General features: G+C 40.8%; 1 protein-coding gene across 1 annotated transcript; it reads right to left on the minus strand.

Annotated features, from left to right (window-relative positions):
- Window positions 1-55,408: 55,408 nt before the first annotated feature.
- On the minus strand, window positions 55,409-119,360 carry PELI2 (pellino E3 ubiquitin protein ligase family member 2). The gene is made up of 6 exons (XM_070749904.1): window positions 118,893-119,360; window positions 91,453-91,582; window positions 74,064-74,165; window positions 63,239-63,436; window positions 61,864-62,052; window positions 55,409-59,064 (listed from the first exon to the last, which is right to left on the minus strand). Exons 1-6 carry the CDS (start codon window positions 118,967-118,969, stop codon window positions 58,498-58,500), a joined length of 1,263 nt encoding a protein of 420 aa, XP_070606005.1. The 5' UTR covers window positions 118,970-119,360; the 3' UTR covers window positions 55,409-58,497.
- Between the last annotated feature and the right edge of the window lie 640 nt (window positions 119,361-120,000).

A 120,000-nucleotide genomic window follows, 5' to 3' on the forward strand; every position in this document is an offset into this window, starting at 1 on the left:
GAGAGAAAGAAAGAAAGAAAGAAAGAAAGAAGTCATTTTCTTGATGCTAGTTTGCCTATTGTCTTACCTGTAGGGATTTAACACGTACAAAGAGGGTCATTCAAGGCATTTGAGCCCACTCCCCCAAAGTGAAGTTCAGATCCCATTTAGCTGCTAAATGCAAGACGTCAGCCTCAGAAAATAAAAAAAAAGACCATTCACCTGAGTTTCAAGCCAAACTACACAAAACTTCATTTTGCCGTGGGAGTTTTGCCCTTTCCTTTCCGTTTGTAATTCCAGCAGGATTGTACATCAATTCTCCTCCAAAGGAGACATGGCCGCCTCTGTTCGTCTTCTTTTAAGTCCCTCCGCTTGGCCTGCAGGAGGCATCATAAGTAAATGAAGAAGCTCCTTGTGCTGCTGTGAAATTAGTAACCCTCCATTAACTCCAGAAATAAGTCTGCCGATTTATGAGGGTCATTGTACCGGCATTTATCAAAATGAGCTTTTCTTCAAATTAGCATCCCCAAGCCTCCTTGACAATTGGAATTCACAACTACTGAAATAAATTTAGTAGCCACTCAGAACTTGCCATTCCTAATGCATTCTCCAGAACCTGCTGGCTCATTTAAAACACACACACAACGCCCTCCCTATTCTTAACTAAACACCTATTATATTAATGTTTAAAATCCATTTAAGTTCATCGGGGGTGGCTTTGCCAAAGGACCTTGACTTCACTGGCGTAATTAGAGGATGCATTGCCCCCTAGTGGTGGCTCACGCTTGCAAAAGAAGCTGTGACTTAAATTGGATGAACCTTGCAGAAAGAGACAGAATGCAAAAACAGAAAGGAAAATGACATCTACGCTCCGAGAGAGGGATATATAAGCACAACCACATGTGTACGTGCACATAGATATGATACACACACACACAGGCTGACAAAACTCTGCCCTAAGTCAATTATCCATAAAGCTGTGATCCAAGTTAGCTCATATAACTTACAACACAGTTTTCAAGATTGTCAATTGTCAAGGACAGTAGTACCTCGTGATGCGAACCCCTCATCATACGAACTTTCTGAGATACGAACCCGGGGTTCAGAAATTTTTTGTCTCTTCTTACGAACTTTTTCCACCTTACGAACCCGCCGCCCAAACACCAAACCCGGAAGTTCGGCAAAAGTTCAGGTTCGGGTGGCCGCCGAGAAGCCCCGCTGCCCAGCTGTCGCCTTTTGAAATAGCCGGGGGACTTCTCGGCGTTCTCCCAAACGACGAACCTGGAAGTTCGGCAAAAGTTTGGGTTCGGTGTTCCGGTTTGGGAGGATGCCGAGAAGCCCTGCCGCCTGGCTGTCAGCTTTGAAAATGAGCCGCAGAGCTGTCGGCCGGTCAGGAGGTTCAAACGGAGGTGGGAAATCCCAATAGGGAATTCCATGGGCGGAGGTTTGACGTCACGGAGACGTCCTTCCTGGCCGGCCGAAGTGTGGACTCCAGGAAGGACGTCTTCGTGACGTCAAAGCTCCGCCCATGGAATTCCCTATTGGGATTCCCCACCTCCGTTTTAACCTCCCGACCGGCCGATAGCTCCGCGGCTCTTTTGCAAAGCTGACAGCCGGGCAGCGGGGCTTCTCAGCGTCCTCCCGAACCCGAACACTGAACCCGAACTTTTGCTGAACTTCCGGGTTCGGCGTTCGGGAGAATGCTGAGAAGCTCCCAGCTGTTTCAAAAGATGACAGCCGGGCGACGGCACCCAACGGAGCACCATTTTTGCGTGGGGTTTCTTGCACGCATTAATTGATTTTACATTGTTTCCTATGGGAAACTGTTTCGTCTTACCAACTTTTCGCCTTACGAACCTCCTCCGGGAACCAATTAAGTTGGTAAGACGAGGTATTACTGTATCTGAATGTTTTATTTTGTGACTATGAGGATGCTGCAGATTACAGATTACTAGAGTTGGAAGGGATCTTGTAGGTCATCTAGTCCAACCTTTGCTCAAGCAGGAGTTCCTTCTTATTTCCAGGTTAAATCTCTCCTTGATCCGTTTTTATCCATTATTCCTTGTCTGGCCTTCTGGTGCCTTGGGAAACAGCCTGACCCACTCCTCTGAGTGGTAGCCCCTCAAATATTGGAACACTGTTATGCAATGGTCATAAGTGTAAAAATGGTCATAATTTAAATTTTTCAATGCCATTGTGACTTTGAAGTGGTCACTAAATGAATAAATATAAGTCGAGAATTACTTGCATTGTTTCTGACATCCTATAGCATTAGCAGTTAGACTTATATACTGATTCACAGTGCTTTACAGCCCTCTCTAAGCAGTTTACAGAATCAGCTTATATTGCCTCCAACAATCTGGTTCCTCATTTTACCCACCTTGGAAGAATGGAAGGCTGAGTCAATCTTAGAAACGTAGAAACGTAGAAGATTGACGGCAGAAAAAGACCTCACGGTCCATCTAGTCTGCCCTTATACTATTTCTTGTATTTTATCTTAGGATGGATATATGTTTATCCTAGGCATGTTTAAATTTAGTTACTGTGGATTTACCGACCACGTCTGCTGGAAGTTTGTTCCAAGCATCTACTACTCTTTCAGTAAAATAATATTTTCTCACGTTACTTCTAATCTTTCCCCCCAACTAACTTCAGATTGTGTCCCCTTTTCTTGTGCTCACTTTCCCATTAAAACCCCCTCCTGAACCTTATTTAACCCTTTAACATATTTAAATATTTCGATCATGTCCCCCCTTTCCCTTCTGTCCTCCAGACTATACAGATTGAGTTCATTAAGTCTTTCCTGATAAGTTTTATGCTTAAGACCTTCCACCATTCTTGTAGCCCGTCTTTGGACCCGTTCAATTTTGTCAATATCTTTTTGTAGGTGAGGTCTCCAGAACTGAACACAGTATTCCAAATGTGGTCTCACCAGCGCTCTATATAAGGGGGTCACAATCTCCCTCTTCCTGCTTGTTATACCTCTAGCTATGCAGCCAATATATTGCACACTGGCATACAAACAGACACACAAACACACACATACATACTTACTGCCTTACAGGCAGACTTCCCGGGTTCAAATCCCGGTAAGGGTATGGCTAGCTGATGAGAGCAAAGTAGCTTGAAATAGATCTAAACTATCCTCCCTTCCTTTTCGTTATCAACAAAAAATATTTTACACACAGCAGAAACACACATAAGTCAGGTGGCAACTGAATGGAGCTGAGGGTTTACTGCAGGGGTCCCCAAACTCGTCAACTTCAAGACCCGTGGACCTCAACTCCCAGAACTCTCCAGCCAGTTCTGCTAGCTGGAGAATTCTGGGACCTGAAGTCCACCATCTTGAGCCTGGTGAGATTCAAATATGAAAAAAAGAGCAAAATGCAAGAAGGAAAAAATGCAAAAATATTATAACAAAATATGGGAAAAAAGATGTAAATGAAAATAAATGAATAGAAGAGAATGGTTGCTGTAAAAATATAATGATATTTAAAATGAAACTAAAATATACATCAAGTGAAGTAGGAATACAGTATTTAAGTTTTTAAAAGGCAAAGAAAACATAAAGCAATTTTGTTGAAATATTTTTTACAAATATTTTAGATGTGAGGCAAGAGGGCTAAACAAGGAGCTCCCAGCAGAATAAATAGAATTACAAATAAAAGTTACAAAGTTACAAGGGATGTACAGGGGTTGGACAAACAAATGGAAACTCCTTGCAGCTCTTCCATGGAATCCAGATTTGTGAAGCTCCCTTTGAACAGTTTTTGGGGAAACTGGGTTCTGTACATGCCTATTGAGCTCTGCAGTGGTTTTAGGAGCTGTGGTCTTGCGATCCGCTCTAACAATTCGCTTTAGAGTCCGACGGTCTCTCTCAGACAACTTCGACTTTCAACCAGACCTGTGCTTGGCTGAGGACGTTTTCCCTTCTCTTTCAAAAGCAATCATTACTTTTGAGACATTACCTCTTGAAACGCCAAACATTCGGGCACTTTCTGTTACCCTAGTGCAGGGGTATGGAACGTTGGCTCTTCTATGACTTGTGGACTTCAACTCCCAGGATTCCTGAGCCAATCATTCTAGTTCAGAGAATTGTGGACTTCAACTCCCAGGATTCCTGAGCCAATCATTCTAGTTCAGAGAATTCTGGGAGTTGAAGTCCACAAGTCATAGAAGAGCCAACGTTCCCTACCCCTGCCCTAGTGCCTGCCATTCGAGCACCAACAATTTGGCCTCTTTGAAAGTCTGAGAGGTCTGCCATTTCCTTAAATTTCTGTAAAAAAAAGGTAGTTTAAAAAAACATATCAAATAACAGGATTTTTTTTAAAAAAACATTAAAATATGTCAAGTTTTGATTGATTTGAACATGTTCAAACATTATGATGCCCAAAAAGTGTTTCCATTTTTTGTCCACCCCCTGTAATTGAAGTGAGAGAAGGATCACAGGAGTATTTGAAGAAATGATAGTGAAATGTCAAATGATAGCATTTAGAAAAGATGAAAAAGAAGATTTCAGTGTGACAATATGTTGAAAAATGTTCAATCTGCAGGTGTGGAAATAGAGAATTTTGAATAGAGAATTTTGCAAATATGATTTATGTGTGGAGTGGCAGTGCAACCTATTTAAGAGTTGCATGAAGACCAAGTCAGTGCTTGACTATTGGGAGAAAATCCCCCATTATTCCTCTACCCAAATTAAAAGATAGCAAGGGTGAATGCACAAATGGCGGAGAGAGGAGTTAATTAAGGATGGCTTGAAAAGTATTTAACAGAATCCTCGTTGAAAAGATAGGGCAGCTGAGAATGAGTAAAATTGGGGGATTTGTATCTTTCTGCAGGTCATTGAGAAATGTATGAAAGTGAAAAAGGGAGATTATTGATGTTTGCTGATGCAGAGAAAACATATGATAATGAAAAAGGCTTGAATTATGGAAGCGATTATAGCTCCGTTTCATGCCTTTAATTTCTTTGGCTTCCTCTTACTCCTTTTGTCTACCTCATCTAATGTAACTAAATCTAAAAGGGAATAAATTGATTGCCGTGGTGGAGAAAAGCTGTGTTAAGTGGCAATAGCAAATTAAAACATGGAGGCAGATTCTGTTCTAGCTCCGACCCAGTTTCCCACCAAATCGTCCTTGCAGAATTCTTGGTGACGTCCCCTCACAAGATTTTGCTTCTTACAAATTCCCCAACTGCCCTCAGAAATCCCTCTGGGTCCATTAGGCGTCTCGAGGCGGAACCACCTAAGGGCATGAACGCTGCTGCAATGGGTGGCCAAGATACTTACTAAAATTTATTTATTTATTTATTTAAGAATGGTGGAAGGTCTTAAGCATAAAACATATCAGGAAAGACTTAATGAACTCAATCTGTACAGTCTGGAGGACAGAAGGGAAAGGGGGGACATGATCAAAACATTTAAATATGTTAAAGGGTTAAATAAGGTTCAGGAGGAAAGTGTTTAGAAAGTAAACACAAAAACAAGGGGACACAATCTGAAGTTAGTTGGGGAAAAGATCAAAAGCAATGTGAAAAAATATTATTTTACTGAATCCTTGGAACAAACTTCCAGCAGACGTGGTTGGTAAATCCACAGTAACTGAATTTAAACATGCCTGGGATAAACATATATCCATTGTAAGATAAAATACAGGAAATAGTATAAGGGCAGACTAGATGGACCATGATGTCTTTTTCCGCCGTCAGTCTTCTATGTTTCTATGTTTCTACATTTCTATTTATTTATTAGATTTGTATGCTGCCCTTCTCCGTAGACTCGGGGCCGCTCACAACAACAAAATTGACAGAGTAAGTGCTGCCCAAGAATTTCTTGACCGTTTTGAGATTGAAGGCGAGGCTTTTCTCAACTGTTGAGGGATAGGAGATGAAACTTGGGCTAATCACCATACTCCAGAGAGAAAACGTCAGTCAATGCAGTGGCACCATACCCATTCTCCTTCAGCCAAAAAATTTCAAAACTCAGCAATTGATGAGAAAAATCTTGGGCACCCATCGCAACAGCACTCATGCCCTTAGCATTCAGGAAGCTTATTACAGCGCGCACTTCGCACTTGGAGGGAAACAGAATGAGGATGCTCATCTCTAACCTTCGCCACAACGCCAGTCGATGATCTACTGACCACTGGCACTGCTCATTCTCTTCCGCTGGCTTCCTGCTGTATGATAGTAATACCAAATTCCCCTGTGAACATTCCGTGTGAAAGCTACATTCAGGATGTAGTTAAAAAAAATATTCAAGATGGCAGCCATGATGGTACAATCAAAAATCCACTTTTTATAACAGGCAGCTGAGGTTTGACTGCACCATCTCAGCTACCATTTTTATTTTTGAACCCAAAGCCTGCAGACGCTCCAGCAACTGATTTGTGAGAATACAGTGTTCCCTTGATTTTCACGGGGGATATTTATTTATTTTTATTTATTTATTAGATTTGTATGCCGCCCCTCTCCGTAGACGTAGATATGTTCCAAGACCGCCCACGAAAGTCAAATTTCTACGAAGTAGAGATGCTCCCTTCCTTCCTCCCCCTCCCTCCTCCATTCCTGGTTTTACTTACCCCCAGAACCCGCAGGAGCAACGGGGCGGCAAGCTGGGGGCTTTGCTGCGCTCGCTGCCGGCGTCTCCTATGGTGGCGGCGGCAGCACCGGTGCTCAGGGGAAGGGCAGGGGAAGGGGAAGCTCAAGGCAAGAGGGATCCAGGCCAGGACTTGAAGCCGGGATTCCAGGCCGGTCAACTGGGAGGTCAGATGCTACCACTAAGGGAGATGGCTTAGGTGGGTGGGGAAAGAAGAGGCAGCAGCGGCAGGCGGCAGTAAGACTCGGCTTCAAATGGAGCGTACCAACGCTCCAAGAATGAAAGGGAAGGGATCAGGAGGCTGGAACGGAAGGGGAGCTTTTATTTAAAGAAGCAGGATGGCTGGGGGGCAGGAGGAGAATTGAAACGCACAGTATTGTACATTGGGCGGCCGCGAGAAAACGTTCAAATGTTGAAAAAACCGTGAAGTATTCTTTTATTAATATTTTTTGAAAATCTGTGGTATAGCCTCTTCATGAAAGTCGAACCTGCTTCGATGACTGCACATAGCCATACATTCAGGGACGAATTCCTATTACTGCCATTATCAGTGCACTGTATGAGCAGCTTCTGTTAGCTTGCATGTGCATGCGCATGTCCCAGCATGTTTTTTACTTCTGGGCATGCACAGGAAGCAAAATCTTGCAAGGAGACATGCACGTGAGAAAGATTTTGGTGATTTTTTTTGCTTCCGCACATGCACATAAGTAAAAAATTACCAAATTCTCGTGTAGGCGCATGTCCCCTCCAGATCTCTGCCTCGGCATTGAACCAATGTATGCAGTAGCAGGTAAACGTAATCTTACATAGATTCGTCTCTAGAAACACTGATTTATTAACCAGAGCATACAAAACATTCATCAGACCTATTCTAGAATATAGTTCACCTGTGTGGACACTGCATATCAGATATTAATACAACCAAAGGAATCCAGAAATACTTCACAAGAAGAGTCCTCCACTCCTCCTCACGTAACAAATTATCCTACTCCTCCAGACTTCAAATACTAAATCTAGAAAATGTACAACTACGTTGTCTCCGAACTGATTTAACTGTTGTTCATAAAATTATGATGTACTCCCTGTCAGTGACTACTTCACCTTTAACAACAACAACACAAGAGCAAGTAATAGATACAAACTGAATGTAAATCGCTCCAAACCTGACTGCAGAAAATACGATTTCAGCAATAGAGTGGTCACCGCCTGGAACTCATTTCCTGACTCTGTTGTTGTTTCCCCCAACCCCAAAATCTTCAACCTTACATAATCTACAATCGACATCTCCCCTTTTCTTTTTTTTCCAATTTTTTTTATTAGTTTTCATAAAATAGACAAACAGACATACATACATTCAACATAAAAGGTGGGGATATATTTTCCCTGCTTATCTCAAAAGTATGAAGTTAAGTACATAAAAAAGAATACATAATTGAATACCGTATTTTTCGCTCTATAAGACGCACCTGCTGATAAGACGCACCTAGATTTTAGAGGAGGAAAATAGAAAAAAAATATTTTGAGCCAAAAAGGGGAGAGGAAGAGAGGAAGGAGTGAAAGAAGGGAGTGAGGGAGGAAAGAAGGGAGGAAGGAAAAGGAAAGCAAGAAATGGAGGGAGGAAAGGAAGGAAGGAAGGAAGGAAGGAAGGAAAGAAAGGGGAAAGGGACAGGAACAGAGGAAGGAAGCAAGGAAACTTATGAAAGGGGAGAGTAAGAGAGGAAGGACTGAAGGGAGGGAGGGAGGGAAGAAGGTAGGAAGGAGAAAGAAAAGAAGAAATAGAGGAAGGGAAGGTAAAAGAGAGAAAGAAAAAGAGAAAGAAAGAGAGAAAGAAAGAAAGAAAATGAAAGAGAAATAAAAATAGAGAGGGGGAATGAAAGAAATGGAAGGAGGGAAGGAAGGAGAGAAAGCAAGTGAAAGAAAGAAAGCAAGAGAAAGAAAAAAGAATGAAAGAGCAAGAGAGAAAAAGAAAGAAAGAGAGAAAGAAAGAAAGAAAGAAAGAAAGAAAGAAAGAAAGAAAGAAAGGCAACTTCAAAGAAAGGCTCACTGAGCATCTCTCACTCTCTCTCTCTTTCTATCCCTCTTTCTTTCTTTCTTTCTCTTCCTTTCTCTCTCTCCTCTTCCTTTATCTCCTCTCTCTCCCTCCCTCTCTCTTTCTCTCCCCCCTCTCTCCCCCTTTCCCTCTCTCTTTCTCTCTCTCCCTCTCTTGCTATCTCTCCCCCCTCTCCCTCTCTCTTTCTCTCCCCCCTCTCCCCCTTTCCCTCTCTCTTTCTCCCTCTCCCTCTCTTTCTCTCTCTCCCCCTCTCTCTTTCTCTCTCTCCCCCCCTCTTTCTCTCTCTTCTTCTCACTTTCTCTCTCTTGTTTTCTTTCTGTCTCTTTTGCTTTCTCTCTCTCTCACTCTTTCTCTCTTTTTTTCTTTCTCACGCTCTTTCTTTCTCTTGTTCTCTCTCTCTTGCTATCTCTTTCTCTCCCCCCCTTTCTCTCACTCTCTCTTTCTCACTTTCTCTCTATCTTGCTGTCTGTTGCTCTCACTCACTCTCGTTCTCTCTCCGTTCTTCTCAGCGGTGACGCGCGCACGCCCTGCCCGCCTCACCTTTGCCGAGAGCACTTTCGTCCCGGGCTCCCAGCAAGGGGGTTGCAGGAGAGGCGGGGCCGGCGAAGGTGATATTCAATGTCGGGGGCGCTCGGGCGGTTGCGCGCGCTCCCTATCTCCCTGCTAGCCCACTCGGAATATTCAAAATAAGAAAAACCTTTGCCGGCAAAGGCTTTTCTTATTTTGAATATTCCGAGTGGGCTAGCAGGGAGATAGGGAGCGCGCGCAACCGCCCATGCGCCCCCGACATTGAAGACCTCCGCTGAGAAAAACCTTTGCCGGCATTTCCTCTCGGCGTCAAGGAGGCGCAGCGGCGGGCGGAGAGAGGGAAGGGGGGGCAGCGGCGTCCCTCCTGGCCTTGGCGGGCCGCCCGACCCTCCCCACCTCCTGCAAATGCGGCGGGCGGCGGGGGGAGAGCAAGGAGCCGGTTCTGGTGGGCGCGGGGCTTGGCTGGCTGGCTGGCGGGGGGAGCGCCGCTGGTGGTGCGGAGGGAGACCCTCCTCCGGGAGGGAGGGGGCCAGGCAGCAGCTAGCCAGCCAGCCGGCGGGATGGCGCTTCCGAGTTTGCAGCCTCCCCCCCCCCTCCCTGCCTGCATCTTCGCTCCATAAGACGGGGCTGATTTTTCTTCCCAGTTTGGGAGGAAAAAAACTGCGTCTTATGGAGCGAAAAATACGGTATATGATTGAATGTTAAAAAAAAAAATTTGTTAAACTTTTCATTAAAGAGAGTTCTTCTCATAATAATTCTTTGTATATAAACTAATTCTAATATATTTCAAAACCAAACTTAGTTTATCTAACTTTATTATAACCAAAACAATTTATACATTTGTATCTTAATATTCTATTGTTTTTTCTTATCTATCCATATTTAAACTTGGTTCCATGTTTCATAAAATTTCGTATCTTCTTGATCATTTAAGCGTCTTGTCATCATATCCATCTCAGCGCAGTCCAATATTTTGGTGGACATCTCCCCTTTTCTAAGAGGTCTGTAAGGGGTGTGCATAAGTGCACTTTTGTGCCTAATATCCCTGTCCTACTCTCTTATTATCCTTTCTATTACTATGTTCTACTTATGTTATGTTATGTTAATATGTACTATAATACTATACTTGTTTGACAAATAAATAAATAAAAATAATAAAAATTAAAATACAGTAAAGGATGGTGAACCGGTAGTGATCGCTACGCCGCATACGCAGCTTCAATTATCTTGCATGCACCCCCGCGCGTCGCAGCATGTTTTTGCTTCTGCGCATGTGTAGGAAGCAAAATTTTGCAAGGGGACATGTGCAAAAGGGAGATTACGGTGGGGGTTGCCTCTGTGCATGCGCAGGGATTTTAAAAATCACCAAATTCTCACATGCGCTCAAATCCCCTCACAAAATTTTGCTTCCTACAAATTCCCCAACTGCCCTCAGAAATTTATTTATTTAATTTATTTATTAAATTTGTATGCCGCCCCTCTCCGCAGACTCTGGGCGGCTCACAACAGCAACAGAAAAACAGTGTTAAATACAAATTCAATAATTAGAAAGCTAAAAACACATAATTTAAAAAAACATTCACACAACATACCATACATAAAAAGTATAGGCCTGGGGAAGATATTTCAATTCCCCCATGCCTGACGACAGAGGTGGGTCTTAAGGAGTTTGCGAAAGGCAAGGAGGGTGGGGGCAGTTCTAATCTCAGGGGGGAGCTGGTTCCAGAGGGTCGGGGCTGCCACAGAGAAGGCTCTTCCCCTGGGACCCGCCAAATGACATTGTTTGGTCGACGGGACCCGGAGAAGGCCAACTCTGTGGGACCTAATTGGTCGTTGGGATTCGTGCGGCAGAAGGCGGTCCCCGAGATATCCCTCTGGGTCTATTAGGTGTCTTGAGGCGGAACCAGTGGTCGGCTCCTATGGGTACGGTCAGGTACGCAGTACTGGTAGCAAAGGTTTAGTAAGGTACACAGTACCGGTAGCAAAATTTTGATTTTTTTTTTCTCTTTTTTTCCCTTCTGGGCTCTGGGTATATTTTTCCTATCGCAGTAAACGAGGTTGAATGTGTATAATTTTAGAAGAGCTGTGTGCGTGCTTGTGTGTGTACATACACTTTATATAGTAGATAATTAGGGGTGGGCTACTGCCCGGACAGGGGAGAAAGCAGTGGGCCCCCTTTGGCTCTCTATGTCTCTGCCTCTGCCCCAGTTCCAGTTCCAGTTCCAGTCTGTATATTGTGGATTTGATATTAGCCATGGAATGTAATTATTTTGAATCTAATGTTGTACTACTAGTTTTTCTATAAATTTCTATACATTTGTTGTCAACAACTTGCATCATGTATTTTGCCAGTAATAAGCCCTAACATCACAAGTCCAAATGGGAGAATATTATACCTTTTTAAAATGCTCATGTATGGATGTACACACACCAAAATGTGTATTCCATTATTATGCTTGCTGAAATATTTGAATGATCAAAACTACTCTTAGTAGGAAATGTTTTCCACTAGGTAATATCGTATTCACTATTTTTTATATCCATTTACCAGATCATTTTTGTTGATTGGTATTATTCTTGTTGCCAGAAGATGGCAGTGATATTTCAACTTTTCTTTCCTGGCTTGTTTATTTATTTATTTATTTTATTTACTTTGAAAAGTACCTATTAGTAGTATACAAAGACATAACAATATTTATATACATGATATTGGTACTAATAATAGAAAAACATTAGGACAGGGGACGGAAGGCACGCTGGTGCACTTATGCACGCCTCTCTTAGGAATCGGGTGAGCTCAACAGTGGATAGTCTAAGCGTAAAGTTTTTGGGTTTGGGAGATGATACTACAGAGTCCGGTAGTGAGTTTCATGCATTAACTACTCGGTTACTAAAGTTGTATTTCCTACAGCCGAGTTTGGAGCTGTTTACTTTGAGTTTGGAACTGTTGTGTGCCCATGTATTGTTGTGGTTGAAGCTCAAGTAATCACTAATTAGCTTTCATTTGGGCCTGAAAACTGCTCCTTCAAACATTTCCACAAGAAGATTCACGCCCAGGTTTTTCTTCCCACCTTCCACTCACTTTTAGAGGTAGTCCTTGACTTACATCCATTCATTTAAGTGACCATTCAAAGTTACAACAGCAATAAAAGTAACTTATGACCAATTTTCACACAACCATTGCAGTACAGTGTTCCCTCGATTTTTGCGGGGGATGCGTTCCGAGGCCGCCCGTGAAAGTTGAATTTCCGCGAAGTAGAGATGCAGAAGTAAATACACTATTTTTGGCTATGGACAGTATCCCAAGCCTTCCCTTAACACTTTAAACCCCTAAATTACAATTTCCCATTCCCTTAGCAACCATTTAGATTATTACTCACCATGTTTAGTTATTAAAGTTTATTTAAAAAATGTTTTTTAAAGGCAGACGAAAGTTTGGCAATGACATATGACGTCATCAGGCGGGAAAAAACGTGGTATAGGGGGGGAAACCGCGAAGTATTTTTTAATTAATATTTTTGAAAAACCGTGGTATAGACGTTCCGCGAAGTTCGAACCCGCGAAAATTGAGGGAACACTGTATTCCCCATCGTCACATGATCAAAGTTCAGACACTTAGCAATTGGCACATATATATGTGATCCTCTTTTGCAACATTTTGACAAGCAAAGTGTCAGGCCGAAGCCATCATTTTGAGTTGGAGACTTTGCCCTCCCACAAGTAGAATAGTACTGTGGGAATTGGAGAGAGGGTCAAGGAGAGGGGCGGCATACAAATTCAATCAATCAATCAATCAATCAATCAATCAATCAATAAAGCAAGCAAGCAAACAAACAAACAAACAAACAAACAAACAAACAAACAAATGAAGAAAAACCCGGGTATGAGTCTTCTTGTGGAAATATTTGAAGGAGCATGAGAGGGAAAAATACTAACCACAACAAATTCCTTCCAGAGATTCAAGGTCATCTTTTGTTCAGCACCAGACGGAAGTACAGGGGAGGATCGTGGATGTAGAGAGAACCGGGGTGGTCCACATGATGAACTTGTGGGTGTGGGGACAAGGGATGAACCTGGGTGGAGAACTGAAGGAAAAGTTAGTATAGGTTTGATTCAAGTTCGTATCCAACATGGCTCTGTTAATAAATTGTAACTTGGAAGGAGACCAAGGTTTGGATTCTAATTTATTTCTCCGATGTTCATTGGGACACTGATACAAAGTCAATAAGGAAACCAGATTCACTTAACAACTGTGTTATTAACTAAGCTATTCCAGGGATACACTTAATAATCGTGGCAAGAAAAGTTGCAAAACTCATTTAACAAGAAATTTTGGGTTCAATTGTGATCATAAATTGAGAGCTATCTGCATTACTTTGAAAGGAACTACGTTTTCTCATCTCTGTCCCTACAATGGGAGAGATCAAGGCAGGTGGATGAGATTTGAGAAGCGTTTGGGAAGTCCTTGGAAGAGCTACAAGTGCATTCATCTCTGCAATTGCTAGGAGTTGAACCAGGGGTGAAGTGCTACCAGTTCGGCCTAATTTGGATGTGCCAGCAGTGGCAGCCACTGGTGGTTTGGAGAACCAGTAGCAGCAGCTGCGCGAGGCTCCACCCACCCACCCAGATGGCGCCATTTTCTTTTTTTTAACCTTCTGTTCATGCACAAAGCATCCTGCTTCTTAAAAGGGCTGGGGTGGCGCAGTGGTTAGAGTGCAGCATTGCAGGCTACCAGCTACTAGCTAGCTGTAGTTCAGCAGTTCAAATTTCACCATCGGCTCAAGGTTGACTCAGCCTTTCATCCTTCCAAGGTGCGTAAAATGAGGACCCAGATTGTTGGGGGCAATATGTTGATTCTGTAAACCACTTAGAGAGGGCTGTAAAAAAACACTATGAAGTGGTATATAAGTCCAAATGGTATTGCTATTGCTATTCTGCGCATGTGCAGAAGGTAAAAAAGTTAGTATGATGGGGGCACTTGTAAAGTGCACATACAGAAAGCACACACTTCCAAAGGTAGGGAGTGTAGGTGTTGTGGTTAGCTCTGGCCCTGCTCCTGCCCCAAGGACTGTGGATGTGGGGGAGACATCCACATGCTGCAGGTCTGTTTTGCCCCCGGTGGAATCTGCTGATGATGGCTCCTCTGACCAAGAAGACATGAGTGATAGGGAGGAAGAGAGTGTGGCAGGCAGCTCAGAAGGAGATCAATTATCTAGCTCCTCCTTGGATTCAGAACAAGAGTTAATGATACAGCCACGCATGCGGAGAGCGATGCATAGGCAACAACAACTGAGAGATTATTATCAAAGAAAATGAGGCCACCTGTGGTTGGGTGGGGCTATGGTAATTAGTGAGGCTGCTATAAATAGCAGCCTGTGGGTTTGGCCATTGTGGAGGATTATCTGATCATTGTGTTTCGTGACTGCTTTGCTGACTTTGACTTTTTGGTGTGCTGATTTTTCCTGGCTTTGAAACTAAACCAGAGCAAAGTTTGTGTCACTTTGTGAAAGAAGAAGGACTGTGAATTGCCTCACAACTGCAAGATAAGTATCACAGAACTGATAAGGGACTTGTAGAAATTACCAGCTTGTTTAGAGACGAGTGCTCTTTGCTATACCAAAAGAGGGCTTGGTTTAAGTGAATTTTCATTATAAAGAACATTGTTTTGAATTTTCAAACGTGTGTGTGTCTGAAATTTGTACCTGTGAATTTTTGGGAGGATTCTACCAGAGAGCCCGACAGAACAGTAGGTAGATTTCACCACTGAGTTGAGCCCAAGTCAAAATAACTCTTTCTCTTGCTTTTCCTCCTCTTAAAACTACTTTTACAACAGCTTCTACATTTCTTATCTTGTTAAATGAAACAACAAACATGCCGGTAATTCTTTGGTACCTGAGCTGTTTAATATCAGACACTCACTTTCATTATGCCATCATAATGAAATCAATCTGCCTTCCATTGAGGACCTGTATACTGCACGAGTCAAAAAGAGGGCGGGTAAAATATTTACTGACCCCTCGCATCCTGGACACAAATTGTTTCAACTCCTACCCTCAAAACGTCGCTACAGAGTACTGCACACCAAGACAACTAGACACAAGAACAGTTTTTTCCCGAACGCCATCACTCTACTAAACAAATAATTCCCTCAAAACTGTCAGACTTTCTACTAAATCTGCACTTCTATTCTACTAGTTTTTCTCATCATTCCTATCACCCATTTCCTCCCATGTTGACTGTATGACTGTACCTTGTTGCGTATATCCTAAGATTTTTATTAATATTGTTTCTTCATTGCTTATTTGACCCCTATGACAATCATTAAGTGTTGTATCACATGATTCTTGACAAATGTATATTTTATTTTATGTACGTTGAGAGCATATGCACCAAGACAAATTCTTTGTGTGTCCAATCACACTTGGCCAATAAAAATTCTATTCTATTCTATTCTAATTGCAGCAATAAGATGGAGTTATTCTCTATAGAATGAGAGTTGGAACTATTGCATCAGTTCTCTTGGACTACCCGGCATATTTAGTACAATTACTTGAGAATAAATAATTTGTGGTAGGAACAGAATTTCTAAAATAAATATAAGCAGCAAATTTATAAATGAGTACTTGTCTGGCAGCAAAATAAGAACAAAGGATGCTGCAACAAACCCAAATTAATTTTATTGATTGATCGATGAATTTGTAAACTGTTCCATTTATACAAATCCATGTAGTGCACAGCAGGCAGGGTGCAAACATGATTCAAACTGATCCACATGAAAAGAAGTTGATCAAAACACAGCATCACATCAGACGGTTTCTTTTTGTCACACACTTTCTGCCAAACACTCGCTGAAACAACATGCTGGAACTATTTTCCTTTTGTGCTCCTTCCAACATTTGTCACTTTCTAGGTGTGGGAAACTTCACAATGTAGGACATGATTGTCCAATAAGAAAGTTCAAAACATTCAATGCATCCACAACCACGTAACTGAAACTTTATGCCTTGTTTACAAATGTTGCACAAATTTATTTATTTATTTTATTTATTTATTTATTGGATTTGTATGCCGCCCCTCTCCGTAGACTCGGGGCGGCTAACAACAGTAATAAAAAACATCATATAAATCTAATAATAAAGACAACTAAGAAACCCTTATTATAAAACTAAACATCCATACATACAAACAAACATACCATGCATAAATTGTAAAGGCCTAGGGGGAAAGAATGTCTCAATTCCCCCATGCCTGACAGCAGAGGTGGGTTTTAAGGAGCTTACGAAAGGCAAGGAGGGTGGGGGCAATTCTAATCTCTGGGGGGAGTTGGTTCCAAAGAGTCGGGGCCGCCACAGAGAAGGCTCTTCCCCTGGGTCCCGGCCAAACGACATTGTTTTGTTGACGGGACCCGGAGAAGGCCCACTCTGTGGGACCTAACCGGTTGCTGGGATTCGTGCGGCAGAAGGCGGTCTCGTAGATACCCTGGTCCAGTGCCATGAAGGGCTTTATAGGTGATGACCAACAGTTTGAATTGTGACCGGAAACTGATCAGCAACCAATGCAGACTGCGGAGTGTTGGTGTTACATGGGCATTTTTGGGAAAGCCCATGATAGCTGTTGCAGTTGCATTCTGCACGATCTGAAGTTTCCAAACACTTTTCAAAGGTAGCCCCATGTAGAGAGCGTTACAGTAGTTGAGCCTCGAGGTGATGAGGTGAGGGCATGAGTGACTGTGAGCAGTGACTCTCGGTCCAAACAGGGCTGCAACTGGTGCACCAGGCGAACCTGGGCAAACGCCCCCCTCGCCACAGCTGAAAGATGGTTCTCTAATGTGAGCTGTGGATTGAGGAGGATGCCCAAGTTGCGGACCCTCTCCAAGGGGGTCAATATTCCCCCCCCCCAGGGTGATGGACGGATAGATGGAATTGTCCTTGGGAGGCAAAACCCACAGCCACTCCGTCTTATCATGGTTGAGTTTGAGTCTGTTGACACCCATCCAGGTCCCAACACTGGCACATCACTTCCACTGCTTCGTTGACTGGACATGGGGTAGAGATGTAAAGCTGGGTATCATCAGCGTACTGATGATACCTCACCCTCACCCAATTTGTGGTTGTCATCTTGATTTTTTTTTTGCATATACATTTCGTAGGGTATTACAAAACCCACTTCTGTATGCTAAAAATCCACACACCTGGAATAAAAAAAAAATCAAAGTTCTTGTCCTTGACATATTAGCTTTTCACACATAGGGAGTTATATTGTATTTATAAGCTGCTCAGAGTTAGTTTGGTTGGTGTGGCTTATAAGCCCAGTAAATAGTATATGATCAAAATATTTATACCTAGGAAAGGCTGTATTTATTTGTAATGAATAACTCACAAGTACATTCTTATGGAAGGAGACTCACAGGTCTAGTGACAACAGCAGCACTTCTGAAAATATCTAAAGCTCAGAGCTCTTATCCAAAAAATGGTTGCTATTTGTTGGTAATGCTTGATGCAAAGCAAGTGAAATCCAATAGAGGGTACTCTAAGATTTCCAATAAGTGTTAACTCAAGAATTCTCCCTAGAATACTCCAGCAGTTTCCAACTTTTTGCTGACAGGACTTCTGTTTCTCATCAAAAACTTTGCAGATCATCACCTAAGAAAGCCGTTTTTGTAACAAAGTGTACAGCTGCTTGGAATCAAACCTTTATATCAAGGAATGTTTTTTAAAAATACAGCTATTCCTTGTAATTTATTATCAGCCAGAGTTCCACTGGATAGCTGGGCAGCCATATTAATGTATATAATAAATTCTAAATAAATAGAAAGCCATTGACTCTGTAAACCGCTTAAAGAGGGCTGTAAAAGCACTGTGAACCAGTATAAAGGTCCAAGTACTATTTCTATTTACAGAGAAACTCAACAGAATGAAAATCAGACTGAATGGATTCCTTCTCTTTTATGCCCTCTAGTCCAACCATTTACCTGTTCCAACCACAGCCATCCTTTGTAGGAAGGAATATTTATCTCAAGACAAGCGGGAAGATGAGCACAAAGCCTACATAAGCCCAGCTCAGAAAGAGGAAGAGAGAAAGAAGGAGAGCTGGAAGAAGAGGAAAATTATCTCCCTTCTGGGAAGTGAATAATGAATTAATTTTCATAGTGGATAAATATGAAAGCAATGAGAACCTCTCTACTTTCTCCACAACCAAAACCATAGAGATAGCAGTTGGCCTAGAGATGCTAAAGTCTGATCTCAGGTTTTTCTCTCACAGAAAAAAAACTGACATAATAATAATAATAATAATAATAATAATAATAATAATAATAATAACAACGACAACAACAATGACAATGATAACGATAATAATAATAATAATTATTATTATTATTATTATTATTATTATCATTATCATTATCATTATTATTATTTATTAGATTTGTATGCCGCCCCTCTCTGAAGACTCGGGGTGGCTCACAACAATAATAATAACAATGTTACAATAGAAACAAATCTAATATTAAAAAACAGCTAAAAAACCCCATCATTTAAAAACCATACCATACATAAAATGTAAGAACACATACCATACATAAAATGTAAGAGCCTGGGGGAGGTGTCTCAATTCCCCCATGCCTGGCAACACAGGTGGGTCTTAAGTAACTTGCGAAAGACAAGGAGGGTGGGGGCAGTTTTAATCTCTGGGGGAGTTGATTCCAGAGGGCCGGGGCCACCACAGAGAAGGCTCTTCTCTTGAGGCCCGCCAAATGACATTGTTTAGTCGATGGGACCCGGAGAATGCCAACTCTGTGGGACCTTATTGGCCGCTGGGATTCATGCAGTAGAAGGCGGTTCCGGAGGTATTCTGGTCCACTGAAGACCTCATGGTTTAAACATGAGGGAGTCACATTATTTTCCAGAGCGCCAGAGGGCCAGACAAAGAGTAATGGGTGGAAATGGACCAAGGAGAGATTCAACCTGGAAATAAGGAAGAACTTTCTGATGGTGAAGGTGATCTACCAGTGGAACGGTTGACCAGCGGAGGTTGTGAACACCCCAACACTTGCCATATTCAAAAATAGATTGGACTGCATCTGGCTGGGGTGGTGTAGGGTCTGCTGCTTGAGCAGGGGGTTGGACTAGATGACCTGCAAGGTCCCTTTCAACTCTAACAATAAATAAAATAAATAAAATGACTAAAAACCTGCACAGTGGTGTTTAAATCTACAAATTTGGAAATAACATGCTGCTGTAAACCCTCTTGGGTGGAAAATCTTCATATTCCACCCCCCCTCACTTTATCTCAAGCCACAAGATTGTGGGGCTAGTCTTATCTATGAGAGAGTTAGAGTTTTAAATTGGCTTCCTTCCATTTAAAGGGTATACGAATAGCAACTCATGCTGAGTCATGCATATATATTATATCAAGCATTTCTGTCGGAAACCACATACACCAAAAAATATTTAAAGGTCCCTGACCACTTAGTACAGAGCCAGGGGTCCCCAAACTTGGCAACTTTAAGACTTGTGGACTTCAACTCCCAGAATACTCCAGCCAGCATAACTTGTATATGCCAGCTAGAGAATCCTGGGAGTTGAAGTCCACAAGTCTTAAAGTTGCCAAGTTTGAAGACCTCTGAAACAGATGCTTGATTCTCATGTTTTATCTATGAAAAATGCAAAAAAGAAGCATCAGAGACACAGGATGGTGCATAGGCCAAAATTAAAAGCCTTACAGGTTGGATTTTGGAGGCTGTTGCTTCCCCAAAAAGCAAAGGGAGGGGGAAAAAGAGGAGAAAACAGAAGTTAGAAATGAGCATGTGTGAGTTGTTAGAAGGCAGGAAGTTGGAAGTTGGCGGAAGAATCTCCTTCCTCCTATTGTGCCTTCCTCTCTTCTTTTGCGTCACTCTTGCCCTCCGCAAAACAACCCTCCATCCAAGGTCATTTCCTTCCTCTAGTGCAATCAGCACTCTAAAAGCAGTGGCACCAAACACTGCTGTGAAAGGCCTGTTGTGAGAGGCTGCATGCCAGCATCCCAGCCCAGACCAAACAATTGTCCCAACTCCACCTAAACCTTGGATGGTTTGAAGAGGCCATATTTGCTTAATCTGTCTGGCTACTGGAAATTTGTCAATGGGTTTTGGGGGGGGGGGTTTCCATTGAGAGAAGGACCGTTTTGAAGGGATTTCCAAATTAGCTACATAGGTAGTGGCAAGCACCGACCTCATGAGAAACGTTTTTCCACAAACTTCACCTGTTCAAAATGATAACCTTTCCCTCACCATGATAGGCATAGCAAGAACCTTGGACTCAAAGATAAGCTTAGGTTACCTTAAACCAGGAACCGGTTTCGTTTTCACTATCTGATCCACAATCTATGTAAGCTGCTACGGTGAATATAGGTGCTTTTAGACTGCTATTTATTGTCTTATTAAATAGCTATTAGATTGCTATTTATTGTCTTTAGTATTATGTATGTTTGTTGTGAGCCTCCCCGAGTCTTCGGAGAGGGACGGCACACAAATCTAATAAACGAATGAATGAATGAATGAATGAATGAATGAATGAATGAATAAATGAATGAATAAATAAATAAATAAATGTATCAAAGTCAAATTCATCAGGATTTCCAAAGGAATATATCTCTGGCTCAAGGTTGACTCAGCCTTCCATCCTTCCAAGGTTGGTAAAATGAGGAGCCAGATTGTTGGGGGCAACGTGCTAACTCTGTAAATCACTTAGAGCAGTGATGGCAAACCTTTTTTTCCTCGGGTACCGAAAGAGCATGCATGAGTGGCCACACCCACAATTCAATGCCTTGGGAGACCGAAAGCAGCTTCCACCACCCCACCAGAGGCCCTCAGGACAGTAGAAACAGCCTGTTTCCCAACTTATGATGGGCCCAGTAGGTTTGTGTTTTGCCCTCCCCAGGCTCCAAAGGCTTCCCTTGAGCCAGAGACTCTCTGGAAGCTAAACACGCCCTCCTAGAGCCTCTGTTCAAGCCAAAAATTAGCTGGCCGGCACACACATGCACATTGGAGTTGAGCTAGGGCAATGCCAGCAGATATGGCTCTGCATGCCACCTGTGGCACCTGTGCCATAGGTTCACCATCACTGTCTTAGAGAGTGTTCTAAAACATTGTGAAGCAGCATATAAGGAAATGGCAAGACCTCAATAATACAAATTAGCTTGGTCCAGATCGGAATGCATGGGAGAAGCATGGTGGAGAGAACAGGCCAGTTGTTCTAAACATTCTCAGAACTGCTCTGATCTTGACTTCCAGAAGGAAAAATGGGCTAAATTCAGCTCCACAAAACGCAGAGCTGTTGGCTGCAGCCAACAATTAAGAGCTGGTGAGTCAACTCAGAATCTTTCCAGATAAGTAGAAGGTAGGAGTCCGCCCACATGCATTCCCAACAGTTTCTCCTCACAATGAGATTTCAAGACAGTGGATTTTAACATACAAGGTGACGATGGGAATAGCCCATGCACAATGGTTCATTTTCGCCATAAACCAGAAATAAATGCTAGTTGGTGGGGTTATTTTTTGTTTGTTTTTTTGGGAAAAAAATAGTTGATTGATTGATTGATCAGTAGTGATGGGCGAACTGAACCCGCACAATTCGGGTCCGTACCGAATTTTGCGGTGTTCGGTATGCCGAACATGAACACGAAATTTTTCCAAAGTTCGAGCAAAGTTCGGGGTCGTGTTTGGCGTTCGGAGCTTTGTCGTCACCGGCAGGTTGCTAAGGGCACCAAGGTGATCACTTCCTGGATTCCATGGAATCCAGGAAGTGATCACCTTGGTGTCCTTAGCAACCTGCCGGTGACGTCAAAGCTCTGCCCCTGGAATCTCTTCATGGGAGGGATTCCCTGTTCAGGTTCGAGTTCGGGTTCAGTTCGGGTTCAGTTCGGGTTCAGCTGAATTTTACGCAAAATTCGGCCGAAGTTGCTGAACCCGAACACCATTGGGTTTGCCCATCGCTATTGATCAGCCCTTGGGCCAGGGTAGTGCAGTGATTAGAGTGCAGCACTGCAAGCTACTTCAGCTAATTGCTAGCTGTAGTTCAGAAGTTCAAATCTCACCAACGGCTCAAGGTTAACACAGCCTTCCATCCTTCTGAGGTGAGTAAAATGAGGACTCAGATTATTGGGAGAAATATGCTGATTCTGTAAACTGCTTAGAGAGGACTGTGAAAGCACTATGAAGTGGTGTATAAGTCTAAATGCTAAATATCAAAGTGCAGAGTTCCAAAAAGAAATTATTACTAAAATTTGATAGAAGCAACTTAAAATGGAATTAGATAAAATACAGTCTAAAATTAAATTGGAATAAAATACAATCATAGAAATATAGAAGATTGACAGCAGAAAAAGACCTTATGGTCCATTTCGTCTGCCCTTATACTATTTCCTGTATTTTATCTTACAATGGATATATATTTATCCCAGGCATGTTTAAATTCAGTTACTGTGGATTTACCAACCTTGTCTGCCTTGAAGTTTGTTCCAAGCATCTACTACTCTTTCAATAAAATAATATTTTCTCACTTTGCTTCTGATCTTTCCCCCAACTAACCTCAGATTGTACCCCCTTGTTCTTGTGTTCCATTTCCTATTAAAAACACTTCCCTCCTGAACCTTATTTAACCCTTTAACATATTTAAATGTTTCGATCATGTCCCCCCCTTTTCCTTCTGTCCTCCAGACTATACAGATTGAATTCATTAAGTCTTTCCTGATAGGTTTTATGCTTAAGACCTTCCACCATTCTTGTAGCCTGTCTTTGGACCCATTCAATTTTGTCAATATCTTTTTGTAGGTGAGGTCTCCAGAACTGAACACAGTATTCCAAATGTGGTCTCACCAGCATTCTATACAGTGGGATCACGATTTCCCTCTTCCTGTTTGTTATACCTCTAGCTATGCAGCCAAGCATTCTACTTGCTTTCCCTACTGCCTGACCTCACTGTTCACCCATTTTAAAACTGTCAGAAATCACTACCCCTAAATCCTTCTCTTCTGAAGTTTTTGCTAACACAGAACTGCCAATACAATACTCAGTTTGAGGATTCCTTTTCCCCAAGTACATTATTTTACATTTGGAAACAGTAAACTGCAGTTTCCATTGCTTTGACCCCTTATCTAGTAAAGCTAAATCATTTGCCATATTACAGACGCCTCCAGGCGTATCAACCCTATTGCACACTTTAGAGTCATTGGCAAATAGGCAAACCTTCCCTACCAAACCTTCCCCTATGTCACTCACAAACATATTAAAAAGAATAGGACCCAGAACAGACGCTTGTGGCACACCGCTTTTAACCAGGCTCTGCTCAGAATACTCATCATTAACAACAACCCTCTGATATCTACGCTTCAGCCAGCTGCAAGTCCACTGAACTATCCAGGGATTAAGTCCAATCTTCACTTAAGTGGAATTTAAGATAAAATGGAGTAAAATAATATTTCGGTGTCACCTCTACAATCTACCCCAATCAGTCCCACATATGCAGATCTCAACCGAACCATTTGGCTTAACTACTGTGCTGTGTTAAATGTTATTTTCAGATTCTGGCCGCACATAAGGTAAGCAAACGTGATGGTTATTAAAGGAAACAATTGTTCACAATGGGCCATTTTTCCCAGAAAGTAGAAGTAAATGCTGTTTTTTGGCAAAAACATTATAAAATGTGGCCATGTGACCATGAGACATTGCAAACAGCAATACACAGGAACTGGAGGTGGAGGTCTGAGCCAGGTCAGTAGTTCTCTCAGGGAGGTCCATCATAAGTTCTAAGCAACTGGTCATAAGTTAAATTCTCTGTAAGAAAGCCATAGTATTATACACACAGGGAAATAACCGTAAAGAACAGGTGCAGTTCTCAATGTTGCCTTGGTTTGGTATACAGTAATCAGGTGATGTCATGAAGAGGCTTACAATTAAGAAACATCTGGATTTATATGGCTAATATCAATAGACATGGAACATCTGTTTTGAACCAAAGATTTCAGCGTGTTTTTGCTTCTGTGCATGCACAGGAATCAAAATCTTGAGAGGGGACACACGTGTGTGAGAGATTTTTGTGATTTTTTTTACTTCTGTTCATGTGCAGAAGCAAAAATTAGCTGAAATATTGCCCACACGCGCATCCCCTAATGAGATTTTGCTTCCTGTGCATGCACAGAAGCAAAACCATGCTGGGACTCATGCGCACGCACACAGGAGAATCCAAGCTGTATGCGCAGCTCAACGTTTGCTACCGATAAGTGTCCTTAGAATAAGGTGACCAGACGTCTCGCTTTCCGTGGGACAGTCACACACCGCCCCGAGTCTACGGAGAGGGGCGGCATACAAATCTAACAAATAATAATAAATGATAATAATAATAATCTGTCCCACGTCCCGCACCTTTTCAGAAATGTCCCGATTTTCTTCCGTCCTCTCTCTCTCTCTCCCTCCCTCCCTCCCTCTCTCTTTCTTCTCTATGGTGACAGCAGAAGAAAACGGCAAAGCATCTTGGGGTCATCCTGGGCGGATTGTACTTCCTGTGTCTCCTACTACTTCCTGTGTCTCCCAGTAGTTCCTGTGTCTCTCTCAGGGTAGGCCTCGTGCTGAGGCCATGCTCGCAGGACATGGCCTGGGCACTGGCTGCCTGTACATCGCGGAGAGGTGAGGGTGTCCCCCAGAAAGGGAGGGAGGATAAGAGAGAGAAAAAAATAAAGAGAAATCTCCCCCCGGTCAATGGTGTCCCACTTCAGCAATTTAAAAATCTGGTCACTTTACCTTAGAACATAAGAACATAAGAAGAGCCATGCTGAATCAGGCCAAAGCCCATCGAGTCCAGCATTCTGTGTCACACAGGGGCCCTCCAATTGTCCATGGGGATCTTGAGCAGAGGTCCTTCACTGTTCCGGTAACAACCCACTACTGAATCATACCCAGAATCCTGTAGCTGAATATGAACAATTTGGATCAATCTCAGATGTCTTTTAAGCTGGAATCAGAAGAGCTGAAAGTCTTGCTTGTTAGAAGGGCTTAAATCAAATGAGACTCAGTTTTGTGTAGAGCTGCAGAAAAAGATGCCTTTTTGATTAAAGCCCTTCCTTAGCAGGCATGCCATAGAAAACGTGTTTACAGCCGACATCTTAGCTTATTTTGAAAAGGTCCATGTGTTTGTTTGCTTAGGACTTTTTGGCTTTCATTGTATCTTTGGCTGCATCAGACCTGGAACGTATCTCTGGAAACCTTTCCCAGAACTCGGCTATAAAAGATTCCTTCACCCAAATGTAAACATATCATGATGAAAACATAGTGAAATCAATATTGGACAACTTGTTTACTTGGACTTATATAAAGCCTCTCCCTTTAGGGCTTGGGAGACAGAATGCATACTGAAGGCCAGGAGAAAAGAGAAAAATGCACATTGAAATAACTTCTCCTGATTCTGAAATGTTTGGCACATATGAAGGATTACAGATAGTATCCAACTTACAACCACAATTGAGCCCAAATCTTCTGCTGCTAAGTGAGACAGCTGTTAAGAGAGTTTTGCCCTGTCTTATGAGCTTTTGTACCACAAAAGTAAGTCACTGCGAGGTGTTAATAAACATGGCTGTTAAATGAATCTGGTGACTTTAATTTAATTTTAATTTAATTTAATTTATTAGATTTGTATGCCGCCCCTCTCCGTGGACTCACAACAAAATAACACAGTATAACAAATCTAATATTAAAAAAAAACATTTAAAACCCAACATTAAAACCATGCAACACAATCATTCCATGCATAAACAATATATGCCTGTGGGGTGGTTCTAATCTCTGGGGGGAGTTGATTCCAAAGGGCCGGGGCCACCACAGAGAAGGCTCTCCCCCTGGGGCCCACCAACCGACAATGTTTCGTTGACGGGACCCGGAGAAGGCCAACTCTGTGGGACCTAATTGGTTCCTGGGATTCATGCGGCAGAAATGGGGCACAGGTGAAGCATTATTTAACTTCTCAGCTGAAGGACTGACATGAGGTCTTATCAAGAAGACAACTTATCACAGAACTATGTTCAATATTTGTAATGGAAAGAAAGTCTTAATCTAAAATTTGAAAATAACTTCTTAATATATATAATGCCTAAAATTTACAGTTTTAAAAAGGATATATACAAAAGAAAATAAATATTATTCTATGAGGGTAATTTGGAAGAAGGGACCTAAATTTAATACTGAAGTTCAAAGCATGTACGTTAAGAAGATTTTTTTTAAAGGCGTATTAAAAACTTTCAATTTTAGAAAATGTGTTTTAAAAAAAATTCAGAATTTTAAGTATAAAAAAGAATACCGTATTTTTTGGTCTATGTTGTGGTTAGCTCTGGCCCAGCTCCTGTCCCAAGGACTGTGGATGTGGGGGAGACATCCACATGCCGCAGGCCTGTTTTGCTCCCGGTGGAATCTGCTGATGAAGTCTCCTCTGACCAAGAAGACATGAGTGACAGGGAGGAGGAGAGTGTGGCAGACAGCTCAGAAGGAGATCAATTATCTAGCTCCTCCTTGGATTCGGAACAAGAGTTAATGATACAGCCACGCATGCGGAGAGCGATGCATAGGCAGCAACAACTGAGAGATTATTATCAAAGAAAATGAGGCCACCTGTGGTTGGGTGGGGCTGTGGTAATTAGTGAGGCTGCTATAAATAGCAGCCTGTGGGTTTGGCCCATTGTGGAGGATTATCTGATCGTTGTGTTTTATGCCTGCCTTGCTGACTTCAACCTTTGTGTGCTGATTTTCCCCCGCTTTGAAACTAAACCAGAGCAAAGTGTGTTTCACTGTGTGAAAGAAGAAGGACTGTGAATTGCCTCACAGCTGCAAGATAAGTATCTTAGAACTGACAAGGGACTTGTACAAATTACCAGTTTGTTTGGAGACGAGTGCTCTTTGCTATACAAAAAGAGTGCTTAGTTTATTTGAATTTTCGGTATAAAGAACATTGTTTTGAATTTTCAAATGTGTGTGTGTCTGAAACTTGTATCTATGAATTTTCGGGAGGATTCTACCAGAGAGCTCGACAGAACAGTCTATAAGATGTACTGGTGTATAAGACGCACCAAGATTAAAAAGTGGTAAGTAAGAGAAAAAGGTTTTGTCCTTTCTGGTGCCAGAAGCACTCTGCAGGCCTCCCAAAATCGCTGCGTACCTCTTCTTTGTAGAAAACAGGCTCATTTTTTTTGCAAAATTGGGACATGGGGACAGGGCTTCTGGAGGCCAAAAATGGCTGTATTTGGTGTATGAGATGCACTGACATTTCCACCTTCTTTTAGGGGGGAGCATTCTTATACTCCAAAAATATGGTATATTTCTCTGTAAGGTCAAAGAATCTTAAATGAATACAGTGAACCTTTTTAATATAAATGGTGACCGTTCAAAAAGATTATTAGGTGCAAATAGATATACATAATATTTCCACAGCAAGGAAGATAAAGCAGAAATGGTTGACTTGATATTCAAAGAGGAGAATATATTTAAGTAGGTTTTTCATTTAAATATGACTTCTGAAATTTTGTGCTTGTGCTAAAAAAAATGACTCTTTGACTTTGGTTTTGTCAATTAGATAGAATTGTCGTTGTAGAAATGGCTAGTTATATACTAAGATGTCAGAGTGAAAAAGTTGAGGCTAGAATGTTTTTATCTTGCACTGTGCTAAAAAGAGTCTGAACACATTTTTTTCTTTTTTCCCTCATACCTTTACCTGTCTCTTTGTTCTTTCCCTAAATTCCCGTTTCTACTATTCTTTGTATTTTTGTATGCAGTGATCCCTCATTTTAGTTTAGTTTAGTTTAGTTTAATCAGATTTGTATGCCGCCCCTCTCCGCAAGACTCGGGGCGGCATCACAGCAATAACAATACAATGTAAAACAAATCTAATATTTAAGTTATTTAAAAAACACCACAAATTAAAACCAATCATACATACTAGCGTACCATGCATAAATTTTATAAGCCTAGGGGGAGGGAACATGTCAATTCCCCCATGCCTGACGACAGAGGTGGGTTTTAAGGAGCTTACGAAAGGCTAGGAGGGTGGGGGCAACTCTGATATCTGGGGGAGTTGGTTCCAAAGGGTCGGGGCCGCCACAGAGAAGGCTCTTCCCCTGGGTCCCGCAAACGACATTGTTTAGTTGATGGGACCCAGAGAAGGCCAACTCTGTGGGACCTAACTGGTCGCTGGGATTCATGCGGCAGAAGGCCCCCGGAGATATTCTGGTCCAGTGCCATGAAGGGCTTTATAGGTCATAACCAACATTTTGCGCAGGGGATGCGTTCCAAGACCACCCGTGAAAAATGAAATTCTGTGAAGTAGAGGAAAGATATTTTTTAATGTATTTAATGTGTATTTGGGCTTTTAAAACCCACCCTTTGCATTAAACAGCCATTCTATAATGTTTCTCAGCTGGAACTACATGTGATATCCTACCAGTTTCTTTAATGGAGTACAGTAGTATTGTAGAAGAATTTTATGAATTTTTAATGGATTTAAAATTTTCAATGGATTTAAGCCCCCTTTGAAAACCATGAAATAGTGAATCCGTGAAAGATGAACCGTGAAGTAGCGAGGGATGACTGTATAGATAAAACAACAATAAAAGCGTAAAATGGCGGCCCTTTAGGAATATTAATATTCCTATCAGTAATGGGTTCCTGGGGTGACGGGAGGGATGGTGTTCCGGTAGGGAAAATGGAGCTGCATGTGCAGCACGCATGCACACCCGCATGAGATTTGGCTTCGGCATATGCGCCGGAAGCGATATCTCGCATGAGGATGCTTGCCCATCTGAAATTTCACCGATTTTTGGTGTGAAGCAAAATTTCCACGAAGCAAAAAACCACTGAAAATTGGTGAAATCTGATACGCACAAATGTCCTCACATGAGATTTTGCTTATGGCGCATGTGCAGAAACCGAATCTTGCACCAACATGCGCATGCCCGCGCCAGTTTACAGGAGCACACTGGGAACGCTGGAGACGAGGAACCCCTGCTTGATTCTTACATTATTACTAAGTCAACGTTTACATAGGGAATTACATCCCAAAACTTTGGCAAGTGATCAGGAACCGCCCCCCCCCTCCAAAAAAAGCAATCTGATCAGTTTTTCTGCATATTCATTGTAACATTAATGGTCTTTTTCCATTTCCTGTTTTCACCATTCCCTCCACCACCTTCATTGCCCCCACCCCTGGAGTTTCTAGGCTTCCTTCCAAGCTCAAATTAAAACAAAAACCATGGAGATTTCCCTCTAAAATTAAACAGAAGGCTCTGCTTCGAATGCTGTAAACTTGATCAATATGGTGATTTTTCAACCTGGCCTTCTTTTAAAAAACAAACAAACAGTGGCCCTCTGGAATCAACTGCCCCCTAGCAATTAGGACTGCCCCCACCCTCCTTGCCTTTTAAAAGCTCCTGAAAACCCACCTATGTCGCCAGGCATGGGGAAATTGATATACCCCTAGCTACTATGGTTTTATGTATGGTCTGTTTGTTTGATTGTTTGATTGTGTGATTGTTTTTTTATATAATAATAATACTAATGTTTTTAACATTAGATTTGTACATGTTGTATTGTTGTTAGCCGCTCCGAGTCCTCGGAGAGGGGCGGCATACAAATCTAATAAATTATTATTATTATTATTATTATTATTATTATTATTATTATTACCATATTATTATTATTATTATTATTATTATTATTATTATTATTATTATTATTATTATTTCAGTGGAAGAAGATTGACCTCAACAAATCAGAACTTCAGGAAGCGAGGGAATAAAGAGTTTAGAGATTTCAAGTTCAATGATTCTCAGAGCAATCTACTTCCTGTTGTTGAAGTATCATTCCCAGCTGGATATAGGAAAAACACAACATTATCCTATAGCTTTTCTCAGAAAGACCAGAAGATATTTTAGGTCAAAAATTATTTACGGGACTGCCTCCTCCCTCAAACCTCATTGCGGCCAGTAAGGGCCCACGGAGTCGACCTTCTCCAGGTCCTGTCCGCCAAACAATTTTGGTTAGCAGGACCTCAGGGAAGAGCCTTCTCTGTGGCCGCTCCGACCCTATGGAATCAACTGCCCCCAGAGATTTGCATTATCTCCTCCTTACCGGTTTTGCAGAAAGCTGTTAAAACCTGGCTTTTCCAGCAGGCCTGGGATTAAGACTGATTGTTGCAAGTATGGTTTTATAATACATGTGATTTTTAGTGATGTTTTTATTGGTTTTTTACTTATATTTTATTTATACCTGTTGTTAGCCGCTCAGAGTCCGTTCGGAGTGAGCGGCATATACAACTTCTATAAAAATTCTATAAAACTTCCAGTGTTGGATCATTCACAACTTCTGGAGGCAAGCTGTTCCACTGATTAATTGTTCTAACTGTCAGGAAATTTCTCCTCAGTTCTAAGTTATTTCTCTCCATGTTTTGTTTGCACTCATTGCTTCTTGTTCTACGCTCAGGTGCTTTAGAGCAGTGTTTCCCAACCTTGGCCATTTGAAGATATCTGGACTTCAACTCCCAGAATTCCCCAGCCAGCATTCACTGGCTGGGGAATTCTGGGACTTGAAGTCCAAATATCTTCAAGTGGCCAAGGTTGGGAAACACTGCTTTAGAGAATAGTTTGACTTCCTCTTCCTTGTGGTAACCCTTGAGATACTGAAACACTGCTATCATGTCTCCCCTGGTCCTTCTTTTTTTAAAACTACACATATCCAGTTCCTGCTGCCGTTCTTCATATGTTTTAGCCTCCAGTCCCCTAACCATCTTTGTTGCTCTTGTCTCCATTCTTTCTAGAGTCTCAACATCCTTATTTCCATAGCTGTGTATGTAGAACCAGGCAAATCAAGTCTGGATTTCCCTGGCTCTACTCTGACATGATGAGTAACCACTAATAGTCTTGAATGTGGGCAGCTCTCCCAGTTGGCAGCTGTCACTACACTTGTGGTAGCAACCTCACAGTTTATGAATTGTTTTCAAATGTTTTTTTGTTTGTCTATACACGAGTTTCAAATCCAATGTTCTTGTACAATTTTCCTAATACCATATATACATAGTTTCCGAACTATGCACGTGGCACTCTGGGGAGCCGCAGCAAACTCGTAAGTGTGCTATATGCCAAAGTTTTGTTCTTAGTGGGTGTGCGAAATAAACTACAAACAGCCCTACACTCTGGCTTGGCCTCGGGAAATCACGGGCAAGTACTTCACCAGCCCTGTCAAAGAAACAATATTGGACAATGTATGAAGATCATATGCTGCAATGTCCTGCCAGTCAATGACTACTTCAGCTTCAACCGCAATAACACAAGAGCACGCAACAGATTCAAACTTAATACGAACCGCGCCAAACTTGACTGTAAAAAATATGATTTCAACAATCGAGTTATCGAAGCGTGGAACTCATTACCGGACTCAATTGTGTCAACCCCTAACCCCCAACACTTCTCCCTTAGACTCTCCACGATTGACCTCTCCAGGTTCCTAAGAGGCCAGTAAGGGGCGTACATAAGTGCACTGGTGTGCCTTTCGTCCCCTGTCCAATTGTCTTTCCTTTCTTTCACCTATCTTATATATTATCTTCCTTTCATATATCCTCTCCTCTAAGTTCACTTTCACCCTCTTTTATATTATCACATGCCTATTTTTCTTCCTATGTATTTGTGTATTGGACAAATGAATAAATAAATAAATAAAAATAAAATAAATAAAAGAATCTCGTGCTGTTGTGACAAGTTTCAATCAGGTAATAATTTGGCCTCTAAGAGATAAGTTTGGAATCCATGTGAATGCTAAAGAAACAGCTGATGTGTAAATTTGTTCTAGATAAGGCAAACACAACTCACAACTATCAAGGACACTGATTTAGAAAATAGTAAGAAAACAAACTTTTGTTTTGCCTAGCATAATGGTTTAATATTTCAGTGTCCCTGAAAAGTTTTATCCAAAGTCAATTTCAAGGTTCTGATGTGAACTGGATGCAGCTGGAAATAGGAATTATCAGGGAGTATCTGTGCTTTTATCCTGGAAGGCACCCAAAGTTCACTAGACCACACAGTGAGCCTCATTCCATAAAGGAAGAAAGTTATCTCTGGGAATAGGGATGTTCATAAATGAGTGAGATCATTTAAAGGAGTGGGAGGCAATTGCACATGTCTGATTTATTGTATGAATCATGTCATGAAGATGTGCTGGAAAACTATTCACTGAAGTCTCCCAGCGCATGTGATATACAAAGTCATGGCTGCTTTATTTATTCTGTGAATATGACTCTTGAGAGGTGATGATCAACATGCAATATACTGCAGCATTCACACAGATTTTCAGGGCTTTGTTATCATGAATGGCTGAATCCCTCTTCATTTATTCATTATTATCATTCATTATAAACAGGACAACTCATAAACTCAACAGTATTTATTGTTCGTATTGTTCCCTGTGGATACAAAAATCTCGCCTCTGTTTTCGGAATCTCCCTTTCCATTTGCAGTAATTGTTTTGTATTTTTGCAACCAGGAAAAAAAGTTAGTCAAATATTTTCATTGTCCTCACTTGTCTTATTTATTTACATGCTTGCTTGCAAGAGCTTATACAGATCTCCAATCCAAAAAGACACTGAGCACTCTCCTTAGCTATTATGATTTATGTATGGTTTGCTTGGGTTGTGTGATTAATTTTTATGATAAGGGTTTTAATCTGTTTTTTAATATTGCATTTGTACATTGTGTATTGTGTTGTGAGCCGCCCCGAGTCTTTGGAGAGGGGCGGCATACAAATGTAATAAATTATTATAATTAAATTATTATTATTATTATTATTATTATCCTAAAAACATAAGAACATAAGAAGAGCCATGCTGAATCAGGCCAAAGCCCATCGAGTCCAGCATTCTGTGTCACACAGTGGCCCACCAATTGTCCATGGGGATCTTGAGCAAAAAGAGAAGGCAAGACCCTCCCTTTTATTTATTTATTTATTTATTACTTAGATTTGTATGCCGCCCCTCTCCGAAGACTCGGGGCGGCTCACAACACGTGGAAACAAATCATAAATAATCTAACAAATTTAAAATTAAAAGATTTAAAAGACCCCATATACTAACAGACATACACACAAGCATACCATATATAAATTAAACATGCCCAGGGGAAGATGTTTCAATTCCCCCATGCCTGACGGCAAAGGTGGGTTTTAAGGAGTTTACGGAAGGCAGGAAGAGTAGGGGCAGTTCTAATCTCCGGGGGGAGTTGGTTCCAGAGGGCCGGTGCCGCCACAGAGAAGGCTCTTCCCCTGGGGCCTGCCAACCGACATTGTTTAGTTGATGGGACCCGGAGAAGGCCCACTCTGTGGGACCTGATTGGTCGCTGGGATTCGTGCGGCAGGAGGCGGTCTCGGAGATATTCTGATCCAATGCCATGAAGGGCTTTAAAGGTCATAACCAACATCCCCAACAAATGGTACTCAAGGGACTCCTGCCTGCCTCAACCAACATAGAGGTGGCACGTGGACATCCGTTTCAATAACCACCGATAAACTTGGCATCCATGAATCTGTCTAATCCTGCCTTGAAACTATCAAGGCTGACAGCTGTCACGACCTATTCTGGAAGTGAATTCCATAAACCAACAACCCTCTGGGTGAAGAAATATTTCCCTCTTACAGTAAGAACATGAGAAAGGGAAATAAAAATGGTATAACTGCATAAAAATGAACAATTACAATGGAAATTCCAAAGCAAACTTTGGTTTCCAAGGAACAGTCAAAGACTGAACAAAAACCCATATGGGTTTGTTATTCATATGAGTTTCATTCTCAAGGTTTAAACCTTCATACCAGAGGTCGGTTCCTACCAGTTCAAACTGGTTCTTAAGAACTATTAGTAAAGCAACAATGACATCATGCAGCCGGTTCTGTTGGTGCTAGTCTATGGGCGCCACCATCTTGGATGTCGCTTCTGCATGTACAGAGGCTATTTTTTGATTGCTGCGAGAACACATGTGCGTCCCTGGCACAACCCTGAGCAAACTGGCAGCAAAATGATCCACAACCGACCCCTGCTTCACACACTGGGAGCTGTAATAAATCTGATCTCAGGAGTTGTGCTATTGCAAACAAGGGGGCTGCGACAGAGAAGGCCTGACTCCATGGTGCTGTGGATGACAATCCCCGCCCCATAAAGGGATTCTGAGCCACCCACTCATCTATATTTTATTGGATGAGAGGAAACCAGAAAGAGAAGGACATCCCATAGACATTCAGATCTTGAGTTATGTAGATTTTTAATATTCAGTTCCACAACAAGAGAAGCAGTTCTGAGAACTGCCACATACTGGTTGATGGGTTCGCCTTCTCCCTGGTTCCTGTGATAAAACACGTAGCCCCAGGCACATCTTAAAGGCAGTGGAGCACTGGTCTGTTAACCTGGCCAACATAGACTCCCAGGTCACCCTGTGAATTGATTGAGGGGCAAAAAGTACCCTCGTTGTTTCAAACATCTCAGGGCCACAAAACCCCCAAAAGTAGGCATGTTTTCTGTTGACTGAAAGCTCCGTGTAAGCATTTGCAATGAGGAAACATTCAAATATTGCCACATATGACTCTCATGTCTTAGCGGGCAGATTAAAAGGTGCAAATGTATGTTGAGTCAACATTTTTGTCAGCAAAATTTATTTATTTATTTTATTTTATTATTTATTATTTAGATTTGTATGCCTCCCCTCTCCGCAGACTCGGGGCAGAGTGACTTCAGCAAGCGATGTCACTAGTGACCGCTGTCTTTAGTGACAAGCTCAAATTGCCTCAGTTCTGTGATCCCACCTTCATCGCCAGTGCTCTGTAGGAAGAGCCAGACTGGGACAGTAACTGAGGCAAGACACATTAGCAGCTAACACATAATGTTTATTAACAACAACAACGGAACAGTGCTAACAGAAATCTCTGAGGTAACGCTTCTGACACTCTCTTATATATGTGGCTGTCAAATGGAACAACCAATCACAACACACCAACATTCTCACTCCTACAGCAGCCTCTTGAGGAACACTGGAACACTGCAGTTGGCCTATAATATAGACCTATGGCAATGTCATTTCCCCCCCTTTAATATTGACCCCAAGCTCCAGCTTCAAAGTGGAAACAATTTCTTGTTGCTTGATAATATAGATAAATGAAAGCCGGCCATGCTTGAAAATAAGGTAATTGGGAGAGAAAAATGAATTATAGAGTCCCTCTTAAACACCTTCCTGTGAAGTACCCTCTCTTCTGGTTAATTATTTTATTTATTTTATTTATTCGGTTTTTAATGACGCCCTTCTCCTTAGACTCAGGGCGGCTTACAACATGGCCTGCATTGGCTGCTGATCAGTTTCCGGTCACAATTCAAAGTGTTGGTTATGACCTTTAAAGCCCTACATGGCATTGGACCAGAGTACCTCCGGAACCGCCTGCTACCGCACGAATCCCAGCAACCGATAAGGTCCCACAGAGTTGGCCTTCTCTGGGTCCCGCCGACTAAACAATGTCATTTGGAGGGCCCAGGGGAAGAGCCTTCTCTATGGCGGCCCCGGCCCTCTGGAATCAACTCCCCCCTGGAGATTAGAACTGCCCCCACCCTTGTCTTTCGTAAACTATTCAAGACCCACCTATACCACCAGGCATGAGGGAGTTGAGACACCTTTCCCCCAGGCTCTTTATATTTTATGTTTGGTATGTATGTGTTGTTTGGTTTTTAAATATGATAGGGTTTTATATGCTTCTTTTTTAATATTAGATTTGTTTCGCTATAATATTGTTTTTATTGTTGTTGTGAGCCGCCCCGAGTCTTTGGAGAGGGGCTGCATACAAATCTAATAAATTGTTGTTGTTGTTGTTGTTGTTGTTATTATTATTATTATTATTATTATTATTATTATTATTATTATTATTATTATGTTAACAACAGCACTTTTTAACAGAGCCAGCATATTGCCCCCACAATCCGGGTCCTAATTTTACCTACCTCGGAAGGATGGAAGGCTGAGTCAACCTTGAGCCGGTGGTGAGATTTGACCCACTGACCTGTAGATCTAGAGTCAGGTTTAGTGGTCTGCAGTACAGCACTCTACCTGCTGTGCCACATCGGCTCTGTAAGGATAATAATAATGGAGAAGGGGCAGGCAAGGAGATGGTTTTTTTTAAATCCCCATCGCAATTCCAGATGCGACTGTCTTCTATAAAATCCTTCTTGATCAGTGGTGGGTTCTAAATTAGATCACCACCGGTTCACATGAATACTCATGTGCATATGTGATGCTTCTGTGCATGTGCAGAAGCATCTTGGGCAAATGGTCGGAGCTTCCCACCGCTGCTGCTACCAGTTCTAAGAACCTGTCCGAACTGGGAGAAACCCACTGCGGTTCTTGTTGCTTATTCCAGATAAAATGGAACTGCATCTTCCAGGAACTGCAGTCCTAAAACATACAGAAGGTTTCAAATAAAGGAGGAATTTCTCTATAAGTGTCCTGCCAATTATAGGACATCATTAATCAATCAATGACAAGGAGATGGATTGCTGAGCTACTTGGCCATGAATAAAAGCCAAATCTATCCCCAGTTATCCCGGTACATTAACAAATCAGTTTGCTAGACTGGTCGTGCACAGTGAAGCACAGAATACTGATGCCACGAGACCAATTAAAATATACATCAATTTCTTTTGAATGGATTTTAGTCCACTTTATAAAGTGTTCTGGGGCAGACAGAACTCCATAAAACAGTCATAAGCATTTGTTCAGCGCCCTTGTAGCTTAGAGAAGTCATTGAGCACATGGTCCCAGGTCGAGGACCAACTTGTCTGGTAAATCTATGATTATCTGCCTGAACTTATCCTGCTGGATTACCTGCATTGATCACAGCAATGTTGTGTAACTAAGGACAGCAGCAAGACTAAACACAGTGCACTTTATTTTGTTTATTTTAAATGTTGTGAATAAAGAATATAATTGAGATAAAAATAAAAATAATGATGATTCATTAACAGTTCTGTCAGTAACTATAAAGGCTCAATGTTTTTATGAAATTAAAGAATTGGGATTTTAATAAATATCTATGAAATACTGGATGAGAAAACTCATACAATGATAACAATAATAACAATAATAACAATAATAATAACAATAATAATAACAATAATAACAATAATAACAATAATAACAATAATGACAATAATGACAATAATGACAATACTGACAATACTGACAATACTGACAATAATGACAATAATGACAATAATGACAATAATGACAATAATAACAATAATAACTATTATTATTGGTGGGTGGGCGGACAGACGGACGGACGGACAGACAGACAGACAGACAGACAGATAGATAGATCTATCTATCTATCTATCTATCTATCTATCTATCTATCTTCTCTCCCTCTATCTTTCTATCATCTGCCTGCCTGCCTGCCTGCCTGCCTGCCTGCCTGCCTCTCTCTCTCTCTCTCTCTCTATCTATCTATCTATCTATCTATCTATCTATCTATCTATCTATCTATCTATCAGATAGATAGATAGATAGATAGGATTAGATAGATAGATATAGATAGATAGATAGATAGATAGATAGATAGATAGATAGATAGATAGATAGATGGGATTAGATAGATAGATAGATAGATAGATAGATAGATAGATAGATAGATAGATAGATAGATAGATAGATAGATAGATATTAGATTGGAGATCTGTCTCTGCAGAGCTAGCAATAGATAGCGAAAACAATAAAAAGTTGTTGCACTGACATTGCCAAATCTTAGGCTCTTGGTAAATCTCGTGTGCAGGAAGGGGTGGAAGTTGTGTCACCACAATACAGTGCTGCTTTCATCACTTTGTTCTGATACAATAGCATCACAGAAAGATCAGAGCAAAGAATGTAGGGCACCTTTGATCAAATTAGCCATCGCCTTCAGCTTCCCAAAGGAAGACAGACGCTCTGCCCCTTTCTGCACGTGGCATTTGCCTGTACAAAGGGTGGGGGCTTGTGTCGCGTCAGCACCAACATTTTTTGGGGTCAGTCTTTGTCCCATAAATGGTCTCTCTTTGCAAACAAGCCAAATGAAGGCCAAATGCGCTACTTTCATGGGCTTCCCAGACACTGCTTGCAGGCCCTGAAATTACACAATTCTAGTTTGAATACTTCCAAGAGCATTTTGGATTCTTCCTGGTATGTTTTATTGCTGTCATTATTCATTTATTTATTAAATAGGTCCATCTGACTGCCACATCCCAACTCCTGAGGGGCTGACCTGTTAAAAGTAGTAGTGGAGGGGAAAACCAACAAATGTTTAAAAATGTGGATGGTGAGGATAAGTCCAAACAAAACAACAGAAAACTCTCAGTAAGTCATGATCTAACCTTCAGACCCCAGGCCCTGCAGCACATCCTGGCCTTCGGTGCTTTGTCTAACCATAAAGCATTGTGCAACAGTAGCAATAACAAAAGGAGGGAGCTATTAATGCGCCGACCCTTTGGTTTCCTGCATGACTAATTGTATGTTTCATAAGAAGATTCTTTCCCCAGGAGGTGGAGGAAGAAGCCAACATGACTAAAAGCCTGAACGGAAAACAGAATAAACCTGGCTACTGCAAACACATTTTGTAGTCAACTAACCAGCCAAGGGGGACGTTTTCCTTTAAAAAAAAAAAAGAATGTCTATGAATATGCTTCCACTTTTTAACAGACATAGAACCATAGAATCATAGGGCTGGAAGTAGGGGTAGGCTGCTAGCCGGAATGCCTAATTGGGCTCATCTCTGCAGCTCTGGAAGCACAGTGAGTTTGAGCGGAATTATGCTTCTGCACCCATGCAGGCAGCAAAATCACGCACTGAGATGCAGGTGTGCCCATGTTCTGGTGAGGTTCTGCATGTGCTGAAGTGTCCTTAGTCTGGTCAGCTTCAGCACATTATTTTATCCCTTAGTTAAGGGCTTAAAAATTATTCTGAGAGAGTAACAATGAAAGAGCTTGCAAGGCAGTAAGAGCTGGGAACATCATTAGCACCTGAAAAGAAACAGTCTGAGCAAGTAGAGCAATGGGAAAACCTTGCAAAGACTTAGGCCTTGGAATACATTCTTGGCAGATAGTAACAATGAAAGAGCTTGCAAGCCAGTAAGAGCTGGGAAAATTGATAGCACCTAGTTAGCGCTGGAAAGAAACTTACTCAGAGCAAGTTAGAGTAATGAAAAAACCCCTGCAAAGACCTAGGGCTTGGAAAACATTCTTCACAGAGAGTAACAATGAAATAGCTTGGGTACCTTAATAGCACCTGGTTAGGACTGGAAAGAAATACCTGCAGCAAGTAAAGCAATGAAAAATGCCCTACAAAGACAGGGTTTGGAATACATTCTTGGTAGAGAGTAACAATGAAAGAGCTTGCAAGCTGGTAAAAGCTGGGAACATCGTTAGCACCTGGTTAGGGCTGAAAAGAAACATTTGGAACAAATAGAGAATGAAAAAAAAATCAAAGACAGGGTTTGGAATACATTCTTGGCAGAGAGTAACAATGGAAGAGCTTGCAAGCGGGTAAGAGCTGGGAACATCATCAGCACCTGGTTAGGGCTGGAAAGAAACTTACCCGGAGCAAGTTAGAGTAATGAAAAAAAAACCTGCAAAGACTTAGGGCTTGGAAAACATTTTTCACAGAGAGAAACAATGAAAGAGCCTGCAAAGTGAGAGCTGGGAAGATCGTTAGCAGCTAGTTAGGGCTGGGGGGAGGGAAACTACATTCAGAGTATAAGACACACCCTAATTATCAACCTCTTTTAGGGAGGGAAAAGGTGTGTCTTATACACAGAAAAATTGGGTAATGGTTCTAACTGGAAATTTCTCCTTAGTCTAGGGTGGTTCTTTCCTTGATTAGCTCCCACCCATTGCTTCTTCTCCTGCCTTCAGCTGCTTTGGAGAATAGTTTGACTCCCTCATCTTTGTGGCAGCCCCTTAGATGTTGGAAAAATGCTTTTCATTAAACTAGACATACCCAGTTCCTGCAACTGTTCTTGACATGTTTTAGCTTGTTACTTCAACTCTCACCACCGGCTCAAGGTTGACTCAGCCTTCCATCCTTCCGAGGTGGATAAAATGAGGACCCAGATTGTTGGGGGCAATATGCTTATTCTGCAAACCGCTCAGAGGGGGCTGTAAAAGCACTCCGAAGCGGTATATAAGTCTAAATGCTATTGATATTGATATTTTTCCCCTTGAAATCTACCGCAAATCCTCAAGAAAGAAACAAAAAAAGAAGATCATGTGAAACAAATCGGAGAAAGGTTTTTGTAAATTAATTCAAAATATGTACTTTGAATACTAATATAAAATAGAACTTTTTTTTTTACTGTAGTTGAAGTTTAGCAGTAGCAGAATGACATCATTCTGCACAACTGAAGGCTCAGAATAAGTTGCTCAGCAAATATTTGGCCAGTTTTGCAAATGTGACAGATGACTAACAAGTTGTCTGCTTAGATCAGTGTTTTGGAGGCTAATTCTCTATCATTAAGAACCAGAAAAACCACACTGGGTGTACTCCTAATTTATGAGCTGTGGTACAATTTGACTGAAGAGAATCATATAGACACGAGGGCAAAATTATTCCATTAACAAAATGCAATAATTTTGTTATTTATTTTATTTATTTATTGGATTTGTATGCCGCCCCTCTCCGCAGACTCAGGGCGGCTGACAACAGCAATAAAACAGCAATACTAAAACAGTTAAAAACCCTTATTATAAAACCAAACATACGTACAGACATACCATGCATAAAATTGTAAAGGCCTAGGGGGAAAGAGTATCTCAATTCCCCCATGCCTGGCGGCAGAGTGGGTTTTAAGCAGCTTACGAAAGGCAAGGAGGGTGGGGGCAATTCTAATCTCTGGGGGGAGTTGGTTCCAGAGGGCCGGGGCCACCACAGAGAAGGCTCTTCCCCTGGGTCCCGCCAAGCGACATTGTTTAGTTGACAGGACCCGGAGAAGATCCACTCTGTGGGACCTAACTGGTCACTGGGATTCGCGCAGCAGAAGGCGGTCCCTGAGATAATCTGGTCCGGTGCCATGAAGGGCTTTATAGGTCATAACCAACATTATAGGTCATAACCAACATAATCAGCATTAACAAAAATTTTAAAAGTGGGATGCAATTCAACTTTCTCTAATTTATTACCATTCAGGTGTGTTGAGTTATGACTCTTGCCATTTCCCACAACAACTAACTTCCTACTCAGAAAACTAAGCAGACATTGGTAATAACTGAAGACTGTGCAAAGCCTTTAAAAGATGCTGAGTACCTACTGGCATAAACTTGCTAGCCTTTGATATACAGAAGACACTTCTGCAGTTAGTTTTGAGCAGGAGAAGTAAAAAGTCCCATCTTGATACTTCCAGGTGAAAAATTTTAAAAAGAGAAACATCTCAATATTTTGAGAGGAGACGCTGCTTCAAGAGAGATTGCTGCAGCAATAAATGACAGTAGTGCCTCTTATAAGTAAGCAAGTGACCTTTTTGTTAGATCACCAGGCTGGACACGTTGTAGTTAAATTGGTTTTATTAACAATTAACTGGAACAGCAGCAAGTGATCGCTAACAGGCTGGGTAGCAAAGACGCACGCTAAAATAAATGGCACTCTCTCTATATATACAGTTCAACAGGGTAGGTGCGGCTTTGACATCCGTTTAAAATTGGCGGCAGCAGCTGTTATCCAATCAGCAGCTGGTATCCAAATGGCCACTGTTTTATTAATTAATTAATTAATTTATTGGATTTGTATGCCGTCCCTCTCCGTAGACTCGGGGCGGCTAACAACAATGATAAAAACAGTATGTAACAATCCAATAATAAAACAATTAAAAACCCTTATTATAAAACCAAACATACACACAAACATACCATGCATAACTTGGAATGGCCTAGGGGGAAGGAATATCTCAACTCCCCCATGCCTGGTGGTATAAGTGAGTCTTGAGTAGTTCACAAAAGACAGGGAGGGTGGGGGCAGTTCTAATCTCTGGGGGGAGTTGGTTCCAGAGGGCCAGGGCCGCCACAGAGAAGGCTCTTCCCCTGGGGCCCGCCAAATGACTTTGTTTAGTCGATGGGACCCGGAGAAGGCCAACTCTGTGGGACGTTATCGGTCACTGGGATTCATGCGGTAACAGGCGGTTCCGGAGATAATCTGGTCCAATGCCATGTAGGGCTTTAAAGGTCATGACTAACACTTTGAATTGTGACCGGAAACTGATCAGCAGCCAATGCAAGCCATGGAGTGTTGAAGAAACGTGAGCGAATCTTGGAAGCCCCAGCTCTCGCGGCTGCGTTCTGCATGATCTGAAGTTTCCGAACACTTTTCAAAGGTAGCCCCATGTAGAGCGTTGCAGGAATCGAACCTCGAGGTGATCAGGGCATGAGTTGTCCAATTATCGGCTAGTATGCAAATTTCCTTGGACAGTACACTTTTTTTCACCATCTTTATCATTTATTTATTTATTAGAAACATAGAAACATAGAAGTCTGACGGCAGAAAAAGACCTCATGGTCCATCTAGTCTGCCCTTATACTATTTTCTGTATTTTATCTTAGGATGGATATATGTTTATCCCAGGCATGTTTAAATTCAGTTACTGTGGATTTATCTAACACGTCTGCTGGAAGTTTGTTCCAAGGATCTACTACTCTTTCAGTAAAATAATATTTTCTCATGTTGCTTTTGATCTTTCCCCCAACTAACTTCAGATTGTGTCCCCTTGTTCTTGTGTTCACTTTCCTATTAAAAACACTTCCCTCCTGAACCTTATTTAACCCTTTAATATATTTAAATGTTTCGATCATGTCCCCCATTTTCCTTCTGTCCTCCAGACTATACAGATTGAGTTCATGAAGTCTTTCCTGATACGTTTTATGCTTAAGACCTTCCACCATTCTTGTAGCCCGTCTTTGGACCCATTCAATTTTGTCAATATCTTTTTGTAGGTGAGGTCTCCAGAACTGAACACAGTATTCCAAATGTGGTCTCACCAGCATTCTATATAGCGGGATCATAATCTCCCTCTTCCTGCTTGTTATACCTCTAGCTATGCAGCCAAGCATCCTACTTGCTTTCCCTACCGCCTGACTGCACTGTTCACCCATTTTGAGACTGTCAGAAATCATTACCCCTAAATCCTTTTCTTTTTATTACATTTATATGATGCCCCCTGTCTTCTTTTTGCTGTTTCCCATTAAGTTGTTAAAGGGGACAAGAAGAAGGGGAAAGAGGCAAATGTTATTAAAATATAATCCAATACAATGTTCTTCATTGGCAAAGTGTGATAGGACACACAAAGAATTTGTCTCCTTGAGAAGAGCATCTTTATTCATTCACTTATTTACTAAATATCAAAACTGGGGACTTATTTTCAGGGTGTGCATGCTGTTTTAAGCCATTTCTTCAATGCCAATTCTGCCAACTATATTAAGCTGTGAAAGTCAGGTTATTTTTGGAAGCAAACTGAAAAGCTTTATCCTTCCCCCCCCCCCCCAATTCTCAGCATAAATTGCTTTGTCAGGATGAGACAGCCAACTGCCCATGACTTCACAGCCAGCTGCATAGTTAATGCAGCATTGCAACAAAATGCAAAGCAGTGTAGAAACTTCAGCGGCCAAGAAAATGTTTTTTTAAAAAAAAAATGCAAAAGGGTCAAGATTCATAATTAAACTTGCCTAGAACATTTGATCCCACACAACTGAGACTGGTCTAAATAACAAAAATCAAATACGCCACCAGCTTATAAATGTAACTTTGTCTCTGTTAATTAAACTGGATGCTCAGATAAAAGCCCTGCCATGGTTTATTTTACTTTAAAATAAACCTTTTCTTGAGGTTTTTCCTTGCCTGGTTTTTTTGACAGATAATAGAATAGAATAGAATGGAATGGAATGAATCAAATGGAATCAAATGGAATATGGAATGGGATGGAATGGAATGGAATATCGGATGGAATGGAATATCGAATGGAATCGAATGGAATATGGAATGGGATGGAATGGAATGGAATTCTTTATTGGCCAAGTGTAATTGGACACACAAGGAATTTGTGCATATGTACATAAAAGAAAACATACAATAGTAATAGCACTTACATTCTGGAGAAGGTGCAAAAAAGAGCAACCAAGATGATTAAGGGATTGGAAACCAAGACTTACGAAGAGAGACTGAGGGAACTGGGCATGGATAGCCTAGAGAAAAGGAGGGCCAGAGCGGACATGATAGCAGTCTACAGGTATACGAGGGGATGTCACAGAGAGGAGGGGATCACTTTATTCTTCAGGGCACCAGAGGGCTGGACGAGGAACAACAGCTGGAAGCTGACCAAGGAGAGATTCAACATGGAGATAAGGAGGAACTTCCTGACGGTCAGAGCGATCAACCAATGGAACAACCTACCAGCGGACGTTGTGAACTCCAACACTCTGGACATTTTTAAGAGAAGATTGAACTGCCACTTGACTGGTGTACTATAGGGTTCCTGCTTGGGCAGAGGGTTGAACTCAATGGCTTTCATGGTCCCTTTCAACTCTAACAATAAATAAATAAATAAATAAATAAATAAATAAATAAATAAATAAATAAATAAGCAAGCAAGCAAGCAAGCAAGCAAGCAAGCAAGCAAGCAAGTAAATAAATAAGTAAATAAGTAAGTAAGTAAGTAAGTAAATAAGTAAGTTAAGTAAGTAAGTAAATAAGTAAGTAAGTAAGTAAGTAAGTAAGTAGGTAGGTAGGTAGGTAGGTAAGTAAGTAAATAAATAAATAAATAAATAAATAAATAAATAAACAAACAAATAAATAAATAAATAAATATACCATTTTACAGTGCTTTACAGCCCTCTCCGGGTGGTTTACAGAGTCAGCATATTGCCCCCAAAAATCTGGGTACTCATTTTACCCACCTGGGAAGGAGGGAAGGCTGAGTCATCTTTCAGCCTGGTGAGATTCGAACTGCCAAACTGCAGGTAGCCGGCAGCTGCAGAAGTAGCCTGCAGTACTGCACACTAACCACTGCACCAGCATCTCTTAAGCAGTACATTAAGGGAAATATACCCTCCTTCTCCTCATTGTCGCACCGCCAAACAGGCACAAACTGGTATTTTCTGTTTCGTAAAAATACAGGAAACAAACACAGACACTTTTGACATTTTGCAGTCTTGTGATTTGAAGTCAGTCCTTGAAGTCTGTGTTTCTCTACAAATCTGAAGGAACCTTTTACGCTAACAGCCGAAAAATGGAAGAACTGGAACTATGCATAAAAATATACAATATGTAACATGATAAAATCTAGTGATATGAGTCCCACTCTTTTTTACAGCCAAGCTTTTAAAAAATTATGGAAGACTAAATTACTTTTTTTTCTTTGGGCAAGAAAGCCTTATCCTGCATGTTCCAGTGACAACTTTATTTTATTTTTATTTATTCATTTTGTCCAATACACAAATACATAGGAAGAAAAATAGACATGTAGTAATATATATAAGGGTAAAAGTGAACTTAGAGGAGAGGACATCTGAAAGGAAGAAAAATATGTAGGATAAGTGAGAGAAAGGAAAGACAATTGGACAGGGGATGAAAGACACATCAGTGTACTTATGTACGCCCCTTACTGGCCTCTTAGGAACCTGGAGTGGTCAATCGTGGATAGTCTAAGTTATAGTCTAACTTGCCAATCAGTTTCCAGTGATAGGTGTGGTTTCCATTACATCTAGAAGCAAACTCTGCCTCTCCCTTGTTAAACAGACAGAGCATCTTGTAGTAACAGAAAAATTACCGCAGAACAAGTTGCATTCAGTCCCAGATATGTTATTAGGTGACTCCCTTGATTTGTAGGCAATTAACAGGTGGCAGTGGTTAGAGTGCAGTACTGCAGGCTACTTCTGTTGACTGCCTGCAATTTGGCAGTTCAAATCTCATGAGGTTCAAGGTTGACTCAGCCTTCCATCCTTCCAAGGTAGGTAAAATGAGGACCCAGTTTCTTGGGGGCACTGTAAACCGCTTAGAGAGGATTGTAAAGCTCTGTGAAGCCATATATAAGTCTAAGTGATACAGTGTTCCCTCGATTTCCGCGGGTTCAAACTTCGCGAAATGTCTATACCACGGTTTTTCAAAAATATTAATTAAAAAATACTTTGCGGGGTTTTTCCCTATACGTTTTTTCCCCACCCGATGACGTCATATATCATCGCCAAACTTTCGTCTGCCTTTAATAATTTTTTTTTAATAAACTTTAATAAATAAACATGGTGAGTAACAATCTAAATGGTTGCTAAGGGAATGGGAAATTGCAATTTAGGGGTTTAAAGTGTTAAGGGAAAGCTTGCAATACTGTTCATAGCCAAAAATAGTGTATTTACTTCCGCATCTCTACTTCACAGAAATTCGACTTTCGCGGGCGGTCTTGGAATGCATCCCCCGCGAAAATCGAGGGAACACTGTATTGCTATTCCTTCCCAGTGTAGTATCCACTACAACATCTCAGATACAGTAATTAATTCTCCAGCCTTTGTCTGAGGACTTAGACCTAGCTAAGGAGAACCAATCACTTAAAATGGCAGCTTGATGCGAATGCTGGCTGGGGAATTCTGGGAGTTGAAGTCCAAATATCTTCAAGTAGCCAAGGTTGGGAAACACTGCTGTAGAGAATATGTGCATTCTTTCCGTGTGACAATCCTTCAGTTTTCTCCCATATTTCTTGGTTTTTTGTTTTTTTTTAGGGGAGTTTGCAGCTGTGCATTTAGGATCCGATTTCAGAAAAAATCCCATTCTTCCTGGACGTTTTCTCCTTCAGGATTTCAAGCTATTAAATCCCCTGACTTCATTTCCTCCTTTAAATCCCCCATGCATGTTAGAATATAATATAATAGAATGCTGGTTATCATATTGTGCTGAGTTAAGACTGGTTAATTCAGAAAAGCCTCATCAATATCTTCTGCCCACAAAGTGGTCTATTATAACTGGACCAGTAATAAAGGGAAGTGGAAATGTGATAATACCCTATTGTGTATTACTTTTATCTCTTTCTCCTTTTACTTTTTCCTAAATACTTTCAATGAGATTTCCATGTTCTCCTGGATTTAGTACAACTATTCTTCCTATAATGTGCTTGTAGTCTTCCAATGCCTATATTACTGGTTCAGTTCTCTTTCTGTTTATTCTGTGCATTGTGTAGAAACATTTAAGGTTTTAAATAACATCTACTCATCCTGTTTCAGTATCTGATAAAATTCTAGGCTCCCACGGTGACTTTCCCATCCCTTATTGGATGGTGATTACCAATTATCATGGTACATAGATGTGACTGAATTAGTTTTGGACTCCACAATATACCAACTTAAATGTAAGAAGAGTGTAGGCTAGAGCATGAATCATGAATGAAAGTAGGTATGTTCTCCTAAAATTACCAAAGAGAATACATACTATAAACAAAAATGGAGCATTTACTGCAATGCTCTCTACATGGGGCTGCCTTTGAAGAGTGTTCAGAGACTGCAAATTGTTCAAAATGCAGCCACGCAAGCTATTGGGGGCTTCCAAGATCTGCCCATATTTCAGCACCACTCCATGAGCTGCATTGGTTGCCAATTGGTCTCCGGGCACAATTCAAAGTGCTGGTTGTGACCTACAAAATCCTACATGGCATAGGACCAGACTACCTACGGGACTGTCTTCTGCCTCATGCATCCCAGCAGCCAGTTAGGTCCCACAGAATCGGCCTTCTCTAGGTACCATTGGCCAGACAATGACTAGCAGGGCCTAGGGAAGAGCCTTTTCTGTGGTGGCCCCAACCCTCTGGAACAAACTCCCTCCGGGGGTATGTACAGCCCCTTTCTTCCTGGTCTTTCGCAAAGCTCTGAAGATCTACCTCTGCCAGCGGGCATGGGGGCCACGAGTGATGACATTGTCTCTGGCCGATGTGAATGATTGAACTGGATGAATGTGGATGATTGTGCATGGTTTTTTTTTAGAATTTTGCTAATTTTGTATATTTCTTTTAAAATAATTAGATTTCTACACATATATTGTTTGTATTTACTATGTTGTACGCCGGCCCGAGTCATTTTGAGAAGGATGGCATAGAAGTCTAATTAATAAATAAAATAAATTTAGTACACACATGGAAGTGAAAAAAAGTTTAATTATGAATGGCAAGCGTGAATTGATATTAAGCAATTATGGGTGCATATAAAAATAAGCATTCAGAAATTAGTGGTAGTTACCTGCTTTGAACTGGGGAATACTGATAGTAATTATTCTTTTAGGTGACAAAAGTAGATGGGAACTGAAATAGAAGTATAGAAAAAGTGACTGAGCTATTTGGAGACTCAGGATAAATGGCAGAAGTAAAGCATGTGAAAGCATAATAGAATCATCAGTGAACAGTTCAACAACGATCAACTGTGGATGTGCGTACTTTTTATGCAGGCAATGCTCTATTGTTAGGTACCGGTATGTTTCTGAATTATTTGCAGATAATAGGTTTGCATTATGTAATGAGGACTGTAGACCACAATATTAATGTATCAAAGAACTAATTTGGGGAAATGGAATGTGATTGTCAGCTTTCTATAAAGCTTTCTATAAAAAATAATAAGATAGTTGGAATTTTATACCCAAATAATAAGTTTATTAAGATGACTAAAATAAAAAAAATTAAGATGTGTCAATTTTGATAGATGCATGAGAGTAATAAATTGTTTATTGTTTGTTGTTAGCCGCCCCGAGTCTACGGAGAGGGGCGGCATACAAATCTGATAAAGTAAATAAAATAATAAATAAATAAAGCGTTTACCAAAAAAGCAAAACTATCTAACTTTATTACAAGGAGGTAAATGATAAGAAACATTAAAGCTCAATACAGTAAGAATGAGTTATTCAAGAAGTGTCTGTGGTAAAAGATACAGGAGCAAAACAGAATAGCTAATGAATTGTTTAAATAAATTGAATTTACAAAGTGGCCTACACAAAATAAGTACTTTGAGATTGTTTGATCATATAGAGAAAATTAGTAATTCTGAACCATAAAACAAATATAGGAAGGCAGAATGAATAAGTCAAGAGAAAGGGGAAGACTGAGAAAATGGTTGAACCTGATGAAATTCTTCAGAAAAAGGAGCCGTCAGGGAATAAATTAAGGATAGCTTGAATGGTGTAAAGCAGCGTTTCCCAACCGGTGTGCCGCGGCACACCGGTGTGCCGTGAGACATGGCCAGGTGTGCCGCCAAGCTCCGGCTGGGCGGGGCGCTGCCGGTACTTCCGTCCTGGGGCTCCCGCTCGCAGCTGTCCCCCGGCTCCTGCTCGATGCCGCGGTTTTCGGCGCTCTCCTGCTGGGCTCCAAAGAAGGAAGGCGGGGAAAAGGCGAGAAGAATGGAGCTCTCCTTCTTCCCGCCTTCCTTCTTTGGAGCCCAGCAGGAGAGCACCGAAAACCGCGGCATCGAGCAGGAGCCGGGGGACAGCTGCGAGCGGGAGCCCCAGGACGGAAGTACCGGCAGCGCCCCGCCCAGCTGGAGCTTCTCTGGCATCCACGGCAAGTGTCCTTTGTGGCCCCGCGGGAGGGCACTGGCGTTGGGAGCGGGGGGGGTGGCCGCAGCGGCCGCAGGCAGTCGCGAGATGTCGGCGGCGAGAGGGAGCTCTCTCTCTCTCTCTCAGCTGACTGCAAGCGGGAGCCCTGACGGTGGCGGTTGGACATGCTGCTGGCGCTGCGGGCCTGGCATATACGGTGTCCAGCAGCACGTCCAGCTGCCGCCGTCAGGGCTCCCGCTTGCAGTCAGCTGAGAGAGAGAGAGAAAGAAAGAGAGACATAGCAAGAGAGGCAGAGAAAGAGAAAGAGAGATAGAGAAAGAGAGAGAGAAAGAGAGACATAGCAAGAGAGGCAGAGAGAGAGAGAAAGAGAGACATAGCAAGAGAAAAAGAGAGACTTAGCAAGAGGCAGAGAGAGAAAGAGAAAGAAAGAGAGAGATAGCAAGAGAGACAGAGAGAGAGAAAGAGAGAGAAAGAAAGAGAGATAGCAAGAGAGGCAAAGAGAAAGAAAGAGACATATAGCAAGACAGTGAAAGAGAGAGAGAGAGCAAGAGAGAGAGAGAAAAGCAAGAAAGAGATAGTAAGAGAGACAGAGAGAGAGAGCAAGGGAGAGAGAAAGACATAGAGGAAGGGAAGGAGGGAGAGAGAAAGAGAGAGAAAAAGAGAGGAAGAAAGAAAGAAAGGGATGGAGAGAGAGAAAGAAGGGAAGGAAGGAAAAGAGAGAAAGAGGGAGAAATAGAGCGAAAGGGAGGAAGAGAGAGGGTTTTTTTGTCCAAACTTTTCTTTAGCCCGCCCCCCCACCCCGCCCCCCTTCAGTGTTCCCCAGGATTTTGAAAATATGAATAATGTGCCGCGGCTCAAAAAAGGTTGGGAAACACTGGTGTAAAGGCACAGAGAGGTACAGTACATAGAGTGATTATTCTTGGTGTAAGCAATATTTATTTTTCTATTTCTGGCATTTTTAGTTATTACTTTTTACTATTTTTCTACACTTTGTGTAGTATTACTTACCCAAAAGAGAATAGCATGATGAAGTTTGGAGGGAAACTGAAGACAAGATGATGTTTGTGAACAAAATGGCTACCAATGGAACTGGACTACTGCTCTGGATTTCATTTGGCACAAGGCGTCCCCCCAACTGTAATTTTGTAAACCACCACAAAAATCTGGCTTTTGTTAAGTCTTAAATTACCTGGCTTGTATTCTTAAGAACAGTCACATTAACTATTTTTAATGTCCTGAACAACATAATGAATTTTCACTTCAGGTATATGAATGCAAAACTATATGAATGGCCTGTTTAATCTTGTTGTGGCAATTGGAGAACATTCTTAGTTGTAGTAAACTGTAAAAAAATGTCTGCTGCTTGGTTTTAACATACATCTACTATTAACAGTCTTCATGGTAAATTTCATTCCTGTGAAATTATTCCTTTCCAGAATACTTAATGGTGGAGAATCCAATTTGCTCCAAAGGACCAGCACAACTGCTAAGATTCAAACCTTCATGCACACAGTGTTATACTAATCATTTATTCGATAGCCTTAAAGAGTGATACTGACTTTAATTCACAAACCAAACACTGGATTCCTGTAACAGCTTTGAAGAATAAAAAAGGAGTCAAGAGTTAATACTGGAATACTATTTTATTTTTCCCCCTCCTGTAAAATGGCTTGTACTTCCAAAACATACAATAATTAAATTATGTTAATATTCATTCACACTGTTGTACAAAAGGCCAATTTCACAAATATAATTCAGAACATTAACAGCTGATAACACTCTGAAGTCAATATTGCCATTTCCATCTTTCAATTGGAGTTGTCCAAAATAAGATCTCTAGGAATGGTTTTGATTAATGCTTCCTATCTATGCTTCTTACAATTTAGTCTTCTTACTAGGCAATGAATTACCTAACATAGGGAAAAGGTGTTACATTAGAAAATTAAGTTGGATAATTATTTGAATAACTTATTTTACCAGGATGAGTTTCTTGCATATTTGTTTTACCAAGGCTGATCAACAGCTAATAGTTTCAATATACTGTTCCTATAAAGATGAGACTCCCCTACATGTATTACTGAGGTGGGGTATTTTTAGTAAGGTGCCAAATGATTGCTTGTTCATTATTAAAGATATCCCCACAACTTCTAACTAGGCAATCTTGATTATATTTTAGGGCAGAGCTGGAAAATGTGGCTGAGCTACAACTTGCACTATCCCTCTCTAGGACAGATGAAGACTGATTAAAGCATTATCTAGTAAGATAATAGTGAGATGAAAATATCATTTAAGAGGCCCAGATTCCTATCAAGATTCCAGGGAACACTGTTTTCATAGGACAGAATGCCCCAAAGCCTAGCTAACACCCCAACCAATCAATACTCACTCTAGTGTGCAGACTGATGGCTTTCCGTAGTTATTTCTAGGTGAAGAGGATTATCAGGAAACTTGTAATCAGATAAATTCAACATTAAAATAATGTATTAAAAGGTCTCCAAAATCTAAAGTATGGCTTATATAGGTACCTAATACTCTAACACAAATTTGTTTTCAATTTTATGGAATAAACCAATAATATACATTTTGCCTATTCCGAATCATTTAAAGACTTTAAGGTTACTATAATGGTTACCTGCATAGAATGGATTTTCTGTAGGAATGTTTCATGCATGGAACAACTGTGTTGAGTAGCCAATATTCTAAGTGAACCATGAATGTTTTGTAATCTTTGGACTATATAGAACAAAACAATGCTGTTCCACACAGTAGTTTGTGGAAGAAGAGGAGGGAGATTGGAAGCAGGCAGGTGGTTGGAGTATGACACCCAGAGCAGCTAGATGGGAGCCTTTCCCTACTTATCCCATATCACTCCCGGATTTTTATGAGTTCCTTCTAGAGGGCTGTTTCATACAAAATCTAGAACAATTAAAACTTTCAAACAACATATTTTCTATTTCACACATATCTGAAGTTTGATGCTGACCTCATTATGGTATGATCTGTCACATGCCCATTTTCAGGGTCTTAAAACTATTTTTTAGCTGATTAGTAAGTCACCATTTTGTAATACAAGCCCTGATTCAATCCATGACACTCCTACTCAAAGTATTTTTAACACCGGGAGTTTGAAAAACACATCCATAAATGTATGTCAAAACTACTATAAATAAGACTGCATTTAAAATAATTATTACCTGCTATTGATATTCATATGGAAGACAACTTGTGAAAAATATTTTTTTTTCCTCTGAACTGTTTCTTGGTAATTATCCCAGCTGTTGATGCAATCTTTCATGAGTCATATTTTCGTCTTAACTCCAAGCAAGAATTTATCCTAATCACTTACCAACCATACCAATTGCTATTAAAATAACATGCCAATAATAATTACAATACTTTGATACCCAGATGTCTCACATATCCTATATATCATGCAATGCCTCCTTTTATGTCCTTTAGCTCCTGCTTCTGTGCTTACTTGATGTACTCACTAAAACTACAAGATGCCTCTCAGTGAAGCAAAGAGATTTTTTTGTATATCTCAACAATCTAGGTTGTTTTATTAAAGAAAAACAGCTTTCCAACTAATTAAAAACATCACCTTAAGAACAATTTAGGACTATTTAAGATTTTTTAAATGAAAGGAAACTACTATCCTATTTCAATGTTTCAGAGATATTTGACCATAGGATTAACATAAATCCTTTTTAATATAATTTTGGAATGGATGCTAAATTAGATGAACAACTATCCATTTCTCCAATCAGATTCAGATCTGTAAAAGCGCATGTATTGGAAGGAATCATCTAAATTTGCTTGAAGCAATCTCCATGGAACAGTCTGCCTTCTTAAATCCATCACAAGAAACTGAATGGCTTAACATCATAATCTCTTCATAGAAATTATTAACTGTACCTGTGCCACTGCCTGGAAACTATAAGAAGATATAAGCATAAACAAGAAAATGGATACACAGCTCGAACATCTGAAGTCATTTAGACAGTAATGAATTAGTGTAGTAAAAATGGATAATTGCATTGCTTTAAGTGCAAATCGTGTAGGCAAATCCATCAGTTGACAAACAATTATTGCTCTTATGGAACAATGAATCCTTTCAATGGCATAAAAAAATTCTAAACTGGCATTGTTTAATGACCCACGGTATTGTTTATATAGGGATATAATAAAATGTTCTTATTTACTTAACAAAAGGGAGGGCAACCATATATCTTGACTTATTTGCACAGGTCAACCTTTTCAAATATATTTTGTATTTGCAATTTTTAAAAAACCTTATGAAGTTTCAGAAAAATCAAGTATACTTTTTCCTGAAATTCAAATTGCAGGGACAACTAAGACTTCAGAAAGTCTGCTGTTCATAAAGAACAAAATAGACCAGTAATGAAATAAATAATTATTGGATTCTAAAGCAGAGAAGCTAATACAAAAAACACAGAAACATTTCCTCGCTGACTACAGTAGAAGAGGAGGAATTGTCCAGAGAGATTTACAAGCTGCTCAGTTAATCTTTTATACAGACATTAGTGGATCTCCCAACACAGGTTAGCGTGACTTGCATTGACTTTTAAATAAATATTTTTCAAGATAGTACTTGGTTATTGGAAGAAGTAGGAAAGAGGAAGTTTGCACATGCTTCAAATTCATTTTATAGGGCAGTTTTTCTCAACCTGACATTTTTTAGTTGTATCAGAATTACAATTTCCAAAAATCTTTGTAACCTCAAAGACTGAGTAGCCCCAAAACATCTAGAAGTATCAGATTAGATAACTTTTTAAAGGATAAAGGCTACAATCTATTTCAAAATACATAAATCTTTCTCTTTATTTTAGAGAAAACCCATTGGAATCTGTTGCATAGATGAATTTCTGATATCTCAAGCAATTTTGGCCAGTTCCTGTATATATTTTGAATTTGTGTCCAACTGGTGGGGTGGGGTGTTGACACCATGCAAGTATTAAAACAAAAACATATCAACTTCCTCAAACATATTTTGAAACAAAGATCAGACTTATCCTTATCTTTTATACAAAAGTACCACAATATTTCTAAACTACTCCATGACCAAGGAATGAGTCAAGATTTCTCAATCCGACATTAAGAAATTACAGAAAAAGGTTGGTTGATAGCAAACACCAGTGCAAACATTCAAAAGGATGCACAGAAAATTTTGCGGAACATAATGCTGGTTGAGTTTGCATGACACATCAAATTATAAAGTATCCAACCACATTTAGCGTTTAGCAGTTTCTGCAATTTAATCTGTTACCACTTTCAGGTAAGCTCTATAAATCCATAGAGTTAGGTGAAGCATGTTACACAAATATGTCCATTTAAGTAAAATATAGACTGAAAATGACTGATTGAAAGAGTACACTAACAAATTCATAGCTCTTTGGGGAAAAGTTCAACATGAAATGAGATAGTCATTTAAAACATGCAAAAAAAGCCACTCAGTGGCTTGCTTTGCACTAGAGTTGGCTTTTTCTTACAAATGCACACAATTTCAATGCTCCCATTCACCCCTGGAATCAACCTGGAATCCAAAATAAATAAATATCTTCTATTTGTATCTGGCAAGCCTGAGGCACTGAAGAACCATCATCGGGTGGTTTAGATGGGAAAGAATCAAAGGATTACTAAACAAGGATTGTATTTCAGAGAAGAACATGAACATGTAGGTTACAGGCTTATTACAAGGAAAAAAGAATGTTTTCCTATATGAGGAATGACAGAGTTGCATAATATGTGAGCCGATAAACAAAAATTAAAATAAGACACAAAGCACACTTTGAAGTAAGTTTGTATAACAAGAGTTTTAAATTCTATTCAGACAACACTGACAGACTGCTTCAGAAATCTTAACTTGTAAAAAATATTATTGCTGACAGAATTCAGGAGAACAATATCCAAAATAGTTTTTAAAATTCCAAAAGCTTAACAGAGGAAGATACTGAGAATGCTCTTTTAATAAACAGTACGGGCAATTTGTATAGGGAATTTTTCATATAGCCAATAGCCCTCTGAAACAGAAGGAGTCGTCAAATCAAATTCTGTAATCTATAAAGGAAAATGGGATTCAGACTCCCTTTTAGTATGAGGAAATATGGGATTGTTTCTAAACATACTGCTCAGATTACAAAAGGATTCAGAACTGCAGAATGAGTGGGCTCATATGACCCATTAAAAAGGAAAAAATATATCTGGAACAACTTTCATTGCTGGAGCAAATAGGATCACCATATAATTGTGTATATGAAACAGTCAAACACGGCAAACAAGTTTCTTTTTTCACCTTTTAAAGTAACAAGAAGAATGGTTTTTTAACTGATTTTATAGCATTTCCCCAATTAACAGAAATTCATTAAAAGGACTAAAGTATCTGTATTAAAAGAGAACAGCTAATCAAGATTTGAATTACATGTTTTATCAGGAAATCAGAGCAAGATACTATCTTGTTTAGAAGGCACTAAGACAAAATGTTTTGAAAATAACTGGCTCTCCCAATCTATCACATGGGCTAAAGCTACAGAGTAAGGTGTTTGATGCAATATAATAGAAACTGTTTCTAATTAAAAATACTGAAGCTTTTATACAGGAAAAGTGTATTAAAACATCACCAAATAAAAAAAACATGTCAATGGGCATGGACATGTGAAGTGTTTCAAAGGTCAACTGACAAAAAAGTATTATGTTTTAACTATGAAAAGGCCAATTCAAGTGTATGTGTGTATGTGTATGTTAATATATTAAAACCATATAACTTCTATACTTAACAAAGGACAAAGAAAATGAATGGACTGTTCTGCATTTTAACAGATAATCCAAAATGCAATATTTACTTCAAGATATGCAATTAATATCTCTCTGGTAGGGACTACTTTTTTTCATGGTAACATGAAAAATTGAACAAATTTGATAGCATGAATATAAAACAAAAACAAAACAAAAATTGAATTTCTATCACAAAACAATAAAGTACATATAAAATAATTCCCAAAATGAGCAGTAATTTGTCTGTTTCCTATCCACCATTCCTCCCATACTAAATCAAAATTTCAAGTTACTTAAGACATGAATTGATCCTAAACATTTAAAGGGTTTTTTTTTCTAAATTAAATTAATGAAAGTAAGAAAAGAAAAATAGCAAACCAAACATTAACAAGTCAACGGTATTATTAGAAAAGATTTGCACATTATGCAAAACAAAGCCACCTATTTTAAATTATTATTTTAAAATTTAAATTTCAAGAATTTAAACGTGAATTATGCAGAAATTTCTGCAGTTGGTTTAGACTGAAGAGGGCATAAAACTGATTATAAGATCAAGGGCAGTTTGTGTATGTTCTATAAAAAATTATCCAAAACTTCCCACTATTGTAGAAAGTGAAACTATTGAAAAACTGGATTAATAACTTGCTACATTTTCATTTGCTCACAGGTCATGCATGCAAGGGCAAGTTAATACAAGTAAAGCCAAAAGGCATAATTAGAAAGAAACAAAACTGTTAAGATGGTACAAATAGGTAGATATGCATGAAAATTACAAATGGCACCAGATGCAAAACCGAAAAAGACTTGTGATAAATACATTGTGACTTACGACCACTGAATTTAAATGAGATACATTTAGCATCACTAAACTGGCGGGAGAACCACTTTGCTTCAGTCCATGGTGCTGCAAGAGCACCATAAGAGAAACAGACCTAAGTAGGACCAACCAAGCTAGGAAGAACATGCATGAAAAGGTTAGTGCCTGAGAAGAGCCATGGATTCTATGGAAAAAGAAATATGTGCTACTCTGATAATTGGCCTAATGCTAATCCTTATAGGATCATTCTAGGCTGTGTTAATTTAGTAAAATACAGGACAGAATGATAGTACAGTCCCTGCTAACGGTAGATAACATAGTTAGCTCGGAAGAGTCAGAAGCAAGGAAAGAAATGCTCGCTTTGCATACACTGTCTTAAACTTAGGTTGGAGTAAATAACCTGCTCCTCAAACTCCCCCTATTAGTTTTATGAGCATTGTTTAATATAGCAACTTTTATTTGAAGAAAAGAAAAATAACACAGAAAGTCACCCACAGCCAGAGACCCCCAACTTTCAAGTAACTATGTCTCTTGGACAGCTACAGTATATTAGACAACACTGCAGAATCTCAATAATATTTTGTGCTATGTTGATAAAGCCAACCTTTTATGTTCACTCTAAGTTCAATGTATTAAGTGAATATTCACCTAGTTTTACTCAAACATTTGATACATTCTCTTTGAGAATGAATTATTCAAGTTAATTATATTGCAAATTAAAAAGAGAGGACAAATTACATTCTGTATGCTTTTTTTAGATTGAAAAAATATGTGTTTTAAAGGCTTGTCATTCAAAGTGTAGAAGAAAACATTTCTGTTAAAAAATTCCAATATTAAAAAAATCATTAAGACACTGGTATTTTTCTTCTAATCTTACAAATCTTACAAATATACTACAGCTTAACCAAAAAAGATGTCATCATGAGCATGCTGCTGTTCAGCATGCAATGCCACTGATAACTGTTTGGTTTCATGTATCAAAATAACTTCACATCCCAGCTGCTAATTCCACCCCCAAAGCCCTCAATCTTATTTTTAAAAAAGGTAAAATCTAGAGTTAGTGGCAATTCTTTATCTTCACAGTAAATTGCTAACAAAATGAGCTGTATAATGGTCATCTGTAAAATGGCATTATCAGTCAATTGGACCCTGAAAAATAAGTTTGATGCAGTTCTGATCTCCAGACAGCTGGATAGCACAGAAAGGGCAGGCAGCATGGAATGCGTGAGTACCATGTGGCAATGGGATCTGAGACCAGTATTTGGCAGATTTTTCTGAACACACATGCCCACAAGGGGTGAAAGCGTAAGTTGGTGGACCAGCATCAACATAAAAGCCTGCCTCACACCCAAGCCAAAGAGGAACATATGGACCAACAGTTCTGCACATGGGACATTCACGCTCATTGGCTTCTGTATCACTGCGGTGTCCCCAGTTATGATAACCATGGACATGGCCACAGCTGAGGTAAGCCCACGGTTGTTTGTCTTCTACCACTTCTTTACGATTAATGCTAGGAAAAGCCAGTGTATTCAATCCCACGGGGCACTGGGGCCTTGCAGCGTTGATTTCTTGCCGTAGAGCCTCTATGTGTTTCTGAGTTGGTGTGTGAAATAAGCCATCTGCTGTTCTCCACAAGAGTGTGGCCCCACATAGATCAACGAGAGAACCATCTTGTAGGATGTTGGTTTCATTTTCCACCTAAAATGCCAAGCAGAAAAGAAGAACAAATTGAAAACGATTCCTTTCGCAATGTTCCCCCACCCTTCTGGTAGTAATGGAACTTTCATTCTTCTCTTTAACGTCTTATATTAAGATGAGCCACCCAGCCATCTCACTCAGACAATGGCATTTGTAAAATAAATACCTAAGAGCTAGAGCAATGGACAATTATGTTTTTATTAGTTTAGCAGAGTTTTTTTCTAACTTCTGCATTTTTAAGAGCGGCGAGTTCATTCTACTAGAATTTTCCCAATGTCAGTCCATCTGATTTATAAGCTGCCCCATTACCCGAGTCTAATGATTAGTTCCATAGGTGCTTTTTCAACCATGACCTGGATGGCTAAGAATCTCCATAGACATCTAATAATTAGTCACAAACACATTCAAATAATCAAACAAGTAGACAAATGCTTGTTTGAGGATCTGTTGAATGTAAGCCACATTCCAAGGCTTGCATAAACAACAAAGTTGTGGCTGGATGAACTCTGGGAGAATAGGTGATACTATCTCACAACACAGGTAAAGCTACAGAAAAGCATCATCTCTGAGATCTGACAGCATTTGAATGATGGAACCTGAAGCATCCCACTACATTAGATTTTATAGATGGACAACATAAATGGAAGAGATGTTCCCTAGATCAACAGGCCTCAAGCCACAAATAATTTTACACCAATTTCTTGCTTAGAAACTTTGTTTGAAAACCATTTTTTTTGCAATGAGAGTAAAAATCATTTTTTTCAAAAAAATCAAAATCATTTTCTAGCCAATGCAGCATTTACTGTAAAATTTCATGCACCTGATAATACATGGAGGAATGACTAACTCTACAACTTTAACAGCAATCAGTGATAATCCCAGCATTTCTCTTTCTCTCTCATGTATTCATCTAGTGACCATATGATTTAACTTGGTCATTGGAATGGAACTCCGTCACTTTGCCAATTAGCAGCCAATATAGCTTGTGAAACAGAAGTGAACCTAGAATGTTTTAAAGTACAGTGGTACCTCAAGATACGAACCCCTCGTCTTACGAACAACTCGTGATACGAACCCGGGGTTCAGAAAAATTTTGCCTCTTCTTACGAACTTTTTTTGAGTTACGAACCGGTGTTCGGAGACTGCTGGGAAGCCGCGCGGCTGTTTTAAAAGGTAACAGCCGGGCGGCGGGGCTTCCCAGAAGCCTCACGAACGCCCGTTCGTAACTCGAACAAAGTTCGTAAGAAGAGGCAAAATTTTGCTGAACCCCGGGTTCGGTTCGGGAGGTTGCTGGGAAGTCCCCCAGGCCGGCTGCAACCTTTTAAAACACCCGCGCCGCTTCGCAGCTGTCTCCCGAAGCTGAACGCGGAAGTTCGGCTTTAGCGTTCGGCTTCAGGAGACAGCTGGGAAGCGGTGCGGGTGTTTTAAAAGATCACAGCCGGCCTGGGGGGCTTGCCAGCACCCCCCGAACCCCGAACTTTTGCCGAACCTCCGGGTTCGGGGGGGTGCTGGGAAGCCCCCCAGGCCGGCTGCAACCTTTTAAAACACCCGCGCCGCTTCGCAGCTGTCTCCCGAAGCCGAACGCGGAAGTTTGGCTTTAGCGTTCGGCTTCAGGAGACAGCTGGGAAGCGGCGCGGGTGTTTTAAAAGGTTGCAGCCGGCCTGGGGGGCTTGCCAGCACCCCCCGAACCCCGAACTTTTGCTGAACTTCCAGGTTTGGGGTTCGGGGGGGTGCTGGGAAGCCCCCCAGGCCGGCTGCGACCTTTTAAAACACCCGCGCCGCTTCGCAGCTGTCTCCTGAAGCCGAACACGGAAGTTCGGCTTTGCCGTTCGGCTTCAGGAGACAGATGGGAAGCGGCGCGGCTCTTTTAAAAGGTCGCAGCCGGCCTGGGGGGCTTCCCAGCACCCCCCCGAACCCCGAACCCGGGTTCAGGGGGGTGCTGGCAAGCCCCCCAGGCCGGCTGTCACCTTTTTAAAAAGCCGCGCGGCTTCCCAGCAGTCGCCGAAAGCCGTTTTTTTGCGGGGGGGGGGGGGGGGTTGGTTGCACGGATTAATTGACTTTACATTGTTTCCTATGGGAAACAATGTTTCATCTTACGAACCTTTCGTCTTACGAACCTCTTCCTTGCACCAATTAAGTTCGTATCATGAGGTATTACTGTATACCCATGTACAATTATATAATACCTACATACATATAGAATTAGCACACACACACACACACCCCAAGGCTGTGTACTCTCACCACTTCTCTTCTCTCTATTCACCAATGACTGCATCTCAAACAATCCATCTGTTAAACTACTGAAGTTTGCAGACGATACAACAGTGATCGGACTCATTCAAGACAATGATGAATCTGCATACAGATGGGAGATTGAGCAACTAACCTTGTGGTATGACCGGAACAATCTGGAACTGAACACACTCAAAACCTTTAGGAGAAACCCTTCCACCCTTTCTCCTCTCACAATACTAGACAACACAGTATCAACTGTAGAGACTTTCAAATTTCTAGGTTCTATCATATCTCAAGACCTAAAATGGTCACCTAACATCAAAAACATCATTAAAAAAAGCACAACAAAGAATGTTCTTTCTCATTTGGGAAGTAAAATGGTTCTCTTGTAAGGGCTTTGAGATTGATTTGTGTTTTCTGCATTATTTATCGTTGCAAACTTTTTATGTTGTCTTGTTTGATAAGATTCTTTTGAACAAAGTTCACTTTTTAACTAAAAAACACATTAATGTTCTTTAATGGCTAGAAATAATTTTAAATCATGTTTTATCATTAACTTACTAGCTTGCCTCTTTGTTGAGCAGATCTTGTTTCCCGTAGAGTATATACATCACCGCAGACTGAAATTTCTCTCCAAACTCCAGGTTTCGATTCTTCAGTGAACCCTCCTTTAGGATGCATGACTAGAACGCCATTAGTTGTTAATCCATCCATGTGTCCATCTGGGTTCTTCCATTTTGCTGCTTTTTCCTAGACAAAATGCCACCACAAGAAATAAAAAATAAATTATTCAGGCTTTCCATACTTAAATTACCAAGTGCCTAATACAACCACATATCAAAGGATAGATAGAATAAGAATATAGAATATAACAGATTATAAATAACTTGGACTAAAGCTGTGTAACTAGCAAGTTTCCTTTATCCATTTCAAATAGAAAATAATTAATTGGACTTCTATGCCATCCCTCTCTGAGTTCTCATCTCTTGCTTCATTTTTTTTCAAAAAAAAAAATAAAAGCTCCTCCTTTGTACCAATACCAATGATCTTATGATCCTATTGATGGCTTTCTTTGGTTCCTAACTCTATATACAAACTAAACATATTTAAGGTGCCCTAAGTTGGTAGTGATGGGAGCAGCAAGTCAGCCAACCCAGCGAACTATCTACTTCTACCTGAAGTTCTGGAGAATTGCTACTAGTTTAAGTCCACAATATTGGATAAGACTATTAAGTATTCTAGAACATTCTGCATGGGTTGCGTTTAAAGACCACCCAGAAGATTCAACTGATACAAAATGCAGTGACCCTGGTGCTCAGGGGTGCTTCCTATTGGACACAGTTTGTATCTATTTTGGAAACCTGCAATGGCTTCCTATCAGCTTCCAAGTGCAACCTAAATTACTGGTTTTAATCTATAAAGCTTTCTATGGCTTGGGGCTGTGTTATTTCATGTCCACCTATCTCTGAAATCAGCACTACCATTTTGATTGTGCTGGGAGAAGCAACTTGTTACCTCTCATTTTTGGGGTTTCAAGGCCTAGTTGCACTGTTTTCATCATCTGCCCAATTCTCTGGATGTGCTTTTAGCCCAAGCTCTCAAAGCTTCTTAAAACAGTTTTTCTGGAGGCGTTTGGGGGTTGATGCCAGATGCCTTTTGGAGGGCAGGTTTCTCTATTTCCACTGTTAGTTTTATTTTCATTGTTATCTTGTGAGTCATCAAGAGTTAGTGTGTGATTGTAGTGGGATGATAACGTGGTACATACACACATATATAAAAGTATGACTATTTTCAGAACTCTTTGTTCCTATTTTTATAAAATGGATGGATTTGCACGAAACAGACATTGCTCTGGGAGAAGCTATTATTTGAAGCAGCCCTTCATCATATGAAATAGAGTCATGTCCCGACTTATGTGAAAACTTGGTATGCTCACCCCAAGGAATATGTTTTTGGAAGAGTCAAATCCTGCAGCAAAAATTCTGGCTGTATATGGTGCATTCCGGTCACAGACAATGCGACATGCAAACCTGGAAATAGTACTTTGGGTGATCTGAGTTTCATCACTGTTTTGGCTGCCGGAAATCGTGTCTGTTACAACAAAATCTATGGGGCTCTCTGTTGATCTGCCAACCTGAAAGAATAGTATATAAAAAAATTCTTAAGTGAAGCTCTGTGAACAAAACATCTGAACAGTTTAAATGTACTTCACACAAGACCGCCTCCCCAACTAGAAATGGGCATAGCTTAGGTCAGTGTTTCTCAACCTTGGCAACTTTAAGATGTGCGGACTTTATCTCCCAGAATTCCCCAGCCAGCATGGGGAATTTAATTTTTTTATTTATTTTATTAATTGGATTTATATGCTGCCCGTCTCCAAGAACTCCGAGGAATGCTGCTTTGGGATACAGAATCATCTTATATTTAATCACATTTGTGAGGATCTGAAGTAAGAGACCTGAGGCTTGAAAATTATAGTCAATCCTTTACTTTTAACAGTTCATTTAGTGACTATTCAAAGTTACAACGGCACTGAAAAAAGGGACTTGAGGTCAGTTTTCACACTTATGACCAGTGCATGCTCATAGTCATGTGATCAAAATTGAGATGCTTGGCAACTGGTTCATAATTATGATGGTTGCCGTGTCCTGAGGTCATGTGATCACCTTTTGCAACTGTTTGACAAGCAAAGTCAATGGGGAAGTCAGATTCACTTAATACCCTTGTTATTAACTTAACAGCTGCAAGTCATTCACTTAACAGCTGTAGCAAGAAAGATTGTAAAATAGGGGAACTTTGCACACACACACACACACACACACACACACCAGTCACATGATCATAACCTGGTTGCTTGGCAACCTCTTTGCACTATAGAATAGAACAGAACAGAACAGAATAGAATAACAGAGTTGTAAGGGACCTTGGAGGTCTTTTAGTTCAATGCCCTGCATAGGTAGGAAACCCTATACCACTTCAGACAAATGGCTATCCAACATCTTCTTAAAAACTTCAAGTATTGGAGCATTCACAACTTCTGGAGACAAGCTGTTCCACGGATTAATTGTTTTAAGCATGGTGGGATTCAAATAATTGGTTTTCTGCCCTAATGATTTCTTCCAACAACCAGTTCACCAAACTGCTCAAAAATTTAACAACTGGTTCTCCGCAAGTGGTGCTAATTAGCCAAACCCCACCAGTGGTTCTAACTGTCAGGAAATTTCTCCTTAGTTCTAAGTTGCTTAGCTCCTTATTTAGTTTTCACCCATTGCTTCTTGTTCTACCCTCAGGTGCTTTGGAGCATAGGTTGACTCCTTCTTCTTTGTGGCAACCCCTGAGATATTGGAACACTGCTATTGTGTCTCCCCTAGTCCTTCTTTTCATTAAACTAGACATACCCAGTTCCTGCAACTGTTCTTCATGTTTTAGCCTCCAGTCCCCTATTCATCTTTGTTGTCTTCTCTGCACTATTTCTAGAGTCTCAACATACTTTTTGCATCATGGCAACCAAAACTGAATGCAGTATTCCACGTGTCAACTTCATGCGATCTTGATTCTATCCTTCTGTTTATGCAGCCTAGGATTGTGTTGGCTTTTTTGGCAGCTGCTTCTGGCTCATATTTAAATGGTTGTCCACTAGGACTCCAAGATCCTTCTTACAGTTACTACTATTGAGCAAGGTACCACATATACTGTGCCTGTGCATTTTGTTTTTCCTGCCTAAATGTAGAACCTTTTTTCACTATTGAATTTCATTTTGAAATTTGACTTATGACAAGTTGCAACATAATTGTGTGCTCACCATTTGTAATTTATGCTGGCTTATCCAGAAAGTCAATGGAGAAGCTAGCTGGGAATGTTCAAGCTGCTGCCATTTGCTAAGAAAATTCCTTCTTGTCTCTGGAGGGTGGCTGAAAGAACTCCCTGTCAAAAGAGTTCAGCTCCATACCTGCTTGGATTTCAGCAGAAAGTTCTTTCAGTCAACATACAGAGAAAAAGAACTCCCTGCTGAAAGATTTGAGCTCTGTGCCTGATTAGGTTTTGGCTGGCTCAAAGCAGGCACAGAGCTCATAATCCTTCAGCAGGGAGCTTTTTCAGCTAGCCCTCAGAAACAAGCAGCAGCCAAAATCCGAGCATGATTTTCAGCCTTTAAATGGAGAGACAGCATGATAAGGTAAGGAATGTAGAGTGCCTCAGGAAAGTGAGGAAGTCTCTTAGAGCAGTGATTTTCAACCTTTTTTGAGCCGCGGCACATTTTTTACATTTACAAAACCATGGGGCACATTGAGTGGGGATGGGGGGGCAGCTAAAAAAAGTTTGGACAAAAAAATTCTATCTCTCTCTCTTCCTCCCTTTTGCTCTATTTCTCTCTCCCTCCCTCTTTCTCTCTCTTTCTCTTTTTTCTCTCCTTCCCTTTCTTTCTCCCTTCCTTCCTCTTTTTTGATCTTTCTCTCTCCCTCCCCTACCTCCCTCTATGTCTTTCTCTCTCCCACCTTCCCTCCCTCTCTCCCTCTCTTTCTTTCTCTTTCTCTCTTGTTCTCTTTCTCTCTCTCTCTTGTTCTTTCTTTTTCCCTCTCTTGCTTTATTTCTCTCTCTCTTTCTTTCTTTGTTTTCTTTCTCTCTCTCTTGCTTTCTTTCTTTCTCTCTCTCTTTCTTTCTCTCTCTGAGCTTCGCGGCACACCTGGCCATGTCTCACGGCACACTAGTGTGCCACGGCACACTGGTTGAAAAACACTGTCTTAGAGGACCAGTGCAGCCCCCATGTGAGTATCTCTCCACTAGCAGGAAAGATTTTCTACTACGCCAGACCTTCTAAGGTCTTCCTTGGAACCCCCTGAGGCATCCTGCATGCCTTTGCCTGCTTAACAGTCTGCTTAAAAATCTGAGAGATCGCTTAATAACTAGGGGTGTCAGGGTTATGATCATTGAGCAACACAATCTTATGACATTTCTCTTAACAACTGAGATTCTGGTTCCAACTATGATCATAAGTTGAGGATACTTCCTTTGCCTATGTGCAAGCCTTCAAAAATGTTTGTCTCATTATGTTTTATTTAAAAATAGGTTATCACTGTATATTTGTTTTTGATATCCTGGACTCAAGTCAATAAACTTGCTAAAAAATATGCAATATCTGAAGCTCACATACACTTTTAAAAATCTGAACTAGTTTTTCATGTAATACTCATATAATACTGCTACAGGTGCAATTATTGTCCAGCTATTTTATGTGTTTATTTGATCCCCCCCCCCTCTTTTCTTCTTTAGTAGAGGACTCAAATTAACATATTCAATCCTCCATACCCACCCACAGGTATTCTGTAATACTATTTGATCTGAGAAATTACCCTATTAAAATTAATACTAATTAATATTTAAACATTCTAAAAATTCTAAAATCCCATTTTCCTAAGAAACAATCATCCACATTCATCCAATTAAATAGGCGTTGATTGCTTACCTGAACGCCTCTTCTCGTACGGTGAGTGGGTACAGCAGTCACATGGGTTGCTCCTGTCCAATCCGTTGGAACTGAGCCTAGTATTAAAAAAGACTGCTGGATCCGCCCCTTCCCCAGAATTCGCGAATCCATAGACTAGGCTCAGTAGTGAAGCTCTTTAATGTTCAACTCTCATGTGTTATAAGAAAATAGAATAGAAGGTAAAGAAGACCACACATAGGGAGGGAAGTGACTGCTGTACCCACTCACCGTACGAGAAGAGGCGTTCAGGTAAGCAATCAACGCCTATTCTCCGTACTGAAGGAGTGGGTCCAGCAGTCACATGGGACATACCCAAGAGATAGGTCCCTAGGGTGGGAGTACATTGCTATCGTGAGAGATAACGGATTGGAGTACTCTTCTGCCGAAGGCAGCGTCCGCTGATGCGTACGAATCGATTTTGTAGTGCCTTATGAAGAAATTTGGCGAGGCCCAAGTGGCTGCTTTGCAGACTTCTTCCAACGGAGCCTGAGTCGCCCAAGCGGCAGATGTGGCAGCACTTCTGGTGGAATGCGCTGTAATATTCCTTGGAATGGAAAGGGGAGCTGTCTCGTAGGCCTTAGAGATGGTCCCTCTGATCCAACGACCTATTACTGTAGGAGACACTCTGGATCCCAAGGATCTGGGATGGTAGGCTATGAAGAGTGCTTCAGATCTCCGGATGGATCTTGTGCGTTGGATATAAACCTTTAGCGCTCTAGTGAGATCCAGAGTGTGCCATCTAGTTGCCAGGGGATGCTCTCGTTGGAGGCAGAAGGAAGGTAATATGATATCCTGAGATCTGTGAAACATGGAACTAACCTTTGGTAGAAAGGTGGGGTCCAGTCGCAGAACCACTTTATCCTGGTGAAACCTGGCAAAGGTCCTGTGTGATAGAAAGGGCTGCCAACTCAGATATGCGTCGGGCGGATGTAATCGCCACCAGGAATGCTACCTTAAAGGATAGGTACCTGAGGAACGCAGAATTCAGGGGTTCGTAAGGTGCCTGAGTAAGAGAGTGGAGAACCCGTGGCAAGTCCCAGGTAGGATATCTGTGGATTTTAGAAGGCCTGAGGATGGCCACTCCTCTTAGAAATTCTTGGATTTCTGGAAAAGAGCGGAGGGCTGCCTGCGAGGCCCCGCCAAGACGGAAGAAGTGGCGGCCAGGTGTCGGCGGCTGGTGCTGAAAAACCCCCCTGCGAGCACCACTGATGGAATTTGGACCAAGTATGGTCGTAGATCCGGTTGGTAGACCCTCTGCTAGACTTCAGGATGATTTCCACTGTGTCCGGGTCATACCCTCGCAGGTCTAAGTCCCTCCGGATAATAGCCAGGCGGTGAGGTGGAACCACTCTGGGTCCGGGTGGAAGGAGGCCCCCTGTCGCAACATATCCTCCGAAACGGGGAGTCGCCAGGGGTCCTGGACGGACAGTTGTTGGAGGTCCGCGAACCAGGGCCTGCGAGGCCAGTGAGGGGCAATCAGAATTACTCGGGCCTTCTCCAGGAGGATTTTGTTGATCACGTCTGGCAGAATTGGAATTGGAGGGAAGGCATACAATAGACCTGGAGGCCAAGGGCTCCTGAGAGCATTGATAGCCTCTGCTCCCGGAGACGGGAACCTGGAGATGAAGCGAGGGAGCTGGGCATTGGCTTTGGTCGCAAATAGATCCAACACTGGATGGCCGAACCTGAGGCAGATCTGGTGGAACAGTGACTGATGGAGATTCCACTCGCCTGGATCTAAGGTCACTCGCGAGAGCCAGTCCGCTTGGACATTGAGGCTCCCCGAGATGTGGTCGGCTAGAAGCGACTGGAGAGTTTTCTCTGCCCAAAGGCCTAACTTCGGGCCTCCCTCATGAGGGCCTTGGATCTTGTGCCTCCCTGTCTGCAAATATGGCCTTTGGTGACTATATTGTCGGTGAGAATCAGCACATGTTGGTTGGAGATGTGAGAGTGGAATTGTTTTAGAGCTAGAGACACGGCTCTTAATTCTAGCCAATTGATGGGCCTGGAAGCCTCCTCCGGTGCCCATGTGCCCTGAGCTAAAAGACCCTGGGCGTGGACTCCCCAGCCCGAGAGGCTGGCATCTGTGGTGACTACAAACTGGTCGGGGCACCGGGAGGGAGATCCCTTGTCTAGGGCTGGAGAAGTCCACCACTTGAGGGATCTGCGAACCGTCGGTGGGATGGTGATGCGACGATTCGAGTTGCTGTGGCCCGATCTCTGGAAGGGTAATGGGAGCCACTGTAGTTCCCTGGCGTGAAGACGGACCCAGGGAACAATACCAATACATGACACCATTTTACCCAAAGGGAAGATAGGGTGGCAATGGAGGTAGATTGCTGGGGCAGGATGCGAGCAATGAGATCCAAAAAGCTGCGTTTTCTCTCAGTGGAGAGGAAAACCTGGGATATCTCGGAATTAATGATAGTTCCCAGATGCAGAATGGAAGTGGATGGATCAAGGTGGCTCTTTTTAAGATTTATGGAGAACCATGATTCTGTAGAACCGACATGGTAAAACAGAGGTCTGCAGCCCCACCAGATCTGGAATTTCCATGAATCAAAATGTCATCTAAATAACATAAAATATGAATGGGAGAGGCCCGGATATGAGCTGCCAAGGATCCCAAGAGTTTAGTGAGGACTCTGGGAGCTGAGGAGAGCCCAAATGGCATAGCCCTATACTGAAAAAGCCTGCCTTGAAGGGCAAAGCGCAGAAAATTCCTATGGACCTTGGCAATGGGAATATGGAGGTAGGCCTCCGTGAGATCCAGAGACCCCATAAAGTCTCCCTGATGTAGAGCTGCTAAAATGGAAGATAAGGAATGCATTTTGAATTTCCTATATTTTATGAACCGGTTCAAATTCTTTAGATCTAAGGTGGCTCTCCAGCCTCCAGAGGTCTTAGGGACCATGAAGAGGATGGAATAGAAGCCTAAACCTCTCTGGAGAGAGGGGACCGGTTGAAAGCTCTAATAGTCAACAATGAGAAATAGCCTCCTCCATTCGGATACGAGATGGAGTGGAACTGGGAGAAGGACAAGAAATAAAACGGTTAGGGGGAGGTGAAATGAACTCTAACCTTAGGCCCCTTTCCACAGTGTCAATGACCCAGGGGTCCTTACAAGAACGGTGCCAGTCGGAAGAGAACCAGGCTAGGCGACCGCCTATGGGAAAGGAGGAAAACTTACCATCTGGCTCTTTTGGAAGCCCTGGTAGAAGAGGATCCTCTCTGATAATGGGAACCTCCGCCCCTGGTGGTTCTAGATTGGGATCGAAACCGAGGGAAATACTGACCTGGATTCCTTTGAAATGCGAAGCCCTGATCCTGTTGACGCCCTGTGCGCCGAAAGGGCTGCGGTTTAGGGGCCTTCTTGGTGGTAGGTCCGAAGACCTTTTTCTTGTCTGTGGTCTCCGTAAGGAGAGGGTCCAGAAGGTCTCCGAAGAGGAGGTTACTTTTCAGCGGACCCATGGCTAACAGCCACTTCTGTCTTACTCCCGCCTGCCAAGGGCGGAGCCATAGAAGTCTTCTGGCCGTTGTGGAGGCTGCTACTGACCTGGCTGCAAATCTGGAAGATTGGAGGGAAGCATCTGCTACATATCGGGGAGCTGCGAAGATATTGTTGAAATCCTGTTGACCCCGTAAGTCATCTGGCGGCAGGTGTGGTTGGAGCTGACGAAGCCACAAGAGCACAGCTCTGGAAAAGAAGGATGCCGCTGCAGCCCTCTTAATGGCCCATGAGTCTGCAAGGAGACTCCTTTTGAGCATTTGCTCAAGTCGTTTGTCCTCTGGCCGGAGGACCTCCTTTGCTTCGCCCGGTATGGCAGAAGTCGAGTGGAGTGTCTTCACTGGTTCATCTGGCTTGGGACATGTTAGGAGTTCCTCATAGGAGGAGAAGAGCTTGTAGAGTTTCTTGTCCTTGGGAGTGGGAGTAAGGCCAACGGTTGGGTGGTCCCACTGTTTAAGCAAAGCGTCCTTAAACAACTTGGGCATAGGTATTACCTCATTGTCTTCCTGTTCTTCCATGAAATAAGGAAGATTTTCCTCCGGAGGGTCTGAGGAAGAAGTAGCCTGTTTTTCTTGCCCGGCTAGCCCCGTGGATACTCTAGCTTTAAACAGGAGAGATTTGAAAAGCTGCGAAGGAAAGATAGCAGCTGGGGCTGGAATCTTGATCTGAGATTCCTCATCTTCCGACAGACGCTGAAATGGGTCATCATCCTCTTCTGCGTCCCCATCCTCATCCTCTTCCTGAGAGGAGTCAGAGACCTCCATGGCTGGGGCTCTGTAGGAAGGAGAAGAACTCACGGGACGGGAGAAGCGTGGTGGGGGATGAGACAGAGAAGGCACATTGAAAGATGAGAGTTTAGCGTCAATGGTGTTAGTCAGAATAGTCAAGATAGACTGAAACTCCGGAGGCAAGGAAGAAATATCAGCCGGAAAAGCCGGAGGATCCCTGAGGGCCTGAGCAGGTTCTGGCTGGGAGGAATCCTCGGTAATATCTGGCTCCTCTGGACCTAAACCCCATAGGTTAGGTTGGGGTGGATTTAGGTTTGGCTCATCCAGGGATAGCACAGGAACCCCAGAAAGAGGCAGGTTAGAGGCCTCCGGGGGGGTTGGATTGATATGCACTTGGGCCTGCACCTTAAAAAGTTTGGCTGATTTATCATGTATTTTTTGTAGGGCTGGGTCCCTTCTCTTCTCAGCCCTGGTGGGCTTGGCTAAGGAATGGGTGCCTGAGGAAGAGGAGGAAGAGGCCTGGGGAACTTCAGTAGAATTACCAGTAGGCCTAACCTCTTTGGGACCTTTAGTTGTGCCTCTCTTGGGAAAAGTAGCCATAGTCTGACAATTTAACAGAAGACAAGGCTGAGCCAATAACTGAATTATAAGGAGAAGATTTCAAGGACTTCCCAAGAGGAATGGATCCTGCTTCGAGGCCTCGAAGCTGCTGAAACGTGAGGACAATCTGGGCAAACCCAGAGTTCGTGCCCCCAAATCCAGCGGGGCCAGCCTCCCTAAACTTTGTAATTAAGTAAACCAAGGCACTCTGGTTGGAGGCTTAGCCGGTGGAGAATTTAGCCTGGGACCCCCAAGGCCCGCTCCCGGATCCACGCGGTGGACTGAGGCCTACGCGGCTGGCAGAAGGCCAACACGAGAGGCCTAGATTTTTAAAAAAGGGCGCGAAGGCCTTCGCGCCGAAAAGATCGCTGCTGAGAATTTCTTAAGGGAAAAGCGATCGACTAAGTCCAGGAGACTAGAAGGCGTCTCACTCCGCAGGAGGTATTTTATAAGCCCTTAAATATTTATATACAATAAATAATCAATATTTCAATGGATAAATACTTGCACTAGGACCTCCAGGCCAAGGGATTAGAAGAATCCACAAGCGGCCGCAGGAATCGTAACCGGCAAAACCGCCGGGGGAAAACGAAACCGCAACTTCTCCCAAGGAAATAAAGCCAAGCCGCGTTTTTTTCTTTTAAACGGCTGGCGCAATTAGTGCAAGTAATTAAATAAAGACAATAAATCTTACTACTTTTTGAAGGAAAGATCGAAGGGAAGGTGTTAGAATGTTGAACGAGCATTCACAATACAACCGCAGGATATGCGAACTGAGCGAATTCTGGGGAAGGGGCGGATCCAGCAGTCTTTTTTAATACTAGGCTCAGTTCCAACGGATTGGACAGGAGCAACCCATGTGACTGCTGGACCCACTCCTTCAGTACGGAGAATTAAATTAAATTAACCATTCATGATATCGGCCGGAGTTAGTTCTTAATATTCACAGCCCCCCATGCCTGCTGGCAAAGATGGTTCTTCAAGGCCAGGAGGATGGGGGTGGTATGAATCTCCGGAGGGAGTTGGTTCCAAAGGGGCAGAGCTGGTATAGAGAAGGGTCCTCCCCTAAGCCCCACCAGACAACATTGCCTGGCTGATGGGACCTTGAGAAGGCCAACTCTGTGGGACCTGACCGGTCACTGGGATACATGACACAGAAGACGGTCTCGTAGGTAATATGATCCTAAACCATGTAGGGCTTTTTAGGTCATAATCAACACTTGGAATTGTGTCTGGAGGTCAATAGGCAACCAATGCAACTCGCGGAGTGATGGCGAGATGTGGGCAGATTTGGAAGACCCATAATAGTTCACGCAGCTGCATTTTGCACTATTTATCCTAATGTTCTTTTTTTCAGTTACCTGAAAAAAACCCCACTACACTTCCATTGTCATGCATTGTTTGCCATTCAGACATAACATTACTTTATCTGATAGCTTTCATTCTAATAGATGGAAAATGTGAAAAATATTTCCGAACACTGTGTTTTTCTTCCATCTGACTTTGTCAACTACGAGACCAGTATTAGAAAGATTCTCCGAGGAACAACTAGACTGCTCACAGACAGGAAGGAGGGACCATCCCCTCCTATCAATAGCCCTCGTAGAAATTCAGGGTATCTTTTTAATGGCCTTCTGTCAAGCAATTGGTGAACAATCTGTCCCTCTCCATTAGCCCATTACATTTACATGCTAATTATGGAGGAAGAGGCTTCTTGTCCTAGCATGGAAATAAAGTGCACTGGCAAAGAGGGGATAGAGCAGTCCAATCTGTTCACTTGCCTCTGAAGCAATTCCTGGTTGTCCAGGCTACCAAAGAAGGCTTAAATACTAGGCTGTATCAGATAGTTGCCATACTGAAAACATGTAGTTTACAGCTGAGTTTTGGCATTTTCTTGAACTTGCTTTCCTTCCTACAGACATTTCATTACCAAGCTAGGTAACATTATCAGGGGACAGAGGAATGGATCTTATTGATATTATTGATTGTATAGGTGTGATAGCTTGTCCAACCAGCTTTGATTGAGGCATCACTACTTTCTGGATTGCTTTTGATGTAGATTTTGAGTTTATTATATGATTGCTCTTGTTTATCTGGTGTGGTTCAGATTTACATAAATTTTGTATCAGAGACTATCAAATACCTCAAGACTATAATTGTGGCAAGCACTTTCACTCTCTGGCTATCAGCCTTAAAGGCAGTGTGACTGTCTCTAAAGGCCATCTACTAGGAGGTCAGTAGCCTTCCTTGTGTAGTTGGTTGGTAGTGTATGTGTTCTTAATATAAAAGACAGAGACAGGACACAGCATAAACGTTTTCTGAGAATTACTTTTCATATGACAAATTTCCAATCCATAAAGGCACATATGAAATTAAAATATCTAGGAAATCTATTATTACAATACCACAAACAACTACTTTTGTATAATGTTAGTACACTTACCTGAAACATATCAGTATCTTTATCATGCGTATATTCTACTACAACGGTTTGATTTCGTGACAACGTGTAGGAGATACTGTGTTGGCCCTTACAACTGATGGCCTGTAAAATAAAACATTCTCTGCTTTATTTAAATAACATTTCTGCTAGCGAAGAACAGTATAAAATAAAACAAACATGACTACATTTTTTATGTACAGTACAGCATATACTGTAGTTATTAACTGTAATCATAACAAATTAAATTAAATTAAATTTTTGGGAAACCAAGAATCATCTGGCATATAGATATAATCATTTATGAGTTTTTGAATGGAAGAGCAGGTAGAAAATCTATACGGTAATTCAATAGGGTTTATTTTCAAAAAATATGCATTATCTACTTCACAAAGTCAAGAAAAAAAGTGCCTTCCTTTGATTTCAGTTCTACAATATTATTCTTTGTTTTATATATTTTACATTGGAAATATTGCTTGATGAAGATTTTCTAGAGGAAACTAAGCCTTTCTCATGCCCTCTCAGTATATACCTAATTGGGTTCTCAATTAAAAAAGGTTTATAAAGAACACCTATAAACCAGGATTTTAAAAATCAGGGTTACTTTCAGTGATAGCAACCTGTTTTATACATAGTGTAAGGCAAAACCAAACCAAACCAAACCATATTATGACATAACATTATGTATCAGGCCACAAATATTTGCCTCAAGAAAAAAAGATATATTTTTGCCTACCTTTCAGATGCCTTTTAAATAGAAATAATTAGACTGTTTAGTATGGATTTAGAAGCTAGGTAGGATTGGGCATGATTAGTACTTAGGGCTGGAAACCACAACAGCCTGGAATAAGACAACAGCAAATGTCTTCTATAATATTCCCAAGAAAAACATGCAGATATGTCCCTGGAGTCTCCAAGAGTTCTAGTTTATTTAAAAAAGTGATTTCCTTAAAAAAAATACCAGTCTTTACAAGGCATATGCCCATACAAAACAGGGGCAGCATTTTCTTATTTAAAAACAATTCATAAATAGATCAAAAATCAAATATTATAAAGCACCAATAGATATAGTTGAACACTGTCATTTATCTATTGATAAAGCAGAAATTATTGTGAAATAATGATTTCAAAAGCTAATGTTGGTTAAGATTTTTATAAATGTAAATTATGACTTTTTTCATCTTTTTTCATTTTTTCTTTATACGTATCAGCTACAGCCTCTTCCATAATAAAGAAGAAAATGCTAAAACTATTACATGATTGACAGCTGGGTTCAATGCATGCAGCATAGTCCAACAAGGATCTGTTATTCTCTGTTGACCAATTTGCAATCAGCCAATAATCGGGGTTCTACATCCTTCATCTTCTATGTTTTCAGTTAATTATGCATATTATGGACTATGTAGTGTGTGCATGTATCTATGTTTGGGTACAGTAAATGTTAAGGTTTCTCTTGGAGCAATTTGGAGCAAGATAGGAAGCTTTTGGAGGGGCGATTTTTGGAGCAATTTGGGGCAAGATAGGAAGCTTTTGGGGGAGTGATTTTGGGGGCAATTTGGAGCGGTGTAGGAAGCTTTGGGGGGAGCGATTTTGGGGCAATTTGGAGCAGTGTAGGAAGCTTTTGGAGGGATGATTTTAGCAGCGAGATGGGGCGAACAAAGCAGCAGGCTAGGAGAGATTTTGGCAGCAGAATGGGGCGACTGCGGGGAGCAGAGGAAGTGGAGGGCTAGAGGGGAAAGTGGCATGGAAATGGGGCAGCTCCGGCGTTCCCCAACTAAGGTGCAAGCAAAGGGGGGTGGGGAATTCCCACGCAAGCAAATGGGAAATCCGAGCGGTGGCAGTCACAAGGCAGAGGAATCCCTTCGGCAGTCAGAGAGCACATGCGCAGTACAACAGTGCAGCCGCAGTAAGAGAGCCCACGGACCTGGGCTCAGGTTCGTAAGATGGAAAGGGTTTTCAAGACGGGGCAAAGAAATCTTAAACCCCGGGTTCGTATCTCAAAAAGTTCATATGACGAGGGGTTTGTAAGACTGTTCTGGTTTCTGGTAGAACTTTAGCTATTACAAATAAGTCTTACTAAATGCAGTATTTCATAAACAAAGAAACTCCATCTTTATTTCTCTTCCCTTCCGTATTCAAACTACAGTTCATACTGGCACATTCCTCTTCCTCCCCATTATCTTTCTTAATTGCATTCCTCATACATTCCTCTCAGTCTTCTCTGTTTAACAAGATTTATGTACTCACAGCATGATTCACAAACAGCAGAAATGACTGTAAAATAGCACAGAATGCATTTGCTTGCTTGGGAGCTGAAGGGAAAAAAAACTTTCATTTAGCCCTACAACATTGAAACTCCACTCTTCTTCCCCACTGACGTACCAAATACATCACTACAGTATTTAACCCATTCCTCCCCTTAATATCTTCTTCCAAACACCTGTTCTTTACGTCTTTGGACCCTTCTGAATTTCGGATTGACCCAGCGAACGTCTGATTCTTCCTCGCTAGATTCTGGACTCATAGCCACATCCTGTGGCTGGCCTCCCACCTGTTCTACTACCTGTAACCCCGGGGCCCACCACTAATTCATAAACACTATCTGTATCAGAGTCCTCAATTTCTTCATCATCCTCCAACTGACCAGGAGTATGTATAACAAAGACGAGGTGTCACTGTAGTCTAATTGCCTTTTGGAAAAGCACCTTCATGACTACCTAGTCATATACTCGTGCAGAGTCTGTTTCGGAGTGAGCAGCATATAAATGCAATAAATGAATGAATGAGTGAGTGAGTGAGTGAGTGAGTGAGTGAGTGAGTGAGTGAGTCAATCAGTCAGTCAGTCAGTCAGTCAGTCAGTCAATAAATCTATTTTAATTATTCTGCAAGTATTGGAACTTATCAAATCTTCAAATTATCCTTTCCCCTTAAAATAAAGAAAAATGTCTCTAATGCTTCTCTTACTCAGAATTCTATCCTTAAACATTAACTTAAAAAGCTGGTTTCAAAAGATGAGCCAAATATATTTATATGAATCAATTACAGAGTTGGGTATGTATGTATGTTCATAGACAGACAGTATCTGCATCTGCTATTTTCTTCATTTTAAATGGCATAATCTCCTAAATATCTCTTAAATTCAATCTACCACATGCTTAGCTACTGATAGGTAATATTTAATAAATATTTGTATTACAGATATGCTTAAGAATCCAGGTGCAGCTGAAAACATTCAGCCACTTCCAGTCAAGCAATTAGAATTAAGGATATGTTTGAAAGGTTATTTGGAAATAGTTGATTACAGACTAAAGGCAACCCCAGCTTCATAGATTGGCATTCTAAAATATCCTTTAGTAATCCTGTTTTTTGCTTCTATTTTTTACTAGGTAAATTATACATACGTATGTTCCTCCCACATAGATACAGGGTGTCTTTAGTTTGTAATTACAGAAAATTAATGTCCTGTGTTTCTAAAACAACTATTCATTTAGTACTACATGTACTTAATCTTATTTCACTGAAACAATTTCTACAATTCAAAAACCACATTCATAGGAGCTTGGTGCTTTTATCAATTTTCTTTCTAAACACAAAATATTAAAGGGCCTATGAGCTAGATAACCCATTATTCTTGATGATTAAGTTAACATTCTTTAAAATGGAAGCTCAGTGGCTATTAAGAATAAAACAAAAAAGAATTATTCATAGGTTTAAAAGGGGTTCCAGTTATCTTCTTTAAATATATGGAAGGATTTTAATATTCAAATAGTACCAAGACAAGTGACAAATAGGCAAAGCTAACAAACTTTATTTTTGTTATTATATGGACCGCTGGACCCTAGCCAACACCCAAAATATAAGGACATAAATTCCTGCTAGCTTACCTAAATCCCAAACTGAATACAGAAATGCAAAAAGCCTTGCATTGTATATAAGTTATACCTCTATCCTAGACTACCTGGCAAACCTATATTGTTGCTTGCCAACTCCTACTCTAATCACAGAATGGAGAAAGAATGAACACTGCACAGTTTGTAGGGATATTATCACCTCAATTACAGAAACTGCATTGTTTACTTTTTTTCCTATCTCTTTCTTTGCTTTTCATCATTTATCTCTATGTATCAATTAAAAAGAAGAGCCAGTACAGTCTACTTAGGGGTTGAGGTATGAGAATATAAACAAGGAGAGTGTGAATTGTAGTCCTGCCTTAGGCACACAGTGAGCTGAATGACCTTAGGCCAGTTACTTTCTCTCAGCCCTGGAAAAAAGGCAATGGCAAACCACTTCTGAAATCTTGGCAGGAATATTGCAGGGACTAATCTGGGCAGTTTCCAGGAGTCAGGACAGACTGAAAGACACACACAAACACCAAAAAACCCCTCTTACCATGATTCAAAGAAGCATTGCTGTATTTCTTAGCAATGCTAAATGTTTATCGAAAGTTCAGGATGCTAAAAAAATATAAGTGTCACACAGTCTACTTATCCAATTATGAAAACCACAATGGGAGAAATAACGCAATACTGAAAATACTATAACGACTTATGTTGGAGTTACATATTGGTCCCTAATTCTCACATCAACAAGGATAGAAACTACAAGGTAATTTTAGGAAATGCATTATTTTCCTCATGGGAGAATATACTATGCTTTAGACTTGTCTCATTCAATTACTATAAAGAACAATTGAGATAATATTCCAAAAGTGTTGAATTAATACACTTCATAATAAATAGTATTCTTCAAATTAAACATTATTAAAATGCAAATATCACCCTCAAAAGAGACAGTGGAAGGTTTATATAATGACCACTCAAAAAGAAAAACTACAAGTACAGTTTGACAACTTGTTCTCTCCTTCACTCTGGTTTCTTTGTAATATGTGAATGGAAGGAAAACAGATGTAATTACAAGCAATGCAGAGGACAATGAAACATAAACAAGAGTATATGTCATCCAAACACCCAGCACCTGCTTTGATCTGTCTAGATAATAGATTTCTGAGACCAAGTTGTAACATAATAAATACTTTGCAGGTCTGCTTTCAACATTACAGATACCTGTAGTGGAATGAACTCTTGCAGCATCCTCTACAGCAGAGGTCTCCAACCTTTTGGACCTCAGGGACCACCAAAGTCATACTTTTAAATCCCATGGACCACCAAATTCATAATTTTAAGTCCCGCAGACCAATAATATGGTTTTTAAAAAAGATAAATACATTTGTAAAATAATAATCAGAGAACTTCCATTTTATTAATGCACCTATTTAACATAACAAAGTTATAAATACTTATTTAATTATAACAAAATCATAACTGTTTATTTAAAGGTCATGACCTTTAAAGCCCTACATGGCTTTGGACCAGACTACATCCGGAACCGCCTGCTACCGCACGAATCCCAGCGACCGATAAAGTCCCACAGAGTTGGCCTTCTCCGGGTCCCGTCGACTAAACAATGTCGTTTGGTGGGCCCCAGGGGAAGAGCCTTCTCTGTGGCGGCCCCAGCCCTCTGGAACCAACTCCCCACGGAGATTAGAATTGCCCCCACCTTCCCTGTCTTTCGTAAACTACTCAAGACTCATTTATACCTCCAGGCATGGGGGAGTTGAGATAGCTCTTCCCCCTAGGCCATTACAAGTTATGCATGGTATGTCTATGTGTATGTTTGGTTTTATAATAAGGGTTTTTAGTTGTTTTATTATTGGATTGTCACATGCTGTTTTTATCATTGTTGTTAGCCGCCCCGAGTCTACGGAGAGGGGCGGCATACAAATCCAATAAATTATTATTATTAAATTATTATTATTATTATTATTATTCATGACAAAACCTTTAAAGGTTGTTTAATTGCAACAAAATTATTAATTATTACAAAATAATTGAAGCTTATTTGACGGTGGCTTGTTGAGTTGCTGGGAAAGTCATTCTTATATTCCAGGACTGTAGCTGTAGCTGTGGTCTTCCTTTCCTTTCCTTCCTGGACTAGATTAATTGCTCTTGGTCATATCTGGCCGAGGGGCCAAGATTTCTCCATGAACCACCAAAATTTTCTCACAGACCACTAGTAGTCCACGGACCTCTCTGCAGAATAGAGAGCTTTCAAATTGTTCCTGTGGCTGATGTGAAGCCAGAAAGCCTTCCTTAGGGAACATATTACAAAGAAATAAACACTTTGCCTTAAAGGAATGCATCTAAGCTAGATAGTGAATGCCCAGAAAGTATATGGATAATTCTGAAGGTATTATTGGGGCAGGTTTAAGATATATAAAATATTGATTCAAATGAACAAAACTGAAAATCTTCAGGAAGGCAAATATATTAATATTATATTTGTGTAAAATATCATATACTGTAGTATATAACATTATGTTTATCAAAATATAGTACAGCATATCTAATTAAAATGTTCCCTCACTTGCCTGAAGCACCAAGATATTGCCAAGAGAAAACAGACCTCCCTAGTGGAATATGGCACACTTCAGAAATAGCTAAACACACAAAGGATCTATCCATTAAAACAGAGAAAAACAACTTATACTGGTAAATAAGAAGGCAGAATTTCTTGTTACCTCATAAAACTATTCTGTTAGCAAAGGAAGCAATTTATTTCAAAAACCCAAAGGAATCTTATGTGAAGTGGTCTATATTCTCATAATCATCCAAGTTATACCATAAATCCCAAATGCCATTGAAGATTATGAATGCAGAGAAACAAATCAGTAAATAGTCATAAAAGAAACTGATATAGAGGCTTTCCAATGGAAGAAAAAATGATTTTGCAGTCCAATATATACAAAATAGTTTACATTAAAAATAAATGACATTTTGAGATCCAGAGCTAAGAAATGAATGAAGAATCAGTGTATTGTACACACTGAAAAGCAGTTAGTCTTACAAAGGTACATTATTGTCAGAATACAGAAACATCTGTCATTCTTGGATACACAAAAAAGCTGCACTGATTTTTTTCCCCTGAACAATATAAAATGGTTATTCTGTTCTGATTTGTTCCAGACAAACTCAAGATATATTCTTGCAATTATGGAACTAAGGTCTCACAATTACATGATCAGAATTTACAGGATATATTATATTGCAGGACAAGAAATGATAACAGCTAGTCTAAAATATTATTGAAATTGATTTTATCACTGAAAGAAGTTGATAGAAATCAATTTTGGGGGGGGGGGGATATGAAACATTGTCAGTGCAAATCAACCACATAACGATTTCCTATTATGACAGTATACCTCTTTGGCTTCTTGTACCTTTTTTTTTTGTACAAATACACATGGTCAAAATTCATAAAGACCAGGACATTACAAAATGAACAAATGCTACAAACAAACAATTGTACAAGTTCATCTTTCTTCAAATAAACAAGTTATATCAACAAGAAAGAGACTATAAATTGCAATTGGAGAGGACAACGCTTTCAGGAACAGCATACATACAAGCAAGAGATGAAACCTAAGAAATGAATTTAACGAAGAGTTTTAGAGAGCTCTTAGAAATGACACAAAATAGTATTACATTGGCAAAAACAATGAAGATGGAAACAGACACAGGAAAACAAGGACTCTGAAAAGATTGCTGAATTCAGGAGGAGATTCCAACCTTGAATAGGTATGCTAAAGCATGCCAATAGTCAGATAGTAACCATTCAAAGGAGACCAAAGGAAGATGGAGGGAACATATTGAAACACTCTACAATTGTAATGTATCCAATATATCTTAATATTGGATATTAATATATCCAATATATTTTAGAAGATATTCCCTACTTACAAGAATCCCTATTGTTAGATCAAATACTCTATTCATTACCAACTCAGCTATACCAACTGAAGCAGCAGAATAATCAGTAAAGGTTCTAATTAAGCTATTATTATTATTATTATTATTATTATTATTATTATTATTATTATTATTATTTATTAGATTTGTATTCCGCCCTTCTCCGTAGACTCCGGGTGGCTCACAACAGTAATAATACAATATATAACAAATCTAATAATCACTAAAAAACCATTATTAAAAAGAAACATACATACAAACATACCATGCATAAACTGTACAGGCCCGGAGGAAGATATCTCAGTTCCCCCATGCCTGGCGGCAAAGGTGGGTTTTAAGAAGTTTACGAAAGGCAAGGAGGGTGGGGGCAGTTCTAATCTCTCAGGAGGAGCTGGTTCCAGAGGGTCATGGCTACCACAGAGAAGGCTCTTCCCCTGGGTCCTGCCAGACGACATTGTTTAGTCGGCGGGACCCGGAGAAGGCCAACTCTGTGGGATCTAACCGGTCACTGGGATTCGTGCGGCAGAAGGCGGTCTTGGAGATATTCTGGCCCGATGCCATGAAGGGCATTATAGGTCATGACCAACACTTTGAATTGTGACTGGAAACTGATCGGCAGCCAATGCAGACTGCGGAGTGTTGGTGTAACATGGGCATACCAAGGGAAGCCCATGATTGCTCTCGCAGCTGCATTTTGCACAATCTGAAGTTTCCGAACACTCTTCAAAGGTAGCCCCATGTAGAGAGCATTACAGTAGTCGAACCTCAAGGGAGTCACTGTGAGCAGTGACTCCCGGTCCAAATAGGACCGCAACTGGTGCACCAGGCGAACCTGGGCAAACGCCCCCCTTGCCACAGCTGAAAGATGGTTTTCTAATGTTAGCTGTGGATCAAGGAGGACGCCCAAGTTGCGAACCCTCTCTGAGGGGGTCAGTAATCCCCCCCAAGGGTGATGGACGGACAGATGGGATTGTCCTTGGGAGGCAAAACCCACAGCCACTCCATCTTATCAGGGTTGAGTTTGAGTCTGTTGACACCCATCCAGACCCCAACAGCTCCAGGCACCAGCACATCACTTCCACTGCTTCGTTGACTGGACATGGAGTGGAGATGTAAAGCTGGGTATCATCAGCGTACTGATGATACCTCACCCCATGCCCTTGGATGGTCTCACCCAGCGGTTTCATGTAGATATTAAATAGCAGGGGGGAGAGGACTGACCCCTGAGGCACCCCACAAGGGAGCAACCTAGAGATCCACCTCTGACCCCCCACTAACACCGACTGCGACCGACCAGAGAGGTAGGAGGAGAACCACTGAAGAACAGTACCTCCCACTCCCAACCCCTCCAGCCAGCGCAAAAGGATACCATGGTCGATGGCATCGAAAGCCACTGGGAGGTTGAGAAGCACCAGGACAGAGGATTAACCCCTGTCCTGGGCCCGCCAGAGATCATTCATCAACGCGACCAAAGCAGTTTCCGTGCTGTAACCGGGCCTGAATCCTGACTGTTGAGGGCCTAGATAATTGAGGGCCTATGCCAGCAAATATGGAGAATGGTTCAGTGGCCAACAAATCAGAAGAAATCAATCTACAATATCAAAAAAAGGAGACTAACAATGTGTAAACTACCATACTATCCCCTTAATTTCACATGTAACAAAATAATGCTTAAGATAATTCAACAGAGATTAGTCTTGCATGGGAAAAGAGATGCCAGATGTTCAAGTTGGGTTTAGAAAGGCTGAGGAATAGGAGATATTATTGGTGATGAATGCTGTATTTGAGAAAGCTCAGAAAAATTGGGTGTCCCAGAATACCTCATTGTTCTCATGAGAAATATTTTGTATATAGGGCAGAGTCACAGTATAACAGCCCTCCTAGCTTCGGATCATAATAAACAGGCTCTGTTACAGTCATAACTCAAGGACTACCTGTATTCCAACTCTCAATGTCATTCAAAGACAGACATTCTCTTTTCCACGTAAACTTGATTGTTTCTTCAGTTTCTTTTCCAGACTAAAACACAATTGGCTGTTGGGCACAACTATTTTGTTATTTTAAAAACAGAAATGTGCAACACCCTTAATTTAGCACCACATAAAAAGAAGCAACCAATAACAGCTTTCTCTTTCAATCCAAACCATTGTGGCCAGTGATTAATGAAATCTATTTTGCATTTTATTGTCTAAATTTCTGTTCATTGCCTCAACCTCTTCCATTGTTTGCAGTCTGTTTCTGATGTTTGTATAAAACACAGGTTGTGATTTATTATTAATGGTTAGAGATTATTTTTTCCATTCTGATATGAGAAGTTTCTTGCTGGTCTATTAAATCTGCACTATTATTCCTCTGATATCTCAGTCTATTAATATATCTGTCTTTTCCTGGGACTGAGGAATGGTTTAACTTCTTTATGGAGTTAGCAACACCGTAACACTTAAGACTTAAATACCACTTCACAGTGCTTTACCGCCCTTTCTGAGCAATTTACAGAGTTAGCCTATTGCCCCAACAATCTGGGTCCTCATTTTACCATGAAAGGCTAATTGAGCCCTGTATTGCCCAATTGGAGTCCAGATCATTCTGAATCTGAGTGACTTTATCTGCAAGAAACTGAACAAATTCCTCATCCCTGCCCCCCGAAAGGACTCCACCGCTGCCTTCTTATTCAGGAGAGAGCGGGTCACCCTAAACAGACTGGGCGAGAATCTGCAGACACAATAAAGGTGGTAACGTACGGTGACTTTGCTGCCTCTATTGCCACAAGGTAAGTCTTAACATAAACTCTTACCCGTGCTCGGTCAGACTCAGAGCTACTGGGTCTCTTGCTCTAGGCGTCTCTACTGGCCTTTCATCCCCCGGAGTTCCTCAGTAAACCAAGGAGATCTTGGAGGGGCCGCAAAGGTGCAATTCAGTCCAGAGTCCCCAATGCGGCTGTATTCCATGCTGTCACCAGAGACTCGGCCGAATTGCAGACAAACAAATCGGGAATTTCCCCAAGCTCCCTCTGAAACCCACCCGGGTCCATTAGGCACCTGGGGCAGAACCTCCTAATCGGTTCCGCCTCTCTGGGGTGGGGGATTGGTCAATCAAAGTCCAGCCTCAACAGGGAGTGATCTGACCATGACAATGGTGTGGTGTCTATACCCCTTAAAATCAGATCATTTTCCCACTGCTCCGAAATATCCTCTATGAGTCAGACCCTGAATTATTTGGGTCAGGTCCATGGTGTCATGGAAGCCATGAACTCCTGTGCTACCACCGAGGTTTCACCGAGCGACGGTAAATTGTAGTCCCCCAGGACAGCAAGTCTGGGGAACTCCACCACCAGCCCAGCTGCTGCTTCAAGCAGTGCAGGCAGGGCTGTTGCAACATAACTGGGAGGCAGGTATGTTAACAATAAGCCCACCTGAACCCCTAAATCCAATCTCAGGAGGAGAGATTCACATCTGACAATCTCTGGAGCAGGCGTCCTACGAGGGCTTAGAGTCTCATGGACAATGACAGCCACTCCCCCACCCCTTCCCTGGTGTCGTGGCTGATGCAAGACCAGAAACCCGTCTGGGCATATTTCTGAGAGAGGAACATCTCCCTCCGGGCCAAGCCAGGTTTCGGTCACACAAGCCAGGTCAGCCCCCTCCTCCAAGAATAAATTTCAGATCAAGGGAGCCTTGTTGGCAACTGACCTGGCATTGAGTAGCAGAAACCTGAGACCAGGGTCCAGCTACATGGGATGAGACCGGGAGACCAGAACAGGGAATCACTTTCAAACAGCGAGTGCTCATTCTCCAAGAGCGGCCTACCCCTCAGCTCCCGCCACATCTGCCCCTCACAGTAATGACCATAGTGCCCTGGCTCTCCACCTCGTCCGGAATCGCTCTATGGTTGAAGCAACTGCCTTTTAATGCTCAAAATAAAGAAGAGCCAGAAACTCAGAACTGATAGACATTTTGTCAATTTCAATTTCTACTCCGCTTTCTTCCATGAAAGCAACTTTAGCTAATGTGGATAATGTCCACATAATGTATGTGCACTTCCAACTTTTAGAATGCAATGGGCAGGTTGTGTAGAACGCAGATGCATGAGAAAAATCCACTGCTAAAGCAATAGCTAGTTAAACCTGTGCTTGGGCCAACAATGCAATGTGAGTAAAAGTCTAAGATGTGGGCATCCGGAATAGCCTAGCAAGCTATAATTGCTTTGTCTGCAACTTTGGTTTGCTCAACAAACTATCTTAAAATGAAATCTGACTAAGTATTATATAGTTATCACAACAGTTTATTTCCAAATATGTACTTTTAAAGGCAGCCTTCCTCAGTCCGTATGCCCAGTATGCCCAAAGATAAAAGGGAAGGAAGGTAAAATGAAAGATTCTGTTATTGAAACTTTACAATAAAAATAGTACTGACCTACATGATGTTCATATCCTAGTCTGATTTAGTCCAAAGGGTTTAATGGGAACACTGGGTATTTTCCTGTGCAAGTCTAATTAATTGGACTGAGGAAGGCTGCCTTTAAAAGTACAGTGATCCCCCGATCATTGCGAGGGTTCCATTCCAGGACCCCCCGCAACGAGCGGGTTTTCGCGAAGTAGCGCTGCAGAAGTAAAAACACCATCTGCGCATGCGCAGATGGTGTTTTTACTTCCGCAGCGCTAGCGAGGAGCCGAAGATTGGGGGCGGCGCAACTGTTTTAAAACGTCGCCGCCGGCATGGGGGGCTTGCCAGCACCCCCCGGACCCCCAACCCGGGTTTGGGGGGCTGCTAGGAAGCCCCCCATGCCGGCGGCGACATTTTAAAACAGCCGCGCGGCTTCCCAACTGAGTCCCGAAGACAAACGTCAAAGGCGAACTTCCGCGTTTGTCTTCGGGACTCATTGGGAAGCGGCGCGGCTGTTTTAAAACGTCGCCGCCGGCATGGGGGGCTTCCTAGCAGCCCCCCAAACCCGGGTTGGGGGTCCGGGGGGTGCTGGCAAGCCCCCCATGCCAGCGGCGACGTTTTAAAACAGCCGCGCCGCCCCCAATCTTCGGCTCCTCGCTAGCGGGCAGGCAGGCAGGCGGCGGACAAGCCGTTCGCTGGCGCCGCTCGCTCGCGCTTCCCAGCTGAGTCCTGAAGCGAATTCGCTTCAGGACTCAGCTGGGAAGCGGCGAGAATGAATGGCGTGGGCGGGCGATGCGCGAGCGGGCGGCGGACAAGCCGTTCGCTCGCGCTCGCTCTCGCCGCTTTCCAGCTGAGTCCTGAAGCGAATTCGCTTCAGGACTCAGCTGGGAAGCGGCGAGAATGAACGGCGTGGGCGGACGATGCGCGAGCGGGCGGCGGACAAGCCGTTCGCTCGCGCTCGCTCTCACCGCTTTCCAGCTGAGTCCTGAAGCGAATTCGCTTCAGGACTCAGCTGGGAAGCGGCGAGAATGAACGGCGTGGGCGGGCGATGCGCGAGCGGGCGGCGGACAAGCCGTTCGCTCGCGCTCGCTCGCGCCGCTTTCCAGCTGAGTCCTGAAGCGAATTCGCTTCAGGACTCAGCTGGGAAGCGGCGAGAATGAACGGCGTGGGCGGGCGATGCGCGAGCGGGCGGCGGACAAGCCGTTCGCTCGCGCTCGCTCTCGCCGCTTTCCAGCTGAGTCCTGAAGCGAATTCGCTTCAGGACTCAGCTGGGAAGCGGCGAGAATGAACGGCGTGGGCGGGCGATGCGCGAGCGGGCGGCGGACAAGCCGTTCGCTCTCGCTCGCTCTCGCCGCTTTCCAGCTGAGTCCTGAAGCGAATTCGCTTCAGGACTCAGCTGGGAAGCGGCAAGAATGAACGGCGTGGGCGGGCGATGCGCAAGCGGGCGGCGGACAAGCCGTTCGCTCGCGCTCGCTCTCGCCGCTTTCCAGCTGAGTCCTGAAGCGAATTCGCTTCAGGACTCAGCTGGGAAGCGGCGAGAATGAACGGCGTGGGCGGGCGAAGGGCGGGCGGCAGCGAGGAGTTTGCGTGGGCGGTGGGGAAACTCCTTGCTGATGCTCGCCGCTCGCCCTCCCGCCAGCAAGAGGGGGAAGACCTAGGGAAGCCGCCCAGCAGCTGATCTGCCCGGCGCCATCTACGCATGCGTGCCCATATGAAAAAGGGCGCGCATGCGCAGATGGTGTTTTTACTTCCGGGTTGCAAAATCGCAAATTAGCCCGTTCACAATGATCGGGAACGCAATAACCGGGGGATCACTGTACACACATTTGGAAATAAACTGTTGTGATAACTATATAATACTTAGTCAGATTTCATTTTAAGATAGTTTGTTGAGCAAGCCAAAGTTGCAGACAAAGCAATTATAGCTTGCTAGGCTATTCCGGATTCTTATCAGTTTTTTTTCTGAATACCTAGAAGAAATTAGTGAAGAGGAGAAACACATTAAAATGAACTATGATAGTGAATTCATACATACTAAAATAAATCAAGATTTATAAGTCAACAGTTTACTAGCTATGGTTTACTGCTATTTTGTCACGCATCACATTCAGTCAAAAACAAATATCACATTATAGTTTACCATTATGTAAACACTAAAGCAATGTATCTATGAGGTCTGTTAAATTTTAAATATCTTGACATAAAGAAATTCTAGTTTTAGAACTCGGTTACAAAAGCATGACCTTCCTCCCCTCAAAAACCCTTAAAAATTGAAAGGTGGGTGGGAGATCCAAACAAAAGTGTTTCCCGATCTAGTCCTGAAAATAATTAGAAAAATCAAGAAATGTAAGGGGACATGCATGAAAGTAATTAGAAACAGTTAACTATCTACTTGTTATTCCCTGCCCCCCACATATTTCCACCCAAATATTAACCAGGCTTAATGCGTAGTTTCTAAATCCAGATAAAGAAAACCAGATGCTAAGCTTTGAACTACTGAGATAAATATTCTATCTAAACCTTGAGACTCTGCCTCCTGAAGCTGATCTAATTTTTCACATTTGATTCATTTAACATTTGTTCTTTGTTTCTCCTCTAAGACCGTGTCTAAATCATTTGGCAGCAGCATAATGATATAAATAAAGTTGTGTCAAAACTGACTAGGCCCCAATACAACATTCTGTGGCCCGTTTTGCCTGGCAGAGTGTCACAGGAGGTAGCAGCTTATTCTCCTTCTCTTTAGCAGCATCTGCCAGCTAGAACTAGGATGGCTATTGTTCAGAAGAGTCAAAAACATCTGGCTCTTCACCCAGGACTTTGATGAAAGACAGTGAGCCCCCTTGTATCTCTGAGATAGTCAGCTTTTATCTTAATATTTTACCTGTGGTTAATTCAATTGTAATTTATTTTTACTGTTGTGAGCTACCCAGGGTCATTGAGAATTGGGTGGTATATCAATTTTGTAAATTATTACTAATATTAAGTCCTCCTCTAGGTAATAACAAAAACTGATAGACTGTTAGACAGACAGTTTTTAGAGACATCTGGAGAATTTGTCAGTTCATTTAGATCTGCTCCAATACAAAAGAGTCAAGCCCATAGCAGCTGGGGACTCTACAGTGTCTTTAATCTCTACATTATGGAATTGAAATTATTTGTGACAGAAAATGAACCTCCCTTTATTTGGAATAGTTGTTTTGAATGCAAAGGGAAAAATCTTGAATCTGTGTCAAATGCCCACCATAATCACTCCCATCCCCAGGCTTCCGAAATAGACCAGAACCCTGATGAAATTAAGTTTGACACCCCTGTGATAAGAGATAACCCTGCTTGGTACTTTTTAAAATCACAATAGAATCTGAATCAAAGCTGTTAAGTCTTGTCTGCACTTTAGTTGTTCTATATATATATTCAATTATCTTACAACAGCTATACCCAAATCTATATTTATTTAATATTTGTTTTAAATATGCTATTTCCAGAGAATCAAAGACTCTAAACTTTAAATATATTTAAAGAACACATTACTAGTGAAACTTAATTCATTTTACTAATTTCTATAGTAGTCAATAGTTTTCTGATTGGATAGTTGCATTTTAAATTGGAATACAATATTAATTAAATATAAATTTACATTCATATTTTAAATATATGAATAACGTAAATTATAACCAGTGGGTAGCTAACAATTTTGTTATGGTTTATAATCCACATTGCATAGTAAATTGGGCCTAAGAGATGACAATTTACGAAAATTTGTAGCTGTTTTAAAGATCAAAATAATCTCAGATTGTTTTCAAGACTATTAAAAGGGTTCTCTTGGTGCAAACTATTGTATAAAAAATAAAATTTCAAATATTTTTGAATTTTCCCTGAAAATAAGACCCTGACTTATATTTTTTGAACCTTGAAATAAGCATTGGCCTTATTGCCATGTACTCAAATGCCCAATTGGGCTTATTATCAGGGGATGTCTTATTTTGAGGAAAACAGGGTAATATCTCTTTAAATTCTTTATAAAATTCCATTCTGAATAGAACTAAAGACTTTAGAGATTTCTGAAACAGAGAAAGGAGATTCCATAAATTGTATACCTTCCGGAATTAATTCTGGGAATGTTATCTTTACTTGGCAAAAAATAATTTACAAGAGATTTCATCTGTTTGCCAATAATCTCTCTTCTTTTATTTTCCATCTGTTTGTATATTATACTAACTGATATTTTTCTGTTATATGTTTTGCTATATTGTTAACTTCTGAATAAAGTTTAGTTGCTTTTTGCAATTATGTTTTTTAAATTGTGCTTATCTCATGTTCCCTTAATATTGCCCTCACAGCATCCCATCTCATTCTTACTAATGTTCTATTTATATTTTTTTCTTGAAAAACATTTCTCATAGTTTGAGTTAGATGTTGCTTTGCTAATGCATTACATGACATTATGGGATTAAAACGTGAATTCTAAGTAAATGAATAATCTCTTCCAATTCGAGCATATTAATCACTGGAGCATTATCTGCAGCTTCAACGTACTGCAAAAAATTGAAAAGGTCTAACTATTCATATGTAGTTTATCCTAGAGTAGGTTTATGTCTACCTGAATAAATTGTATGTGCTTTTATTGCAGGATTCATAGTTGTCCATACATCTATGAATCCATGGCCATGGATTAAATTTTGAAATACATTCCAGTCTGAGGTTTTAAAGTTTCAACATGATGGGTTTGTTTGTTTGTTTGTTGTTTTGTAAAAAATATTCCAGAGTTGTTCTAAGTCTCAAAATGCCCTAAACCCCTTCTTAATGTTTATATGGTTATGTGTGTGTGTGTGGTTGTGGTTGTTTGGGAATATAATATTTCTTTTAGTATGGGCAACATCCGAAAAAATGGAATAAGTGTATTTCTACTAACATCAAACAGCTAGTATGAATTAGAAATAGAGTATCAGAGCTTAAGAAATTGTAGATTTGAATGTTGTCATCATTTATTTATTAGCACAGTTGAAGGAATTCTGAATGCACATTACTGCAATTCTGAACATTATTGCACTCAAAGACCCAATAAAGTATGTTCTATGCAAAAAATGCCTTCTAGCACCAAAACCGGATAACTACTAAATAGATATATATAGTTACAAACACATTCAATCATTGCTTCTCGACAAAACTTAGCACTGGGGGCCAAGCTCTGAGAATTAGTGACAGTACCTTAGATGCTTGAGGTGTTGAAATCACATGAACAGTACTAGGTTTGACGCCATTTGCTTTAGGTCTTTTATAAAGGGCAAATCTGCTTTTCCTACGACCCCGGTCACCATTAGGGAGGCAGCCATTGTACCTATGAAAAAGATATGTGTTTGTTATTTCCATTTGCTGAGCATGTAGTGAAATAAAAATTTAAAGTCTTTGCAGACACATATACAGAGGCAGCAACTCTCAGCTATCTCTGATAAATAAAAGACCACCAGATTGTTCAACCAGCCAAATCTATAAAAGTTAACCAATGAAACAATTTCAAATAAATTATCTGACCATAAATTGCATACTTCAGTTTCTACTGTCTCCCAAACTCCCCATAAGCATTCAACTTTATTGAGGAGAAAGAAAGAAAGAAAGAAAGAAAGAAAGAAAGAAAGAAAGAAAGAAAGAGAGAGAGAGAGAGAGGGAAAATGGAGAGGAAGGAAGGACTACAAACCTAGCTCTAGACACAGCTTTAGTACATAATCCAGGGCTGGAAGGACCAAGGGTGACATGGAGGTCATCTAGTCCAACCCTGCTGCAGCATGACATTGTTAAAGTGACTTTCTGTCTTTTGATCCCCAGTCACATGACTACATAGCCACGCTCACCTAGTCACATGATCCCCCCCCAAACCACGCCTGCCAAGCCACGCCCACAGAACCAGTAGGATTTTTTTTTTAGATTTCACCACTGCTTTAAATGTAATAATCATTTGGGCTTTAAAGGTAATAATCCCCTTTGAATTGTACTTGGGGGGGGGGAGGTGGAGAAGGAAGCCATATTACTCCCATTTGAACAATGGGCACAATCCAACAGATGATTAAAGGTCTAGAGACTAAAACAGATGAAGAACCATTGCAGAAATGGGGTATGGCTAGTTTAGAGAAAAGAAGTCCCAGGGGTGACATGATAGCAATCTTCCAGTATTTCTGTGTCTGCCAGAAAGAAAAGGGGTCTAAAGCACCAGAAGGCATGATAAGAAATAATGGATGGAATCTAACCAAGGAGAGAAGCAATTAAGAAGAAACTTCATAACAGTGAGGATAATAAACCAGTGGAATAGCCTGCCTTCAGAGGTTGTAGAAGAGATTGGATAGCCACTTGTCTCACATTGTATAGGAACGTGATGGTGAAGTGCCAAAATGGTGCGTGCACACGCGAGTTGAAACTGTGTACTTGTTTGTTCCGCCTGCAGCCCACCACTGGAGGAAGTACACAGAAAAGCAAGTAAATGATACCCAGGCAAATAATTTTATGCAAGAAATCCATTGTACTAAAAACAAGGATGTAATTTGGAACTTGCAGTCTGGCCTATATATAGTCTTCGGAGAGGGGCGGCATACAAATCTAATAAATTATTATTATTAAAGCGAACATAATTGCACACAGCCAGGGAGGAGGGCTATTCTGAGCAAAATAAAAAACTAAACATAAATTTTTTTCATTTCATTTTTCATTTGTTTATGATCAGGAATGTTCAAATTAGTAAACCAATTAAAAAACACTTCCAGTAGCTAAAATCAACCTTTTTTTAGTTTGGGTCAAATAGACCTGGGAACAGAACAAGTGTACAGTCTTTGTGAACAGAACAGCAGGGTTAAGAGGTGACTTGATCGAAGTGTATAAAATCATGCATGGGATAGAAAAGGTGGATAGAGAAAAATTCTTTTCTCTATCACACAATACTAGGACAAGGGGGCACTCCCTAAAGCTCATAAGTAAAAAAATGAGGACAAATAAAGGGAAATATTTCTTCACCCAGAGGGTCATTGTTTTATGGAATTCACTCCCAGAAGAGGTTGTGACAGCTGTCAGTCTGGATAGCTTCAAGGCAAGATTAGACAGATTCATGGATGCCAAGTGTATCGGTGGTTATTGAAATGGATATCCAAGTGCCGCCTCTATGTTGGTTGAAGCAGGCAGGATTCCTTTGGGTATCATTTGTTGGGGGTCAAGGGAAAGGGTTGATATTTAATAATTTATAATAATAATAATTTATTAGATTTGTATGCCGTCCCTCTGGCCTGTTGGTCAGTTTTATGCCATCCCCAGGGTTTAGGAAAGAGTCTAGAACCTTGGGAATGGCAAAGAATTGCTCAATGGGCAAACCAGAACTTTGTTTCTGAACTTCTGGTTTGCCTGCTGGGCCATTTTTCACCATCCCAAGGCTTCAGGAGGCTTTCCTGAACTATGGGAGAGAGAAAACGACCGAAAAGAATGCCAAAAATCATCTGGACAGTGTGTACAGTGTGTAGATCTGACATAGGGCAACACCTTGGGTGCCCTCTGATATTGCTCTGCTTGCCAGCTGTGGCACATATGCCATAGGTTCCCCATCACCGGTATAGGATCTCCTGTTTGAGCAGGGGGTTGGACTAGAAGACCTCCAAGGTTCCTTCCAGCTCTATTCTGATTGATTGACAGCTCTTGCAGCAGTAATGTAATATGGGTAAACTGTCAGACTGCCCAGAAATTCATGCACTGCAATATTTAGAACCTATGTGATTTTCAGATAGTCTTTAAGGACTGCCTCATATTGTAATAATTTAATGAGGAAATGGCCAAGGCATGAGTAAACATAAGCTGTAAGTTTTGTGAAAACTATGAGTTCACATACTGTAAACTTCAGCTAAAGAGTTGCATAAGAACAAAAAAAATAATCTACTACTGTATGTGCATGTTTCAATCGTTTATGACAGATATGCAATGCCAGTGGCCTAGACATATTCTGAACTCAGCACTAAGAAATGCTTCCTTCTTAGTGATGATCAATGAATGTTTTTTATTATTGAAGGATTTCAGATATGGATGTCTAGACACTATGCTTTGGTGCTCTGTGTTTTGCTTGATATTTTTGGACATCTTGGCTCGGGACTTCTATTTAATTTGCATTCTGTGTACTGAAAGATAGTCTGGCTGGCATAGACTTAAAGGTCTACTAGGAATAAAAGATATTTGAATGTTTCATATACACTTGTGCCTGCATCAATAATTAAAATTAGGAGAGTAGACCATATTCTTCAATTGATTGGATTTTAAGGAAATCCTCTGAGAAATAATTGAACTGTATACTGCATATCCTTGCCAATATACAGTGGGGAAAAAGATATTTAGTCAGACACCAGTTGTGCAAGTTCTCGCACTTAAAAAGATGAGAGAAGCCTGTAACTGACATCATACGTAGACCTCAATCATGAGACAGCATGAGAAAACACATCCAGAAAATCACATTGTCTGATTTTTAACAAATTTATTTTCAAATTATGGTGGGAAAAATATATATAAAAGTTCAAAGATATTAGGGAGCACTTCAGATTTGAAAGGGGGGTGGGGAATAAGGAACTCTTTAAACCAAATGCATCTTTTTCTGGGATAGTTCTACAGCAACAAAAGTAATCAGCACATTTTTGCCTTCCCCCCAGTCTCCAGGAACTCACTGCAGGCTCCCCAGACCCTTTGTCCACCCAATTTTTGCAGAAAAACAGGCCAAAAATGGCTCAGTTTTTGCAAAAAACAGGATTGTTTTTGCCTTCTAATTATCCCATCTAGCAGGAATTCTGGGAGTTGAAGTCCATTAGTCTTAAAGCTGTCAAGTTTGAAGACCCCTGGGTTAGGCATTTTAGGAGCGCAAGGGTCTTCAAACATGGCAAGTTTAAAACTTGTGGACTTCAATTCTCATTCCTGAGCTACATGACTGGAGGAAGAATTCTGGGAGTTGAAGTCCACAAGTTTGGTTTGTAAAAAGTGTACATGGTTGTAAAAAGTATACATGTTTGTAAAACGTATTCTGCTACACTGGTATTTTATTAAATTACTACACCATTTGTTTTAGAATACTTTTTTCCTTGTTTTCCACTTCTAAAATCTAGGTGTGTCTTATACTCAGGTGCATCTTATACTCTGAAAAATATGGTATATCAATATATATCTGCTTCCTGATCATTATAATCATAATTCCATTTCTTCTTATACAAATAATCTGAAATGCTAATTACAGTTTTTCTTGGTGACAATCTCAGAACTATGCCACACAGATTTGGAGCAATGTGCATAATAAACTAAACATTTGCTTTGTAGGCTTTTACCATGCAACCTATCTCACAATAAGTGATAATTAATTGATTTAATCAATTAATGAGTTAATGAGTACTTATGGTGAGTCAATGAATTAATACTCATTACAAATATAAATGCAATAAATCAATCAATCTGGCAAATATTTACAGGTTAATAGGACCTAGTCAAACCTTTATTCAACTCATAAATCAAAGCTGAATCAGACAATTAGCAGAAAATCTCAGGGCTACAGACTCCATCCTGAAAGAAAACAGTAGCCAACTATTTCCATTGCTGGGATGCTTCAGAGGAGAGGGGATTAAACTTGCTGCTGAATAAAATTGAATAAATTCATGTTGGGTTCTCTTCTTGCTCTTTGAGCTTGGTTGTTTCCTTGCAGACATGAGTTGTAAGGTTTGATTATCCTGTTTTGGTGGAGGTGTGGCTTCCTTCTTCTTGGTTCCTTATTTAAGGTAGTGTTTCTTCCCAAGGACTCAGGAGTTTAATTCTGAGTTACATATATTATCTTCTATCAAACAAATTCCGTTCTCTATTTTGTATGAGTTTTACTATCCAGTAAAGGTTAGCAATTAGCAAACCAAATTACTATTCCCCAAAGAGCAAAACCAACAGCAATGAAATACAGTGATACCTTGTCTTACGAACTTAATTGGTTCCGGGACAAGGAAGTTCCGCCCTTCCCCATACCTGGCTTTGGCCCCTCCCGGGCTTCTGGCAGGAAGGGGCGGTGTGCGAGGGATGACTGGGGATGGATGACTCGCCCCCAAAAACACAACGGAGGTCCGCCGCCGCCCGCTTGAGCCAGGATGACAGGCAGGGCAAAGCAGTGTGGAGCAATGGGAGGCTCAAGCTAGCGGCGGCTTGAGCCTCCCTTTGCTCCACGCCGCTTCGCCCTGCCTGTCATACTGGGCGAAGCGCTGGGGGAGGGAGTCAGGAAGGTCCTCCTGTCCCCCCCCCCACAATGGAGGTCTGCTCCCCCCCCCAAAAAAACACAATGGAGGTCCGCCGCCGCCCGCTTGAGCCAAGATGACAGGCAGGGCGAAGCGGCGTGGAGCAATGGGAGGCTCAAGCTGGCTGTGGCTTGAACCTCCCTTTCCTCCATGCCACTTCGCCCTGCCTGTCATACTGGGCAAAGTGCTGGGGGAGGGAGTCAAGAAGGTCCTACTGCCCCCCACACACAACGGAGGTCTGCTGCCCCCCCCCCTGAAAACACAATGGAGGACTTAGGGTTTTTAAGTCGAGGCAAAGAAATCTTAACCCCCGGGTTCATATCTCAAAAAGTTCGTATGATGAGGGGTTCGTAAGACAAGGTATCACTGTATACTGCGCAAAAAAATAAAAGGAACACTCAAATAACACATCCTAGATCTGAATGAATGAAATATTATCATTGAATACTTTGTTCTGCACAACGTTGAATGTGCACGACAGAATTTGAAATTGATTGTCAATCAGTGTTGCTTCCTAAGTGGACAGTTTGATTTCACAGAAGTTTGATTTACTTGGAGTTATATTGTGATGTTTGAGTGTTCCCTTTATATTTTTGAGCAGTGTATATTGCAATGGAAGATGAAAAGAAACCTGAAGAGCCAACAGAAGTGAAAACAAAAATAAAAGAACAGGTAATGCTCAAAATCTAACCTATACTATATTTAGACAATATGGTGAAGCATTGATGCTTCTCTCTTATTAGAATAAGATGTACCATAATTTTCAGAGTGCAAGTTGCACCATTCCCCCCAAAAGAGGGTGAAAATGTTGGTATGTCTTATACACTGAATACAGCCATTTTTGTAAAAGGTGAAAGATTTATACGATCTGAAGAGAAACCAGAGTAACCAAAAAAAAGAAAATAATACCGCCATTTTTGGCCTCCCAAAGCCCCATCCCCAGGGCTCATTTTTTGCAAAAACGGTGAGTGCAGAGGGTCTGGGAGGCTTGCAGAGTGCTCCTGGGACTAGGGAAAGGCAAAAACATCCCCATTTTTGCAAAAAAGGGGGGGCATGCTAAAGGGCAGGTCATCCTCGGCTCAAGGATGTGAAACTTCATCGTGGTGTTGTCACATGATATATCACAACTTTTCCCCCCTTCGCTAAACCAGGTATAGATAGAACATAAGAACATAAGAAGAGCCATGCTGAATCAGGCCAAAGCCCATTGAGTCCAGCATTCTGTGTCACACAGTGGCCCACCAATTGTACATTGGGATCTTGAGCAAAAAGAGAAGACAAGACCCTCCCTTTCCCCTGACTCTCAACAAATGGTACTCAAGGGAATCCTGCCTGCCTCAACCAACAAAGAGGCGGCACATGGACATCTGTTTCAATAACCACCGATACACTTGGCATACATGAATCTGTCTAATCCTGCCTTAAAGCTATCGAGGCTGACATTGAATTCCATAAACCAACGACCCTCTGGGTGAAGAAATATTTCCCTTGATTTGTCCTCACTTTCTTACCTATGAACTTTAGAGAGTGCCCCTTGTCCTAGTATTGTATAATTTTTCTCTATCCACCTTTTCTATCCCATGCATGATTTTATACACTTCGATCAAGTCACCCCTTAAACGCCATCTTTCAAGGCTGAAGAGGCCAAGGCGTTGCAACCTGGTATAATAAGGGAGGTGCTCCATTTCCTTTATCATTCTTGTTGCCCTTTTTTGCACCTTTTCCAGTTCCATTATATCCTTCTTGAGGTGCAGTGACCAGAACTGTACACAGTACTCCAAGTGTAGATTTACCATCAATTTGTTCAGTGGTAATACAACAAACACCCCAAATGACAGTATCAAGATTCAGGAAGAACTTCACAAACAAGAACAATGGACAGTAGCCAACAAGATGATTTTCAACAGAGGTAAATGCGCATGCTACATCCAAATAAGAATACTCAAAGCATGGGTATAGGATGGGGGGACCATAGTGGACATGTGAAAGGGATCTTGGTGGATTACAAGCCTGACATGAGCCAACAGCATAACACAGCTGCAAATGTAATCCTTGGCTGCATCAACAAAGGTACAGTACATTGTCAAGATCAAGAATATCATCTGTTATTTTCTAGAATATTGTATCCAGTTCTGGGCACTGCATTTTAGGAATGGAAGGAGCATATTCAGAAGACAATAACCAAGATGAATAAGGAACTGAAAAGAAAAATGCATAAGGAATAAAAATATTAGGCACATTTAGCCTGAGATAAAGAAGACTTGTACAGAGGCAATACAACACTTACCGACTTATTTTCAATTCCATTCCTAATCATGCCAAGCATGGAATTTGCTTTTTTTACTGCTGCTGCGCACTGGGTTGACATCTTCATTGAGCTGTCCACCAAAACCCCAAGATCCCTTTCTTGGGTTGTCTCAGAAAGTTTGGTCCCCATCAGTTGGTAGGTATAATTGGGGTTCTTTGCCCCGATGTTCATAACTTTGCACTTGTTTAGGTTAAATGCATTTGCCACTTTGTTGCCCACTCACTCAATTTCGAGAGATCCTTCTGGAGCTCCCAACAATCAGTTTCACTTTTCACTACCCGGAACAATTTAGCGTCATCAGCAAACTTTGCTACCTCACTATTTACTTCTACATCCAGATCATTAATGAATAAATTAAAAAGTAAAGGTCCCAAAACTGAACCTTGGGGTACACCACTTCTCACTTCTTTCCATCCAGAGAATTGTCCATTTATTGCCACCATTTGCTTCCTACAATTTAGCCAGTTACCAATCCAGGACAAGACCTGTCCTCTAATTCCGTGGCTGAAAAGCTTTTTTAGGAGCCTTTGGTGAGGGACTTTGTCAAAAGCCTTTTGAAAGTCAAGATATACAATATCAACTGAGTCCCCTTTATCTATGTGTTTATTTATACCCTCAAATAATTCTAACTAGTAAGACATGATTTACTTTTGCAGAAACCATGTTGATTTTCTTTCAGTAATGCCTGCTTTTCTATGTACCCAGTAATTTTATCTTTAATAATGGTTTCCATCACTTTACCTGGAATTGAGGTTAAACTGACTGGTCTATAGTTTCTTGGATCACCTCTGGATCCTTTCTTGAAGATCGGGGTTACATTTACCTCCCTCCAATCCTCAGGTACAGTGCCTGATCTTAGAGAAAGATTATATATTTTAGCTAGAAGTTTAGCAATTTCACACTTGAGTCCCCTGAGAACTCTAGGGTGGATGCCATCTGGACCCGGCGATTTGTTGACATTTAGTTTAGAGAGACATGCAAGAACATCTTCCTTGTTTATCTCTATCTGGTTTAATTCTTCTAATTCCCTCCCTGGGAAAACTAATTCAGTGGCAAGCAAATGGTCTCTATCCTCCTCAATGAAAACGGAGGAAAAGTCATTTAGGTCTCTCAGCAATCTCCTTGTCTTCTCTGATTTCCCCTTCTGACATTGTCATTAAGTGGCCCAACTGTTTTTCTGGTAGGGTTCCTGTTTCTGATGTACTTTAAAAAGGTTTTGTTATTATTTTTAATATTCTTTGCTATATGCTCCTCAAAATCTCTCTTGGCTTTCCTGACTATCCCCTTGCATTTGGTCTGCCAGAGTTTGTGATCCTTCCTGTTCTCCTGGGTAGGAAGAGCCTTCCATTTCTTAAGAGTTTTTCTTCTTTCCAATAACCTCCTTTACCTCATTCCTAAGCCATACTGGTATCCTCTTGGACTTTCCAGTCCTCTTTCCTCTTTTAGGAATGCATTTTAGTTGAGTCTGTTGGGACGTATTTTTAAACAGTTTCCAAGCATTTTGGAGGGATTTGACTTTTTTTTACTGTCCCTTTTAGTTTCTTCTTTAGTATTTTCCTCATTTTGGCAAAATTCCCTCTGTGAAAGTTTAAGGTCTCTGTGTTAGTTTTCACTGACAATTTGCTATCCATGGTTAAGTTGAAGGTTATTTGTGTTGTGATCGCTGGGTGTGGCCAATGTGTGATGCATTCAGGCCATGAGTTTGACAACCCTGTTCTGGCTGGTGAGTTTGATGGAAAACCTCTGATAGTAATATTGGAAATTTGCCTTTCCTCATATTTAGAGAGAGAGAGTGAGTTTAATTACTTCTTTACAAAGAATAGTTTTGATCTTTTTCATAGCACTGGATCTTTTCAAACAATGGTTTCACTATCCAAAGAATAGTTTGTCCTAACAGATTATAATAATTTATTCCAAGGTTAATAGTTACACTTAAAATCCTACTATAATAACTAAAGGTTAACCTAGCTGCAGAATAAAATTCCAATATTCAATCTTGAAAGAAATGTTGTACACTTAAACACACATCATGCTTCACTCATATAAAGAAATAGTTATTCACAAAGGAAGAAACAGGATTACTGGAATAGCTAATGGGAAGAGCAATAGGACACAAGAAAGTGATTTATTGACAATAGCAAGATTTTTGGTTGTGAAGTTCATGCTAAAATATGGAAGACGCTAATGAACATGCCACAATATCTGAAAGACTCATTCTGAAAGTAAAATGGAAAGCAAAAAAGCAAGGTTGGTGTTTAATATCACAAAGGCAATAGTAATTGACTTTTTAGGCAAAAGCAACTGTTAATTCAATTCTTAGGCTTATGAAAAGACAAAGGAGGTTAGTGTCCTGAAGAAAGGAGGATCATATCAAAGTGAGGAAAGATCATGAAGAACAGTACTGTATAAGAATATTTAATATTAGATTAAAGTACAGAGTAATAAAAATGCTCTTCCCAGTATAGAAAAAGAATACAGATGACTTAAAGTTAATGTGTATGAGTATTATGAGCAATGAATTAGTCTGGAGAACTAAACTAAACGGAATATCTGAGACTAATCATAATTGTATAGCTCTCCCAGTCAAGATAAAAGGGAGGAATGCATACATTCGGTCCTTAGTCTTGAGACCTGATAAAGACTTTCAGGGAATAAATATCAAAGATAGCTGTGTGAAAAGTGGAGCTGATTATGATGGAATAAAAAGCCAGCAAGCAACCTGACTAATAATTTCTTTCCTGATAAGGAGAGGACTTAAGATTGCCCAAAAATACTCCAGATAGCTGCTTCTTGTGAGGAAATCATAGTGGCCACTAAATTTACATAGTTCCTTTTCTAATCACTTTCAGAAATGGCTTGTTGACTGCTCTATAACTGTCTGGTTTGGTTCTACAGCCCAATAAGACAGACAAAGACTTCAGAGGATAATGAGAACTGCAGAAAAAAACCCAATTACAGTGATACCTTGTCTTACAAACTTAATTGGTTTCGGGACGAGGTTCTTAAGGTGAAAAGTTTGTAAGATGAAACAATGTTTCCCATAGGAATCAATGGGAAAGCGATTAATGTGTGCAAGCCCAAAATTCACCCCTTTTGCCAGCCGAAGTGCCCGTTTTTGTGCTGCTGGGATTCCCCTGAGGCTCCCCTCCATGGGAAACCCCACCTCCGGAGTTCTGTGTTTTTGCGATGCTGTGATTTCACTGAGGCTCCCATCACTGGGAAACCCCACCTCTGGACTTCCGTTGCCAGCGAAGCGCCCATTTTTGCACTACTGGGATTCCCCTGCTGGGTTTCCCCTGCAGCATCGCAAAAACACCGAAGTTCTCGAAACCCCACCTCTGGACCTCTGTGTTTTTGCAATGCTGCGATTTCACTGAGGCTCCCCTCGCTGGGAAACCCCACCTCTGGACTTCCGTTGCCAGCAAAGCGCCCGTTTTTGTGCTACTGGGATTCCCCTGCAGCATCGCAAAAACACCGAAGTTCTCGAAACCCCACCTCTGGACCTCTGTGTTTTTGCAATGCTGCGATTTCACTGAGGCTCCCCTCGCTGGGAAACCCCACCTCTGGACTTCCGTTGCCAGCAAAGCGCCCGTTTTTGTGCTACTGGGATACCCCTGATGGGATTCCCCTGCAGCATCACAAAAACACGGAAGTCCAGAGGTGGGGTTTCCCATGGAGGGGAGCCTCAGGGAAATCCCAGCAGTGCAAAATGGGCGCTTCACTGGCAACGGAAGTCCGGAGTCGGGGCATCCCAGTGGCGGCGGTGGGTTTGTAAGGTGAAAATAGTTTGTAAGAAGAGGCAAAAAAATCTTAAACCCCAGGTTTGTATGTTGAAAAGTTTGTATGATGAGGCGTTTGCAAGATGAGGTATCACTGTACTGCCAACTTGCTTTCCATTGAGGACCTGTATACTGCACAAGTGAAAAAGAGGCCAGTGAAAGTATTTACAGACACCTCGCATCCTGGACATAAATTGTTTCAACTCCTATTCGCTATAGAGCACTGCACACCAAGACAACTAGACACAGTCCCGTCCCACCCACCCCGCTCCTGAACACTATCATTCTGCTAAACAAACAGTTCCCTCACCACTGTTAAACTACTGTATTCACTAAGTTAGCATTACTATTACTATTAGTCTTCTCATTGTTCATATCACCCATCTCCTCCCACTTATGACTGTATGACTGTAACTTGTTGCTTGTATCCTTACAATTTATATTAATATTGATTGTTTCCTGATTGCTTATTTGTACCCTATAACAATCATTAAGTATTTATACCTCATGATTTTTGACAAACTTATCTTTTATGTCCACTGAGAGCATATGCACCAAAGACAAATTACTTGTGTGTCCAATCACACTTGGCCAATAAAGAATTTTATTCTATTCTATTCCATTGTTGACTGATTTTCAGCTATAAGTAATCTTTGGATCCACAGGTTTTTCAACACCAGATAAATGTTCAATTTTTAGTGAAAGAAGCATTCAGTTTAAGATTATTTTTAAAATTGAATAAAATTAAACTTTGATTTTAGAAAGTTATTAATGAACTGAATAAGGATCCAGGTAAGTTTGAAATAAGATTGTGGAATTAATTAAAAACAATCCTTCTCATGGGAAAATTATTTTGCTTTGATTTAAAGAAAACCCAAAAAAATGGACACTAGAGGGAACTATTTTTATTTATTTTTATTCCACCTGTATTATTTTTAAAAATAACTGACAGTGGAAAACTTATATAATATTCCTTCCTCCTCTTATTTTCTCTACAGCAACAACTATGTAAGGTGGGTTGGACTGAGTGTGTGTGACTGGTCCAAAGTAACCCAGCTAGCTTTCATGGCTAAGGTGGGCATTGAATTCATTTTCAATACAGGTAATCATCAATTTATGACTATTCATTTAAAAATCATTCAAAGTTATGACAAAATTTAAAAAGTAATTATAATCAGTCCTTGCACTTATAATTACTGCAACATTCCTGCAGTAATGAAATTAATATTCGGACACTTGGCAACTGGCATCTATTATAATTATTTATTCATTCATATTTCTAAACAAACCATCTGCCTCAAGGAGTTACAACAGTTGCAGTATTCTGAGGATAGGTGATTGCTATCTGCTCTCCAATGGGCCCTCTGACAAGCAAAGCCAATAGGGGAAGCTGGATTTGTTTTTAAAAAATGGTTTTTTAAAAAAATCATAAAATGAGGCATGAGTTATCTATTTGTTATGTTTTAGCAACATAAGTTCCAGTCCAAATTCTGATTATAAGTTCATGGATCACACAGTACAAATGATACATTTTTATTCAGAAACAAGAAGTTAGACATACCAATATTACCACATCCATTATGTTATGTAATTTTGTTTGCACTTCATTTATGTTTGGGGGAGGGGCTTGACCAACTGAAATTTCAGCAAAACCAAATCTCTCTCTAGACATTTCCTTTGTAGCCTCAGGGCTACAAAATATTTTTAAGATTCCTCAAGCCAAAAAAAAAAAAAGCAAGAACAATACTGCCATATTCTTCCTAGAGGCAAAAATAAGCTTGTTCATTCTTAGATCTCTTCCCAAAATTGAACACACAGTTCAAAAGCATTAAACTACAGTGGTACCTCGAGATACGAGTTTAATTCGTTCCGGACCTGGGCTCTTAAGTCGAGCAGCTCTTATCTCGAACGACTTTTCCCCATAGGAATTAATGTAAATAATTTTAATTGGTTCCAGCCCTCAAAAAACTCACAAAGTTAGTCTAAATTATGCAGAAAGACATGTTTTTAATGAAGAAATGTACATGTACATATAAATGAATAATGAAGTTTCTTTCACTTAACTTGTAAACTTTCTTAAACTTTTAAATTTACATATGTTCAACTTCTCTGCCACCCAATCCTGTAGGACAGAGGTCCCCAACCCTTTTTGCACCAGGGACCGGCTTTAAGCGATCAAGAGAGGAATGGGTGAATGAATGGACGGAGGGTGGGAAGGAAGGAAGGAAAGAGGGAAGGGACAGGAACAGAGGAAGGAAGCAAGGAAACTTATGAAAGGGGAGAGTAAGAGAGGAATGAGTGAAGGGAGGGAGGGAGGGAAGAAGGTGGGAAGGAGAAAGAAAAGAAGAAATAGAGGAAGGGAAGGTAAAAGAGAGAAAGAAAAAGAGCAAGAAAGAAAGAAAGAAAGAAAGAAAGAAAGAAAGAAAGAAAGAAAGAAAGAAAGAAAGAAAGAAAGGGGGAAGGGACAGGAACAGAGGAAGGAAGCAAGGAAACTTATGAAAGGGGAGAGTAAGAGAGGAATGAGTGAAGGGAGGGAGGGAGGGAAGAAGGTGGGAAGGAGAAAGAAAAGAAGAAATAGAGGAAGGGAAGGTAAAAGAGAGAAAGAAAAAGAGCAAGAAAGAAAGCTGCAAGCACCCCCCCCAAGCCCCCCAGGCCGGCTGCAACCTTTTAAAACACGCGTGCCGCTTCGCAGCTGTCTCCTGAAGCCGAACGCGGAAGTTAGCGTTTGGCTTTAGGAGACAGCTCCTTGGCGCTTGTATCTCGAATTTGGGCTTGTAAGTAGAACAAAAATATCTCTCCCCTCCCAGCTCTTATCTCGAGTTGCTCTTAAGTAGAGCAGCTCTTATGTCGGGGTTCCACTGTACTAAAATAATATTAACATTCTCATTTCACATTCATCTCCTGGTAAAAGTTCATTAAGGTAGAATACTGTTCAAAGAAAGTAAAGCAAAATGCATAAAAGCAAGTTAGGGACTGTCTACATTTCCAAACAACATGTAATACAAAAAACTACCTAAGAATAAGTCCCAAAGAATTCAGGATTACTTTTTAAAAACAGGAATGAATTGAACAACATCAATCTGAAATCTTGTCTAGAAAGATTTGTGTGATTTCATCTTTTAAAAAATGCAAATAATGTTAAATACTTCCTTTATTCTACAGTGAAAGACAGTGGAACTGAGTAGAACAGATGGTAATAAGAAAAAAAATCATTATTTGTTTTCTGAAATATACATTATATCTGTGTAGAATGAAAGTCATCTGTCAAATTTTTATTAGACAATTAGAGATACAATTTTACAACCACCAACAATTTCATCCATGAACATTATTTTGAACCAAATATTTTATATTTACTGCAATATAAAGTGTTTCCTTCTGATCCCCATCTAATTAGGAAAACAGCAATCATTTTATGACTTTGAGTTACCAAACTACAGAAAGATAAAGCTACCAAAACTGCATTCCACCACTCCATCCCAGACAAGAACTGCACCATGGAGAGAAGAGAGGAGACCTCTTTTCCAAAATGGCAAAAGTAAGGGAGAAAGTGTTCATTATTAAACACAGTTTCAAATCTAATTGCCTCATAAAGACCAATCAAAGATGACATTTACAATTGCAGTACTCTAGGAGTTAAAAAGTAATGAGCCATAATGTTGATAACTGCTTTGCTGCAATTAAAAATTTAGATATAAGCAAAAGTTCTCAGATACATATACAGTACATATAAGCAAATTCTACACACACACACATACACACACACATATATATATATATATATACACAGTGATCCCCCGAGTTTCGCGATCTCGATCTTTGCGAAACGCTATATCGCGAGTTTTCCACCCGATGACGTCACTCCCTTCCTTTCTCATCTTTCTTTCTCTCTCTCTTTCTCTATCTTGCTTCTTCCTCTCTCACACTCTCTTCCTCCCTCTCTCATCTCTTTCTTTCCTTCTCTCTCTTTCTCTATCTCTCCCCCTCTTGCTCTCGAGCGGCAAGCGAGCAGCCGGGCGGGCGGGCGAACGGGCAAGCGGCAAGCGATCTTGGGGTTTCCCCTTTGCCTGGGCAACGGGGAAACCCCATCTTCGGCTCCTCGCTACTGCCGCGCTGCGGAGCAGATCAGCTGTTGGGCGGCCGAAGGAACCTTCCCTGGGTCTTCCCCGCCGCCCACACGCAAACTCCACCATCTGCGCATGTGCGGCCATGGAAAAAGGGGCGCGCATGCGCAGATGGTATTTTTACTTCCGCACCACTACATCCCAAAAAATCGATTATCGCGAGGGGTCTTGGAACGGAACCCTCGCGATAATCGGGGATCACTGTATATATATATAATATTATAGATGTAAGCAAAATTCCTCCAAGTCCTCGGAAAGGGGTGGTACAATTTGTTATTGGCCAAATGTGATTGGACACACAAGGAACTTGTCTTGGTGCATATGCTCTCAGTGTACATATATAATTGTACTTATATTGCAAAGGGTTGAACTAGAAGACCTCTAAGATTCCTTCCAATTCTATGATTCTAATAAACAGGAAGATATCCTGTTTAACCTTATGCAGATAGAGTCAGCATTTGTTCAAGTAAAGATTCATTGAAGCGCATTGTACAATTTAAGACCTACCTAAACATTTATATTGTACATTGTACATTGTACAATTTAAGACCTACCTAAACATTTACATACAACTGTATTAAGATTTAAATGAAGCTCTGATAGTACTGTGGAATTGTGTCATAATATCACAAATTTATGTATTCTTCTAAATATTTCACAACTGTTACCACTGAAGGTTTTTTCCTGGAATCTAGAATGTGCTACTGACAGCTTTGTATTACTGAGGGGGAAGGGTTTGGGTTTGTAGGGTTTTTTTTATTTTGCCTTTATTTATTTTGTAAATAACTTAAAGTAGCAAACATATCTAACACTCTTGACAGGAGCATCCTTGTACAAATAAAACATGGTAATTTCCTATGTGCTACAGAATATAGAAAGCAAATTTTACAATTTTTAAATTCTCTTGGAGTACATTGGCAATTGTTATGCCAGAGGACAAAGTCCATCCAATGGATAAGCTTCTCAAGTACCCCTTTAATATACTGCATCTTCTGTGAAAAATCAATTATTTGAAGAGGGTAGAACATGGGTAATGGCTATTGAGCAGTCTGCAAAGTGTGCATTATCTAAATATTTAACTAGGCCCACAGGATGAGAACAATTTCAGGGCAAAAGGCCATTGTCAGTACTTTAGCTGTTTTACAATGTATCAAATGGGAATATGGTCTATTTTAAATATTGATTTATATACCAGAGATAAGCTATTGGTTGGCATTTATACAATTCAGTAAATCACTTTTTCTGTATAAGGATCAGGATTAAGATATATTTCATACAAATAGGACAAAGCACCATTACTCCAAAAGCATCACCCCCCCCCCCATCCTAATGCCAGTCCATATGTGGCTAGCACTTCAGATGTTCTTCAGTATCGGCAAATTCCTTCACTAGCCTAGGATGAAATTCATCTGATTCTGGACTTTACAATCTAAGTAATTGGTATTTTTTGACAGTGTTGCTATGTTCTAAAGTTTCAATCCTTTTCTTTTAACCTGTTCTTTACCATTCCCTACAGCAGTGTTTTTCAACCAGTGTGCCGGGAGACATGGTCAGGTGTGCCGTGGGGAAATTAAACATGAGTTTCCAAACTATGGCCCACATGCCGGATACGGCCCACGGAGGCCATTTATCCGGCCCACCGCCAGCCGCCTCCATCCAAACATAAACATTCCCCTCACAATCCCTCCAGCTATCAGCGACAGGAAGAATGCAGGCACAGGGAACGCTCACTGACCAATCACCTTCTAGGATTCATCCCGACCACTAGCGATAAACCAATAGCAGTCCGCCTCTCACCCACACCCAGGAAGGTCCCCGCTCGGGCTGCTGTGCACTTGTCATTGTGTGGCTGCGGCGAGTAGTTGAAGCTGCTACTCCTTCCCATGGTCCCAATTTCTAATCCTGGTCAGGACTGAAGGTAAATGTTGCCACCACTAGATGAAGCCTCAGCTGGTTATGTCTATCCTGATGGTGTATATAGATATTTGATCTTTTTCTTTTTATAAGAGGCCCCCACAGAGAGTGATATACAATGCATCACAATGTTATCTATATTGTATATGGCCTCCTGAAGGGTCATCTTCTTAAAGAGCTCAAGTGTCATTTTGTGTCATTTTGGTTGGTGGTGTGCCCCAGGATTTTGTAAATGTAAAAAATGTGCCGCGGCTCAAAAAAAAGGTTGAAAATCACTGCCCTACAGAATACATACTCAATAAAAACTAACATTTTTATGTAGTCATGATAATGTAGGTGATTTGACTACCAGAACAAGGACAATTTTTTTCTCATTGTTTCCATACTGAAATTGTAACAAAGTTATATATATTATATATGTTTAACTATTGTTTGTAGTATAAAACCACAAATGACTGGGCTGGCATAAAATGCTAAGTGAAAAACTATAATTTGTAACTATAATTTAGAACTCATATGTCAGGCACAAGAAATCAGGAGCCAAAGCAGTTCAAACGAATACCAGTTTAATGCATGCTAACGCTTTCTACAAGAATATGAACTACTAATGGCCAAAGAAAGTTGGCAGTAGATAAGAGTCAACGAAATTCAAAGTGGGCCGGATCTAGATCTCTTGTATGCACGAAGGGAATCGAGACTGGTGACACGCTTGACCCATTCCATCACCCTTAGCCTGGTCACCTCCTACATCGTAACACTGGGGAACAGCAATTTCGTTGACTTAAATCTGTGACTTGTTTTCAACTAACTTTTGGCCTCTGGATCCAAAAATAACCAGAGTTTTTCTCTATCACGTCAACGTTTTTAAGCTACAGGAGACCCTCAAAAGTCATACGAATTGTGCTTATAAAGCCCTGGTTCTCAACATGGGGCCAATGCCCCACAGGAGGGCAATTTCATTTTTAATTGGAACTTTGTTTAAATCAAGTTAATGGCCTTTTTAGGCTTCCTCCACATGAGTAGAAGTTCACTTTTTGAATAGTAAGACTTATATGCCACGGCGGGCGGGGTGTGTGAGGATTTTAGAGATGCTTAGGTGGGGCATGAAGAAAAAAAGGTTGGAAACCACTGATATAAAGGAAAGGAAAGTAAAAACTTACCAAATATACTGTTTACAAAGAATAATTTTATTCATACAAAGGCTATAATAGTTACTACAAGTTAAATTGTGTTCATACAAATAGTTGGTGTTTTTTTTTATCAAACGGTAATTATACATATTAAGGTAAAAAATTTCACTTATAGCCTTTTCTGGAGTGTTTAATCTGTGGACATTCTTGCTCGATGCTCCAACAATATATGCACAATATATGTACATCTCATCTACCTTGATACCGTGCCTCCATGACCTTCAAAACTTGGTGGAATCGCTCACCCTGCTCATCAATGATTGCACCAAGATTTTCCGGAAAGTTAGCAAGATGGCTATGTAAAAAATGCAATTTGATGCTCATGGTGCAACCTAGGAGTTTGAAGGTCTCCAAGAATTGGTGAACAATTTCAGTGCAATTCTGTGGTCATGTATTTCTACAAAAGTCTTTAACAATGTTTTTTGAATGCCAACCAAGCATTCTTTTGAATTTTTGATATTACTCCGATGAAAGGTTCCTTTTTAACAAAGCTGACGAATATGTGGATCATCAAGAACACCGGCCTTTATTTTTTCAATGACAGGCTAGGAAATGCCGAAATGAAATACTTGAAACAATTCAGATACTTGAACTCCTTCAATTGGCAAAGCTTTAACAAATTGCTTCATGAGACCCAATTTTATATGCAGAAGTGGAAATATAATGTTCTTTCTCTCGACAAGTGGTTGATGTAGAATGTTTGGATCACCAGGTTTCAGGTCAGTTCAACTGCATCCAATGCTTCTCACGAGCTCTGCTGTCCCACATACAGAAAAAGCAGGGATACTTCGTATATCCACGTTGCTGACCAAGAAAGAAACTTGGCCAAGAGGCAATTCAGTATATAACATATTGCTAGAGTAAAAACCTATTGCTGTTCTCATGCATCATTCACCTGGCGCCCATCAGAGAAGGTTTGTGTCAGCCAATAGGAGAGCAACAGTGCTTCATACGATCCATGCTCGATTCCGCGGAGAGTGGTCACATTATCATAAGATGTAGAGAAAAAACTTGACATGGTAGAAGAAAACTAACTACAGTTTTGAAACTAGCATATTAAAAAGCTCAAAAATCAAACTCAATCGAAATTGTGTTACACATTGTTCCCCAGTGAATTTATAACTCGCGCAAGCTTGATTCACAATATACTACAAATGAATGATATGCAGCAAACAAATTTAATAAACAAAAAAAATTAAGCCAAAAGCAAACAAATCACATTTTATAAACTCAGTTAATGTTATCTTTAAATCAGAGATTTAGTATTATCTTATTGATGACATAATCAATCAACCATGTTTTTTTAAAAAAATCAAGATATAGCCACTATAATATCTCCAGTACTTACACATATACAATCTAAAAGGTTTTTAAAAACAGAGTACTTTTCTAACCATGCAAATTGCAAACCATATTAATCCTTTCTAATCATACAAATCTTCTTTCTCAGACAATTCAACTAGTCTGTCCAAAAGTATACATATACATATTTTATTGCTACATCATAGAAACATAGAAACATAGAAACATAGAAGACTGACGGCAGAAAAAGACCTCTTGGTCCATCTAGTCTGCCCTTTTACTATTTCCTGTATTTTATCTTAGGATGGATATATGTTTATCCCAGGCACGTTTAAATTCAGTTACTGTGGATTTCCCAACCACGTCTGCTGGAAGTTTGTTCCAAGGATCTACTACTCTTTCAGTAAAATAATATTTTCTCATGTTGCCTTTGATCTTTCCCCCAACTAACTTCAGATTGTGTCCCCTTGTTCTTGTGTTCACTTTCCTGTTAAAAACACTTCCCTCCTGAACCCTATTTAACCCTTTAACATATTTAAATGTTTCGATCATGTCCCCCCTTTTCCTTCTGTCTTCCAGACTATACAGATTGAGTTCATTCAGTCTTTCCTGATACGTTTTATACTTAAGACCTTCCACCATTCTTGTAGCCCGTCTTTGGACCCGTTCAATTTTGTCAATATCTTTTTGTAGGTGAGGTCTCCAGAACTGAACACAGTACTCCAAATGTGGTCTCACCAGCGCTCTATATAAGGGGATCACAATCTCCCTCTTCCTGCTTGTTATACCCCTAGCTATGCAGCCAAGCATCCTACTTGCCTTTCCTACCGCCCGACCACACTGTTCACCCATTTTGAGACTGTCAGAAATCACTACCCCTAAATCCTTCTCTTCTGAAGTTTTTGCTAACACAGAACTGCCAATGCAATACTCAGATTTAGGATTCCTTTTCCCCAAGTGCATTATTTTACATTTGGAAACATTAAACTGCAGTTTCCATTGCTTTGACCATTTATCTAGTAACGCTAAATCATTTACCATATTACAGACCCCTCCAGGAATATCAACCCTATTGCACACTTTAGAGTCATCGGCAAATAGGCAAACCTTCCCTACCAAACCTTCCCCTATGTCACTCACAAACATATTAAAAAGAATAGGACCCAGAACAGACCCTTGTGGCACACCGCTTGTAACCTGACTCTGCTCAGAATACTCGCCATTAACAATAACTCTCTGATGTCTATGCTTCAGCCAGCTTGAAATCCACTGAACTATCCAGGGATTAAGTCCAATCTTCACTAATTTATCTATCAGCTCTTTATGTGGAACCGTATCAAAGGCTTTGCTGAAGTCCAGATAGGCAATATCCACGGCACCACCTTGATCCAACACCTTTGTGACATAGTCAAAGAACTCAATGAGATTAGTCTGACACGATTTGCCTTCAGTAAAGCCATGCTGATTTGGGTCCAATAAGTTATTGTTTTTTAGATGCTGATTTATCCTCTTTTTGAGTAGAGTCTCCATCATTTTAACTACAACTGATGTCAAGCTAACTGGCCTGTAGTTACCAGCTTCTTCTCTACTGCCCTTCTTGTGGATAGGCACAACACTGGCCATTCTCCAATCCTCAGGAACATCTCCTGTTAACAGTGATTTGTTAAACAAATCAGTCAGGGGGGTAGCAATGATAGATCTGAGTTCTTTAAGAACTCTGGGGTGGATGCCATCTGGACCCATTGCCTTATTTATCTTTAATCTTTCAAGTTCTTCTAAGACATCGGCTTCTAAGATCACTGGAGCTGAATCCGTACAGCTGGAAGCAATGCTATATCCCTCTATAGTATTATTATTATTTTGTAAGGTGTCTTTTGAGAAAACTGAACAGAAGTAGCTATTGAAATGGTCAGCGATCTCCTTATTCCCATCAATGTATGTATTATTCCCGGTACTAAGCTTTGTGATGCTGCAGTTTTTCTTCTTCCTATCACTAATATATCTGAAGAAGGTTTTATCCCCCTTCTTTACAGATTTTGCTATTTAAAAATATACCAGGCAAATAATCTGCAGACATGAATAGGTGCATAATTTAACCTTACAAAAATCATTGCTAAATAATTTTATTACTAAAATGTATTAATATTTTACAAAATAAGCTAAATTGCAGACAAATCAGCAGAAAAAATAATGGTTGCAATAAGCACTTTCCTCCAAGTTTACATTTGTATAGATATTGCTATTTTGACATAGATCAGGATAAAATTTTAAGCGTCTTACAAAACTGCATTTTATGTTACTATTTTAAACTTTTCAATTACTGACAACTTTCTACAACATTCTTTCCTTGAAACAATTTTCTTGTGGACTTAGTTTTTAAAAAAACATTGAAGCAAAATAGTATCTTTTTAAAAAACTAAAAACAATACCAGTTAAAATACACAAAATTGTAAAGGCACAAATAATTCATAGCATTAATTCATTGATATATTACAAGTCTTGCCGAAACATGAATCTGCTTAGTGTATGTATCTAAATGTAAAATAAGACAAATCTAGGATTTTTGAGATAGTTCAAATAACTTCAGCAGACTTTTTTTCTTTTAGTCTTTTCAATCAATTACTTAATTGTTCATATCTCATAACTGATAAATATTTATCAGATTAATATATATTACATTCTCTCCTATCCCAAGGTATACAATATTCTTGTCTTTTATCAATGAATACTTCCCTGTGATAGTTCTCCAAATTTCGAATAGCTGGCTGGCTAAGACTTCTTGATGTCTTCTTAACTAGCAAACAATGTATTACTCAACACTGCCTCCCAGTTCACTTTATGTTCCTTCTTTTTTTTTTCTTCGTTTTTTTGCTTTTTTGCTTCAAGTTCCATTGCTGTGGTATTACTAGATCATTCAATACAACAGTCAGTTTTATGGGAGGAAATATTAATTTAATTTAATTTTAATTTATTCGACGTCTATGCCACCCAATTCCATAGGACTCAGGGCTGCTTACAACAATAAAAACAATACAATAGTACAATAATAAAAAAGGAGTCGAACAACAATAGTAAATAAAACTCCATGACCCTAACAACCCATTATAAACCAAAAAAAACCCAATCTAACAAACATACATACCAAACAAACATAATTTGGGCACGTCTGATGTTAAACTTCACGGCCCCCAAGCCTGTCAACAAAGCCAGGTTTTAACCATTTTTCAAAAAGCCAGTAGAGTGGGAGCAGTACGAGCATTGGAGGGGGTGAGGGGTGTTGGTTCCACAGAGCCGGGTTATTCATGGTTTTTATCACATAATCCGAAATGAGACTACATTTTGCTTTAAAAAACTTTTTTTCATGGCATATACAGTACTATAATCACTTCCTTTTTCTTGGAGATTTTCTTTATCCAATTAATTAATATCAACCAAATTGGTTCTTCCTGTTACAACCCAACTTTCTTTGATTTAGGAAATGATGGTTTGATTCAGTTTTATTTCTTTTTTATTTAACCATTCTCATCACAATCAATCTTTGACAATGAAGAGAAATTCAAAGAAGAAATTGATTGAATACCTCAATTTTCTGCCAAGAAGTTTTTAATTGTCACAATATAATTAAAATAGTCATATCTTTAACACATAAGCTATTCAATATTTCTAGCCATTTATGAATGTGATTATCTGATTCACGACCTTGTTACCTAGAGTTCTTCATTCTCAAAGGCAACAAAAAGCAGACGATTACACAATTACTCATTCCAGCCTTTTTTAAAAAAATACTGAACAGATGTTCAAGCTGTTCTGTGATTATTTTCTACTAATGATCCAGCTCTGGGAAGAAGTAGCATTATGCTATTTATGGAATTACTGAGTGATTAAGCTTCTTGAAAAGGTGTCTTAGAAGAGATATAGATGTTTAGAATAAAAACAACAAATAAAACCCACAGTTTCTCTGCATATTGTAAGCTGATTTTGTTCCAGTCTCTATTCTCATTTTTGGTATTCCATGCTTTAAATAGAATTTTAGCTTTATTAAATGTGTCATGCTACAATCCAGAAAGAATAAGATTAAACATATCTCTTGCTCAAAACTTAAATATTCATGCATATCAAGTGCCTCTCTAATGACCCTTAATAACTAGCAAAAGTAACTCATTCAGCATTAAAAATCTCAAGTGCTTCCACAAGACCTTGCAGGGTGGGGGAGGCCAGAAATCTAGATATTTTTTTTAAACTAAGGATAAATTCTGTCCTACAAGATTTTGTGGGGGAAAGCTATTTGCCATTTCACAGTGCAATTATGGTTCCCCCATAAGCCTTACAGTGCATATAATTGGTTCATAGGAAAGAAAGAAATAATTATTATTATCTGGAAACAGTTCTGGATGCATTCAAATATCCATAATATTTGTTCCAAGGCTTCTAATTGCATAAAGCAAATAACTACAGTACAATTGTACTTGAATTAAATACATGCTGAACAGATTTCTAGAAGTGACAAGACTTTAATAACACAGATGAGGTCCACGCTTTCAGAATACCTCTTCTTCAAGTAAACTGTTCTTGCTGTTAGCAACATAAACTAGATACTGTATTTCTAATAATTATTGTTTAGATAAACAACTTTTCTAGAAATAGTATTTTTGTGGAAAAGATTTGATACCTTTCAAACATTTGAAATCATATTTTCATAATTTTCTGAAATCAACTATAGGAGGTAGCATCACCAATGTGCCTCATCCTAAAAAAGCTGAGTCAGATTAAACCTGTCTAGAGGAGACCACTAGGAAATTCAAGATCTTTATAAGCTTAAAATCAATGGATTTTGCAAAAAGGTGACAATGGTAAACCAAGGTATGCCAAGAAAACTAAATGGATGTTTCTGTATGGTTATTAGAAGTTGAATTCAATTTGATTGAGCCTTTATATTTATTTCACTTATATTCTTAGGAAAAAATATTTAAAACAATCAACTTCTTTGGAATCAGATTTTGTCAAGTTTTCTTATACTGTCAAATTCAGTGTTATTTAAAAATAACCCTCTCTGGGTTTGCTTAGAAAAAAATACTAAGAAGGTCTCTGCTACTGATGCTTCTTTCAAGTCCAATCCTTCCAGATTGTTTATGAAATAAGCAAACACCTATTATAAAGCACCCAATAGTGCTATTTCATAATAAAACTTCTACGTAGTAAATTTCATTTGAAAGTTAGTTTTTATATTCTATTTATTCGAGTCTTTGGAGAAGGGCGCCATACAAATCTAATAAATTATTATTATTATTATTATTATTATTATTATTATATCATGCAAATGTGTACTTTTAGTTAACATGTCTAAACACAAGGTTTGCTGGGAGTGAATAAACAAAATAAATGTCTTAGATTAATTTTTATGGCAGACATAAACTCCACATTCAAACAATAAGGATGAAGAACACCAAACTAGTGACATAGATTCCACCATCCCCTACCCTCACTGCAGAAGCACATGTTTACTATTTCAAATATTCACCAACAGCATCCAGTCTTCTCTATCACAAGGCATACCAGAGAAGTAAAACAATAATTATCACTATAATTAATACATTCGAGAATGGCATGGGATTAATTGTAAAAGCACCCCAGAGTCAGACTACAGACTTCGCCAAACCAGATGGGTAATGTCAGTTTACCTTCTCCACTGTATGATTTTTTAAAAAGCATGCTAAGAAGAATCCAACTTAGAAGCAATTCATTAAATATATATCTATAGCTATATATACACATACATACATACATACATACATACATACATACATACATACATACATACATACATACATACTGCAGATTGCACTCCTCCCAACAGTACACATTCATAGCTATGCAACAAGCAGACACAAAACTCCAGAAGAAACAGTCTTAATTTTGGAACATCTTATTAGTCCCAGCAAATACAGTATCCTGTAATACAGTACAAACTACATCTAAGATCTACAGAAAGTAAACCCAAGATGAGTTTGACAAAAGCCAATCCCTGATCCCAATCTATGCCACTTAAGCCACTTAAGCAGGTTCCCAGCATTTACACTTCTGTATCACCCTACTTTACCCCCTTTTGAAATCTTTCATCCCCTAAAATATGGGGGAAAGATATTGGGTGAGCTAGAGCCACAGGCAGAAGTAGAATCTGCTCAGTCCCAATGAAACAGGGCCCTCTCCCCCTCCCTATAATCACTGTTTATAATCATCTCACTGCTAAGCATTCTGCATGGGGACTACAGTATAAACATGCTAATACTTGCCTGCCTCTCCTTCCTCACCTCCTGCTCCTTTCAATTCTCTCTCTCTCCAAAGTTTCCTCCTTCCTCACCTGCATTCACTAATCCCCTACTTCTCCCACTCCTCGACCACGATTAACGCCTCGGCACTCCTTTCACCCATGCGGGGAGGCCTTCTGACAAGGCAAGTTGCGTTTCCTTCCTCAACCCACCCCCACTTCCCGCTTCCTAAAACCCGTTGACCTCCAAGACCAACCATTCCCACCCAAACAAGCGGATAACCTACGTGTCTCCCCGCCCGTTAAGACTTATCTCTGCCCCCCCCGCACACGATCCCTCCCCTCTGTCAACGGCTTCACAAAAAGCGGAAGGCGAGAGACACCCCCCCCCATCGCGATTCACGACCACCCCTCACGACCGGAATACTTTCGGCGTCCGGCCCAACGATCTCCGCGCCTTCTCTCTCGTCTCAACGAACTTTTCGGGTTCTTCTGGGGATGGGGGGGGGAGGATAGTCCCTAGGGAGACGAGCGGCACACAAATTGAATTGTTTATTTGTTTTATTTTGTCAAGTACATATTGGTGGTATACAAAGATATAACGATGTTTATATGCACGGTACTAGTAAGAGAGAAACATTAGGACAGGGGGGGCAAGGCACGCTGGGGAATTGAATTGAATTTTAAATAACATTTAATTGTTTATTTTATTTATTTTATTTGTTTTGTCAAGTACATATTGGTGGTGTACAAAGATATAACAATGCGTATGTTCACGATACTAGTAGGAGAGAAACATTAGGTCAGGGGACGGTAGGCACGCTGGTGAATTGAATTATAAACAAATAAATAAATAAAAATTAATTAATTAAAACGTTCTCGCACGTCCTTTCATAGCATTACGTCCAACACTCGCCCGCCCCGCTTGCCCAGAGGCCCTGAGAGTGAGAGGAGGGGGGGGACTCCCCAGCCCTCTTCCAGATTCAGACTGTTTTCCTGAGGGAGAAATAATTCTTGCCCAGCTCGTCAGGCTGAGGGCCGGCCGGCCGACCTTCCACGCATCTGGGCGCGCACCTTCTTCTTCCCCGGCTTTAAGCCCCCTCGGCGACCTGAGCTGCCAGGCCCTCTTGCTCCCCCCGCCACGGCCCCCCTCAACCTCCCTCAGGCTTATTACGCCTCCACACACACGCACACACAAAAACAGTCACCCTGACCGTGGGCCCGAGGCCTCGGGGTTCACCGGCACCAACGCAACTCTGGCGGAGCAGCTCCCAGCTTCGCCTCACACTATAGGGGAGACTCTCCACAGCTGCCCGCCCCGAAAGAGCGCTTCGTAATTAGCGCCCCTCAGACTGCGGAGTTGCAAAAGGGGGGGCAGGGTATGAGGGAGGGGGGTCTCCTGCCCACTCGCGCTTCTCCCGCGACGCCACTCCGCCTCTCCGGCTTCCCCTCAGCTTCAGCTTCCCCGACCCACGGCAGCGCAGCGCCCCAGCCTTACCCGAGAACCATGAGCTCTCCATATTTGACGGGCTCCTTGTTGGGCGCGCAGTGCTCCTCCTGGCTAGGAGAAAACATGGGGCCACCGCCACGGTTGTCGCCGTCACTATAATAATCCCATGCGGGGCCAAAACGGCGTTCGCCTCGAAAGAATGGCAATAAACAGTCACCAAACAGGACGCTGGGCTGGGAAGCTTTCCTTCATAGTCGCGCAGTCAGCCAGCCAGCCAGCCGGTCGGGCGAAAATTATGGGTTTGCTTTTGCTTAGCGCGCCCGCCGACACGGACCCTTCGCTTCCCCTCTCTGCGCTCGAGCCAACAGCGACAGACACGACTGCCCGAGGTGGAGGGGGGGTCGGAATGAGGAGAGACCAACTAGAACGCCTACCCAGAAAAGGAGGCGTGGAACGGCCCCTCCCTCTCGGCTTTCTCCGGTGCTTCCACGGCTCCCCCTCGCCTTCAGTCAAAAACCGCGATGGTATCTTCCAGTCTGTTATGTAAACATAGAGTACGAAAAGGGACGGGGGAAGTTCTTAAAGGGCTGCTGCCCTGTTAAATCAATGTTTCCTTCACTATAAGAATAGACCGGCGTTGTCTAGCGCCATCTACCGGAGGCTTTGTCCGTCCCTCTCTTCGGCCAAAAACCTGTCTACAATAATTGACTACGGTACTGTAATCAATTATCCAATAGGTCGGAACGGGATTACAGTACTTAATGAATATAAATTAAAGTGTATATAAGTACTGTAATTTATATACTATATATAACATAGCCAAGAAGGCTTCAAGAGTTGTAAACCTAATCCTACGTAGCTTCTGCTCTGGCAATCTCACACTACTTACCAGAGCTTACAAAACTTTTGCCAGACCCATCCTCTAATACAGCTCATCTGTTTGGAACCCATATCACATCTCAGACATTAACACCCTTGAAAATGTCCAAAGATACTTCACCAGAAGAGCCCTTCACTCCTCCACTCGAAATAGAATACCCTACGAGACTAGATTTTAGATCCTGGGCCTAGAAAGCCTAGAACTAAGACGCCTTAAACAAGATCTTAAATATTGCCCACAAGATCATATGCTGCAATGTCCTGCTTATCGGCGACT

This window comes from Erythrolamprus reginae, chromosome 1 (assembly GCF_031021105.1).
Source record: "Erythrolamprus reginae isolate rEryReg1 chromosome 1, rEryReg1.hap1, whole genome shotgun sequence".
Taxonomy (NCBI): Eukaryota; Metazoa; Chordata; class Lepidosauria; order Squamata; family Dipsadidae; genus Erythrolamprus; species Erythrolamprus reginae.

What these genes read in the sequence shown, in the direction of transcription:
- PELI2 (XM_070749904.1), bottom strand. Translation starts at nt 118,969, where the DNA reads ATGTTTTCTCCTAGCCAGGAGGAGCACTGCGCGCCCAACAAGGAGCCC. An exon ending in CAACACCTCAAGCATCTAAG is followed by an intron (nt 74,166 to 91,452) that starts GTACTGTCACTA and finishes TTTATTTTACAG; the next exon opens with GCCATCAGTTGTAAGGGCCA. An exon ending in AAGATACTGATATGTTTCAG is followed by an intron (nt 63,437 to 74,063) that starts GTAAGTGTACTA and finishes CTATTCTTTCAG; the next exon opens with GTTGGCAGATCAACAGAGAG.